Consider the following 121,896-nt stretch of genomic DNA (forward strand, 5'->3'; position numbering starts at 1 on the left):
GCAAAAAAAAAAAAAAAAAATTCAAGCCGAAAGGAATATTAAATTCATCCACTAGCATTCATAGTACTCAGCTAACTGAACACAGGTGTAATTAATAATAGTAATTATGGTCCTGTATCATTCAGGTGGGCCTGTGCTTTGATATGTGGATGCTGTTTTTCTGGCATGACTGTGACACAGTGAGAACAAGGCCATAATTTGCTTTGTCAATCACGTAATTTTTTACCCAGCTGTGGGTGTCAAAAGGACTGCATAATCAATAAACATGTTATTTCAACGGTGAAAGTTTTTAAACCTTCAGGAAGACCACAACTGATATAATCTTACAAAGATTATGAATAAACTTTACAGGGATTGCCTTTTCTTACAACAGAGGGTTAGCGACTCCCACAATCCTCCACTCGCCTCCCGCCTTCATTGTAAACACAACCACGTTGCGCCTAACCGAAGAAGAAAATGAAGAACACGTGACAGCAGCACCCGGAAGTCTACTACGGTAGAAGGGATAATACAGGTTCAACCATAACACAGCGAATAAAGCGTTTGTAAACGAATGATAAATGGACTCTGGAAGCAACATCATGAGCCAGGAATGTATGGGCAAGTTAAAAGTTGCAACAAGGGAAAAACTCGAGAAATTCAACTCTCTACGTGGTGAGTTTAATGTTTAACAGTGCAATATTTCCCTAAAGCGGTGAAGGTGGAAGTTAGCTGATGCGTGTGTGAACTTCATGGCTGTCTCATGGTTTCCCTGAAGGTCGAGATGTGCAGCCGGGAAAGTTTTGGGACGTGGTGGTCTTGACCTCCGTAGACGAGAACCAGAGAGATGCTTATGAGCTGCAGCTGAAGGAGAAATTAGAGCGAAAAGAGCTTCCCCTAATTGACTATAAAGTCATCTCAGATCCGCCTGGATGCAAAATAGGTGAGTGAAGCAATGCTAAATGTCACATAACTGTCTTTCAATTACTTACGAGAGATGATTTGATGACGGTGTTTTCAAGGAAATGGAGGGTCCACTCTGTACACCCTGCAGCAGCTGAGTGACATCTATAGCAACTCTCTTGCCAGCATGAGAGTCATCTTGATCCATGCAGGTTTGGGAATTTTATTCAAATATAATTCCTTCCATTATTTTCCTTCAAATGTGTTCTGATTGAGCTGACACTTATCACTTGTTGTCATTATTCTTTGCAAAAAGTTGGTGGGTGATCCAGTAAGTGTTCAAATCTGTCACAGAAAAAAAACAATCAAAAATATCAATTATCATTTATCAGGATCTGATATTAGCATGCATTTGCTCCAAGTAATATTGTAGTTTAATCTGCTGCTCCCTGCATTAAATTAGTAGACAAGCTTTATGTTTACTCATGTCGTTCTACTGAGAAATACCTAATGAGAGCAAAATGTGAGTAGTTATGATATCTCTGTGTAGACTAGTAGACGGGCATTGCCCAGTGTACAGGCAAGCATTAAATTGAGTTAACTAGATGTGTTTCCTGTGACTGGCTTCATTTTTTTGTATTGCAAATACTCAGTTAAGTTGATTTAGTGCTGCATGATTTGGTGAGGAAGTGTATATATTTGAAATATCACTGTCATTGTGTGTAATACTGGAAATGTGATGTAATAAATGGTATCGTGAGTCTTCTAGCTTGGCAATTATTATAATTGCACATAAATTACTGAAAAATCTGAAATCTGTATTCCCCATCTCCATCATACAAAATTAAATTAACATGAAGAAAACAAAAAAGCAAAGATATGTGCAATGCTGTTTTCAGAATAACAGTGTTTTATCTTACTGGACAAATGGCGATAACATAAAAATATCTTGAATTACAATTGCACTGGCTGCCATTGTGATGGGATTAACCATTTGACTGCACCTCCTCTATATGTTCTTTCAGTCTCAAACATGTCTCCCCTCCTTCCTCCAGGAGGCTACAGTCAGCGCTTACCCAGTGCCAGTGCCCTTGGAAAGATCTTTGCTGCTGTACCCATGGGTGACCCCCTCTACCAGATGCTGGAACTCAAATTGGCCATGTATGTGGATTTCCCACCTCACATGAATCCTGGTGTACTGGTGACCTGTGCAGATGACATAGAGCTCTACAGTGTTTCACAGGAAGAGGGTGTGAAGTTTGACAGACCTGGTTTCACAGCTTTAGCCCATCCCTCCCCTCTGTCTGTTGGAAAAACCCACGGTGTTTTTGTCTTGGATAAATATGGGACGTGTAAGCTCTCAGAGATGGAGAACATGCCCTGCTTGCACTTCCTTCACAAACCTAGCCTTGATAGGATGCGTGACAGTGGTGCTGTCTTTACTAGTGCCAGTGGTTGTTTTTCTTTATCTGATACCGAGTTTGTCTACACTGACAGTACCTATTACCTTGACTTTGATACCGCTCAGTCTCTTCTGAGGTTGCTGAAACAGGTTGGACCTTTAGAATGTGAGATAGATGCTTACGGGGATTTTCTCCAAGCTCTGGGCCCACAAGCTACAATAAACTACACGTGCAACACCACTAACGTCACCAAAGAGGAGAGCGGTCTGGTTGAGGTGCGCCAGAAGATTTTCCATCATCTCAGGGGGACTCCCCTGAATGTCATTCTCCTGAACAACTCTAAGTTTTATCATATAGGAACCACATCAGAGTACCTCTTTCACCTCACTGAGGATGGAGCATTGAGAAGTGAACTGGGCCTCCAGCCATCAGCTTTCAGCGTGCAGTCAAATGAAAACACACAAGCTTGCATCATGTACAGCGTCCTAAGCCCTGGTTGCACTGTGGGAGCTGGATCAGTGGTGGAATACTCCAGACTTGGAGGTGGAGTGTCTGTAGGCAGGGGCTCTATCCTCAGCAGCTGCTGGGCCAGTGTAGACCTTGTGGTGCCAGATGGGGTCTTCATGCATTCACTGTGCGTGAACCTGCAGGGCCGAACCAGCTTCGTCACTGTCGCCTTTGGAATTAATGACAACTTGAAGCGCAGTATGGGAATTGCTGCTTCTATGGAGGGGCTGAGCCTTCATGGGCTCAGCCTGGTGGAGTGTCTGTCCCACTGGGGTCTGGACAGTGAAGTCCTGAGGTTCTCCGGTGATATTTCCTGCTGCAGTTTGTGGAACGCTTGTCTGTTCCCTGTTTGCTCTGATGAACAAAGCTCATTTGCATTGTCTCTCAAGATGCTGCAGGCTGTCCTGGGCGGTTCCATGCTCACGTTACCCAAAGACATAAAACTGATATCTATGCAGGAATCCTTACAGTATAAAAACCTGGAGGAGATGCTGGAATTCAGGAAGGGACTATATCATGACATCACACAGGGACAATGTTGCAATTGAATGATTACTATAATGTTTAACAGTAATACAAAAGTGAGTTCAGAGATTTGCCCATCTAAGGCAGCATCCCAGCTCCTCTGCTGCTGGCCTCAGCTCCTACAGCTTGCACTGCTTCATGCAAGGATGTATAGATTGATGAAAAAAGCATATTGTTTTAAGGAGCTGAAGAGCATACCGTATGTGATACTTTGACCCACCGCAGCAATGTTGGCAACACACCTGGAAACTCAGAAGTTTTGACAAATTTCTTAGAAGTGAAATCCAATTTTTGTTATTAAAGAGAAAGTGAAACACCCGTCAAGAATCTCAACTCCTCTTTTATCACAAGTCTGAATGTGATATCATCAGTCTGAACTGTGTTAACGTCCAGAAGCTAAAGGACTGTTCTTTAACATCTATATCGTCACCTTCCCAAATGTAGTCAAACACCTTTTTTAGTTTTCCTGCCAATAGACAGACGGAATAACTAACAGATTAAAACAGAACCTTTTTGAGAAAAAAGTTCTTTTGGTACAGAATTCAAAGTTCAAAGGTGAATGGTTTCCAACTCAACTGATACCCTCTCCAAGTTTGAATGTCCACATCACATTGTTTTTTGCTTTATTCTGTCATTTTTGACCAACATCAGGACTTAAAGATGAAAGTCTTTATTGACAAAACCAGACACTAGAAACAGGCATTTTTAATGAAAAAAGTTCTTACATAAATGGGCCTACACACAGGACCTCATACATTTTTTTAGCTCTCTATCTTGTCTTAAAGACAGGAAGCAAACATGATGGCTTTTGCAGCTCCTCACTTCAAACATCAACACAATAGATGTCAAGCATTGCTTTGCTTCCTGCCTGTAAGACTGAATTGAGAGCAGAGAAATCCTGTGGGTTTTTTTAAAGAACAAATTCATAAGTACCAACATATCATGAATGAGGGTGTGTCAGGATGTAAGGAGATAAAAACCAATTTGTCTCATGGGGGGGGGGGGGGGGGGGGTATGTACATCAGTGCTGAAACCCAGTGATTTACAAATTGAGGGATCTGCCCTCTTTGGGTTCAGACTTTTAGGAAGAGGGAGGGACTACAGTCCAACAGCTGACTTCTCGATCTGTCAAACACAGCATTGATCATTGCCGACACCTGTATCTTGACTAACCAGTATGACAGAACTGGTTTTGTCACCTGATAAGTCGATTATTTACACAGCCGTATAAAACAACATTGCATGACTTTATTTTCGGCCAAGTACCTGTCTTCTATTTTTATCCTGAACGTGCACACGCACACGCAGATACAAGCTCTCTTGCATTAGGAGGGAGATCAGTTGTCATAGTTGTTATGCATTCCACTCACAAGTGTTTATTTTTAGCCCACAGCCATGATCCCCCTTTATCTGCACCAATGCAATTGTGGCACAGCACAAGGTCTTATTCCTGCTTGTTCACAGAACTATAAAGCACATATTAGAGGACCGTATCAATGGGGAATTACAAGTCAAGACCATCTCAGACATGCACAGGTAAGACCCTCCTGTGCGAGTGTGTTTATTTTTCAGCTGTTATAGCTCTTGAATTAGCAGGTGGACAACAAACACTTTACAAATGTAAGTGATTTATAGTTGTGCTTAAACAGTTGTTTGGGCGCATTTTTGACCCTTGTTTCTAGATGATCGATAGACAAATATAAATGAGTATGATTGACGTATATTGAATCATGGGAATGATGGCTTATGAGATTGTGTTTGATGGGGCTGTGAAGACGAGTGGAAGAAAAAGGTGGGGGAGTCGTACTCTGTGATCATTGAGAAGTTGGAGGACGACTTCCTGCTTAAAGACGACAACCTCGTAGACCTCAAACTTGCCTTCAGGTGAATCATTTATTTATTTTTAGTTGTGGAATTAACCTTTATCTTTCTCCCTTTTTAAAAACTGTTCTGCAGTTGGTACCGTTGTCCTTACTCTTACTGTCACAAGTGGCTGATGATGATTTTCTGTGTATCAGCTCAGATGAGGCTTTTCAGAAGGTGAACTTGAGCTACCGCACAGAAAAGGGGCTGTCCCTGCTGCACCTCTGCTGTGTGTGTGGAGGTATGCGAGCCCACTAGGCTCTATTAATAACTCATAAACAATATGTTAGAGTAGAAGGGCAGATAAATAAAGATGGATGACATTATCTGAAGATGACCTTTAGTGTTGACTACAGAAATACAGCCTCTCTGCAACTCTAACAGTTTATTTTCACTCCTAAATTTATTGATCCACAAAGCAATGTATTTCATAAGGGAATACAGGCTTTTTGAAAGAATAATTTTACACCTGTGTGTCCAGGTAACGAGGCACATATCCGCACGTTGATGATCAAAGGTCTGCGTCCTTCCAGGCTGACCAAGAACGGATTCAGTGCGCTCCACATGGCTGCCTACAAGGTGGAACAGTAAATAGGTTTTAGATTGAAGAGCTTTACTTTTACCACATGGTGGAGTGCAAGTACACACAAAGCCAGTGTGATATTTCAGCAAAGATCTGGTTTAAGGCCTTTCACACAGATCTGTTCCATATCACAGGACAATGCGGAGCTGGTCACTGCACTTCTCCACGGAGGCTCAGATGTGCAGCAGATTGGCTACGGTGCCCTCACTGCCCTGCATGTCGCTATACTGGCTGGACACCATGAGGTGAACTTGAGCCTTTTTCTCTTAATTTCATCAAAATGAGGACTCTTTGTTGCCCTTCTTAAACAACTGTTTTCCTCCAGGCGGCAGATATACTCTTACAGCATGGAGCTTGTGTGAATGTCCAGGATGCTGTCTTTTTCACCCCGCTGCACATCGCTGCCTATAACGGCCACGAGCAGGTACATCTTTGCATTCTTTAATTGACAGTGAGAAAAATCCATGAATCTCTAACATGTATACATGCTCATAATTTTCATTTCCATCCATGTGTCTCTCCTGTCTTTTCAAGGTAGCGAAGCTGCTGCTGAAGTTTGGGGCAGATGTGAACGCAAGTGGTGAGGTGGGCGACCAGCCGTTGCACCTGGCTGCAGCCAAGGGTTTCCTTGGCATCATTAAGCTGCTCATGGGGGAGGGGGTCAAAGCCAATGGTAAGACTTTGAGCTTAATCCATCATATTTTCGACCTCTAGTATCTTTTTGTCTTGTATTGGTCTTTCCTCTGTGTTCATGCATCACAATAAACCGTTGCACAGAGGGTCCTTCATGCAAATCCTTCTCTTCTACTGGCTTTCTAAATTTGAAAAGTAATAACAAGTCAGCCGTATGTGTTACATCTTTGCATCTTACACCTAAATGTAGCCCTGAGTAAGCTGAAATCTTTACATGGACCATCCTTGTTTTTATCAAACTGTAAAACTCGTTAAATTTGATCTCCACACACATATTTTGCTCAGCTGGCTTGTTTTTCTGTGTCTTCAGACTGTCCTCCACTATGACGATGAAATACATTCTCGGAATTTTCTCTTAGAGTTTTGACTGTGGTATAATACTGTCGCTCTGCTTGTTCCAGACAACTCTGCTGATAGGTCCTCCCCTATTTCTCATTTGTGTTCCTCCTCATCCCTATCCTTTCTCCTCAAAATGCCCGATTACAAAGATGCACATGCCCATCTGTGAATCAGCCCTCTGCAGCAGCTATAATTATTGTCTCTTTGCAAAAGAAAATGTAATTAATTGTAATGTTTCACTCATAAATTAAGTTGACAATTGCTGACATATTTGTTTTTCTGTCTCTTTGTCTTCAGTGAACGCTCAGGACAACGAGGATCATGTTCCTCTCCACTTCTCTGCCCGCTTTGGTCACCATGAGATTGTTCGCTTCCTCCTTCAAGGCAATTTCGGCACGCAAGCTCACTCTGTCAACATCTACGGGGACACACCATTACACCTGTAAATGGTTGACGGCGTCAGTAATGTTTTGGTAGATGAAACTGAAGTGTTGCATTGAGTGCTGTCTTTCATCAGGGCCTGCTATAATGGCAAATTTGAGGCGGTGAAGGAGATTATACAGCTCTCTGGCTCAGAAAGTCTTTCAAAGGAGAACATTTTCAGCGAGACAGCACTTCATAGGTATTTTCAGTCACTTATTGAAAGAAAACCCTACACATACTTGACATAAAAACTTAAAATTTTTGCTATTCCTGTTGTTCTGATGTCATAACAAGTACGAATCTGGTCTCCCAGTGCTTGCACCTATGGTAAAGACCTGGAGATGGTCAAGTTTTTGTTGAGCCAGAATGCTATGAGTATCAACCATCAGGGCAGAGATGGACACACAGGTGAGTTTCAATCATCCTTCAAATCAAGCACATCACCTGTGTCAGTAGTGATTTTCATTACTGTTTTTTTGTCTGCAAGCCCTGCACAGCGCCTGCTTCCATGGCCACATCCGTTTGGTGCAGTTCCTGCTTGATAGCGGTGCAGATATGAACCTGGTTGCCTGTGACCCCAGCAGGTCCAGTGGCGAAAAGGATGAAGAGACCTGCCTGAAGTGGGCGTATGAAAAAGGTCAGGACAGTGACATTAACTGGCAGGAAAGATTAAACAGGAAAATTATACATGTCCACTCTGTTTTTCTAGGTCATGATGCCATTGTTACTTTACTGAAACACTACAAACGCCCGGATGACTCCCCCTGTAATGAGTACTCCCAGGCAGGAGGGGGTGAGTCTCCTCCCAAAAGTTATTATCTGGAATGAAAGCACATTTAAGTGTCTGAATATGTCAGCTAACTCTCCTCCAGATGGGTCCTACGTTTCTGTCCCTTCTCCTCTGGGTAAGATCAAAAGCATGACGAAAGGTACTGACACACACACACACACACACACACACACACACACACACACACACACACACACACACACACACACACACACACAACTTTATGGTAAAATGTGAAAAAATACATTAGTTTTCCTATAGAGGGCGCTAAAATAGCTCCTTAAACTGACTGAACGAAACATTAATTGATTGGAGAACATTCATCACCTGCATAACTATTTGCTGAAATTGCCTCAATCAAGGTGTCAAATGGGTGTTACAGTATATTGTTTTCAAGTCTCAGTTTGTAGGAATTTTGTGTGATGATGAAAGATTTTTACACTCTTGTTATTCATTCATGTTTCTTCTGTTTAGAGTTTTAGATGTCAAAAATTAAATTTAATGCAAAATATACACATTTGTGCACCCCCACTCCCCTCCAGATCCCCTCTACAATCCATCATGTATACTTTGTAATTCATATGGTTCACAGTTCTTTGTCTCCCCTGCTCTATTACTGACCTCCCTCATTCATCATTGAAGGCAGGTCATATAATTGTAGAAGCTGATATTGTTAGAAAAAATGTTAATTTTCTAATAGAGTTATACAACCAGTTACTCCACAAATTAAGTAACCAAAACAAATAATCTGTAATATTAGCAAACTTCTACAAACTGTATTTTTCTTTTGCTTCTATTTCATTCTAGTGTCAGTATTCATTTTCATTACGTTTAAGATAAATTAAAAAAAAAAAACTACCTAAAATACAGTATTTATTTTCCATTCTTTAGGAGAAGTCCTCAGACTTTGAATACTGACACCCCTCTGTCATATGCAGTAATTTTATTTGGCAACAAAGCATGCTTGGTGGTCTCATTTAGAAGTTAAATAACTCTTCTCATTGATCTGAACAAAGTATTTGAATGTGTTTACTTGTGTTTTCAGAGAAAGCTGAAGTTCTGCTACTCAGGGCTAGCCTCCCTTCTCATTTCCACCTTCAGCTGTCCGAGCTTGAGTTTAATGAAATCATCGGCTCAGGTAACTCTGTCCAAACCTCCTCTGTTCTCTGTTCTCCTTTCAGCTTTTGTTCTCAAGAATATTACCAAGCGTTGAATCTATTTCAAACACAGGTTCTTTTGGGAAGGTTTACAGAGGAAAGTGCAGAAACAAAATTGTCGCCATTAAACGGTAAATGTCACACTTTTTGAACGATTTTTCAGTAGAAACCAAGAGAAAAAATTCATTCAGCCTTCTCTCTCCTCTGTAGCTATAGAGCCAACACATACTGCTCCAAATCTGACGTGGATATGTTCTGCAGAGAGGTCTCCATCCTCTGTCGCCTCAATCACCCCTGTATCATCCAGTTTGTGGGAGCGTGTCTGGATGATCCCAGCCAGTTTGCTATCGTCACCCAGTACATCTCCGGAGGCTCGCTGTTTTCTCTGCTTCACGAGCAGAAGAGGTGAGGAAGTGTACATTACATACTCCAGCATCCACTCGTCATACATCTGCTATAGTGGTCTGTAAGTAAGAGTCTAGTGGCTGTTGACACACACGAGCGAATAAAGCTCACATCCTTGACATGCTTCCTTCATTTGCTTCACTTATTCAATCCCACTTAGAGAGAGGCTCTCTCACATGTGACGTGCTAAGAGTACAGAAACGACTTACGACGTATGGTTGCAAACTAGAGCATTCTGCAGACAAACCTAATTAAAGACTCCAAATAAACTACGTGACATCATGCATAAGAATACATACATGGAATAAATTACATTATTGTCTTGAAAGAATATCAATCAATGTCCCACAATTGCACGACCTTAACTGGGACCGATTGAAGCCCAGTATTGGAATTAATTACGCTGTACTTTTCAAGTACAGTTAAAGGCTTTCGAAGCATTGGTAAACCACATGAAAAATGAGATTTTTCCTCTGTTCTCTATTTGAGTATTTTTTTGGCAGCAGACATCACCAGCTTTATTCCTTGGCCTTTGCAATGAATTGGAATTTAATTGAAATTGCATTGCTTCTTTCTCTTATTTTCAAATAACAGCAAGGTGCTCTATTTGTTAAAGGATAATTGTGTGTCAACATCATTTTGAATTGCATACTGTTGTGCTGCACAGGTGTCCTGTCTATACATCATCTTCTACAGACTTAAGAAAACACGATTATTTTGTACAGACTCCCAAAAATGAAACACAGTTATGATTTTAACGGGTTTTCAATGAAAATGAGAATAAAGATGTAAAAATGTACATTCCTTCTAATATCATGAATTATATCACATTGAGATATTAGTCGCAGTATTCACAAATATACATATTTTTTTCAAATCGTGTGGTTGTATTTGTTCCTAATGACTGCTGCTAAGTAAACAGACAGCATTGACTCTAGAAACACACCATAGATCATAAATTCTAGTAAAACTAATGGCAAGCTTGTATGTTTATTAAAAATTAAGAATAAATGATTATGTTAAGGGGCTGCACGGTGGTGCAGTGGTTAGCACTGTGGCCTCACACCAAGAAGGTTCCGGGTTCGAGTCCCGGCTCGGGCGTGGGGTCTTTCTGTGTGGAGTCTCCATGTTCTCCCTGTTCCTGTGTGGGTTCTCTCTGGTACTCCAGCTTCCTCCCACAGTCCAAAGACATCAAGAGGGGACGAGGCTGATTGATACTCTAAATTGACTGTAGGTGTGACTGTGAGTGTGAATGGTTGTCTGTCTCTATGTGTTGGTCCTGTGATGGACTGGTGACCTGTCCAGGGTGAACCCCGCCTCTCGCCCGTAGATGCTGGGATAGGCTCCACCCCCCCGCGACCCTTAACAGGAATAAGCGGAAGATGACGATGGATGGATGGATGGATTATGTTAAGGCTTTTGTTTCAGTTGAAAAGTCTGACTATAAGTGTGAAGAGGCAATATCAACAAAAAACAAAACATTGGTAGTAAGGCTTGATTTTTAAAAAAAATTTTTGCACAGCTCTTGTCGTGCATTGCTGTCGTCTAATGTGAAGATTGTGTTTGACCCAAACTCGGTGATGAGCACAAATGCAGAATTACTTTGACTGATTCCATGGCATCTAAATCCTGATGCAGATACCCCAAAAGAGAGAACGAGTTACTTGGAGTCTTAGAAGGGCATGTTTGCACAGCATAGCAGTCTGTTTCAGACCTCATTATCCTCATCAGAAACATTCACTCACCAATCTCTCCACCTGAGACATAATTGATCCAGATGAAGTGTTCTGATAACTTTGTGCTCAGGTGCTGTCCTTATAGACTGTCCTATTGATCCATGTTAAGTGCTGTGTGTGATTGGCAGGGACCATTGATCTTGCACTAAGTGGCTGCTTCTTTAATGATGTGTCAATGGACAGGCTTATTGATCTGCAGTCCAAGCTCATCATTGCCATTGATGTAGCCAAGGGAATGGAGTACCTTCACAACCTCACCCAGCCTATCATCCACAGAGACCTCAACAGGTAGCTGCCTCATGACTAACTCATGGCCCAGGAGCCATATTGGCAGTCTGGTATAGCTATTATCAGTTAAATAATATATATGTATTCCTTACAGTCACAATATTCTGCTTTATGAGGATGGGCACGCAGTGGTGGCAGATTTTGGAGGTAAGATACAATTTGCAGTGCTTTTTTTGCTGAGCTAAACCAGTAAGTTCTCACTAACCACCCTATCCACAAAGAAAACCTTTTCTCCACACCAACGAAACCAAAACAATTTCAGTTTGTAATGTCAGCTCTACCACACCAGGGCAACAATAGGGTAAATTAAGTTGAAGATTTAAGAGTTTATTTTTTTAATTCAAGAGCTCATATTTCCTTATAACCCATCAACAGCAGTAGAAGAAAATAATAGTAAAAATATAGTTTATTCATCATGGCCAGCAGTAAACCAGTGCTGGATCTAGTTGGTGATTTTTTTTCTTGTATTATTACATATCTTTCCAACAAATGTAACCAAAATCCATCGATTATTATTGATATCTCCTGCTAACACACAGGCACATGTCGCCGATCATATTACCTCTTTAGCAGAGGTAATAAGAGGATGGTAATTAAAAAAATCCTATGACAAAACATGCCTGATTACATATTACATATCTGGTATCTTCCAAGGTTTTACAGTGTTAAAATGTGATTAAACAACATTTACAGTTTATATCCTGGCTCTGCTCCTTTATTGAAATCTGCTCTGAAAAATAAACTCTCTGTCTTGTCTCATGCTCCATCCTCCCACCGAGTTTAAGTGAAATTGGTTTCATAGTTTATTCATAATCGCTCTGAAAGGCAGACAAACAGCAACCAAAAACATTACTTCCTTGGTGGGTGTAATGATTTCACATAACAGAACACAGGGAATGCATGAGAGAAAAATGAAAAAATCAGAGAAACCTGCTGGCCATATGATCAGTACGTGTAAATGTTTTCAACATGAATGCTATTTTGCAACTTATTCCAAGCACAAGGAGCATGGAAGGACAAAATCAGCCTCACCTTTACAATCAAGGGGCACATCACATTTTATTCAGATATGTCTGTACCTAAAAATAGATACGGAGAGTTTGATGGGTGCGTTTTGGTCCTCCCCTCTACAGAGTCCAGATTTCTACAATCTGTGGATGAGGACAACATGACCAAGCAACCAGGGGTTAGTCTCATCTTTTTTGGATTTTGACTGTTTTAATGGCATATATATTCCTAAAATGTTTTCCTTATCTCACACACCATATGTAGCAACCATATAAATATATAAATTACTTTGGAACAAGTGTTTTGTCCCTTTTTATGCATGTTAAAGCTGGAGCCTCTGCCATCAATTACCCACCAGCTTAGAAAACTGCCTCCATGCAGATTTTGTGTTAATGTGCTGATGCATCACTACCAAGAGTGCCTTGCCTGCAGTTTGGTGTTAAGTGTGTTACATCTCTTGAGAACTGCCTGTTAGGAGGAATTATATGTCCTACTATATGCCCTTGCTAGGATGCGTCAGTAATTGGGATGGTGTGTGTGTGTGTGTGTGTGTGTGTCTTTGTACAGGTGTGACCTCTTGAAATATGCAGTTTGTTAGTCATCTTCAGAAAGTGCATATGTGTTTGTGTGCAGAACCTGCGCTGGATGGCTCCTGAGGTCTTCACCCAGTGCACCCGCTACTCTGTTAAGGCGGACATGTTCAGCTACGCCCTCTGTCTCTGGGAGCTGCTTACTGGAGAAATTCCATTTGCCCACTTGAAACCAGGTATTTGTCTTCCTAAATGGTGATGTCAGATACACACGAACTGGAGTGATTATGGAAATGATTCTTGAATTAACTTAATTGAACTAAACTTAATTTTAGCAGTAAAAGTCAAACTCCCCTCAGTTTCTTTATAGTAGTTTTAATTGTGTCTCACTGCAAAACTGTAGAGCAGGGCTGTCCAAATTTTGCCTATCGTATGGTTCAGTTCGGCCCCGTAGATGTAATAAATAAATGCACAATAATATTGACCACACTAATGCTAATAAAATGAAAATTTTTCAATTTTTTTTTTGATAATCTCTGTCTATGCTGGGCTTTTTGTGAGGGATAAATTCTCATAAACACGTAGGCTCCCTGTCTAATATTCTTCTAAAGAACATTCAACTTTTAACTTTCTGGCAGTGAGAGCATTACATGCAACCTAGGACACATCATTGGCCTTGCCCTAACCTCGTGTTACTATTGTTGCTGTAAAATGATGGATAAATTGTTTTGAAGTCACACAACCCCTGTGCTACCAGTGTTTGATCAATCTGGTTTGATAACATTTGAAAAGAGCCCAGTATGCATCTTCCACAGTCACCCTTCGTAGATATTTACTTGGCAGCGAAGAGCTAAATGAGTTAAGGCCTCATTACTCAGGACTTTGAATGTGCATAAAGTTCATTTGTATATAATAGTGGTGCGCTATTGCCTTAATCATGTGACAGAAAATGACATCTGCTTGTTTCGCTCAGTAAAAAAATTCTGTCGTCTTTGAAAATGCAAATAAAACAGCTTCAAACAAAATGTCTCCAACATCAACCAAAAGTCTGTGCACTGGAGGCCTTAATTCTTAATGTTTGACTCCTAAACAAGAATGTTCCAGACTGCTCTTTATAGAGAAAAAAGTCTTTTCTCAGCAGGTGAATGTGAAAAAATCTCAGTGTCAAACAAATGAAACTAACTGCTTAACCCGTGGTCCTTCCGTCCTCAGCTGCTGCAGCAGCAGACATGGCCTACCATCACATCCGGCCTCCTGTTGGCTACTCCATCCCCAAACCCATCTCTGCTCTTCTGATTAGAGGCTGGAACTCCTGCCCCGAGGTAAACAACCTGACTTCATCTTTTGATGTGTCATGTGATCTCAAATTCTCATCTGCACTGAAGTTATATCAAGTACAGTATATAAATCTCAAATAGTTTGTATCCTGTGTATGCTCCAGCTGGGACAGTTTCAAAATGACACACTGCATCTTTGAAAGGGAAGTGATGTTGACTCCGTTGCTCCAGCAAATACATGCAGTAGTAATGAATAGCACAGTTGTGTCCCCCGATGATACATTATTGCAGATCTGTTTGAAATTAAGAGCACACACAAGTGGGATGATCTACCCACTAAGTGCTGTGATGCTCATAATTGGCCAGGCCTGTTTGTCCTCTGCCTCATTAGGACACATTATTACACAGCAGAGCATGTTCTCTCCCCCCCCCCCCCCCCATGAAAACACTCCCTCTGTGATCTTCTTGTCCCAGTGACACCTCGGTCAGGCCCGTTTTTTAAAACAGGATTGTGACCTTAATGGGCCGTTACATGGTTTCATGTGGACGCATCTCTCCCAGTGCAATACATCGGCTCTCGTGAGGTTTAGGAGTAGAACACACTGCACTGTGTTTACAGGTACAAAAGTGTGCTTGTTAGAGCCTTTAGTGACTTTGACTTGGCAACATAATGAGCTGTGAAATAGCCAAATGTGATTTTAAGGTTGAACAATAATCACTTAATCATTGTCAAGCACATCACGAGCACTGTATTAGATGATAACTCTTATTTTTTTCATCTTTAATATAACTTTTCTGTATTTTTTGGCTGTGTTACTTGTATTGAAAGCAGTACGTGGGGAGAGCTTTTGGCTACCATCTGAGGAGCTGATGTATTATTGAAGAGCTGTGGGGTGGCAGTGTTTTATCTTTTCCAGTGAGGCAAGAGATCTGAGGAAGGCTTTTGAAGCCGAGTTCACCTTTGCCTCATGTGTGGGTGGACTAAAATGAGCAGTGGGGAGAGAGAGAGAGAGAGAGAGAAAGAGTGTGTGTGTGTATGTGCATGTGTTTCAGTTTTGGGATATACCCACTGGATTTGTTTTTTAGCCTTGATGCACAAATACAAAGTTTCTCATTTCAGGACAGGCCTGAGTTCTCCGAAGTGGTTGCCAACCTAGAGGAGTGCCTGGGTAATGTTGAGGTATATTGTATTTTTACTCAATCATACTTGATAATAACGGCTTTAGTTTTCCATCTGAGTGTGTATGTGTGTGTCTGACGTGTGTGTGTCATAGTTGATGTCCCCCGCCTCCAGTAACAGCAGTGGTTCTCTATCACCTTCCTCTTCCTCCGACTGTCTGCTCGCACGAGGAGGACCTGGCCGGAGTCACGTGGCTGCCCTTCGCTCCAGATTTGAGCTTGAGTACGCTCTGAACACTCGTGCCTACGCAATCTGGACTCAGAGGTAGGAGGGATTGACCACTACTGCTTCTGGCTAATATGTTTACATGAAGCTATGCTGAGTTGTCATGCAAGTTTCCCCATGATAAGTTGGAATTGAATCAGACATTTTCTTAACGAGATGACATGATGATAGAAACTGTCTCTTTGCCTTCACAAACCTCATTATTAACAAATAAAACCAGTCATTGCACGCACCGAATGTATAATGGTTGGGAAATCGCTGAAGCAGATAGTTTAGTATGGAGTTACTTACGCATTTTATTGTGCAATCAAACTGAATGATTATGCAATTTTAGGCAGTCGAATGGGGTCAATGCACTATCAAAAATTTTATTTGACAGCAAAAACCTTGATGCAATTAAGAAGATGTTTTATGGCTACTATAAAATAAACTTGTTGAGTAAAATATCATCATGGAAATTCAAAGCTGTCATGTGGGCGGGACCTCTGCTTAGAGATGTAACACATGTCATTATTGGCCTGTGTTGAGCCAAGCTGTTCATAATTTCTCTGAACATTTGTTCATGGTAACCCAGGTAGTGATGGGAGGCAGTGACCCAATTAATACAGAATATACTGTCATCTGTTGTTAATAATTAGCTTATAATAAACCACCTTTTTTTGCTGACTAGAGTGAGGGTGCATTGGTTGAAACCTGAGATGAAAATTAAACTATAGTTGTTATATCCAGAGTAACAGCTTACACAGTAAAAGGATTGCTGCAGTGGATGATCTTCTTGTGAAAAAGACTAAAAATATATTGCTTTAAACAGGCAGAACTAAAAAGTTAGTTTCTTTTACCACAAGTTGCATTGAGAGTATTTGGATGAGGCACGTACATCATGTCTGGACTTGTTCTTTTCTGGGCGGACTTGGTAGAAACAACCCTTGTCAAACACTTGCGATGCCAGTAACACTGTGGCCAGTTAAGGTAATTGATGCAACAGTGGGCAGTTTGGTTGCTTGGACACCAAACAGGAAACAAAAGAGCGCAACTGCAATAAAACATGCTTGTCACTGACTGTGAGGTTAGAACCAAAAGCCTGACAAGAAGCCTCAAGTGTGTGTGTGTGTGTGTGTGTGTGTGTGTGTGTGTGTGTGTGTGTGTGTGTGTGTGTGCGCGCGCGCGTGTACTCATGAACAACACAAAATACACTATAGTCCCTAAACAACAAATATTACGATTAAGAGCAGGAGTATGAAGTTGTTTAAAGAGATACCCTGAATGTGATATGAGGTGAAATGGATATGGGCAGAACAGACTAGTCTGTATGGATAATTACTAAAACAAATACAGTAATAGAATTGTACTCAGAATAAACAAATAAATAAGAGACACAGTGGTAAGAAAAAGTGTATTAAAAGACTAAAATAAGCTCCGTGCCCCCATACCCTAGGTGAATATGATACTTATCTGAAAAAGAACAAACCTACATGACTCTCATGATAGAATGCAGTTAGCCATCCAAAGTCTGCATGTAAATTAGCCATTTCTATTATTTGAATGTGGTCATTTGCACCCTGCCTCCAGCCCTTCTGATCTCTCATATGGCAAGCAGTTGGAACACCACTATCAACAAGATACAGGCAGACAAATTACAGTAGAGTTGAATGTTTATGGCCTCTGCCATAAATTATTTCACTTTCATCATCTTGGACACAAATTCAACATGTCTGTGTTCAAGCAACGGTCTAACAAATGTGAATTTCCCCATTGGGACTAATAAAGGAATATCTTATCTTATCTTAACATTGTTCAGTTGGCGTTAATTTTTAAAAAGGCACAAACAGCTAAAAATGGTCAAATCATTGTCTCTGCCTTCAATGCATAATGCCTCAGAAAAATCAAAACAGATGACCTACTCACCGGCCGCTAATGGCGGGTCTACCTGATTTTAAAAAACCTGCATGTAGGTGGTTGTATGCAGGGAGAAACGGGAGTTAGTGTGTTCTGCATCCATGATTGCGAACCATGATAAAGTTGCGAATGGAAACATATTCTACATGTGTGTGCTGTCTGCAGCGTAGAGTTCCTCGAACTACTTGAAAGGTGTGTCAGCAGTGGCATTTGTAGAGACACCATTCAAATGTTTGACTTGACCTTTACAAAACTCCTCACAAGTCTTAAATATATAATGTTTAAATATATTTTAGTTCTCCAGTAGAGAAAGTGAAGGAGAATATTACTCTGTTGGCAGGTTGATACTGTGTTTCTGCCACATGCCTTATCTGTTTCACGGAGATTCTGAATTTATTTTGTGTTACAGTAAATCTGACTGTCTTTTATTGTCAGTGAGCGGCGGCGAGCATCAGGAGGCCTTTCACTGGAGGAACTAAGACGAAACATGCAGTTTTCTCCCATCGATCGCAATGGTTTGTTTGCAAATGCGTGATAATAGTGTTAAGTTTCCATTCCAGTTTTACTAGCTCTGTCATTTCTGTATTTCATAAATGTATTTATTTATTCTAATTTGAATACAGTTAACTTCATATATGCCATATGTAACGTAGGTATCAGCAGTAGACTGATGTTTTTCCTCCTTTTATTTAAGGGTACGTGTCAGATCCAATGAGCACCATGCGGTTCTGCTCCTCCTTCAGCAGCAGCGGCGGCAGCTTCGAGGACAGTAACTGACTCTATGAGGAGTTTGTTGTACGCTTTAACATGCTTACAAGTTTTGTTTTTGTATTCAAAAAAATTGTATATATGAGGGCAGAAGAGCGATTTACTCTGTTTATTTGCTTGTTCATTGATTTGTGATTGGGCTGTGAATTTACAGTTCATCTTTACCTCTTACTGTTCCTGCAGAAAACCTGTTATATACTTCTATACATATACCCCTGCCTGTTGAGGCTTTTAGACCTTGTAAATACTGTATGTGTGAGGTTTCTATAAATCTGAAATACAAACTTTAAAAATTTGTCATCTTTATTTTCGTTGTTCATGTCTTCCTCACAAAAAAGGACAAAGCCACTCTCGTGTCATTGGTTTTGTTTTTAATCATTTTGAATGGCCATCCACACAAGCGTCAATAAATACAAACCCACACCGACCATGAAAAGGCAATACAAATAAATTTTAAATATATTTTATCTCAAAAAGAGGTAGTGTTAGCAGCAGTAATGACACGTCAGTGCCTAGACCTTACATTTCACTATGGTCCACCTAGCAAATTACAGGTACTCTGATTTAGCCTAATTTGTTTTGGAAGTTTCAATGCATTTCTGATTGTCTAAATACTTTAAAATAAAAAAAATAAAAAGTCAAAACTGTGACTAAACTTGTCATAGCACAGATGCTACAATGACAGATAACTGATCTGAACTGTGTGTGGGTTCACCAGGGCATACAAAACTGTAGGAGTCATGCAGTTATCAATTATTTAATCACGAGTATCTACTTGCAGGTAATAAGTAGAAGCAGCTCTACTTCTACCTCTTAACTTTGTTGCCAACAGTAGGAAGAGGTGGTTTATTGTAAACATTCTCTACAGCAGTCAAAACTAGTTATGCAGCTTTTTTATGGTGACTGAAGGATGAAGCCTGCATAAGCTTCGAATAACTTTTGAAATTATTTAAGGATGTAAAACTAAAGCCAAGCAACGCTGCTCAAGTTTCTCATTGCAGCGGCGACCAAGACATGCTCGCATCTTTTTTTTTTTCTCGAAGTTTTTGTCTCTTTCCCCTCTTTTTCCATATTTAGTAGTTAGGCCAATACTTTCTATTTTGTCGTTCTCTGCTAAAACTTTGGGAAAAACTCATGTCCATTATTTTTGAAGCAGACACACAGATATATACCCTACTCTCATGCACTGCAGTGTGTATTACAGAGCTCCAGTCTCCCACCCAACAGCTAACAGCTATTTAGCTTAGCTGCAATGAATGCTATAGGTTGGGCAGGCCAGGAGGAAAGGGTATTTATCTGCTAGCCTGGCGCTTAAAGTGATGAAACAATTAGCCCAAACGATTTCCATAAAGTTGCCGTGTGCCCTTAATGGGATTTTAGTCACTGTGGCAATGCCAGCACTGGACAGAAGATAATTATTCTGCCAACACCAAGCTAATCAAGTTAACATCCCACAATGCTAGTTGCAAGCTAATATCTAGCTGATGTGAGTTCATGTTTGCTCACCTCAACAATAACTTTCACATTAACTAGTGAGCAAGCTATTAGAATGCATTCTCTGGTGCCAGACAAAGTTCAATGTGTTCCATGTTGAAGCCTTTTTCTTTTGCAGTTCTTTTAAGTTTCTTACAGCACTAAATTCTGACAACTGGCGCAGGTCTGTTGCTGCTGCTCGCCATTGCTTGGTTGCTGCAGTATAATAAAGGTACGCATGACATGAGAGAATGAGTTTCAGCTCAGACAATTGCAGTCTTAACATGCCACATAACGAGTGTTAACAAGTCCGCATCAAGTCTCAGTTCTTTTGAGGATGAGTGCAAGTCGAGTCTCAAATCACATGTGTGAGCGGTTTAGATGCGACTCAAGTCCAAGTCTTAGACCCAAGTCCCCATCTCTGCTTGGACCAAACAGTGTTTCATCCACTGAGAAGGTGCTCAGGTTGTCTTTACTGGGAGTGTGTGGGACATCCTGGATCAGATGCACACCTCGTCTGTCCCCCATGACCCTCCCGTTCTGGGGCTCCTCGTGACTTCCAACTTCTGATGTGGATGTTATGAAATCTGTAATTTCTGTATGTTCCTCTTGTGTTTTTACCATCTTTTCTCCTGCAGATGTCTGTTCATCTACTTGAGCCAGCTTCGAGAGCCCTTCTGGACTGTCTGAGTGAAGCTCTTCATGTTTCACATCTGCGCTGACTGGTTGTTTCTTATCTAAGTCTGGCCCGTTCTCTATTGTTCTCTCCTCTGTGATTGTCTCATCTTTCCGAGCAGCTCCTGAATGATTACTACCTGAAATACTCTCCACTTCAGTTTTGAAAGCATCATTTTCATTAATCTGTATTGTTCTATCCTGAACCTGGACTTCTCCAAAAGAACCACTGCTTTCTTTACTCTCTTCTAACCCCACATCTTTCTTCGGAAGCTCACTCTCTGAATTGTTTGATTCATTCTTTGTATTTGGTTCTAAGTGTTCCACCTCATCCTTCTCTACCTGCAGAGTGTCTTCACCAGGGTCATTCTCACTGGGCTCATCAGGGTCTGACTTAACAGATTCCACTCTGCTTATGTTCCCATTTGCATCATTTGGTGTGTGCTCATTTTCATTCCTCACTGGAGTTGCTGATCTCAGTTCTCCAGATTGGGATTCCTCTTTTTTGGATCCTGGAACATCTGCAGCTGAATCCCTCAAGTCTTCTAAAGGTTCTACAAATGTCTCAAAGTACTTGGATGTTTGATGCACGGTCACCCAGTTTGTGACTAGATCGGTGCTGTTTTCTTCTGCTAATTCTTCTGGAGTTGGTGGAACCTCTTCTCTGCTATCATCAGCATCATTGCTTGTTAGCTGTGCTGGCTGTGGTTGAGGTTTGAGCAGCACACTGGCTCCTTCTTCCGAGGCCTTGCTCACCTCCTCTGCCCCTGCTCCATTTTCTACCTCACCTACGGAGATGCCGGCACCAGCAGCATTTTCACCAGTGTGCTGGTTCCGCTCTTCTTTGTCTGGTTTGTGAGCTGTATCATCTAAATCTGTAGCTGTTGCTGATGGTTTTTGAACCTCAGCTTCAAGAGGGGTATCTTCATCATTTGTTTCCTCGGTCGCGCTGTTCCTTCTGCTTCTGTTTCGATCATCTGACTTAGATTCCTCTTTTATCTCTGTAGCCGACTGCACTGACTGGAAGTCCCTTTGAGTGGCATCCTCTTCCTCACCTCCAGCCTTATGAGCAGCAGGAGCCTGTTCAGCCTTGTCATCTTCCTGTTTTTCAGCAATATCCTCTGACTCTGCACTCTCTTTCTTTACAGAAACATTTTCCCCATTTTCTGGCTCTGTTTTTCCCTCTTCTTTGATCTGCTCTGATGTTTTACCCTCTTTGTCAGTTGGATTTACCGGCTCATCCTCGTTGGTTTGACCCCCTTCTCTGGTGGATATCTCCCCACTCTCAGCATCCACTTCTCCTCTTTCACCATTCTCACTTTCTTTTTCACTTTTTACTGCAACATTTATCATTTTGTTCTCTTCAGTTGTATCGTTTCCTGCATCTGCTGCTTCTCTCGCACTAACATCCTCTGACTTTACAATATCTTCATCAGACATTTTCATACTCCCGTCTAATATTTTCTCTGTTTCCCCCTCATCCATATCAGCAGTTCTGACATTTTCCTTTTCTACACTCTTCTCATCCTCATTTTCCTCAGTTTCATTGTCATTCTCATCTTTCTTTGTCTCCTCTGCTTCATCATTCATTTTGTCACCTGCATCTCTGTCATTTATTCCTTCACTCTTGATACTTTCACCTAATTTTTCTTCTGATTTTTCCACGTCATCTTCAATCTCAACATGTTCACTTTTCACATTATTTTGATCCTTGTCTTTCTCTTTATCTCCTAGTTCCTGCTCTTCAGCATCTTCAGCAGCATCTTTGTTTGACTTTACTTCAGCATTTAAGTTTGTTTTAGTCTCCTCTATAATGCCCTCCTCATTTTCTAACTTGTCCTCTGTCTGACTTTTATCCTTCCCGTCTTCTTCTGTTTTATCTCTCACCTCACTGCTGTCACCTGCTAGCTCACCTGGATTTGTTTGTTCTTCCTCTTTGCTTTCTTTTTCTTCACATTTCTCTTTCTCTACCTCTATTTCCTCACATGTTTCAGTTTTTACCTCTTCCACATCGCACTCTTGCTTGTCATCCTGACTGGCCTCTGCTGATGCTGATGTTTCCTCTGCCTCCTCCTCTTTAGTATCTTGACTGTCCTCCTTTGTGTCTCCTGTCTTTTCAGCATGAACGGTGGTATTTCTGCTCCTGTCCGATGAGCTACTTGAATTCTCAGCTGGGACTTCAGATCCTGCAGTGATGTCCTCGCCACCATCTTGGGGTCTCCCAGTTACAGGTGCCTCTTCACAGCTGAGGGCCTTTTGCTCCTCTGACTGCTCTGCTTTCATCTTTATTGTCTCGCTGGCTGATGTGGCCTCTGCATTACCTGTCTTTGCTGCCTCATTCACTGATACTGATGACTCATCCTCTTCTCCCCTTCTTTCTTCTTGCACAGCCTCCACTGTGTTTTTCTCATTACTTTCTTCATCTTTCTCTGCATCATCATCATCATCAGCAGCAGCAGCAGCATCCTCTTGAGGCTCTGAGGTCTTGTCATCCTCTGGCAGTTCGTCTTCAGATACAGGAGGTGGTGCTACACCTGTGTCCTCCGATTTATCCTGCTTTTCCTCTGTTGATGCCTTTTCCACATGCTCAGCCTCCTTTTTCACTGTGTCCTCACGGGGGCTCTCACAGCTCTTTTGTGGCTCTTCAATTTCCTCCTTGTGCTCTTTCGGCTCTGCTGCATCATCATGCTCCTGCACACTTTGAGCTTCACCAGTAACATTTTCTTCACCTTTTGGTTCTGCTTTGTGTACGTCTGCTGACAAAAATGAAAAATTGTTTTGGATTATTTCTCTATATTGTGCAGCAAGCTGAGAATAGTATGGTCATGTTAATGATGTGATACCTTTCAGGGTTTGTTTATGGCGTGTGGACTCCTCTTCCTCCTCAGTACTGGTGTCACTCAGTTCTGGGTCAGAGCTGCAGTGGGACTTTTTCAATATGGCTTCTACCAGCCTCTCCTGTACAGATTTGGCTTGAAAACAGAGAAATGGCACATGCAATAAAATAAACTGACATAGCCTGAAACCCAGCGCCATGCTGTATGAGCCAATTACAGTGACATGTTGTTGTGATGCATTTGGAAAGGAAAATACCAAGTAAAACAAGCACAGATCCACAAACATAACGCCTTTAATCTTGGAAGGTGGAAACATACATGGGAAACACAACATGCAAAATAAAAATGAACATGCACACAAAATATAAACCTATGCTATGGTTTATGAAGTATGAAGTAAAAAAAACAAAACAAAATAAAGAATTGGATAAATTTAGTGTGAAATAATCTTTACTCCGTATGCATGTTACCTAAATAAACGAATCATTTACTTATTCATTCATTCTTTGGCACTTAAAATGTTATGTGCCAGAAGAAATCTTTGAATGTAGAAATACTGATGAAAGAATTGCAAAAACTGACTAACATAAAAATGGCCACTGGCACATTCTACATACTACATGTGACAAAATCATATGTCCTTCTTTGCAAAACTTCTGAAATCTTTAATTTCAGGGAAATTATTAGAATAGCCTGTTTTCTTTTTCTTTTTTCTTTTGCAAAGCTGGAGGGATTTCGGGTGAAAAAAACCATCAAGCGGTTCTTCATTACCCAGGCATCAAAGGGTTGGACCAGATTTGTGATGCTGTGTTGTTCAAGTGCTGCCAATCATTATCGTTTTGGGACTCGTTAAAAACCTCCCATCTTACTTCTATGAAGTTCATAAGTATCTGAAAACTGTATTTCAAATTCCTATTTCATTTGATGTTCTGGGCACAACAGCACTGAACGTTGAGTTGATGTTGAGAGAAATATCTGATTAGAACATTACTCCATGGAGCAGAGAAAGCCCTCAGCAGCTACAGCTTGAGTCAGCAGCTAGCGCTAGTCTGGTTAAGAAATGTACATGACACAAAAACGCAATCAGAAAAACTGAAGAGATTGTGGTCTAAATGGGTCTGGTATTTGATGTTCTTTGTATCAATTAAGTATTCGCACATGAACTAATCTATGATTCATGATTGTTTTGTGAATCCTGGACTATAAATGGCATCCCCAGTAAGAATAACATTACCAAAAGAAGAGAAAGAAAAGTAAATGGAAAAAATTAAAATAACTTTTTTTAAAATTCCCCCAAACTACACGAAACAGCTTTAATACAAGTCAACTTCATAAAAACAGAAAAGTTTACAGTACCAAGACATAAAAACATTGTTGCCGTTTGTATGATTTGAAAGTTTCTTATTAAAATCCAAACAAAAAAAAAATCTTTGACATCAAAAAAAGAAGATATTTACACACACACACACACACACACACACACACACACACATGCACACACACACACACACACACACATTAAAAACAAAGTCATTTTTCCACTATTGGAATATCAGAAACGGGGAAATATTGTAAATGATCCATTTGTTGTCAGAGCTGGTCAGACTCAGATTTCAACAACAAACTGACTTGATGGTAATAGTGGAAAAACCTCCATATAATATGGACTGATCATTTTCTCACTGAGGCAGAAGCTCCAGAGGTGTAAACTCACCCCTCTTCCGCTCCTCCTCCTCCTCTGTACTCCGATGTGTCTTCTCATCCTCTTCATGTGCTGAAATGTGGTCAGTCTGTTTGTTCTCATTCCCTGTGGGCACGCTGGTATCTGAGACCTCCAGCTCAGCGCTGGCTGCAGCGCTGTCCTGTAGATCAGAGTCGCCGGTGACAGCAGGCTCTACCTCAGTGGCAGCAGTTTCGTCTAGATTTGGTTCATCTGGCGGAGCAGCGGTTTCCTCTTGATGGACCTCTGTGGCTTTTTCTGTCTCATCTTCCTCTCTGGAATCTTTGGTGGCCTCAGTATCACTCTCATTCCTGTCACTGGCTGCAGAGGTGGATCCTGAATTAGACTTTACATCATCTGTGAAAGACAGATGCAGAATTTACAATTTTGAATCCTTCCACATTCTTCCAGTTCTTGCCTTGCTGTATTATCGGAAGACATCCTGCTACCTTTAAAAATTCAATTTCCTCTTATGCTGTACATGAAAGATGTGTTCAAGGAGTGTCACCCACCATCTTTGTCATTGTCTTCAGTGTCAGAGGCCTGGCTCCCTGCTGCCACTTCAGCTTCACCAGAAGGAGATGCAGTTTTCATCGGCTCTGCCTCCTCTGCAGCACCCTCGTCATCTGCTTCAAAGTCCTCTTCATAATCCACTGAGGAAGAAACACAGTGGAACAACACCGCATATGGAACAGATTCTGCAAAGCCTGCGTTCATTTTTATACCATCTCGGAGTTTGTTATCCTCAGGTGCTGTCGGGTCTTTGACTGGCACCTCTGTGTCCTTCATCCTTCTGCTCTCACACTCGGAGACAGGTGAAGTTCCCTCCCCCGTCCTCTCTGTCTCCATCTCAGTAGCATCCTTCGGGGTTAAGACACTCTCCCCTATTCCTCTATTTTCTTTGACCCTTTTAGGTGGAGGTGTAGGCTTTTTGTCCAGTCCCATTGCTATGATGCACCTGGAGAAAACAAATTGTGATCAGTAAGTACAGCAAGAATTAAAGAGGAAAATTTGAGTTTTTTTTTTTTAGTCCCCCCCCAACTGCGGGTTTGTAGGGACTTATGTGCCACACAATTTCTTATTTGGGAGCAGAATATCATTGTTACTCCTTTTTTTAAGTCACATAAATTAAAGAGTTGTAATGAGTGATAATACATTAATTACCAAGCTTTAAAGCTACTCCAAGTAGCTATTGTCTTTGGCCAAAGCTAGGCTAGCTGTTTCTGCATTTTCAGTCTTTGTGCTAAGCTAAACTAGCTCTTTGCAGTTTAATAGAAAGTAGTCAGATATAAAAGCGGTGTCAATGTCCCTCACAAAAAAGTAATAACCATTATTACCAAAACGATTCCTATCAAACTCTTTTATTCACTCCATCATGTACATTCAGTGGTTTATATCTGGGGTGTCTTTACTTGTAGCAGGGGGAGGCTCGCTCTATGCCAGTGAAGCCAAAGTGTCCATGTCGGCCTCCCAGTCTGGAACCCTTCCTGTGTTTGAACTCGCAGCAAGAGCTCAGCCGCTCCACCTGCAGCCCATTCAGGAAGAAGGTCAAGCTGAAAGGGAAACCTCGGTGTCGCCTTGAGATGAACTGGAACATCTCTGCCGTATAGATTGATGGATAGGTTTTTAAGAGCAGTTTGTCAAAAGATGCACCTCAGTTTTTTTCCTCCAGACACACCAGATTACATACACTGACCTCCCTCACGAAGCTTGCCCTTGTACACACACAGGTTTTCTCCACCACAGTGCTGCTGAAACACTTTGACCTCATCCATCATGTCAACCAGGTCATGGGAAAGATGCACTGTTTTCCCAAAGTACACCATGTTGACACACACTCTGCTCTGGTACACAGAACTCCTTAGGGTGGGCAGCTCCTGGATGGGAAACAGGAAAGAAACGGTTGTTGAAAGAAATGTCTATTTTCCTGCTTCCAGACGTGCCAGCTACATCTGGAGCTGCATGACCTGAATCTCCGCATTCATGATATTTAATGTTTGGCAGTTGATGTGATACTTTTTTGCTGATTCACTTCAGTATGATTGGCTATGTACTGAGAAATTTGAAACTGCTTGTTTTCTCCCATTTTTATGGGGTTTGGACAGTATTTACGACAGTTTATTGATGATCAACTGACAAATTTATCAGTGTTAATAAATAGCTGACTTACAAATAGATTGCATTAAATGAATAGTGAAAGACAAAGACTCTGATCACTATATGTGACATTGAATTTGCATTTTGGCAAAAAATAGTCCTACTGTACTTCCTGGAAATTAAATGTTGTTTCCCCAAATCATCGACACATTATGTGTGTTACAGCCAGTGAAATGTTTGAATAACAAGAAAGAAAGACCTCATTGATGTCAGAGGTAGTGGCAGGGCGCAGTCTGCGGCCTCTAAGAGTGCTGCTGGGTGTGGACTTCAACCCCCTCTCCTTCCTCTTTGTGGCTGGAGGCACTGGCATTACAAAGTTGTTGATGACTGGGAGACAGTAGGGCGAGATGCCACGGGGGGCGTCCATTGTGGTCAAACGTCTCCGGGACTCTTTCTCCAGCTGGGAGGGAATTTAAAGATGGGACGCTGTGAAAAGACCTCAATGTGTTTGTGTGTGAGTGTGTGTGTGTGTGTGAGTGTGTGTGTGTGTGTGTGAGTGTGTGAGTGTGGTTTGTGGCAGCAGGGCAATGACAATGCTTGTTTATGTGCTTGTATAAACAGTAGTGGTACAGAGTTCCTGCCTGTGCTGTCCACTGTGTTTTTAATACAAAATAATCATATGAGCGTCTCTCTGTTGCATATTTCCCTTTAACTTATGCTTCTAAAAACATTTGTGTATCCAGAAGAGGTTTATGGCCAAATGTGAACACAGTATTTAAAAAAAGTCGGATTAATACATTTGACTTTAAGATAAACGTTATAATCCTGGTTTCAAATGATTATTTTTTTATTTGTTTTCCAAATCTTCAAGTAGCCTTAATTCCTAAATGAATCTATAAAGTAGAAATGATTTTGTTCATGTTCATGTATAACCCAGGTGCTAGATTATCTCTCATAGGGCAGTGAGACACATGGATAAAGAGGTCATTTCATGTGTGTAAATGTGTGTGTCTCACAGTGCAGGTGAAGGGCTGCTCGTTCTCATTTGATGACGTGTGGAGTCTGTACGGGGAGCTGCGTCTGAGTGAAGCTGCGGTGTTGTTACTGTGGAGTGGCTTCAAACGCACTGGCCTCTGCATCTTTCCCGGAGCGGTGTTGGGCCGAGATGAGCCCGGCTGCAGCACACACACACGCACAAACACACACGCACGCACACGCACAAACACACACGCACGCACGCACACACACACACACACACACACACACACACACACACACAGACACACACACACACACACACACACCCTATATGGTCAGTTCTTAATTCATTCAAATGGTTCCATAACAGGAAAATGAGCACTGTTCATGACTGAAACACCAACTGATTAAAGACCTCAGGAGAGGAGTAAACTGCACCTTCTGTGATTTCTAAGTGTCGGCTTGACTTTTCCAGGATAACCATGCAGATCGGCTCTTATTTTTTGTCTAAAATTATGATTTTAAAAATACATACTTCAAAGATAACACTCAGTTTATCCCACTTCTTCACACCTTTACCTTCTCAAAGAGCAAACAGCAGCTGAGGTTCTTCAACCTTCCGTGTAAACATGGCGACTATACGAGTGTGTAACATTTATCACCTGATGAGTATTTTGACTTCAGACACTTATTTAGGTGGGTGAAGTGCATTTTTACTGTCCAAGGCTGTCATTTTTAGTTGTCCATGATGACTTTGTTCCCCCCCCCCCCCATTTAACTGTATACGTCAGTTTATCATTTCAGCATGAAAACAACATAAAAAAAATTAAATTTATAGATCAAATGCGGGTGATAGTTAAAGGAATAGTTTGTTGTTTAGGAGAAATATGTTTATTTGCCACTAGAGTGAATAAATATACCAGAGCTAGAAACTAGTTAGGTTTGCTTAGCATGCAGACTGAAAACAAGCAACTGCACAGTTAATCTGGCTTTGTCCAGAGGGAAGCAGTTGCCAGGCAACCCGTGGAGACGCCAAGTCCGGGCCAAAAGAGTGTAGCAAGGATGAAGTATTTTTAGATGTTTTACCGTGAATGAAATATAAATGCGACTTAATAATTCCTACAAAATTTGCAAAAAACTAAAGGGTATATAATGATAAACACTATGTTAGTTTTATGAACCACCTAGCTTATTACTGTGTAAAGATATACAAACAACCATCCACTCAAAAGGATTTTTTCTCATCTTGTGAGTAAGAACTGGATTTATAGCTACATTTTATTCCTAAACAGTGTTTTCCATGCATATTTAAAAATGGATAAGTCCTTGATTCAACTTTTAAACATATATTTGCAGACACTTAACGATAAGAGTAATTGTCTTATATAATTGTCAGTTGTAGATTTTCATGGTGATATCCTTCAATTTATTTGTTTTACACTACCTTTCAGCATCACGCGCTATCTTCATCAGCTACAAAAGTCAAGTCAAAGGCGATTAGACTGATGAGGACAATACTTTAAAAAAAAAAAATCAATAGATGGAGTTTACGCTGATTGGCTTCTGAGAATCCTTGTACCAGGGTTACTGTTATGGTAGGGGGCATCACTGTTGCCTCACAGCAAGAGTTGGGTTTGAGTCCCGGCTCAGGCACGGGATCTTTCTGTGTGAGTCTCCATGTTCTCCCTGTTCCTGTGTGGGTTCTCTCTGGTACTCCAGCTTCCTCCCACAGTCCAAAGACATCAAGAGGGGACGAGGCTGATTGATACTCTAAATTGACTGTAGGTGTGACTGTGAGTGTGAATGGTTGTCTGTCTCTATGTGTTGGTCCTGTGATGGACTGGTGACCTGTCCAGGGTGAACCCTGCCTCTCGCCCGGAGGCTGCTGGGATAGGCTCCAGCCCCCCGGTGATCCTTAACAGGATAAGCGGTAGAAAATGGAAGGATGGATAAATGGATGGACTGTTATGGTATATCTGGAACTTATTGGCCATGAATCTGGATGGTGGTCAGTGTTGCTCCTGAGTAACCTCACGAGGGGTCATGAAGCTCAGAGCTGAATCATTGTGCAGAAAGATCTGGACTCACTGAATCGGTGGACTCCGAATGATCCCCTTCAGGCCCACAGTGCTGTTTTCTGATAGCCCTGGCACCTGTGGGTGGGCGTGGTGACAGAATATGAATGTCCTCTTCATATCTCCTGGAGAGCCCCACCTTCACAACATGTAGAGAGTATTTAAGGTATATCTGCAGTAAAATGTTAGGAAACACAAATCTTTGATGACATACTCCAGATTAAGCTGCAAATGAACTCTGACGTCATCGGCACTCTTTGGTTTCTTTCATTCAAGATTCATCACTTGAAAAAACATTGAGCAAAGCAGTATTTAAATGCAAATGATGCACCTTGATCTTGTGCACTCGTTCCCTCCTCGCAAACTCCTCCAGCTTCCTTTTAATCTCTATTTGATGGAGACGCTATACAGGAGGGGCATAGAACACACCACCATCATTTATCATGTGAGGAGAAGCACAGATTAAGTGTTCAATCTCTGGGGCAGCGTGTTCCTCCCACCTCCATCTCCAGGACCTTGTGGAAAATGGCCTGGGCCAGACACTCCCGCACATGTCTCTGGTGGGCTCGTTGGATTAGCTTGAGTCTGTACTCCTTGTCAGGGACGATACGTCCACTCCTGGTAATCTATTAGCAACATATGAGAATTTCTGCTTTGTGTTTTCAATCAATAAATAATTTAAAAATAAGACTGGAAATACTTGTGTTGCTAAATAACACAAAAAAACATATAAATACTTACATTTTCTTAAAATAAAAATGGCTACTCAAATGGCTTCCCAAACACTTTCTTTCTTTGTTTTGATTTTTGCAAATGTTGCTCAGAAAAAAGAAATATGCAAATTTATAGTCTTTTCCTGCAGCAAATATATACATATTTGGGGTTTTATCGAGTATTTAAGGCAGCAGAAAGCCCATAGTGGGATCAACTAAAAATAAATTACATACCCATGTAAGTACGAAGAAAGGAACATGTTGGAGTGTTAGAGTGATGTGTTTTTACTTGTTTTTGGAAACTTGGAGATCTGTTGCTCAGAGATATGAGATAAATCAGGTTTTAACATGCAGACAAGAAATTGTTGTTTGGAATATTTTGATTGTCTTCTATACAACCTATTTGATGATTAATTTCATTGCACGCAGGTAATTTACTGGTTGTACCCACTATCAAAATATCCTGTGAAGTGAATACATGTTCTAAAAAAATGGTTGCCAAAAAGAGGATTTAAAAATTAATGAAAAAAACAATTCACAATAATAATAATAAGCTGTCAGGTCTATGAAACTTTCACCGCACCAATATGGTCCTGCGCATGATTTCAGAATCAGAACAACCAAAGCCAATGAACATCCTACATTAAGAACAACAACAATAACAAAAAACGTACAGAAAAAATAATTAAAAAGGTAAAATGTTGAAAAAAATCATTCAATTCTATTTTCCTTAAATTTCTCAAATCCTTAACACCGCTGTAATAGAAAAATAAACTTTGTTTTTTGTCCTCATGAAGACGTACCAGTCCTGCTCTCTGAAGGTGTCTCCTGATCCGAGTGTTGCTGAAGTAACCAGCCAGATGTTTGTCTGTCAGGCTGTTGTAGGCTGAAATGAGACTACAGAAAACCCTTTTTTTAAAAATCACAAACTCATGAACAACTACTATAGAAGATATCAGGATCTGAACCTTGAATACTGTGCATATCTCAGGTCTTAGTTTCTTTAAAAGGATTTTTTTCCCCCCCCGAAGCAGATTTGATGTCATCCAGCATTTGTGCTGGAGACAACAGGATCTTACAACTCTAGGTTGTGTTACAGGTGTCTGATTACACGCAGGCATCAGAGGGGACGGCACACTTAACCCTGTCTGCCTCTCCTTTGTGCTCCCGTCTCACTGGGCTCTGGAGCTCCTCAGGTTTGGACCGTTGTCCCTAAAGCCTGGGATATCTCCAACTCTGGAATTAGTGATGTCAAGGTGGGACACTAGAGTGGATTTTGAACACCTTTGCTTTTGCTCTTGAGGGTATTAATATTAACAAATACATTTGGGGGGATTTTATTGAGAGGTGGGATAAAACTGAATAAACTAACTTCATTAAATTATTTTCTATTTCTGCATTTCAGAGTCAGCTGTTACTTTTAGGATTTAAACATATAACACAAACAGATTTTTCTTTAGAACTTCCCTGATCATGTAACATGTATAATTGTTGGAAGAAATGTATCATACTATATTTTTGAAAAAAGTTCTTTCAGTTGAAAGGGCCATTTAATTTTTCTTTTTGATATTCTACCAACATTTGCTGATTTTACATTTTTACTTTTACTTGTTTGAGTACTTTGACAGTAGTGCACTCGTACTTTTTCTCATTTTCCATTAATGATGAAACAAAATAGCAGCATGCAGTAACTTCTGAGATGAATGCATTTATAACGGCCACTATATTTCAAGGTATTTTACTGCCAAAATATTAGTATTAATCTGTAGAGAGCACATACTAAAGAGAACCTTGCTGAATAAACTCTGACCTTTATACATATTCTCTATATAACAAAAATAATACATTTATGAAGTCTCAGTTCCCTCCATTCATTTATATCGACCATCCAAGTGCACATACCCTGGGTTGAAGTGACTCATGATTTCCAGCTGAAAATCCCCTAAAATATTTCAGACAGTCAAGGCCATGGACGCAGCTTAGTCCTCGCTGGGAGATGGCAAGGCCACTGTAAAGACAAAGGAACCTGCAGAGTTGTTGTAGAGCAGGAAATGTTCAGCTGATCCACACTGAAGCTGCACTTCTGCCCGAGTGGAACTGATGACACTCGCCGGTTGCCATGGGAGATCACGTGACAATGCTGCCAACGAGACTGGTTTCCCCTTACACAGAGTCCCACTAACATCCAGGATAAACACACATGCGCACGCACGCACACACACACATGCGCACGCACGCACACACACACACACACACACAAAATGCACGTACACACACTTGGAATTTAGATCCTCAAATCCTCTCATGACGCACTTATTCAGAAACACCACAGTCTGTAAACATTAAAAGTAAAGAATCTGGATACAAAATGTAACCGTAGTAAAGTTAATATAATCAACAAAATCAGTTCTTAAGACGAATCACTGCTTTGATCTCTTCTTTAATCTGTGGAGGTACAGTAACTGTCACATTTATGTAGATGATGACATCTGTGTGATCAAGTGTAAAGTTCTCATCACACAAGAGTCAAAGGTTGGACTGTATATTTTCCAAACACTTTCACCTTCAGTACTGGTTGCTGACCAGTTTTTTTTAAATTACAATTCATTGCACAGGATTTTACAAATCTTTGGTTTTAGTTTTCAACACCATGTCATTTTCAAACTTAAAACAGTTACAAAACTTGATAATTTATCAAAATATGGATTTTTCCATTTCAGTATGAAAGTGTTTTCCAACATTTACGTGCCTTCATTTTTCATTCAAATAAGTTTACAATACAAAATTATTTATTTACTCCCTGATTGTCCATATTTGGTACTCAATGACAGGGCATCTTTCCATTGTTATGAAATGATCTGGTCAGTGCTTCTATGGTTCGGTACCTCCTCCTATCAAAGAACTAAAGTGTCAACATGGCATCAAAGATGGGATCACGGTTCATGCTGGAGTAACAATTTGAAACTCTATTCATTAGTAATTCATAGATTTTCAAACAAGTTACTGAGACTTTTTGACAATATTAAAACAGGAGACAAGATAGGTGTTGCTAGCGCACCACTTTGAGGCAAACATTGTGAAGCAGAAAGCTCTTGTCTCTTTAAGAATTAAATGGTATAAACTTATGCTTGCTGTTATCTACTTTAAGTTCAAATTCAAGAGAGGAAAAAAACTGCCATATATTGACAACTACTGTCTAAGAACAAAAATGACAGGATCGAAAATTTGGACTATACGGACGACATTGTCCCTCACCCATCAAATTAAAGAATGAAAATACAAATACTGACAACAAAGAAGCTGCTAAAGTGTTTGTTTTCACCTGAAAATAAGCTGCATCGTTTTGAAGTCTCCGCAGATGTTCTGTACAATCCACCCAGCCCAGTCCAGCACTCTGACTTTAGGTCCTCTGTGGCCCTCTTGTGGGAACGTGAACAAATCATTTTTCCAGGACAGAGTATCACTGGACACTAAAATACAAAATTGTTGGTACACCAGCTCACATTCACCCTGACTCCAACTGCTCTCCACTGGCTTGCTGCTCAGTTCACAACTGATGTGAAAATGAGAATGATTGCTATCCAGATTCTGGCCCAAAAATACAGGGGAGGAAATCTTGATCCTTGAAGCTGTTTTAGATCCTCGGGGGGGTCCACCTGGCCACCAAGGCTTGAATCTATAGGTGACCATGCTCATCTGGAATCAGTTTCTTCTTCCAAAGCACCTTCAAAAATGAAATTTCTTTGTCTGTTTTTTTTTTCTCTGATTCTTTTTGGTATATATTTGCTTTCACTTAATGTTATCCTTCTTTGTTACGCTCTTTGTTGTCCTCTGGATGAGCCTGCTTTTGTTTTTTCTTGTTAAGGTTGTTGTTATTATTACAATAATGATAATTATCATCATTAGTGTTATTATCCTTTTTGATGGTGTAATCTCTGGTGCTTGTACTGGGTTATACTGAGAGCGGTAATGAGTGAGAATATACTGATGATACCTTGGAACTGCTTGCAACTCTTAGGATTTCTGTTGTGTTACACAGAGTTTTTGAATCTTGGCTCATAAAGGATTGTTATTTTTCTAATGGTTTGTAGGTACCAGAACTGACCAGTAAGTGGAGCCATGTTTCTGTCTCAGGGTGTGATCAGCCGCTCCGAGAGGAGCAGGCAGGCGGAAAACGCTTTGCTCTTTCCGTCTGTCATTTAATGGCCAACTAACCTCCATCAGGACAAACAGTAGTGTGACATTTCAAGGAAAAACTGTTTGAAATGAACAGTTCTGCAGTCAACAGGGACCAGAATGGAATTCCTTTCATGCTGTTCACCATTCCAGTGATAAGACACCAACATTGCACTGTAACAGAAAATCCATCATCAAATCTCCAGAAACCAAAATCTCCCAAAACACAGATTTTCTGTAAACCTTTGTCACGTTTACAAAATGTGTCACCGTTGTCTTTGAATTGTTCAATATACAGTGTAGTGGTGGGTTCACGAGGGCCGACCAGCCGATCAAGGAATTTGATTTCAAATTTGACTGTGAATTTTCAACAACAAAATCAAAAGAAAAAAAAGAGAGGAAAAAAAAGAAAAGAAAATACAATGAAAAATGTAGGTGCCAGACGCAGCATCCTGGACCACATCAGCATGAAACAAGACACTTTCTAATCAGTGCTTATTGTGATTAATTAAATCATACAGCATGTTAATTGGTAGTGAACAGCAATTCAGTTGAAAGCTATCACTCCACTACTAAAAAAAAATAAATGTGTGTCTGCGAATTGGAGCCTCTTTCAAGGTTAGATCCGAACAAAATAAAGTTACAGGTGATGCACCAGTTTAAACTAATAATTTAGCTGATAATAAAAGCTAATATTTTTTTTCATCTTTGGCCCCCTTTCTGTGCGAGGGTAACAGTCATTCTGATCATTTAAATCAACTGCTATTTTAGACACATTCAACATAGCCTTTATCAGCAGGTAATCACTGACCACTGCCACTGTATGTGAATGTCAATTTAATAAGGTAAGTACCAACTGATACTGATGGAGCTGATGTATCAATGTATCCCTAAAAATGATAGAGTTTGATTTAGTCTATAATAATAATAATGGAGCTCTCTCCTCCCCATTGTCTTTGTTCTTCTGCTTTCACCTTCTGCCCTACTTCCTCGCTCAAACATGCTGCTCAGGCCAGCAGCAGCGAGGTAGAAGGTAGAAGAAATACTTGTGGGATAAAGTTGTGTGTGTGTGTGTGTGTGTGTGTGTGTGTGTGTGTGTTTGGGTGTTGGGTGTGTGATCAACCACAGATGTGGGAGTTGGGTTTTCTTACAGTGTTACAGTGTTCAAATTTAAAAGTGAAGTCTACTACTACTACTACTACTACTGCTACTACTACTACTACTACTACTAATAATAATAATAATGATGATGATGATGATGATGATGATGATAGTAATAATGATTATAATAACAATAATAGTCAAATATGTAAGGCACAAATGAGACATGGCAACAATAGACAATAGACAGCTGTCACACACCTGAACTGGTTAGATTGACTTGACACGGTGTAAATGAGTGGGCTTCTGCTGATGTTATCCGTGTAACATTAGTGTTAATGAAGCAGACTAATGCTGCAGTGTGCGCTGCCAAATCAAGCCACGCACAAAGGATCCACATCATCTTTATCAACCCATTCAGCCAGCTCCTCTTACCGTAGCTGTAAGCCTGTTTCTCCACTCATCTATCAATTTGTCATCATTTGTATTTTCTAGCTCTTTTTAGTTGTCCTGACTGTTATTAAATCTTCAGACAGAGCTGTCCAACCTGAACCTGTACGGATGTGTGTGTTCTGCAGCTGGTCTCTGTCCCGCTGACCAGTGGACATGAACTCAAAACAGCCAGGTAGATCAGAGAGGTGCTTGTTTAAACATACACTACCTGTCAAACTGCTGGAATTGAGATGGATATGCTGTCAGTGCTTGCAATAAACACAGTAATCAGGGCCGACATTTCACAAGCGCTAAATGCATAATACACTGTCATTCTTAAAATAACAATTAGTGTAGCAAAGAAGAAGGGTGATTATGAATTCCATTCAGGAAAGGGTCTTGGCTGTAAGCTGGGAGGTGGCAGGGAGATCTCAGGGAGTCCTGCCGTTTGGTGATGGGGGGGCAGTAGTTTTTGCAATCAGCATTAAATAGAGCAGTTTTGTGCCTGTGTGATTGTCAAGTGGGCCATTACTTCTTGATAAGAGCACTTTTTCCTTATGTCGCCCTGATTGGGCTGAGCATGCTGCTCCCTCTCGCATGCTGTCCCGATGCAATCAGGCCCCTCTTTCACAGCCATTTTTACGGCTGTGATTTCCACCCAATCCCCCATCAGCCCCCAGCCAAAGCAACTCTCCCTGAACCCCTCCTATTTCAGCCCACCTCCCCCTTCAGATTCAATGAGTAGCCATTTACAGCAAGGAGAAAAGGTCATGCCAAACTAGTGTCAATTGTAAACCACCCCAATTCTGACTGATTTCAATGAATTAAATGCGTCCTTGCAGTCAAAAAACAGCAAAGGTTCATGTAGAAGTAGCAAATTAGGAGATTTTTCTGGCCAAACACTTAAGGCTTTATCTGGGAGAAACTCTGCTGCATTCCTTGTTCTTCATCCATCAGAGTGTTCTTTTAATCATTTTAAAAAGTAAAAAATATACACTTTGAGCATAACAACAAGTTACAATGTTCTAGTATTGCATCATGTAGATCGCTAAAAATAATGTATGGAAAATTTGGATTCAAGTTAAAGAACCAAAGAAGTTTACTTGCACAGTTTCAATATTTCTTACCCTTCCGTGCATGTATGAAGGTATACAAACACACTCTTCACAAGGAAGTACTTGGATGAACTCTCAGCCCCTGATACTTTGGCGCATCGGCCCTTAAAATTTCTAGCGATGATGAACAGGAACTCACGCGCCTGCGTGTTGATTCGGTAGAACCAGAGGGAGGTGATAATATTTGGATTTTGCTTGAAAGAACGGCACACACAAACATTATGTTTAGTTTTTACATGCAATGTCTAAAATGAGTGCATGAGTTCAACATTTTCAAGAAAGCTACCAAATCTTGGTTAATTTAACTACAACATGTACTAACAGTTTTAGATGCCTTCCTTCTGTGCTTAGTTTTTATTTCGTTTTATGATATTCAGTTGTACTCAGCTAGCTATCCTTTTATCGTTTTATCTGTAATATTCAATTTCTTTTTTCATAAAAAAAGGAGTTGCAAATAAACATTTGCTACAAACGCTACAACTCTTGCATCGATGTGATGAACTATCACCTCCTTCCAGCAGTTTCCTGTTCTATATGGAAAATATCAAATCTGTTCCCCTGGCAACAAGAACACAGTTTAACAAAAATTCTCAGTAGCCTATCACCAAGTTCTCAGGGAGCTTCTGACCAAATTTAGGATGAATCTGGTCAACCCATGTGAAGAAGTACATGAAAGCGTTAAAAACACACCATTCCCTGTTGCCAACAGGTAGCGCTATAACTAATCTTCCCCAAAATGCAACGGATTCTTCTTTGGTTTGTTCTACACCCTTCAACCAAGTCCGGTGAAGAACGGCCCCGTAGTTTTTCTGTACTCTACAGACAGATCAACAAACAAACACGAACGAGAGCATTACCTCGTTATGCTGTATTAAAACTAATATGATTACCACATTAAAATCCTTAAAATGCTTCTAACTCTTCTCCTTCATTAAAAATTCCAGATCGGAAACAAATTTTCGTGTTTAACCCCTGGACATAAGATGTCTTTAACTTCACTACAAAGTTCTTGCTGTTTGTGACGTGGAAGCTTCAAAGGTCCATGTTATATTCATGCATGCTGATTGTTGAACGATCAACTGCTTCCAAAACATGAATCATGTCACAAATCTTACCAATGCCATTGCCTCTAAAAATCAGATTTTCACTGGGATTAGAGAAAATTCATACTTTGACCAGTGATTGGGAAAAACAGCTTTCTTCACACACATCATTATACACAGTAAAGCTCAAACATTTAATTCTGGGAACAAGAGGAACAACATATCCTCTGACTGGAGGGGACTTTCAAAGATTTGTGTTGCAGTAACGTATCTGTTGGAGGCTTTGTTGGTTTCTTGAGGCTGATTGGCAAACACTTTCACTGTTTGATGTTGTTTCACTGTAGATTTCTATATTCGAACATAACATGTTCAACAGGCAAAATAAGGGCCATCCAGACCATCCAGGATCGTCATGCACATGCACCAACCTTCTATTTTCATGTAGCTGCTCAAGTTGCTCATCGTTTGAAAGCGTTGGTTCTGTAAACCACTTCAAGGGCCGACCATAATAGAAGCTTTAATCAGCACATTTGTTGATAAACTATCAGTCAATCAGTTTTGTAGCTGTGCGACTCACCCAATGGCTTAAGAGTTCCAGTTGTCACCCAACTCCCTCAAAACAATCTTCTAATATTCCCGAAGGTCAAGAAACCCGTTACGTCCTTCATATTAGCTGCAGCTTTGATATTTGTCAATATTTCTCTAAATATCTACATCATAGCTGCCAATCCAAATGAAGGAATGGTCCTAAGATGGCTGCCTAACTCAGACCTTTCAATTGACAGCTCCATTCACCCGACTGGAGCCTCCCAATTCCTTCAAGGAGCCAATAATCCGAGATGAGAGCCTGCAATGAAGCAGACTGAGCCGACTGCAAGCTGCTTTGGTGGGTAGAAGAGTAGCAAGCTCAGGGCATCACCTGTGTCAAACACAGAGCCAGTTGGATGCACTTACTTAGTTGCAGGTGAAATATCGTACAAATAACTTCTGGCAGTTAAGGTCAAAGGTCAAGCTTATTATCACCTTTAATGAATGCGATATCTGTCTCATTCTCTATAATTTGATGTCTGAGGAATACCTGAGTATTATTTCTTCAAAACTGGCACAAATGTATTTCGTTGATGAAAGGTCACAGGTCAAGGTTGTTTAACAGGATATCCGAGGAACAATTTGAGGGAATTTCTTCAAATTTCGTACACACACATCTCCAGGATGAACTGAAATGACTTTTGCGATCAAAGGTTAAGGTCCTTGTCACCTCATATAAACAGGACATATCTGAATGTCTTCAGATAGCCTACAGATGTACATTGGGACTAAAGATGAATGTAAACATTCTTTGGTGATCAGAGGTCAAAATCACTGTCAGATGCATACATGATGGAGGCAACGACAGGTCAGTTACAGATATAAAGAAAGAGATTATAAGTGTGTTTTTGAGCTGTTAAAGAACTTCAGAACCCCGAAACCGCTCAAGCATGAGGAAATGCTCATAAAATGTATAAAGTTTTGGTTTTTATTTTTGTTATCAGACTTTTTCACTATCTCTCCACCAGGACCATAAAAGTAGGAATTCCCCATCAAAGTTGTTGATGCTGTTGAATCTGTCACTGTGTCACAGTCTTCATCTTACGTGTCACTTCACCCTCCCTTTTTCCTCCAGTCATACCTAATAGCACATAGATCACGCTGCAGCAGGAGCGTCACACAGCCGTTTGCAAGTGACGGATCAGACGTTGTTTTTGTCTGGTCCATATCACTCACAACATTTCGGAACTCAACTGTGCAGCGCTGAATGAAAACAAGCAACTGCTCCACACTCAGATTGGCATCTTTCCCAACATGTGTGCACATATCAGATATTCTAGTTGGACCGATAAAGAGTTTCATGTCTGAGGGAGGGATTTTTCTTTTGATGATAAACCTGTTTTGATACATTGCACTGTCTTCTCACCTTTGACCTTTCCATCTGAATTCATCATAGAGGGCAACATGGGTGGTGGTGGTTGGGGGGGGGGGGGCGGGGGGGTTCACGGCTCTTGGAAACTACTTTAAAATGTTACAGAGCTCCCACAAGCCCCTCAGTAGCAGGGCTTCTTGGGGGGGGGGGGGTGCCTGGTAGGCAGCTTTTGGGGAAAAGTCTGTGCAGAGTTGGAGATGTGTTATCTGATGAAGTGCATTCATCTCCACCAGGTGGAACGGGACACATCTCGATGGAGGCACGCTAGCTCCTTTATCCGCCTGCGATGGTGCGATACGGACTCAGACTCATGCTGGAGCAGGTTGGACAGTTGTTTCATGAGGACTGAAAGCTCCAGCAGGCGAGGGCAGTAAATACATTATTTTACTGTTTGCGTTGGGCGGTTGTGGCGGAGGGGTGACAACGGGTGGTACTGGGCCGAGTAAGTAAATGAGTGAATTATAAAAGAGCAGAACGAGCCACTTCGTATTCAAGGAGCTTGTGTCTGAGACTCTTGTCCTTCTTAATCCTCATTTTGCTTCTGCAGTGCCTCTTAAAATTCAGCCTCTCCTGTCAGGCTGCACGCAGGTGGGCTGCAGCTGAAGATGCAAACACACCCCGAAGGCCAAAGTGCCGAGGTGAATAATAACATGTTTATCTTGATGCGTTTTGAGATATTTTCTTTTAATATTTCCTTTTCATCTTATATTTCTACTGTACATTTCAGACAGACAACCACTTCATGCTTTAGATCTGCATGAAGTAAAATATTCAATATTATAAAAGTGTTACTTAATGTTGGTTAACACTGTTAGGCAATTTTTTTTCATTTCTTATATGTTGTTTATTAGCTTGAGTGAAAGGGACCTCATTGCACAAGACCACCCAAGCCTTAATTACTCTCCTAAACAAGATTTTACCTAAGAAGAACACAATAAAATAACCATAATGTTTTGTTTAGAATAGTTTAATGGGCTTCACTTTTACCAAATTCATCATTCATGCTTTTGTTATTTCTTCTACTGCAGCTTGTGAGAGGATGTTGAGCACACCTATGCAGTTCAAAAATGTATGGGTGCCCTTGAGTTATTTCTCTTCCTCGTTCTTAAAATGAGAAGAGGTTGCGCCTCATTTCATCCACTGCACAGCCACAGTTTCATTGTTTTTTGCAAGTGTTTAATTTCAGTGATATCGCTTTCGAGTCATTAAAAAATTCTTGAAATGTTTGAGACGCCACAATAAAAATTTTAAGATCGATAACTCAAATCTGGTGTTTTAGAGTCTGCTAAATGGCCGAATTACCTGCCTGTGAGTGAATGTCTCCAGAGTGACAACATCGTTCACTGCAGAGAACAGGTCAACACGCTCTTCACATGAAATGTTGTTACAGTATTACCAGTGCAAGTAGCCTGCAAGTCTGACAACAACATGTATACAAGGAATATATAGCGTTTTATTAATACTACATCGCTAACAGGATCTATTTGATTTCTACATGCAAGACACAATCACCTCATGCTGGCAGAAGCAGTAGTGCATGCACTGATAGAGATAGATGGATAGATGGATAGATAGATAGATAGATGGATAGATAGACAGATAGATGGATAGATGATAGATAGATGGATAGATAGATAGATAGATAGATAGATAGATAGATAGATAGATAGATAGATGGATAGATGGATAGATAGATAGATAGATAGATAGATAGATAGATAGATAGATAGATGATAGATAGATAGATAGATAGATAGATAGATAGATAGATAGATAGATAGATAGATAGACAGATAGATAGATAGATAGATAATTCTGCTACATATTAAAAATAAGATAAAAATACATGTGAAAATAAATAATACATATAAACTACAGTACATTTATGCAGAAAACTGCAGTACATATATGCAAAATAGTAGATAAAAATAATTATACATACACACAAAATAAGCAGAACATAGTACATAGAAAAAAAGGATTATTTACATACTATTGACTATATTGGAAAAAATATCTACACACATAAATATTAACATAAATAAAAAAGTAATAAAGATGACCAAATTGATTAAACAAATAGATGCAGCGATAAAAAGTAGAATATTTAGAAAAAGTCGAATCATTTCAATAAGCTAATAACTTTAAGTAGATGTAGGTTAAATGAAATAGTAAACCAGATAATAAATAGAACTAAAGGTTATGAAGGCAACTACATCTGAAGGTGCTGTACGAGAGAAGGAGTTTAAAGGCGGCGTACAACCACACGCAGCCCGCTGGAGGGAGGCGCGGCTCAGGAGGACAGACGGGGAAATATGAATTATGATCCGCCCTCCAAACACACTTATTGACACTCAGGAGTCTCGGGGGAGAAGACTTAGACCAGCAACACTTTTCTGTGATGCAGCACTGAGGCGACGAGGCTTCCTGAACGCAGACATGCGCTGGAAAAGTGAAGTCAAAGTGGAGTGTTGCCTTTTGAGCGACAACCAGAGCGGCTTGGTGCTGTCCAACGACGAGGTGAGCAACTCCGTAGATCAGCTGCTAGTGTGAGCCGCACTATTGGTCCAAATTGCTTTGGCAATTAATTGGGAGTGAGCTGCAGTGCGCCATTAAACCTGGCCTTCCACACGCTGGCTGCCACCTCGGTATTTCCACAATTTAAAGAAATGTCGAAGGAAATTACTCCTCCCTGAATAATGCAATTAAAACTCAAGTAGTTAATGAGACCTCTTCACCTTTTGGCTGCCCCGGGTAGACGTTTATGACGAACTTAGACTTTTAATTGCTGTCATTAAATAAATCAATCTCCTTTCCCCGAGACCTCGCGCTGCTCGCTGATTGACACGTGAAATTGACGTGTTGGGGTTTAGCCTGGCTGATGCAGATCTTGAGCACATAATGCGCATCGCACAAGTGTTGCTTCAAGTGTTGTCTGTTTGTGTAAGTAATGACCATCCTTCTCTTTTAAATGCAATTTCGGTAATCGCCTGGGTTGTCATGGTGAAAAGTGAAAGGCACGATGATATTTATGGGATGAAGGAGCAGGGGGCATTTAAGGCAGCTGCGACGGTGTGACGGAGCGACATCCTCTCGTCATGTGTGAAGACTGCAAAGGCAACCAAGAAGTGCTCAGCAATTGCACCGAGGACAGGGGGGACATCATGGTAGGCTCCGGGGGCTTCATTCATCACTCACAGGGAGGAGAAAGTTTGGTGTTTGGGGTAGAGGTCACTTAAAGAACCACCTCAAAATCTTAGTTATCCTAGAACTCGTTCTAATATATAAAACAAGACATTTGTTTTAAATGAAGTTAGGTTAGATACATTTTAATTCCATTTTCTTTATCTCAAATATTAATCGATAACTGATGATTCCCAAAACGAAAAAAAAGAAAGAAAAGGAAACAATAGCAAAAGTCGAGCCGAAAGAAGTGTCAGAAAATAAAGGCTTTTTTTGGGGTCCGCAGCTGTAAAGGAGTTGAACTGTTGACACCCTTAATGCATGGAGCCGGTGCTGGCCGGTGAGCCTCACTCTAACTCGGCTCTGATCCCACAGGGCGCGCCGGTGGAGGTTTTGGATGAAGACGCGTCGTCCCTGCAGGCGATGCCGTCTGCACCTCTCCTGGGCAGAACCGTGTGTGCGAGCTGCAACGATGAAATTGTGGATAAATATTTATTAAAGGTAGGATAACTATATTTCCACTTTGTGGTGTTTTTTTTTTTTTTTAAATCTCTTTCTCTTAACTTGGGTTTAAAAAAAAAATCCCCCTAGTTTGCTTTTGGATTTTTGTGGTTTCCAAGCTACCGTTCCTGCCTATGGGCCTCGTGGAGCCCGAGCGCCTCTCGTTAATGTATCCTGTCTTCGCTCTAGGTGAACGACTTGTGCTGGCATGTGCGCTGTCTCTCCTGCAGCGTGTGCCAGACGGCGCTTGGCAGCCACACCAGCTGTTACATCAAAGAAAAAGAAGTTTTCTGTAAACTGGATTACTTTAGGTATGTGCATCGATCGGAGGAAGTGCGGCTCGAACGAACATCCCGCCAAACGGATCGAAATGTTTGCGGAAAAATAAACTCTAAACCCAAGAATGAGATGCTCGAACCATTTTTACGTCGCTGTGTGGGGTTCTGTTGAAAATTAGGCAATGAACATAATAACAATCATTAAAATAATAAGCGTAATATTTCTCTCGACTTTGGCTCGGGGGTGTTTCAGGGCTTTTGAACTTCAATTAAATGTAATGTTCTTTTGTCGTCTTTCACAAATTTTGCGCGCGTCATTAATAAATCATTTCACACCGACAATCTGACAATGAACTTACTTCACAAACAGTCATTGGGCGACTCTTTAACTATGTATGGAACAGACTGACGGATAAATAATGTATTTGACCCTTTGCAATTTTTGATCTCTGTGACTTCACCTCAACTTTAAGGGTAAGGAGGAAGTCTACAATTCTCCAGTTTCATTTGACAGACGCTTTTGTCCAAGGCGACATAGAATGAATTCTGTCTTTAATAATAATTCATGTATTATGTTAGCTGTTTAAAAAGGGCCAGTGCTGTATTGTTATTTTAAGACAGTTTATCTTAAGTTAATCATGTTAAATCCCAGTGAGACAGCTGGAACACAGCCATCTATCCATTTTCTATACCGCTTCTCTGTTAAGGGTGTGTGTGTGTGTGTGTGTGTGTGTGTGGGGGGGGGGGGGTTGGAGCATACACACACACATACATATCTATCTATCTATATATCTATATCTATATAGATATATAGATAGATAGATAGATACACACACACACATATATATATATATATATATATATATATATATATATATAATTTTTAAAATTTTTTGAATTGAATTTGCTGCAACTGGATAGAATTAAAATCAAGTTATCAGCCTGTGAAATACCAGACATCACTGTTCAGTGTGTATCTCCTGCAGAAGATATGGCACCTGGTGTGCCTGCTGTGGCCGCAACATCCACTCCACAGACTGGGTCCGCCGAGCCAAGGGCAACGTCTATCACCTGGCCTGCTTCGCCTGCTTCTCCTGCAAGAGGCAGCTGTCCACTGGAGAGGAATTTGCCCTGGTGGAGGAGAAGGTGCTCTGCAGGGTCCATTATGACTGCATGCTGGACAACCTCAAGCGGGCAGTGGAGAAGGGTGAGTCTTAACAAAAGTACAAGGCTGGAGTGTGTTTGTACACTTAAAAAGCAGAGGTTGTTATCTTTGTTAAAAATGTATGCTGATTCTTCACAAATGAATCATTCAAATCATTGATTCCTCACCCTGACACAAAACACCCTGAAAACAAATTGTGATTGGAACTTAAGTTTTCTTCATCCAAAGTCTGGTTTGATATTTCCTCCCGCTCTTTTTTAAATCATTTAGTTCGAAAATAAATATTGATTAAATATTTTCAGGTTTCCTTTTTAATGTGAGAAGCTCCTCTTGTCGTAGGTAGCAGTGTCAACATGGAGGGGGCTGTGCCCACTGAACAGGAGGTTAACCAGCCGAAGCCATCCAAGAGAGCGAGGACCAGCTTCACCGCTGACCAGCTGCAGGTTCATCCCAGTTATAATTCTTGAATTTATTCTCTCTCATCGAAAAACGGTCACATTTTGACTTGAGGATAGCTACAGAAGGGTGAGGTTACACTGTCATGAACATGTCAGAAAAGTCATGATCGTTTAGGACTTCTGTCATTACGTATGACTTATTAAGTATGATTATGATAACTTGACATAAATCAAAGTGACATCACTAGAAGTTGTCCTGGTTATGACAAGCTGTCGTTCGGGTCAGGGTTAACGTCAAGTTGTCATTACAAAGACATCACGAATGACTTCAGTGTCACAACCAGTACAGCTTCTGGTAATGTTACTTGGATTTATGTCATGTGATCATAATCGAGACAACTTCAACAGTAACGACTTGTCGTGACAAAAAAAAAAAAACGAAGGACACTCCATGATAGAGGTCATAAACGTTCATGACTTGTTGATTGCTATTTGTGACACGTTCATGACAGTTTTATGTCCAGTTAATGAGTGTAATTTCACTCTTATGTAGCTACATTCAAGTAAAGCCTTACCAAAAAATAACAAAACAAAACAAACGAAATGATCACGACGGTAAAAAAAACATTTGGGTTTTGCCTGAGTCACATTTAGAGATGAAGATCCTGAAAGCAAATCTAGCCAGGGTTGAAAAATTATATCATAATGACACATTAATGTGATAAAATACGCACACACGTAACTGAGATGAGATGAGTTTAACATTTAGAAGTATAATATCGGATTAAAGCCAGAATTGACATCATATTAAACATAATGTTCCAAAATGTTCATGTTTTCTGCAAAGACGTGTTCGATAACGGTAGCTCTTTTAACTCCGACGAAGCATGAGGTCAGTCAGACTCCGTCACAGCCGTGCTTTGTGTTTTTCACTGACAACAGAGGAGATTTTCTTTGTAATTTCCATGCAGGTGATGCAGGCACAGTTTGCTCAGGACAACAACCCCGACGCACAAACACTGCAGAAACTGGCAGAGCAGACGGGTCTCAGTCGAAGAGTCATTCAGGTCAGTGAAATAATAATAATAATAATAATAATAATAATAACAATAACAACAACAATAATAATAGAAATAAAAATGGCGGCATGGTGGTGCAGTGGTTAGTGAGGCGACATTGCAGCCAGTCCCAGCTCCAGCACAGGATCTTTCTGTGTGGAGTCTCCATGTTCTCCCTGTTCCTGTGTGGGTTCTCTCTGGTACTCCAGCTTCCTCCCACAGTCCAAAGACATCAAGAGGGGACGAGGCTGATTGATACTCTAAATTGACTGTAGGTGTGACTGTGAGTGTGAATGGTTGTCTGTATCTATGTGTTGGTCCTGTGATGGACTGGTGACCTGTCCAGGGTGAACCCTGCCTCTTGCCTGAAGGCTGCTGGGATAGGCTCCAGCCCCCACGATCCTTAACAGGATAAGCAGAAGAGAATGGATGGATAAAATAATAATAATAATAATAATAATAATAATAATAATAATAATAATAATAATAATAATAATAATAATAATAAATCACTTTCTAACATTATTTAAATGAAAACAAGTTTTGTAAATTCATTAATTTGTGCACATGACAATATATAGATTTAACACTATATAATCTATCTAAATTAATGCATCTCATTTGTACAACCTGGTCAATCATCATAGGTATACAACAAAAGGAAGGAAGAAGTATCATCAAAGTCCTGGATTATGAAATGAAAATACCTAAATAAACGATGGGCATGACCAGAAAAAATATCCCTAATTTACAAAAACTGCTCTCATTTAAAAAAAAAAAAAAAAGCAACATTTACACAGCCAGATATATCTTTTTCTCAGTTAAGAGGTTAGGGTTTTGTCTGTTTGTCTATTGATAATTAAATAAAAAGTAATGGGCCAATTTCACAAAATATGCTGACAAATAACCAATTCACAGGTGTTAATCACGTGGTGCACACGCTAATAATGTTGTCTGTCATTAAGATTCCACAGCGTGATAGGAGTCAGGAGTAACTACCAACTAAAAAAGGAACTTCCATCATAGTCTTTCTTCTCATCTCTTCATCTTTTTTTTTTCCAGGAGTCTCCATTCTCTTACAGTGTAAAAACTGAGGACGTAGCAGTTATGATTTTGAGAAAGTTTCATCTGTTAATATCCAAGCAGCAATTTTGGCATCACCATGGGAACCTCTGACTGCAGTTGAGGTGCAGATCAGCTTAGTAGGCCCCTTTTAATTGTTGGGGTCGGTGGTGTTTGCTTGATTGACAGTTCTATCAGTCTAGCTTTTATTTGACTTGATTTTGGAGCTGAAACACATGGGTTGCGTTCAGTGGCAATGGACATGTCTACTGTGTTTATATTCGAACAGAGATATGTCAGTCAATCACTTGGTGATGTGTTACTTTTCATAAAAGTTTCGTAAGATATTTTTATTTTGGAGTAGTTAAGTATCTAATAGAAATAGAAATGGGGACAAATATGATGACTGACTTTCTACAGTGTGTTAAGGTTTTGGACAATGCTCCTTCCTGTCCATCAGGGGGACGTTTGCCTTGAAGACCAGCCTTTGATAGTTTGACAATTTAATCCTGCAATATTATCTATTAATCATAATATTGCAGCTACATTGACGGATACTGATTATTTTTAATATTGAGCAAGAGAGATCATATCAGAAAAATGTTTTGCTCTAAAGTCTCTTCTTTACTAATCATTTGTTATTCAAAACAACAATGTGATAATTATGATATTTGTGGGTTTTAGAAAAGAATCACTTCATTTGAAACTCACTTTGTTTACATGAGTTTTCCTCACAGTAGAATTTTAACATTCACATTATTTAAAAAAATATTGTTATTCAGGGAATAAAGGTTTAAAATTACACCCACACTCATTAATTTATGCTCTTCTTTTCAGCTTTTCAGAGAATAATGCATGAAGACATTTCTGTGTGACATCATCCTTCTGCTCCATCAGTTTTTGCCGGCGTTAATCCCTGAAAGGGAGACACTAACTCCTTAAAGACCTAGCGTTTCTCCCGTTAACTCAGGTCTGGTTCCAGAACTGCCGAGCCCGCCATAAAAAGCATGTGAGCCCCAACCACACTTCCAACACCCCACTGACCTCACTGCAGCCCAGCCGGCTGGCCCAGTCAACCCCGACCCCCGAGGAGCTGCAGTACACGGCGTACGCAGGACCGGAGGGATCCATGCTATCTGCACTACACTCCTTCATAGACAGTGAGCACCAGCTTTTTTATGAATTATCGTATGATTGAGCCCTATTTTCATATTAGATTTTTATGTAAGTAGCTGGAAAAAAAACAAAACACAGTACGCTAGTGTGAGAATATATTTGAAGTGACATGATACAGAGTTCAGCTTGAACACAAAACGATATGTGAATTCTTTGAACACTAAGGTCGTGTCCAAAACTGTAAATGGATCACATACATCATAGAATAAATCCATATAATTTACTCTCTATCGTTAGGTCAGTGGGTCTTTACCTAGGGCTGGTGATCCCAACAGGATTTGTTCTATCATTTCTGGGGATGGCCAAATGGTTGTGTGGGGAAAACAAATTGTAGACTAGAAACTGGAGTGTTTTAAGATCAAAACTATGGAACAGTTTAACTTTTTAAGATTGTACCGTTCTATTTTTCCATGTTCACAGGCTCAGATACCTCTCTAAATGTCTTTGTTCTATGCTCTTTAAGGCCTTGAGCACACAGGCTGACTGACATGGTGCAGTTATTGAAATAAATGAAAAACACTGGCAGCAAAATGGAATTATAAATCCAAAATTGTAAGGACCTGGCAGGGGTGGGAGACTTACTATTCTGTAGGGTCGTGACTCAAAATGTTTAAGAACCACTGCTGCTATTGAAAGTTTTATATTTTTGAGTCTCATATCTGATAGCTGATGAATTTCTGGAACACAGCAGGAGTTTAGAGAAGGGAATATAAGAGGTTTCGCATATTCCTGGAAATAATCACTGTGTCCAGCATGAAAATAGACAATCAGGAATTTTATCCATTAAACAATTTATTGTAGACAAAATAGGCTTAAAGATGAGTGGAAACCTTACCAGCCATTTTAAGATGTTTTTTTTTTCCCTGTATAAAATGCTGTAGTTCAATGAATTCCTAGAAACAGCGGGTGTGAGTGAGAAATACTGTAATGTGCTCTCTGTGTGTCCCCACAGTTCATTCCCCCTCATCCATGTTTCAGCCCCTGCTGCCTGCCCACGCCATGACCTCCCTGCCTGTGTCTCATACCTGAGCTGCGCACGCACACCGAACATAATTTATCAGCCACACAAAAAAAAGCTTTTCTTGATTTCATCAGTCAATGGTTCGATGTTTTATTCCTCAAGCACATGATGGATGAGTGTAATTGTACTGTATGTGGTGATGGGAGACTTTCGGTGTACCTCATACAACTGTGACAAATACAATCATATTTGTTTGTGTAGTTGGTGACACAGTTTGAACGTGCGACTGTTAAGTGAAATCAGTCAGACCCCCCCAAAACGTCAACTGGATATGAAGATGGTGTTGAAACTGTACATATCAGTTTGTATAGTCGTGTTTGAATATTGCATTTTAATTTATTTATTTTATGTGAAGTCTGTTTTGTAAATAAATGTCTAATTTCAAATTTTGGTGGTGAATGAAAAATGAAATAGAAACATCTCCCCCCGCTGAAGTGTTTATTCCTCAACATACCTGAAGAACGAGACTGAGGTTTGTATAGTAGAGAAAGACATGCAATTGAAAATGTATAAATAGCAATACGGCAGATGTATTTCACTGCCAGGACAAAAAAAGACACAATAAATAACACAATAACACAGTTCCAAGTATTGTTCATATTATTAACAGGTTAAAGATGTTTTACTGACTTTGAAGAAAGATGACGCACATTCTAACCTCTACAGAATTGCAACTTGTGTCTGCTTGTTGACTGTGGTTGACCAAAAGAATCTAGTTCCCAGACATGGGAGGCAGAGGAGGGGGTATAAAAAAAACAAAACAACACGTCACTTATCAGATCTTCGGTTCCCACCCACACGTGAAAGAAAGTAACCCTGAGTTGCATGCACACAAAAGATACAGAATATATTTGGCAACATGAAACAACAACTCGTGTGTTTGGGCCCCGCCAAGCACTACCGTCATCGTTTTTCTTCTATCACATAAACAGAAGAGTTGTTTTGCTTTTATTCAAATATTGCGTGGAACGTGTCCCAGCGTGTTCTCCTCCAGCGGGGGCAGAGGGTGTGGAGGTCTGGCGGTGCTGTCACTCTAAAGAAGAATGAGGGGAACTTCTCAGCTTCCAGGACAAAAATGCAACAAAGAAGTCACATCTCAGGGCGTAGGGACACTGCGCGTGAAGGAATTCTGTGACGTCACTGATTCAACAGTTACCTCACCAATAACCTGCTCACTGCCTAAACTGCAGATATTACACAATATCTTTTTGCAAGGTGAATGCTGGCTAACAGTCACACTCACTCAATTTTGTCAACTTATAAAATATCATTAGTCAATGAATAATAAAAACTGACCTTCAGCTGCTTCACAGAAGCAGATCAACTTGGTCTGATAATAGAAGAGCCAGTCTTACTAAAACCCCAGGATTCAAACTTTGGATGAACAACATTCCAGATGGTGACAAACACTCACAGTACATGTTATTCTCAACACAATAAAAAGCATGAACATGGGCAGTGGTGAGGTGGTTTTCAAAATGCCTTGTTAATCATTGAAAAAATCATCAATTCTAACACAGGAGTGGATGACAGCTGCAGCTTTTCTCATTTCCTCACTGTTCAACAAGACACAGCTTCAGAGTTTCCCTACAGATGGGAAGATTGACACCTTCTGCTTTTCGAAACTCTTAATAACATGGCCATGCCAGCTAATTCTCATCAATCTGCAAGGAGATGTACGCTGGGGATATACCAATAACTTTCAAAGACCTAGCAGATGATGAAAAGACTGGAGGTTACACTGACAACTGGCTCTTTACGGCAACTGAGAAATTTGGGATCTCAAATTAAACTGGGCCAGAAGAGGAATCACACACTACCAGACTGTCCAGAGTCTGCTTGGACAAATCAAACATAATTGATTCACTCCAATTCAAGTCGGGAGGAGTCTGTTGATATCACACCTTCAAATTTGAGTATGTACCCTTCCATACACTAAAAGATTCCTGTGCCAACTTGCCACTCCAACTGCACACAACCAGTGAAGACTGGTGCTGACTGGAACAAAATCAGCATGAATGTGAACCCTATTTAAGTCCTGTATAGAGTCATGCAGTGTATTCCCAGTTAGAGGGACATGTCAGGACTTGATCAACCCAGAAGATAGAAACACTGACCAGTGAAGGACGCAAGAATACCAGAAATCTCTGCATTCCCTACAGCTGGACTCTCCCAGCACGAACACTATTCCCAGTTTACCTGTCATTCTCACCTAACATCTGGATCCATCAAGGCTTAATATCCCTTTAAAAAGTTATTCTAAAAAAACAAACGTAAACAATGTAGCTACCTGATGTACACAGACATTTGACAAGAAGGGTACTTGGGTACTTGAGAGTGAGGGATTTTTGTCCGGTCTGCTTTCAGATTCTTTCCAGGTAAAGAACAAATACGGTTCTCAATGTGAGACAATAGAGCCGGAGCATTCATGACTGAACAGAACACGAGTGGTGCCACCACGTGGCAAACACTGGCAACTACAAGAGGATTTTGGGGGCACAATGTAAAGACAGATGTCACAAGCTCCAGAGAAAACTGAGTGTGTATGAATGAGGCTCGAAATAGTAAGTATAAAATAAAACATGTTTGAGTTAAGAAAGTGAAATATTTGCAATAGCTTTTTACAATTTCACACACATCACTTTTGGGCTTTCTGTACATATATGAATATAACTGTATGGTGCATTTGGCCATTATAGTGTACAGTTGGAACTTCTGTATGCCTCAGCACTTGTCAACATTTGACGACACACAAGGCCTTGATAAATGATCCTTCAGTCCTTCTCCTTCTCCACCATCCTTCATTTCTTTAACCTCTTTTCCAGCACGACGTTCTTCTTGTTGAGGATGTTCCTCAAGGTTTTGTTCATGTAGTACGGCCGTGCAGGAGAGCCATCATTCGCCTCCAGGTCCCACACTAGGAGGCAGCCGTAGCAACACGTTAGAAACCAAGATCATAGTTGAGATCATCGCTGATACTTCAAAGTTTAACTTTCTGGTTATGTTTCACTTTCAAATCAAACCAAGAAGTGAGTCACCTTGAAATGCAGTGGACAATTCTTAAACCATTAAAGTTTATTTAAAAAAATGATTCACATTTCATTGGATTTCATTGATTAAAAAAAACTCTCCTATACAAAAGAACACTGAATAACTTCCAGACAGATGTGTATATTATACATAGTATTAAAACAGCACTACATCTGAACCAGCCAATAAAAAATGTACCAAAAATGGCTTTGACATCCTTTTATAAACTGTATCGCAAAGGTTCCCGGTGTTAGCTCTAAAACCACAGAATAAGAGGAACAAATTTTATTTATTTTTCACAACTAGGCACATAAACTAGTGGGTGCATTCTGAAGTTTCCTGAAAACTGTCAGGTTCTGTTCAACTTTTAAGCAAAAACCAAAACATTTCTTTTTAAGTCTTGACCTCCCATACAGTCTTGTTTACAGTACGTCTATGAGCATAATGGATACGTGGAAATGATCTTGTGATTGATACTAAGTAAGAGAGACCTGCTTTGCTAAGTGCAGAATACACACCATTTTTTTGGAGCTGTGTGTGTGTATGTGTGTGTGTGTGTGTGTGTGTGTGTGTGTGTGTGTGTGTGTTAGTATAAATACACTGGATCAAAGCAACCTATAAACCCAGTGGTAAACATCAACAGCCAGCAAAATAATCATGCTTGACAGACAAAATAAACCACATGGTTTTTTTCCCCATATGTGAAAGTGCATACAAAACATGATTTTACACGAGAAGACCAAAGTGCGAAAAGAGGGTGCCCCATAAGTCCATCACATTTAATAGGGTGATGCCTTACGTCATAGCCCATCGGTGGCATCTGTACATTTTAAGGTCCTCATGTTTATTTGGGTATAAACGCTCGTATCATGTTCATCTCAGCCTGTGCATCCGTCCAGTGATTGGACATGTACCCTCTCAGTAAGGCAGAGGTCAGCAGAGAATACAGAGAAGAAAAAAAGAGCAAAAGTGTGGCAGAAAAAAAGGCAAGCATCTGAGTTGGCTCAAGATAGGAACTGATCAGAGGTCTTTCTTTTAGGACCAACACACAACTTTTCAGTGAGGACCTGAAGTTGTTCTTTCACATCCAGGTCACTGCTGAGCAGGCTGTGATGCATCCGGTTTGATGTTCAGCACTACAGTTCTCGCTCTCCAATGTTCAGGCCCCCCCACACTTACAGCAGATATGGAGAAGCCAGTGAGAGTCATCAGTTTACTATCATGGCTGTGCATTGCTCAGGAGGAAGCACATAATTTGGCACCCTCGTCTCCTTTACGCAGGATCTTGTGCAGGCCAGGAGACATGTAGTAGGGCCTGGAGGAAGAACCATCATTCCTCTCCAGGTCTTCACCTAAGACCAGGGTTTAGCACAGGAAAGGAGGAGCAGGAAACACACAGAGCAATAGCCGGAGAGAAAGTAAGGCGAAGGCTTAGTAATCATGCAAGAGTTAGACAGACATAACAGCGAATGAGCAGGATCCAGTCTCAGTTTTAAATTGAAGAAGGGAAGTGTTAAAGAGTTCAAGCTGTGAACATGCTCCTGGGTATTTCATCTCCAACAGTTACTGCGGTGCACAGGAGGGCTGCACTGTTTTAATATAAATAAAATTGGACCTACTACATTTTTCAAATGACAGAAAGATTTGTTAAAGGCTGGTTTTGTGTCAAAATCAAGTTTTAAACTGAACACGGTGGTGCAGCAGAGACAGCCTACATTCACTTACATTAGAAAAACCTACACAAATCACAAAAAAACATTCTGAAGGGTTTCTTTCCAAGAAAATGAGAAAAATGCAGGAAAAATGACATCCTCCATAATATCCCAAAATAATATCACAATTGCAACATCAATCATCAGTTGAAATAACTTATGATTAGTTATAAAGAGGGTATTTTTATATAATTAGCCCGACAGCTCATTATGTCACAGTGTTAAGCAAAGTACGGAAAAACACGAGCGTACTTACAAAAGCACAGGAACAATGTGTCCACGCACATGGAATAGACGTTAAAAAAGCCATGCGCAATCATGTAGGATCCAAATATCACCGTCTAGAAGGAGAAGCAGGGCACAATCAATACGCTACATACAAAATCAAATCATGGAGATGTTGGTTTAATTAAGCAACAACAAAAGTATGCAACAAAAACGCCAAAACAGAATACGAAAATGTTGAGTGAATCTTTTTATTTGATTATTGATCAGGCAGCCAAACTGCATCCATCACTCTTTTCAGCAGGAAATGTGTGTTCCTCCTGTCCAGGAGACAGGGAGGTGTTCCACATGCTGTGATGGAGGATGTTGCCCTGAATAAATTAGATGTCAAAATGACAGAAGTCACACAACGTTATTATTAATGATTAAAACTCAAACCGAACAATGGAACAACCACTGCATGGAGATGAAATTAGCCCGACAGAAAGTTCTGCTCGGAAATATTTTGGATTTTAGTTGAAACACGAACAGAAATATCACAAAGTGAATAACAAAATTCACACATCATTCATCGTTGCTGTCTTTGCATCTGATCTTACGTCATGTTTATTTTGGGTGGTTATTTGGCTCCAATAAAATATACGTGTTGAAATAAATATAATTTACTAGAAGTTAAAGTACGACATGTGAACTTCGTGACAAGTGCATTCCTTACCACAAGGGGGACCCAGTAGTAATTTAGGGACGGCACCTCCTCTTGAATGACTGGTATTTTACGCGTGAAGAGGAAAAATGCAAGAACCCCTGAAAAAAATTAAAACAAACAGACAAGTCCAACCAGTCCAGTTGTGTACATGCACGTTTATTCAAACTCATAATTTACTACATGTTGTGGAGACTTAAAAGGGACATATTCAAAGGCATAAATTGTCTTTTTTAGGAGCAAAGTAGACCACATTATTATGTCATGGTGTTACTGAGATGGCACTGAATAAAGGCCAGTTGTTTTGGAGTGTTATAATGTCACACTGAAGTTGATCTTTGACCTTTTCATTCACTTCAGTTTCCCCTTCTATTGGTGTGACCTTTTTTTCAGAGAGAATTCAAATGTTTATGGCCAGAGCCTTTTTGGTGGGTGCATTTCCTTTGACCTTTGACCTCCTTAATCTAATCAATTCATGCTTGAGCCCAAGTGAACTTTTCCACAAAACTGGAGGAAATTCCCTGTGTGGATGCTTAGCTGTAGACATTCACATGGCACAGAGGCATAGCAACACACTTAATCCCAATGTCCCTGAAATGACAAACAAAATTCTGAGTAAAATCAATTTTAAAAGTCCCATCTTCACAAAATCAAACGGATTTCCCTAAAGATCGTACGTGACCATATCAAAACATAGAATTAATGCTTATATATATGCATAAATCTATGTAATTTAAAGACTTCCAAGAATGCTCAAGATATTTGTTAAAAGGTGAAATAAATCAAGGCCTTAGACGCATACAGTTCTTATGTTACATTCAACTCAGTAAATAACTGTATAAGCGTAAACAATGGGATGCTGTTTGAGGAAAGTTTGGGATTTTGGTACGTACATGTATAAACAGGCAAATAAAATAAACGACAAGGAAGTGAGATGATTTTTCATCTCTCCAGTATTCACCGGAGGATAAAATATCATTCTTCCTTCTTCTTCTTCTTCTTCAGTTTCTTGAAACTATTTTGTGAACTCACACAGTACAAGTGACAAGGAACTCACCAACACTTCCTGAAATAAGCAGTTTTCCCAAGAAGAGCAAAAAGTCTGTCACCTTGTCCAGGACAGCCACCCTACAGAGCAGTATGAGAAGCACATCTCATGCAGACATTCCTAAATACACGATGGTGGATAGATTCGTTAGGAGGAATATGATGTAGCCCTGTGATAAATTCACCCTTTTACTTCTAATCTGTCATTTTAGCAAACCATAATTTTACACATTTCTAGATATGCAGATCTGACACATTTGAAGTTCTTACCGAATAACATTCCTCATTAAGAGGAAGAAAGCATCCTTGGAGGAGGTGCAAAAGTTCTTTCCATATATTGCTATCTGTTGAGAAAAATTAGTAACGGCTTAGGCACCAAGGAACAAGCTGGGTCAGTAACCAGCTCAGACGTTGATGAATCGCTAGAGGAAATCAGTACAACCTGCTGGCCAAACAGATGTCTCTTCACTCACCATAATGTATGCGTTTCTGTTTATAAACTTGATGAAATGTTCCAGGCACCAGAAGCAACATTTGAGGCAGCAGAGCAGGAAGCGAGCACATGCATTTTGGGAACCTGAGAAAATATCAAGATACAATTTGCTGATTTGTTCAATCACTGTACGTGTAGGAGTTCAGTGAGAAAAAAAGATTACCTTTGAGTTTGTGATCAAGATATTCAAGAACAAGTCGGACCATCTGGACCACAGCGAGGATCAGAGAGCCGAAGGCAAGGGAACCTGTGTGATAACTTTAAAACAGAAACACAAACGGAATGCCAAACATTTTTGCTTTTATGTAGGCATAGTGTCCTCCTTTTGGCTGTTTAGACAATACTTCAGGAGTATATAATCATTTTCACCAGTACATTTATAAGGAACCTTTGAGCAACATGGGACCAGGAAGAATCCATGACATTTAAGGGCAGATCTGTTCAACATACTGTGCCAAAAAAATGCAATTTTTTTCTTTCTTTTTAATTCTGCTTTCACTGGGGTCTGAATTTAAGGTGGTTCGATCCTCACTTCCCCCGGTGACCATGTCTAAGTATCCTTGAGCAAGATACTGAACTCCTAATTGATCCTGATGGCCCTTCGATGCACTGGTGACCCATCCAGGGTGAACCCCGCTTCTCACCTGATGTCAGCCGCGACCCTTAACAGATAAGTGGTAAAGAAAATGGATGGATGGATGGATAGCCAAATTTCCTTTTCACTTAATGCTCCAAATCTTCTAAGCAGAAGAAATCACACAAGAAGCACAAGCTAGGGACTAGTTTGAATGTTAGTAGCCTAACGGTGAACTAATAAATTCAAGATACGCGTAGGGTAATGACAGCAGCCATGCAGTGTCTTGTTATAAATTAGTGTTGATGGATATTCACTGTCAACAGGTGTCATCCTTGGGGCTACACAGCTGGGTGGTTTGCTGCAGCGAGATACGTCGATACACATACATAATTGTCCTAACATTCAACCTCCATCCAGCTTCTGTTGGGATACCTCTACTGCGTTACTGTGTAGCAGCTGGATTCATGATATACTGTAGTTGGTCTCTCTGATCACTGTTAGCAGAATGTCTCAAAAACCAACGGGCTGATTTGGTGAAAGACTGTTCACATTACACGTAACGATTAGATCTGGATCACAAAGTAGATCATAGATCCCGAAAATTATTCTAGGCCACTGGCAGGATAAAGCTAGAAGAAAATTTGGGCTTCTGGAAACTGTCTTGATTGTATTCCTTATGTGTGATCCAACCCATTTTTTTATACGAATCAAATTCACAGTAGTATTTTCATATTCTGTATCCATGAAGCCTCCTTGCAGAGGTGACTTCACTTCTAGTTTCTGCTTTTACAAGAACGTTAAGCACCAAAATTGATGTTTCATAATTCCTGACTTTATAAGATTAAAGACCCAGAAATAATAGATCCCCTAAATAACAAAAACAGCTTAATGTAGAAAACTGACCATTTACTACATGTCAGGGATCTGTTTGTTTCAAATCTTGAACTTTGTAACCTTGACAACAATCTAGCAGTAGTTCACCTGGCTGCCGCTCACCTGTGCACCCAGCTACCTACCGTATAGCTCTGCTGAATGAGGAGTAGAGGGGGCAGGAAGGGATGTCATGGGGCTTCTTCAAGGCCCAGTAATACGATGCAAAGGCTCCAGCCAGGGTGCACTGACCCAGTGCGATGGTGAAGTTGACCAGCCAGAGGAACACAAACAGGTTACACAGGTGCAGGACGAGGATGTAGCGGTGGTACACACTCTCTCCACCGTAAAAGGCGAACATGCATTGTGATCCTGGGCACACTCTGGTGATATTAGTCTGACTGAAGGTCTGAAAGAAAAGCATAGATTTTACCTTGATGTGTCATGTAACTAAATATTTAAGAATTATCTACAATTCTGATCTGAGCAAAACTGGAACCACTTTTCTCGTCTTGATTTCTTACTCAACTGTCGCTTTGTTTTGTACCTTAATAATTTCCCAGTGTATGGAATTTACTTTAAAAAACTGAGCTAATCCCGTAATCCAAAATGGGAGGGCAGGCAGGCTCATAAACAAGACTTGACACATGGCACATGACAGTAGACTGATATTCACAAGTCTCCCAGAGGACCCACTTCTTACTGGGAGAGAAGTTATATTGCATTCAGAGATCTACTGATTACAGTTTGGTGTGGTGGAAAAAAAAATGAAAGTACACTATTACAGAAATCAATGAGGGCACTAGAGTTTTTATGTAAACAAGAACCGAGGGGTGAGATCACAAAGAATGGACTGCTGTCACTGAGAGCACTATGAACCGTGCATCGTTGGTAGTCCCCATCCATCCCTTCTCAAGGTCCGATTTATCAAAATATTGCTGTAATGATGTTATTGTGAAAACATGCACCTACATTTTGGCAGCCAGGTGTAAAGTTTGGCCTGTTTTTTTTTTTGTCAAACTGCAATTATTCATGTGAAAAATTATAGATATTGGATGTTCGCCAAAAACAGAGCAATGCCGAAGAGGAGGAGAAAATAAATGAATCTCCTGATGATGTGCTGACCAATGAAGTACAAAGGCATACTTGAAGAATCAAGCAATGAATTTAACCTTAGGAGAGAAATTGTATTTATGTCTTAATACATTTTTAAAACACTGTGAGTGCCCTTTGGTGTTTTCCAGGTAAAAATGACTGTAAAAGAAGATGGCATACTTTAAAGCAGAGGAAAATCAATAGATCCAACACGATGGAACAAAATGACATAGGCACGTGTTTCACTGGCTTTTGAAGATAGTAACAATAATAATAACAATAAAACAACTGTTCATTTGTGAAACTGGGGTTAAATATGTAACAATCTAATTAAATGATAAGATGATACCTGGATTTGAAACAATGTGGAGTCACCAAACATCTGGAAGACACTCAACCAAAATTTGAGAATGTGTATCCAACATTGAGATGGTTATCCTAATTCTTCTGCTGTATGTTTTTTAACAAACCCCTTCATACTTTCATCAAAAATGCTTCAAATATCAAACTCATCTTATTTTAAAAATGCACTATGATTACCATAACCCACTCTGAAGATGCTGGTATTTTCACTCTAACTGCATGTGGCTTTGAGCACTGAATTACAGGGGGTCCTTTTTGTGTTATTTGTACGTTTAGTGGGTGCAGAGGCAGCACAATCCTTTTGTGAATTCAGTAAAAGCACTTAAGAGTGTAAGAGACGGTGGGGCTAACCTTAGGATTGCATGTGAGGTTAGCATACATGCATTTATCGTCAGTAGATGTGACCTTGTAGACTGCATTACCAGACGATGCTAAAAAGCTGATGGTGGACGAGTTAAGGTTGACACAAAGTTCAATAAAAATGTCTTGCAATGTCTCATAAACTTGCAGAGAAGTAGAATTCCTGTACTGTAATCGAGTACCAGAAGGATACACTGCTGTGACAGCCCCGTAAGCGATGCAGAGGGCCAGAAGGAAAAAGGTGATGACAGGATAGAAGAGCGTAGACATGATGTAGCTGATAGCCCTGGAGAGAAGACACATAATGTATTTTGGAATTACATGGTATGTTTGAAAAGAGAGCATTACACACACATTTTCAATTTTAAGGGTTCCAATTTTCTATCCATACATACTTGCTGCCCTCTTTCAGTAATGCAATAGCAATACGCAGCCTCGTCCTCAGAAATATCAGCATGATCACAATGATCACCTCAATCACAGAGAGCGAAATCACTATAGAACAAATGAAAAATTTAATCATTAGTCAGTGAACATATAGAGTAAAGCATTTACATTTTTCTTACCCATTTTGTAAAAACATTTTTGGTCCATGGTATACGGAACAGAAACAACATTCAATGTGGGTTAAGAAGTTCATCTACTGCAGTGAAATACAAAGTGTGACATGCATGCACAAACAACATACTGAAGATGAACCACGTCTGGCTGAGCTTGAGGTAAATGCTGAAGTCTGTCTGGAAGCCAATATCAGAGATGGTGACATTAGCGCCTGGCTTCCCGCTCAGAGTACTGTACTCCCAGTAGCAGTGAAAGATGCCTGTGAGACATAAAGCAGGGATTAAGCTAGAAAAACCTAGTACACATTCAAATCTGATATATGGTGTCACGAGAGCAGAACTGGTCATAATGTGACAGGAATGTAAACTATATGTGCAATGTTCACCGGAGCCACTGACAATGTGTGTAAAAGTCTATGGTGTGTGCTCACCGTAGCCGATAGCAGCGATGACACCAAAGATAATGAGCCACAGGAGCACACCAGCAGTGTAGCGCAACAGCAGGATAAAGAGCAGACTGACCACCATGGTTATCACCAGACCACTGCAACAACACACACTTAAATACTTTGACTTGGCTATTATTGGCAAATGAAATGTGGCATTTAATACACAGGTTTATGTCAAATGTATCTTGTCTAGTGCTATGTGAATCCTATTCTGCAAACTTGCAACAGTTACATCATTAGTTTAACTGATGGGTCACAACATGTTATCAATAAAGAAAAGTAAAATATGAAAAAGACCACAAAGAAGAGCTGTTCTTACATGAGGATCCAGTCCCAGGAATTTGCATAATCCTCAAAGATCCTCATGCCAAGTTCTTTGGCATTCAGCAGACTAGAGATACCTCTGTTATAGAGAACCAAGGAGTGATATCGGAGAGATGACAAGAGAATTAATCAGAACAGAGTGGTGCTGTAGGTCTCATTGTTAACTAGTGTTTGTCAAAAACATTTTGATGCTGTATCTCTGCACACATACAGTTATAAAATGCTTTTGATGATCTCAGCTCTGCTATTCAGGTTATGGGGTGAGGATAAAACTACAGCTTGTTTAATGTCAAAGAAATAGCAGTGTTACTAAAGCACTAATGAGCAATAAATCTACAGCCATGATTCCCAAACCGGGGTAAGTGTATCCCCAAGGGTACGTACAGTTACGTCAGGAGGTATGATTTAAAAAAAAAACAAAAAACAAAACCTGCATCCTCGAAAAATCCTCCATCAAAAATAAACCAGTAAATGTTTTCCCATCTTACTCTTCTTCTGACTGGCCCTGGCACTGATCTATCTCACTCCACACATCTAAAGGCATAAAGCACTAGCCAGTTAGTGGCAGAGTAGGGCCATGGGTGGGTCGTCAACTGTGTCCATTTCCTAGGTCAGGAAACAAAAGAAGGCCTTTTAGCAACCAATAAGTTGCTCTTTTTTTTAATAGAACTAGGACTGGCATTAGCAGTGCTAGCCTAGTCACTGGTGGAACTTGCTCCAATGTGGAAGTAGAGTGCGTGCTCAGATGGAGGCTGAATCTTTTTTGCAGTGTACAAGCTGTTAAAAAAGTTTGGGAACCACTGCTCTACAGTATGAAATTTAATGGTGCAGTGGCATGTTTCTAGATGCAGACCATCTGGTGAAATGAATGTGTTAGAACAAGAACTAGTTTGTTTTTGTTCATAGAGTAAAGGGAAGCAAATACTCACATAGCACTGCTTTCTAATCTCTCACTTACGACCTATATCAAAATATAGTTTAGATATCAAAATAACAACTTTTATCTACTTAAATGTTAACTCATGTTGCGCAAAGACAAAAGTGGCAACACATAATTCAGCAAATTTAATAGTTGTCAACCTTTTAAAGTAGCGTTCAGTTTCTTTCAATAAAGCGGTAAGGTATCTTCGTTTTGGCATGGATTCTGGGTCATTCTTTCGGCTTCTAGTGCTTTATTTGCAGAGTGTACACTTTACTTATTTGAAAGTTTTAATGTTAAATCCCATATTATTGATGGCTGAGTTCTTTTAATTAATCTATATTGTTATGTGGGCTGTTTGTGCTCATAAACACTTAAAATTAGGGTCTAATAACAGTGATTTTCCACAGACTAAATTCAGATAAAAATACTCTACTTGACAGATTAAGTGGAAAGGATGGCTGAACATATATTCAAGTATCGACTGGCAGCGACATAAGGACAAAACCACTGCAGCAAAGTCTTACAGTAGGTCTTAACCCTATGATGACTAAGATGAATCCTTCAAATACACAGAGGAGGAAGAGGACAGGGGTCAAACTGATATTTATTTGGGACAAATAAAATACTGAACACAGTACTGGAAACAACCAAATAAGGAAGAGCTCTAAGTCAGCTGCATAAAGGTCACTGAAAACCCCTACACAGGCCAGAGTTTTGATCATAGCCAGCGCACTTGTGCTGCTATCTACTGTAGGTCGAGGCAGCAAACATAATAACCACCAGGGGTCACTGCAGCACCCTCTATTTTCCCCAACAGTTATTGCACATAGCAGTTTACACTCATTTTAGGAGGTTATGCCAAAGATAGATGAAATAATCTGTTTTAATTTCTCTTTAGTATTGCAGATTGGTCTTGACGAACAGGTGGGAGGGTTAGTCGAACAAAGCTACTGGCTGGAGTGGAGGCGGAGTTAAAAAAGCTAAAATAAATCATTTTTGAGACCTTTCCAGTCCTTGCTGCATGGCGGTTACTTGGCTGCAAAAAGAAAAGTGTTAAAGGACTTTATACTTCCATGTAACTGAGGGCAAATGACAGCTGATCACAGCAAAGTAAATCATGTACAGCAGCTCACCACTTGAAATACATGATTTCGCAGCGTATTCGGAGTTTGTTCAAGGCATACATTGCCAAAGCATCTTTGATAAGCGTACCAGAAGCTCTGTGATCTGAATTTGGAGGAACGCTGTATTTTCATGCACTAAACATGCACAGGATTTTGAATGTGTTTGAACACATTCGTGGGCATCAGGGACATGCCCACTCGTCCTACCCTGCAATATCTGTCCAGAGCTCTCTGGGTGCAGAGGCAGCAGCCCTAGTGACAGTATAACAATTTCAAAACACATACAAGATCATCCAAAGTATTTTACTACAGCCAATGAAACTTGCATAAAATAACTACACGGATTAACATATGCTGTGACTTACTTGGCAGCAACTTTGAGGTCATTGACACTTCTCTTGTTATTGGCACCATCTTTGAAGATGGTCTGATTGGCTACAGTTAACGTTCCATTTTTTGTAATGAAATCAGGGAAGCACCGCTGAAGAACTGAAACACATGTATAAAAATGTTTTTTAAACAAATGACTAATCGTGTTACAGTGTTTACAGTGTTTCCAATGAACTTACATGGTCTGCTTGGCACAATCATAGATGGGCAGTCTTCATCTCGTAAGACATCTCCAACTGACTGATAGGAAAATAAAAGAGACAATGATTCAATCCACATAAATGATACTCATTCATAGACATATTTCGACAGCTCTTTCATTGGTGTATATGATAATACACCAGTGCATATTGGTCTCTTCTATATATGGAATAGTTACACAGCTTTATTTTGGCTGTCACTCAGCCCTATATTTTAGCTCTGCAGTTTTTGTTAAAGTTAAAGTTTCGCATACATGTTAAATGATATTTTACTTTTTTTGGTCAGCGTTTTCTTTGGTGGATAGAATGTCTTTCTTCTGCAGACACAGCTGCTTTCTTTACGATTGGTTTTAGTGCAACGAGACAAGGAATCGGTGTCTGATGTAACATCGTCATACTTGACGTGATGTGGGAAGGGAAATCAATGATTCAGTTCAAACATATAACTGAGTTGTTAGAAGCTCCCACACACCATCTCACTCTGCATCTTACACACCATCATGCCCACGTCACCATCACTGAACTGCTGCCAGCTGACAAAACTGGGCTGTGATATGCATCAGTGGCTGCAAGCTGACTTCAGCCTGCCTCTCAAATCATATTCAAATGAGTTTTTCATTATTATGACTGTACAGATAAAACCGATGAAAGCTGTGAGGACAGATTAATTTGGATGTATAAATGAAATCCTGGAAATAAGTATGTGAAGGGAAGGACGAGGAGGTTACATGCCGAAAAGGCCTCAAAGAGAATGGTAATGAAGCAATCACATCCTGAAAAAGTCAATGATTTTGAGTTAGGAGGTCTTAAAATTCATAGGCACAATAAGACTTACAGACTTGTTAAAAGAAAAGTTTTTCTTTCCCCCAATTAAATGTGTTCTTAAACAAAAGATATGTTTTTATAAAATTACATAAAATAACGTTGATATATATTTCATGTGATTGAAATAAAACAAAGTTTTCAGGTATCCATCCATCCATTTTCTTCCGCTTATCCTGTTAAGGGTAGGTGGGGGGGCTGGAGCCTATCTCAGCAGCTTTTGGGCGAGAGGCGGGGTTCACCCTGGACAGGTCACCAGTCCATCACAGGACCAACACATAGAGACAGACAACCATTCACACTCACAGTCACACCTACGGTCAATTTAGAGTATCAATCAGCCTCGTCCCCTCTTGATGTTTTTGGACTGTGGGAGGAAGACAGAGCATCCGGAGAGAACCCACACAGGAACAGGGAGAACATGGAGACTCCACACAGAAAGATCTCGTGCTGGAGCCGGGGCTGGAACCTGGCGCCTTCTTGCTGTGAGGCCACAGTGCTGACCACTGCACCACTGTGCCACCTTTCAGATATCCAGCCATATGTAATATCATCCACTTACGTGACTGGCCCGTCACCAAAAATCCACTATCAGCATTATTGATTACAATTTGGAAGAAGCTACCAGCAGCTAGCAGTTGTGTGACTGTGACTGTGAGTGAACGTTCTAACACTATGGGATATGCATTTCCATAAGGTGAGAAAAAACTGTACAAAAATTAGTTTAGCACTCATTTTGTCCAAAATGCGAATGAAGGAACTTCATTTGGTCTTCATTGTCACTCACATACTGCGAACAGCTCTCGACATGTTGATAGTAAGTGCTAAGCAAAAACATTCTTGAGTCTTTTACAACTTGAAAGCACATAAATTCATCAAAGTCAGAAGAACCACTTCTCAAATAGGGAACTAGGACCATTTGAGAAACAGCACAAGAGTTTGGTGAACAGAAGGCCATTCCCACTCATTTTACTGAGATTGGGCTGTGCTCAGAGAGGCTGTACTAAAACAGATAGAATGAAACAAATGACACATCCGAAGCTGAAAAATGACAGGACAGAAACATTCAACATTAAGCTTCCCAATGAAAATGAACCCTTGTTGTACTGAATCTTAATGTGTTGGTCCCTTCATAACAATCATAATAATAAACACATCATAATAATATGTACAGTCTTAGTTTACGATGGAGAGATTGTGTTCATAGAAATTAATACTCATTAACAAGAGGACAAAACAGATCATCTAACCACTCTCTCACCTTACTGCCAATCTTAAAGCCCGGCTTGCAGAATTGCTCGTAATATTCCCAGTTTCTGGTATTCCACGCATCCAGGAGAGTAGCAAATCTGTCAGGGCACTTGGAGACACAGAGCTGGAGGAGGCAACACATCCTCTTAATGAGAGAGCCCATCAATCTTGCATAATCAAGCGTGGAAGAGATGTAGGAGAAACATATAAAGCAATGTGAAATATGCTGCTGGAAGGGGTTTCATTCAATGTGTTACCTGGGTTGTAGGGCACTGGAGGTTAATTAAAACTGCAGGGTTGGCACATTTCAACATGTTGAAGTAGAACAATATGGCTTTGTTTCTGTGGAGACAAATGATAGAAACAAAAAGAGGAGTCAGATTAGAGGGATTTAAAAGACAAGAAACCAGCCAATAGCTGAGCAACATTTTAGTGGACTGCATTTACACATTTGCTATTCAGTAAAACTTGCTATAATTCACAATCTATCTCTTCACGGATTGAAAGCATAAGCATAATTATTTCAGTGAAAGAACTATTTTGGAGCAGTTGTTTTATTTTCTTTTCTTTTACTCACGCATTAGGAGTCCCCTGCTGGCCACAGAACTGACCGTGGCTGTCTGTTGGGTAGACGACCTTCCTGGGGTCACCGTGGATCCAGGCTACAAACACAATAACCCTTAGAATAACATGGATTCTTATTTATGAGGTACACATGACCACTGACAGTTAATTTTCAGTCACTCAGCTGTCCTTCAGGACATGCTGTGTGTAAATATAGTCAATAGGGCTGTGGGGTTATCCAAGAGGAATTATAGTGCATCATGATTAAACTATCATTATCATTATCTAAATAGCTAGATCCTTTGAATTGAAAAATATCCTGTATAAAGCAATAAGATTCCTGATAGCTGTGGGTGCAAACCAAGGGCATATGTCTCTCTCTTTCTCTCTCTGCATTACAGATGATAAATTACTCACAAAATTAGCCAGACTACAATGGAGATTTAGTTCGGAGGACTGCATGCATACACATTAATTGAAAGGAAACATCTGCGCAGGAAAAAAACAAACAAACAAAATAAATCAATCTAGTTTAATTTATTGTTAGCCATAACCCTCCAAGTCAATTTCTTGTGTTTAATTTGCTTGCCCAACCAGAACAACGCTCTTCGAGGCCTTTAACCTTGCCAGTCAATGAGGAATAGGGCTGAATGTGAAGCAGCACAACAAAGGCAGTCTACAAGTCTTTGACACAACAAGGATGATGGAGCTGAAAAATTATGCAAAAAAGATTGTCAGAGTCTATTTGAAGCGTCTACTTGAAGTCACATCCACTGACTCCTGCTCTTCTACATTACTGGGCAACAGTGAGTTCACCTCATGCCCAGATTGAGATGTGACTCCACTGATAACACAATGCAAAGGGACAGGACTTTGTTGACAGCAACACGGTTTCTTTTTACCCTTATGATGGTGAGGACAATTATGAAAAAGATAAAAAAAATGTAACACGTCAAGCGCGCTCACTAGGAAAGAGGTTAAGAATGGTGGCAGAGGGGAAAAAGGAAAGTAGAAAAAGAAAAAGAATAAATAAGCAGGAGGACTGATTCTGAAGACTTTGGCCTCTCTTTCATGCTTGGTAGAACGAGATGGCTTCAAAGAATTTTGAATGAATTGAAAGTCAAGGGGAATCAACAGCTTCACTAACAAGATACCACCAGAGTGAGACATTCTGTATATGCTGCATGTACTCCCATTTATTAAACGAATAACCCATTCTCGGGAGGGGCTGCACTTCTCAACTCCTCCACACATTTCACCATCAGACATTTTGTTGTATAATCCACAAGGAAATAGTGAGGTGCACAGCCATTATGTTTAAGGTAAATGAAGATTTTGTTAAATACACTAATTGTCCAAAACACAAACCAAGATACATACTTGCAATTACTGTTCTATGCTATCCACAGACAAGTGATTATTTGTCCCAACAGGCAGACAGGATTAGCAGACTGTGCTACCACACAACTAGACCACAACCTTGAGCATATAAGGAAAAACAAGTTTCAAAAGGGGAAAATTGCACTGCACTATCCTTGACCTCATATAGCCCCCGCCCCCCCCCCCCCCCCCCCACACACACACACCAAAATTCTCAATTCAAAAAATGTGGTGACAGTGCTAATTCAGGTCTGTCACTGCAGTGTTGCTGACTAACTTTTCTTTTTGTTCAGGACTTGGAGTGAGGGATTTTACTATTTCTTTATTTGGGTCAGATTGAATTTTGTCATTTACTTAACCCATCATGAGTTAGGATGACCAAACAATTCAGGATTCATCAAAAAAAAAACTATCCATTTGCATCCATCCATTCATCCTTTTTCTACACCACTTATCCTTTAAGGTTGGCGGGGAAGCTGGAGCCTATGCCAGCTGATATTGGTCAAGAGGCGGGGTTCACCCTGGATGGGTAACCAGTCTGTTACAGGGCCATCAGGAGGAATAAGGGGTTCAGTATCCTGCTCAAGGATACCTGGACACGGCCAACGGGGGAAGCAAGGACCGAACCACCGACTCCCAGCCGCCAGACAGCCACCCCGCCTCGAAGGCATGCTGGCCCCCCATCTGCATCAGTTCTGTATTTTTTCTGGTGAATGTTTGGAACATTTACCAGGAAGAAAGCCATCAGCAGTTGTGTGTGGCAGGATCTGAGAGGGGGAATACAAAAGGCTGCCTGGCCAGGAGGAAGAAAAAGCATGGAGCTGCTTCCTGCAGCAGGGAAGCTAACAGCAGCAGGGAAATCAGTCTGGTAAAACCACTACTCTCTCACAGCTCATGCCTCCGCACTGTGGCAGAGCTGTGTGCTTGGTTTTTGACCCTTTGACTATCCCAGAACCTCCCAGCTTCAATGTCAGGACAGATGATGGGTTGAACTTTGAGAGCATGGGGAGCAACATCTCCCTTGTTACACTGACATGCACCTGGACAAGGAGTAGCATGGTGTTCTTTGAGATGCCCAGTGAACCCACTCCTATGTATGTCCATATCTGAGTGTGATTATGAAACTTTATGGGATGTTAAAGGGAATAATGCGTCACACTCACCCACGGTACCCAGAGCAATGTAGCCGAGGATAACGATAATGAAGATAATACAGCAAACCACATCAGTGCAGCTCCTGGGAAAGAAAAGAAGTGAGAGTATTTTAGAAACACAGGACTCGAAGGTAGCAAGTCGTAAGTTACAGAAAGCCCAAATCAACATCGTGGTTTACTTTGTACATTTAGCACAGGGTCTCATTGGAAGCATCCCAGAAAGGTTATAAAATTAATAGTGTGTGTGTGTGTGTGTGTGTGTGTGTGTGTGTGTGTGTGTGTGTGTGTGTGTGTATATATATATGTATATGTGTGTATATATATATATACACACATATACATATAAATATTTTTCTTTTCTTTTCTTTTTGAGTGTTCATTGTTAAACATGTGACCTGCAACAAAATGTTTCCTGATTATCAAGTGCAAGGGCAAACAAAGATAAAAGTACAATGGGCACTGGTGCTGCATTCTAGCTACAATGTTTCCACTTAGACAACAGGATTGCCTTGACAACCTTCTTGGTATGTACTTCAGGTGACTTCAGTTGTCTCTAACCTCAGAGAGGTCTGATGGGGATTCAAAGACTGCAGCTATCGAGTTTGTTGTTTTTGTATTTTTTCAAAGTCAAAGTAAATGGTATACAGTACTGGAAAAGCTGATAATATGATTTCCACCCAGAGGGGAAAAAAATGCAGTTTAACCACTTTAGCATTTGCCAGTTCCCTCCACATCATTTTGATGGTTAAGTGACTTGTGATGTAAAGAACTGCGCCTCATTCCGTCTTCCTTCAATATGTCAAAATCTCTTCCTTCATTATCTCAAGCTTGTAGTGCTGTTTTCAGGTACCAGAACCTAGCTCAAAATACTCTTTTGAGAGGAGGAGGAGGATATATAGCCCTCAAGACTGTCATTCTTGGATGAATCAGAGCCCAAAAAGCTCCAATCATCCTCTAGTGTGATCTGGGGTAAAATTGTCTTGGATTTGCATCCGGCATGGTTACATGGTTTTATACAAACACAGCACAGATGCGTGCTTCTTCAGCATCCAAAGATCATTTGATTACGAGCAAAGCAAACAACAGCAACCCATACAATTGAAATACTTAAAATTGACATTTTTGTATTAAATTAACATGCAAACAGATTAATTAAACATAGTTTAATAAGGAAACACACAAAACATCTACATCTGTGTGGCTTCTTAGATGTAGGGTCAGCTGTCCCCTACCAAATTGCAGCTGCAATTATGATCTAACTTTTATGGGTCTGCCTTCATAACTGCTGCAAATCTGGCAATCTATGTTTACAAGCTGCTCTGGTTGATTGGTTTGCTGAAGTGAGCATTATGTAGGATACACTGGAAAATCCTTCCCGTCCTCACAGGGTAGCTAATTCTCCTTGTTTCTCATTTCATAATAAGATTATTCCATTATCACCATCCTTATCTAGAGACTGCAGACACCAGCAAATTCAAAATGTGATATCTCCACTTAGAGGCTGAAAGGTGCATTTGGAGCTGATAATAAATGATCCAGAGCCCATCTGCTCCGCATCTTCAGGCAAACATCCAAACATCAACTGAAGGTTATGTCCATTTGAAATAAGGCGTGGTGAATGTGACACATAAAAAGGTGTGATTGTCTGAAAACACAGAAATTATTTTTCAGAAATGATAAAAAAAAGAAAGGAAGGGAAAGAGGGCAAATCTTTGCCTGGTGAAGACAGTTTTACATTTGAGGAGTATAAAAACAGCCTGCCACGCTAATAGCCATGCAGTTGTTGATATTGTGGATATTATCAACAAGGGGAGACAATTGCATTGCATTTCGTTTCAATCAAAATGAACAAAAGGAAGAGCTGCCTGGGTTGCCATGGCAATGCCCGTTTTTCTGCTCTTTGAGTGAAGTTGAGTTAGATATCACTCAGGCACACATCATTGTGATTACAGGGCGAGAACTTGGGGTGGGACTCCAAAGCTGACCTTGCTTCCCCTCCATGGGAATGCGAATGTGTATAACTGTCATCTCCTTCATATAGACAAGACGGCATCGTTAAGTCAAAGTGCAAACAAAGCACCACTGCGCCAGTACAAAGTCACCTTAGGAGCATGCAAAGGTGAGTGATGAAGGAGCAGCTGACAAAGTGAGAAAAATGGAAACCAGTCCGCTTTATTCAATCTCCAGAAAGTAGGCCACATGGACCTCTGGTTAGAGCTTAAAAATGGACAAAATGCAAATCTATTTGCCCAACTTGGTCTGATTCTAAAACATCATACTGAAGACAGGGACCACATCATTGGCCTGCTTCTGTATTGTACAGGCAGCAGTGCAAGAAAACAACATCAGCGCTGGCAGCCATGAGAAACTTTAGTGTGAATGATACAATGTGGCACCCACAGACTGTGATCAGTCAGTCAGTTTGTTTTATATCACACAAAAACAACAAGAAATATTTAAAAGGTCAAAAAGATGTTTCTCATGGTCATGAGAGCCAAGAGGTCCAAATGAAAACCAACTGAGGCCATTTTGCTTTCCTGATTCGCACAAGGCTCCTTTGATCAGGTTCCATATGTTTTGATGTGAGACAACATCTGATTTAAGAACATTTGTGTTGTGAGAATACATTAAAAATAAGGAGGTACTGAGAGAGGGCATACTTCTGTAGAGGTTGAACTCAGCCAAACCAAAAGCTTTTGAGATCAGGCACTAATTAAAACTGCAAGCAGAAATGTGCAGGCCCTCACTCTCATCGAGGTGTGTTGCTGTTTCATAGAGTGATAAGAAGGTAAAACCTGATATTATTTGGACTGTGCATGAACTCATACTTACTATATGTTATGTCACTTCTGACCAACTTTGTCATGGATCTGAATGACCAACTAGGCCAGGGGTATTCAAATGGTGTCCCGCAGGACAGATCCGGCCTGCTGCACCTTTTTAATAAAGCAAGGACTGTGTTTCTTTGTGCGATCTTCAATAAAACCAGCTCTGAATGGCCCGCTATGCTCAGGGGAGAGTGCAGGGACCAGAAGGACATGAGTCTGAAACAAATGCCCTGTACAGGAAAGGACATCACATTTAGAAGATCAGCGTCAGCAAATATGGAGGTGTTCAGGTAAATTGTAGAGCATGTGTCACCTATGCTAAGGAGTGCTCTGATTCCAACATACAAGTGGTAAATGGAACAGATACCACCATGTGCAGATCAAAACCAGTTTATATTGTATGCCCTGAGACCATGGTGTCTGCAAAGCATTTAGCATAAAAGAAGAGAATTTAAGAGCTCTATTGCACTTCATTCATAGATGAGGTTGAAATTATTTCCTGTTGTCTTTCAAATGGAATTGGGCTATACACTGTGTATGTATGAATTCATGTGAGTAATATGTCAGCCCAAACAGTGTCCACTTGACCCTTGGACACGGAGGAGTGCAAGTGTATAATAAAAAGTATAAATATAGTATAAGTGTACAAAGAACATGTCATGTCACCATCAGATGGCTATATAATTGATCTGGCCTTTGAACCATATTACCCCCTTCCGCCACTTTTGGGATCAGCATCATAGTTTTGTGTAATCCTTCTGATAGTCAGACAAACAAGTGCCACCAAAAATGTGGCATCCTTGAAGGTAATAGACCATACTAAAAGAACACTATAAACATCATCACAACACAGGAAAACACATACTCATTAGCGGCTTCTCCATATATCTCTCTTTTGATCGTGGTTTTTTTGTTGTTGTAACTACTGTATATTATTTATAGCTTAAGCCAGGTTCAATTAAAAAAGGGTCCAACTGTGTTTGACCTTTCAAAAATTGCTGAAAAACCACAGATCACTTCACAGAGCTTGCATGAAAACATGGAAAATAAGACAAGTGCTGAGTCTTTTCTCTCATACTTCTCATTAGGAAAAAGCCTCTGAGCCACAGAAACATCAAAGAATCCTTGGTGCTTTTACCCAACTGTAGCAGTGAAATGGACTGGAGAGGGTGGGATAAAGAGACACAGGAGGACTGAAACATGCCTTCACAGCGGCCTGACAAACTGACATTGAGCATAAAAAGATAAGAGGCTACAGAAAAATGACTAAATCATCCCCCAAAAAAAGCCTGCAGTGACACCCTTCAGCGGTTTTGCTACATTGCAAAATTTCTCCCTGCATTGTGCAACAGAAACCACAAAGACTGAAAAAATCACAATGAGGGAGAAACTTAATCCTCAAGTTTATAGTTGTGTATATCACTTTGTGGCCTGACATTCTTTTGTATTCTATTTTCAAAGGAAGTCAATTGGTCCCACATAACTAAATGTGTATAGAGTTGTAGCCCTCCTGAGGCAAACACCGGGGCTGCAGTCCATCAGAGGACGTGCTGCTGTGCTGCTGGGTGAAAAACACTATCCCTCCTGCAACAACCACAATGGTATTGGGACTACAACTCTTCTGGGTGTTACTGGCTGGTTAATGTGTGTCATCCAGCCACCAGCTTGACTTATGGCCATTGATCTGTGTGGTGGCGAGCGCTGCCAGCACTCTGCCTCTATCTTTATTAACGTAGTCTGACAAATGATCAATCTATCTGCACTCTGACAGGAGTTTGTGTGTGTGTATGTGTGTGCGCGCGCGCGTGCCAGAAAGATTATATAATAGACAAAATCAATAAATGATTCACTTGTTGGACGTGTTGTTAAAGGATCACTGCACCAAATCATAAAATAATTTCCCCAAATCCTCTCTGTGATAAATCAAGGTAGAATACAATCATGCATCTCATTTTTAATGGCTTTCAGGGATGACAAAGATATATATTATTTGATGCAAACAGCTGCAAGGTGTGGTGACGGTGAGTATGCATTACCTGTTGTGAACTGGCCCTCTGAAGTTTGGGTCAAATTTGCGTGGTTCACCTGTAAGACAAGTAGAGAATGGTGAGGTTAGAATATATGAGTGCAGAAGAATTCAGGATTAAAGTTATAGATGACACAGCAGCAAAATGAATTGAGACAAAAGCTTGGTTCGAAAGCTTAGAATCAAAAGCAAAATGGAGAGCAAAAAGGGACGGAAGAAATAACACTTCAAGCAAAGTGTCAGATGTACAATTCAGTTGGTTGACTATTTAGGCCAGGGTTGTCACAGGCCGTGTACCACTTGAGTTTATGTTAAGAGGGCCTGACCAGTAAAACCATTGCATTCTAACTTCGTAAGAACAATGTTGAAAAGACGTACGTTCTGAAAACTATTACATCAAATGAACCATCAAAAAAATTGTGCACAGCCTGAAACATCTAAAGAAAAATAAGAGCAATGCCTATATGTTTCTGTTTTACAGTCCAATATTACATGTGCATTACAGTTTATAGATCAAGGTAGCTCTGCAAAAGCCACAAAATAGCTTGAAAACTACACAAATATTGTACATCTTTGTGTATTTGTACTTCTTTATGAATCAAGCAACTTGTTGGTTTTCCATAGGTCTAAAATGTGTATCAATTGGTATCATCACACCATATTATCTAAAGTCAAAACTATTGAGGAGGAACGTTATTGCACTACCCCCCCCCCCCCAAAAAACCCCAAAACAAAACAAAAACAAAAACAATAAGTTTTGTTTGTGCCTTGGCAATAGAATTCCACCAAAACTGTTTTAGGACAGAAATACTCAGATTCATTTGTACTGCTGCTGATGATTGAAATAATGACAGAAACCTCTACGAAATTTGCAGGGTAAGCCAGCCAGTGGGCAAGATTGGACCCTTTTGCCATGCTGGTTGTGGCATGTGCACCAAATGTTTGACACCCTGGATTTAGATCATTTCACAGTGCAGGTTTCCGGCTATGCTCGGCCTGCGTGATTCAGTTAAAATATAAAACACCACAAAATGTTTCTTTCAGTTTAAATCGTTATCATTGATAATTGTTAACAACCTATTTAAACAAAAACCATAACTAAAAAGGTTCAATTTAGCAAATTCATTAGACTGCTGAGCTAACCCTAACCCTTTTACTATTCACAATCACCACCATCATGGCATATTTTGTACGTGCTTTTATGACAGTTTGCATGTAATTCCATTGAATAAAACTACAGATAATCCACTGAAAATTCCTTTTGCTTTTGTGGAAGTATTTATTGCTGATACCTACTGCTACTGTACTATTATGTCAGGCCTAGCATAAGCAAAAATAATGTTGCTAAGAAAAATACATTTTAGAAATGACAGCTCTCAGGGCTGACAGTTTATCTGGGTCACAGTGAGGAAACCCTGTTTGACCCTGCACAGTTATCACTGCGCCTTAGTTGCTGGAACTCTGCGTGCTTGCAGGTGTGATGCTGCACATTCATTGATGTTGGCTGCTTCTTCAGTGGAAATACAGTCTCTTCCCAGTTAAAACTCAAGTATGATGTGTTTCTGAGCACCTATTAATCATCACACATGGAACATAATATCTTCAAGCAGCTGGAGCAGACTTTGTAGAAGCATGAGTGGGCCTATCTCCCATCTGCCTGTTTCCCATACTTATCCTGTCAAGAGATGTACAAGGCAGCCTTCTGTCTAAAGATGTTAGGAATGACTACAATACACTTACGCACATGCAAATCTGGGGGCTCGTTTCTGAATGTGCAACAAAATTATGTGTTCTGAATTTTTTTAAGCAAATAACAGACCGAAACCAAAGAAAAGATACCCAGCTAATGTCATTTGGATGGTGTTATGTCCCTCAGCAAATACTGGTGCAAACACCTACAAGACACTGTTTCCACATCCAATAATGGTCCAGTCATACTACCTTGTACAAACCAGAAATATTGACAAGCAGCATAAAAAAAGTAATGCATGTGTCCTTGATTTTCTTAAATAAAACAACATTCTATTGACAATTGATGTAGTTTACAAATAGAAAGAGTAGTAATATACAATGCCTATATTGCTAATATAACAAAAATGTTTATGCCATCTTCTATAAAGATACCGAAGATATTTATATCTACCCCGTATCCCTGTCTGAAGCCTGTGTTGTCTGTGGAGGCTAACCCATAACATATGACCATCATATCTTTTATGTCACTAATTTGCATTGATGCGTTTCATGTGTGGCAAAAGTGGGAACTTGCATACTAACAGATGCAGCAAAAGCCATCTTGTTGCCATTTGTGATACATTATTTATTTTAAATGAACATGGCCGTTGTGATTTGTTGCAAAAGACCCACACAATATCTTAAATCTATCTTTTGGTCTGTTCGCCATTGCATGGACAGTGAGCAATAAACTAGCAGGCTGTGTTTGAATTCCTGAACCACCATTGTTGTAGTTAATGTCTTAGACATTAACAAAGTAATTAATAAAGCCACACACAAACACACGCACGCACAGACACACACAAACACACACACACACATATACAGAGGTTGGAATGTTCTTTATAGGCTACAAGTTTTTACACATGGCTGAGAATGAAGTCTTATTTTATACCTCTAACAAATGCATTACAAACTTCCATTGAGATCCAGCCAATGCAGTGTACGGAGTACATTAGCAGAGACATTCTCATATTCTGTCATATTCTAATTCATGTAATTGGAATTCATGACAAATTATTAGGAACACATCTCAGAGCAGTACAGATCAAGCAGTAGTTCTCCACTGTCACCTACTCAGTTTATTAGTTTTGGCTGTAACGGTGAATAAATTGTGTTGTGCGTCACACAACACCCATGAAATGTCACTGTCATAATTTCAATTAATCTGACTCTGCTAACATCTGGAAAATTATAAGAGCTTTACAATTAAATTATTTATCCACATTAGACATACTGGCAGTGGCCTACTCTGCTGATGCTCTTTGGGCTGTAAAACAGTGGTTGGATTCTTCTGAGCATCAGCCTAGTGACTCCTTTCACTATTGGAATATGATCCGATAACATTTGAGAGCTGCAAAGAGCTGTGTGATATAATTATTTATCTACATTTAAGTTAGCAGAGAGTTAACCGGTAGTACCCAGCTCTGCCAAAAACATGCACAGTATTCCTACTCCCTGCAGTTTGGGAACGTCATTACGTACAAGAACATCATCTAGTGTGGGATGCAGAAAGATGTGATTTATGTTGATGAGCCTCATGAGCATTGTACAGACTCATTTGGTGAGGGCTTGAATGTAAGGTTAATTATTTTTTCATAGAAATATGATGCAGTATAGCTTTGAATGGGATAACACATTTCACTTTTTAAATTGGCTATAAGAATAAATCAAACATAACATCTAGGGATGCACCAATCCAATGTTTTTTTACCTTCAATACAGAGTAGCGATGTAATAGCAGTCACAAGAGACAAGTACAAAAAGTCAAGTAGTACAATACTGGCCACACATCAGACTCAAAGTTAGTGCAGCTATTTTCATTAGTGTTTGCCTATTATCAAGATCAGTGTAGCATTAATAAAAACAACAACATCTGAAACCTCTTGAAAGGAGAATGTTAATTCACTGTTGGTTTATTTAGACGTCCCTTATAATTTGGCAACAGCATATACAGTATACATAGTATGTAAGCTTAGTGATCATAATTCTACACTGTTTGACACAGTTAATATATGTAAATCAGCCACAGAGGCATTATCAAAAACCCTGTAGTGCAATACTTCCCTACAAAAAAACTCCCTTCCCTGCTGAGAAACACACTGATTCAGCACAGGCAAGCTGAGAAGCTGCTTGTCACAAACCACCAGCTCTGCATCCCTGAATGACTGAGTTACCACCATTAGCAGGGTGAAATTCCTTCACGCAGCAGAAAGGGAGGTTTTCACAAATGTCTGTATACAATAATAATAATAATAATAATAATATATATAAATATAGAGAGAGAATATATGTACTGTATATATATGTATGTATGTATATACGTATGTGTATATATACACACACACATATATACATCCATATATCTACACACATATATATGCATACTGTATATATATATATACAGTATATACAGTATGTATACAGTATATATATATATACAGTGTGTGTGTGTGTATATATATATACACATATATACACATATATATATATACACACACACACACACATATATATATATATGTATATGCATACACGCACGCACACACACACACACACACACACACACACACACACACACACACAGCAGCAGCAGCAGCACACTGAGCTTAATACAATTGTCCACTGGAACTCCTTTCTTTTCACAGTTTCTCCTGACATCTCTTACATGTGCTCTGAATATCAAACATGTTTGCATTTGCCTTCTGTATTTTGCTACCTCAGGGAACATAGTCTAAAGAAAAGAGATGCCAATTCTCTGGGCCCCTAGTAAAATAAATTCAAGTAAAAGAATTGAGCAACAATTCTGCTCATCAATAACTAATGAGGTGTCCTTAAGCTAAATTTCAAAGCAAAAGTAAGTCCCAGGACAAGAAATGTAACTGAATTTAAGTTGGCACTGTTACATTTCTATTTATCAGTTCTTACAAAGAAAGGAGTATAACTTGTGGCAGAAGGAGGAGAACATGAGTCAGATGTTACAGCTTCAGACTACTTTGATATCTTGGGACTAAATGAGACTATGTGCACCGACTGAATCATGGGGACATTCCTAACATGCCCTGAAGGTGTTATTATGACCATTCAGCTTCTCTTCCCATCAAACTGTGGTAAACTTTACTTCAGGTACTGACTCCCATCCTCACTGTTACAAACCTTCCTTATCCTGTCACTTAAAGCCATTCACTTGAGTTGTATTTCAGGTCTAAAAAGGGAGATGTTCTAGTTTAAGTTTGTGAATTCCTCAGCCAAGGACACAGTGTCACAGGACCAGGTGCTCACTGCAGCATTTTGAGAGAACTGGCATTGAGTGTAAGAGGATGCTACTCTGTAATTCAATAAACTAATCAGAGAGCTGTGCTTAAACACAAATGAGCATCATAAATAATTCCTATATGTGATAAGTTGATTATTTTCATATATCTATGTGTACTGGAGTTTAAAATGCACTTTATTATCGTTTCTGTTTTGCTACCTCTCACACTGCTGTGTTGCAATGCTGAAGGTAAATGGAGTGTGGAAAATTTTCTGTGCTATTGAACATTTGGCCATTTACGTTGAAATCTTTGAGGCATATTGTTTACTGTTGGACACTGTTAAGTTGTCAGGCTGTTTTGAGTTGTTTGACGGTTAAATAAGTTTTAGTTCCACTTTTTTGGTACATTTTATACAACTTCAGTCCACCCTGTGCAGCTCAGTCAGTGTTCCCTTATGTCATTACTCTTATTTTGCATGTTTAGGAACAGAGGTGCAAGAAGGAGAGACCAGAAGGCAATTAATGTGCTTTAATGACTTATGCAGGTATGTATTTTCTTTTCTTTTCTTTGCAGTTTCTGTTTCATCACTCACCCCACACACTGTGTTGTGGCCGCCAGCTGGCATTGTTCTCCTCTGGTATGCGTGTGTGTGTGTGTGAGTGAGTGTGTGTGTGTGTGTGTGTTTTTTTTTTTTTAATATTTTGACAAGATTTGTTTTTATAATTGAAAAGGTAGAATGTCTGCCCGTGAAAAATGAATAGTTCCTGGTTATCAATTTGTAAAATAGTTAAATACATATTGTAATGTAAATTTAATTGCGTCAATGCATTTTGGGTAAAATAAATTACATCACTCAGTGCCTCGTTGCAATGCTGAGGGAACAGACGTGCAGGAAGGAAAGATAGTAAGGTGTTTAAGGTGCTTTAATAGCTTCTCCAGAAGCAAAAAAACACAAGTAAACAGTCCATTGAGCCATCCTCCTTTCCATCCTATCCACACAACCGTTATCTGTGTACAATATGGGAACCATGCTCTTGACTAATACTGAGCCCCTGAGCACAGTCACAAACAATACCAAGAATTAAGTAGAGATGGGATATCGACTCTGGAATACCAGAATTGGATGGGAATACTGATGTTACTCGACTGGTTCCACTGACAGATTGGATATTGGAATGATGGTGCCAATAAACATCCATCAATTCATCCATTTTCCTCCGCTTATCCTGTCAAGGGTCGCGGGGGGGCTGGAGCCTATCCCAGCGGCTTTCAGGCGAGAGGTGGGGTTCACCCTGGACAGGTCTCCAGTCCATCGCAGGGCCAACACATAGAGACAGACAACCATTCACACTCACAGTCACACCTACAGTCAATTTAGAGTATCCAAATAACCTTGTCTCCATTGGACTGTGGGAGGAAGCCGGAGTACCCCGAGAGAACCCACGTGCCCGAGTCCAGAACCTTCTTGCTGTGAGGAGACAGTGCTAACCACTGCACCACTGTGGTTGATAAACATAAATATCCATATCCCATTCCTAAGTTCGCACTGGATCATGAACCCGCAGTAATAAATAACAATTAATCCAGTACAAATACATAGCTCTGGAATACATTTATATGTATTGCATTTATGTATATTTTGGGTTTTTTAAATAAGAAGTACTAAGTACTTTACTATAGCCTCATGATATAATCTTGAACATAAAGTCAACAACAACAATAATAATGATAATAGTCCAAATCTGCATCATCACTTGCATTGGCAAGACGTGTGTTGCAATCAGATCAGAACTGAAAAAAATGTGAAAGAATAGGAACGGAAAAGATGTGGATCCCTGCATCTCTCGACTATAAGTTTGGCATCCTGATTGCAATAAGTGGGTGCGCTGTACTGACAGAATGTAACTGTCCCTCTGACTTGTGTTTTCAATTGCATTCAGCTGCTTTTTTTTTTTTTTTTATCCCAGCAGGCTGCATTACATCAGCTTACATCAAAGCACAGCTGCAGGGGGTAAGCAATACATGGAAGTAAATTTGATTTATAAAGCACTTCTCAAGACAGCAGCTCCAAAGTGCTTCACACTAAATAATAAAAACACACAAGAATACAGAGCATACAAAAATCAAAGAAACACAATATATAGAATGCGAACAAAATTTAAACCAATATTACACGCAAAAACATACTTACAAAGAAATAAATCTTTACAAATGGGTTTAAAGGATTTTTAAGAAGAAGAGGAAGAATTTTGAGTTTTCCAGCCCCATGATCACATGATAGAAGCCTGTCTACAGTTACAGGTCTGGTGAGTTGATCTGAAAGTGAGAGGGAGGGGCTAAGTGAAGTCATGCACTATCTAACAGCTCAATACTAAAAAAAGATTGTGCCCATTTAAATAAGTTTTTAAAAAATGAATTGAACATTTATATGTGGAGAAGCAGGCAATACATCAGAGTCTCACACTACAGCACTTGGCAGAATAAAATGATAGCCCCACAACTGCACTCATCATTATTATAATTCCTTTCAAACTGCTCATCTTTAATTTTTCCCTGTACAGTCCCAGTCACATACTGAACAGCAGTGGTACTCAACCTTGCCATAGTAAGGATCAACTTTCACAGAAAATATTTTTGCAGGAACCACAGTTTAAAAAAAAATCCTTTTTTCCCCCTGAAAGTCACATGCATTTGAGGATAAAGATAATAATATTAATAATATTAGGTTATTACAGATTAAAAGCATGAAACATAGTGCAGTAACAGTAATTTACTAGTATCACTGCAACCACAAATGTCATTACTATGTTTCTACTGTTCCAGTAAAACATTTATTAGACCTACTAAATAATTTCAACATGACAACTTCTGATCCATCGACCAATCAGATGCTCTGAATCCTTCTTTAACTGTTTTCTTGATGGTAGTGTCCAATCAGGAGCAGCAAAGATCACCAATGGACAAGTGGTAATTTGCTAATTTGACACTGCGCATTCTTGGCGGAGTGGAGCGACGAGCGACTGCTGTTATGTGCCTGACACACGGCACGAAACCTCTGGTGGAAACGGAATCATTGATAAGAACAGCCGTCATTAGCTCCAGCAGCCACAGCACAACAGTAACACGAAGGGAACTTTTAGGAACAGATTTTTTAAATTTCTTTTTCAAGTAGGACTTGAAAGAGCCACAACCAGCTACAAGAGCTGCATGAAGCTCATGAGCCGCAGGTTGAGAACTGCAGATGTATAGTGTAACTGACACTCATCTTGGGGGAATTGGAAAAAATGTTGGCCTCTACCATGGAATTCTGGAGCATACTGGAACCCAGTGTAAAAGCACCAGAATGGGGGATGTGAGTGTGTGTTTAAACAGGAAAACAAGGAGTTACAGAGACTCAGGCAGGAAGAAATACAAGCATGGAAGCAGGGCTGGACAGTAAGTGTGTAAATTTTCCCTACAGTAAGATTTTGACTTTACCATGGTGACTGGTAGAGCCCACATAGACCTCAAGTGGCACCAGTCACAGGCGGCAATGCACTAAATCATCCACCATCAGGCACAAAGAAGGGTAGAGAACATTATTAGCTTCTGCTATTTCCACTTTTTTTTCTTGCAAAATGTTTTAATGATTTAGAGATTGGTCTGTAATTATAAGCGAGTGTTAAATCAAGGCTTCGTTCTTTACAAAGGACTGAACACGGACTTGTCTGAAACAGGCGGTGAACAAACCACAGAACAGAGCCTCATTTACAACCAAGAGGATACAAGGACAGTGACTTCTGAAAAATGTCAAGGCTACAGGAGGATAAGTGCAAGCCTGACACAGTATGAAGCAGATTATTCAGTGAAATTACATTAATTGAACAATTTCAGGGAGGCATGCAACATTCTCCAGTAAGTATTTTTTTTGTTTGTGTGTGTGTGTGTGTGTGTGTGTGTGTGTGTGTGTGTGTGTGTGTGTGTGTGTGTGTGTTACAGAGGCTTTGACACCCTTAAACCTTCCCAAGAACATAAAATAAAAGGTTCAACATGAGAGATGTAAAAACTTAGTTCTGAAATATCAGGCTCGGCTCACAATACCAAATTTAATAGGTTAAAACATGTTGCAAACTTGAGACAATCGCAAACATAATGACAGACAGCCTGTTTCTGACAGTGACAGGGCCTGAATTTATGGTCTTTAGAGCTGTAACTAGGAGCTTTTTGAACATAAATACACGCTTACGTTGGTAAGTACACAATGAAAGTGACAATATTAAAATTGAAAATGGGATCCAATAAGATGTACATATAAAAGATGGAATGTCAGCATGAGTTCCTTTGTTTTGTGATGAAGAAGATACAGAAACTCTGGCTGAAGTCATGGCTGAGAGGACAGAATCTGCATGACTTACACGTTTGCAGTGGCTGGGGTGAAGTAGACATCCAAGCAGAGATCCACAATGTCAAGTGCAGCTCTTTGTTTGTTTGTTTGTTTTGTCAAATAACAACTAGCAACCCTGAGCAGAAGTTATTTTGCTTTCCTTGAACAATGCATTGGATTAGGAATATCTCTAAGGTATATATATGCAATTTTTTTCAAACTTTGTATGATAAGAAAAAGTGTAATGCCACTGCATGTCTCAGTTTATGCGTTATGGTCAAGATGTCACCTTTTATTATGTGGAGGGATTCATAAAATATTTGCAGATCCCTATTATAGTAAAACAGGTGAGGGCCATATGGCGAGTGTGAGCTCAATCCTACAGGGATCAGGGAGAGCCAGTGATGTGAAGACAGATTGTGGTGCAGCGAGTGTCAGGGAGGTGGAGATTTTTCCATATTCATGTCTGTGGATTCCTCATAAGCCTACTGTTACCAGTTGCAAGCCTGCCAGTGTTACTGTACGATCAGCTAGAGCACTGACAGGCAGCGTGTGCCCCCCGACTCTCGACTCTTTGATGTTGATCAAAATATACAGTGTGCACAAGTGCCAATACAACATAAAAGATCAAATCACCTTAGCTACATTTAGCCTTAGCCTCAGTTTCTTTGCACTAAGTCCGACTGATAACTTTTACCAGGCTGGTATACTACCTCCTGCTCCGCAAAACAGATTTCAATGAAAGGTTAAAGAGAGTGCTGAACATCATCAGTGATACGGGCCACCAGCAGACTACGTTAATGGCTCTTCAGGCTGTACTGCAGTCTGCCAGTGCAGGAGATGAGGCTGGTGGACTGGATGTTTGTGCACCGCTGGCTGTAAGGTCTGTTGTTAACAACATTTGGAAAAAGCCTGGCAGGCATGCTACACTGTGACAGATAGAGTTGCAGTCGACCTACGGCTTGTCTACTCTATTGACCATGAGTTGGATAATCCTGCTGTGACAGGAAGATTTACACAAAAACCAACAATCAAGGACTTTTTTTCTATACTCTATGTTTTGATCAACATCAAAGACAAGAGGACTTTTGGTTATTATCTTTCCTCCCCAGTAAGATTTAAATTTTCAACTCGTATGACATAACAACAAGATCAATTGATCAGTTTTAGGCAACAGTATGCACTGGTTTTTCCAGCTCAAACATCAATTTGAATACACACAGATAGAGTACTTTTCTACCACTTATTAGCACCCATCCAATATGGGATTTTTGGGCCTGATGCCGATGCTAAGAAGAGAAAATGAGGAAAACGAGAGTAAGTATGGATGTAACGTTAGAAGCAACGGTTTCTTCTTCTTTACACTCCTTCTGTCACAGTCTCAATGAAAACAGATGTTTCACTTCAAATAATTTTACAAAAGCTGCAACACTGCTGCCAATTCTTAAATCAGTAGGTTGAATGAAAGTAGTCCTGTCTTTGATCCCTTTGTATTAGCAGAACTACATAATGCTGCCTTCGTGAGGAGCTCACATAAACTAAGTCAGCTAAGTCAATGGCACACACACAAATTACGTGTTTTAAGTATCTACCATCTACAAAGGTTTAATAAAACCTATCTCAAACGCTGAAACGTGCGGTGACAAAGGCTAAAATTGAAATTGTCAGACCGATACTGAAGTAAGTACAGAGATTGACTGCTGAGAATCAAATTCGCTAGGCCTGTGCTGGAAGGCAGCCAGATGTAACATCCTGGCCTGGAGTGATAAAGTTTCAGGGAGAAGTCGCAGAGGCAGCTCATCTCTTTTTATTTTACAATTTGGGAGGTGACAAAATTGCACACTTATCTCCTGTGGCTTTCTATATTGCAAGGTTAGAATTTGCACATTTACAGTCACTCACCTACCTATAAATATACAGTATACTTATAAATATATATGATAGGGCCTCGTGTCTAAATATCAGTCTAGATATCATGAGATGTGACAGAAATTTTAAAATCAAGACAATAAAGGGCTGGGAAAAAAAAGTCACAATTGTAAAACAGCAAGAAGAAGAACAACAGTGCTGTCATCATACTGTCCAGAGTCAAACTTTGTTCACTTTCTCCTCAACCCTCCCTCCCCTGCATTTCTCAGCTTGTGTCTGTAAACACATCCAGTACACAGATCCATCAACATGAGTAGACACAGGCACTAGTGTCCCAGGCCTCCACTGTCCAACACAGGCCTCTTTCATACCGTGGTCAGGCAAACAGCTCGCACACTGCAGGTGCTCTACATGGGTTGGGTCACAGAGGCCATTTCAAAAGCACTTTTTTTGTTCTTTTCACTCTGCTGATTCATGAACATTTCCAGGGAGTGAAGTGCTGTGAGACTGCACTTCAGTCTGCTATGTGGGACTATATGAGCTCTGGCTACAAATAAAATTAGGAGAGAATAGAAAAGTTAAAAATTCAGCATAATGATGTTGCTCAGCAGGATAGGATAGGCTCTGAATGCTGTGTATTGCACTGTATATTTATTCATATTTGATGAAAGCACTTGCTTGCTGCCAATCCACTGAGAAAAGCAACAGCAAAAGCGAGTTTGGGCCTTTTTGTGTTTCCTCTGCTCTTTACGATAAAAAGCAGTAGTCAGGTTTCCCATGCAACAATAGCGTGGCTACATGGGAAATAAATAACACAGCTACTTGGGTGGCCAACTGCCTTAAAGATAAATGGGTCAGTCAAACAGAAAAAGTAGAGAGTAGACGCAAGGTTTCACTGCTGAATCACTCTCACATCAGCATCTTTACTGACACACACTGACACACTACTAAGGGTCAAAAGAGCAGACTTGAACTGGCAACACCACAGCTGAGTCAGGCAGCACTCAATATGTTCCACTGACACGAAGGCTGGACATACAGTATTCCACACAAGAATGTAGTTACATGCTAGGAGCTAAGGGAAACCAATTTCCAAAGCTGTGTGCCTCAAAATCCGACTTAAAACAGAGAACGGACTCTCTTTTACGCAATAAACTATCATGTGGACATTTGACTATGAGACAATTTGTCAGCTGGTCTGTCACATCATCTGAGAAGTCACATGCAGAAACATTAAAAGGATGGAAGTGTTCAAAAAATACCTGACAGGTGATTGAGTGAACCATCTATCATCTATCTATTGTCTATCAACCAGTCAAATCAACAAACTGACATCAAAGCGAGTCAATAGAATCATAATAGAAATAAAAGAGCCAAAGAGTCTTTTCCAACCTTCAGTGACGTTGTCTAAATTGATTGATTGATTGATTGATACGAGAGCAGTATCCATGCCAACCTCTTCAGATGTCGTCATTGTTTCAAAATGCTCCTCACTGTAGTTTGAACTAAACTCTGACTGTGGCTGACTGTAGTTCCTACTGAGGATGCTGATTGGCTGAACGATTTTAGGTGCTGACAAAAGGACATAACTTGAAGCATGAGAAGATGGAATCTTTTCGCAAATCCAGTTCCATCACAAAGTAATACACTTCATGTCGAGTAGAGGATTAAAAAACAAACAAACATGGGGGACAAGAGACACGATCAGAAATTAAAACGATTTTTCAAGGTAAAGCGGAACGCACACACCAGATGATTCTATGAAGATGCAGGATGAAAGAAAGGCTTGTCATCCTAAACAATTTCAGAGAGATGATTCTCGTGAATCTCCCAAATAATTGTGAGAAACAAATTTGACTTTAAAAAAAAAATCAAACATGGAAGCTGTGTGTTTGAAATGTAGTACGCAACGGTATGCAGCATGCATCAGTGATGCTTTCCACTCAGCTCACTCATTGGCTGTTGCAAGTTTCTGCTCAATATTCCATCACTGTTCCTTTCACATACCAGATTTCAACAGGTTTGATATTAACAATTCACAGAATTCAAGATAAGGAATACAGTTGGGAACATTAAACCTATGTCTGTAAACCCCACACACATCAGGATAATTTGGGTAGAAAATCTGTTCCACCACCAACCAGGAACACCGCAGCAGGTGTCAGGAGGGGCACATAGCACCACAAATCAACCTGATTATCCTGTAGAATGGACCCAGTTTTAGCTTTTCTTTGTCACCCGTTTCTCATTATTCCTCCGTATAAAGGTCACACAGATCTTGAGAAAAGCTCACATTAAAAAACTTTGATGGTTTGGAAGGAAAATGTCATGGAACAAACCCAGTTTACTGTTGGGATTTCTCTCTCTTCTGTTTTTAATGACGGATACACGAAAATATTGTTGGCTGTAATGCTTGCTCTCTCATCATTGTCTCTTGCCCATCAGCTGATCTCCTCTCTCTCTCTCTCTCTCTCTCTCTCTCTCTCTCTCTCTCTCTCTCTCACTCTCTCTCTCTCTCTCTCTCTCTCACTCCTCAAACAAACATCATACACCATCCAAAACAGGACAGTAATTCCCGTTGTATTAATAATGCCAGTGACCAACAGAGTGAAGTTGCTGATTGACACAATCTACAGCAACAAATAAATATGTTTCTTCTTTGGACATTTTGAGCGACATAGCTGTGTATGTGCTGCTTGTAATAATAAAATACAAACTGTTGTGGGTAAATACGCCACTAACCAAAGTACTGAAGCTGTTTATTTACAAAAAGAGCAAGGATTTGAGATCCAATTACAGGACACACATGAGGAGAATTTCGATACCAGGTGTGGACAGGGTCATAGATATGTTGTGTGTGTTTTAGTTAACTAATATCACCAGCCTAACCCAAGCCCTACACCCCCCCCCCCCCCCCACACACACACACACACACAGATCCCATCACAGAAAGAATCACTGGAGTAAAAAAGCTCCAGATGGCTTGCTCTTTTCATGATATTGGGGATGAGCTGAGACTCTACCCACCCATAATTTTTATCATACGCCTTTTTCTATTGTCCTTCTATATCCAGACACATCTTTCCCCCCTTGCTCTTTCTTCCTCCCCAGAGAACAGTACGCCCTTTTAAGTGCTTGTCTCCTTATTGAGACAAGACAACAACATCCAGATCTCTGGTTTAGGTTTACTTAGCAGAGCCCCTTGGGATCCTCTCAACTATTAGCAGATTTTAGAGGACTGCACACTTGACATCTCTGGCATGGAAACCCACTGGATTCACTCCTAACGGTGTATGAACAGTGCATTTTCAGAGGGAAGCACAGACATAGAGTTTGCTGACATCCTCTCAAAAAGAATAGAAAGATCCGGGCTGGGATTTGACCCCCAAGAGGAGAGTGAGCGTCTGAGAGTGTCAGATGCTGACAGCTAGCCTGCTGCTCTGAACGGAGAAGTAGCAGTATTGTTGCTTGGGCTTTGTGACCTTGGTAACTTCTGTGGGAGCTTCCAGGCAACAAATGGGGATTAGTGACAGAGTCAGTTGGCTTTGTCCAGGCTTTATAAAGACTTCAATATAAGGGGATGGCCATGTATTGATACTGTATACAAATATGAAATACACACATTTAAAACCTACACATGTTAATTACACAATTTAGTAGTGCAGTGTCTTTTAGGTTTATATTCAGTATTAAAGACCTGAAAAAGGTTTCAGTCTCACAACAGAGTCCTATAGAGTCCCATGGTGACAGAAAGTTAAAATTGCGCAACCATATTACCACAACACAGTTCTCTGACCAACTCAATCCATTTGCACTTGTACTTGGGAGTGGATATGCAAGTAGAAATTCTGGCTAAATCACCAACGTCTCTTTCACATAACAAAAATGAGCAAGGCAGAGCTGGACCAATACTATCCTATACACCATCACATCAGGTCCTGGCTGCAATTCTATTTACTTCCACTCTCTGGACAGTTGTGTGTTGTAACCCTAACACTGGTATTTTGAAAAAACACAAACAAAAAAAACAGAAAATGTTAAGGATGTAGACCAAGAAGAGGCTTGTCTTTACTTAATTGTGTTATGTGTGAAGTGATACTTAAAGGGTGAATCAATCATTTGAGCAGATGCGCGGCATTGCAATGTGGTTCTACTGATGGAAACACGGGTCAACACCTCCTGCCTGCTTCTCCCTTATTTAAACATAAGAAGTGCTGGTGCAAATTCACTTAGCGCACAAGGAGGTCCGTTTCTCCAGATGAGACACACTCACTGTCCAGACTTGAAATCCATCGTCCCTGAAATAGCAACACGCCAAGTCTTGGTGCAACTTGGGCTTTAAGGAGAATGAATCTTTGAGCTTGAGCGATGTCACACCCAAAATGCACCTATGAACAAATGTGAATTTTTTCATGTGCTTCTTCCTTGGGGAAAAAAGTAAGGGTAAGTCAATCCCTTACAAGAATACATAGTGGTATCTATAACTAGAAATATCACCTCACTATTCTATGCTCCGCAATGTGTGCCTTTCATCCTGACCTTTGTCCTTTGTATTTTTTTAGGTCACAGTTGAAACCTTTGACCTCCTAGATCTAATGTGTATAAAAAGGCACATTAAATTAAAGGCAAAGGAGCATTACCTTGTTAAAATTAATGAGCACTAAGGAATGAGCATCAGTCCTTATTTGAAAACAAGTATTTGTTAAGGACAGTGACACTTAAAAAGCCCAAAATAGCACTTAGTCTTGGGTACAAAGCAAGCCATTTGAGCCATGGCCTTCTCTGACTGCAGTTTCACAGGCCAAGGCTGTGAATGTTTTCTTCAAAACTAAAGCTCTCAGCTTTCTCAAGCCTCTGCATTGACTCAGTATAAAAATCCAGCATTTGGGAAGCTGCCCATGCGAGAAATTTCTTAATTAACTGTGTGCCAGGCTCAACACTTTCTGTGGTGAATGGAACTAATACCTGTTAGTTACAAACCTGTGACAGAATGATTATGAGCTATTTCAGCAGTACAGTACACAGGCCCACAGAACCCTTGCTAGGTAGTTTGAAACAATAATATACTAACCCTCAAAAGGACACTTGAATCACTAGCTATAGAAGAGAGGATAACTGTTGAATGTAAATGAGCTGAGGGCACGTAGTTCAAACAAACCTACGGCTGAGGTGTGGCCAGGTCTAAGCTGCTGTGAATCATGTGTCTCAGTCAGAACAGATCTGGCCACCTCGCCTTAAGAGTTCAGCACAGAGCAAAAAGAAGGGTGTTAATGCTCCTAACTATAGTCTGTAGATTGGGGGGGGGGGCATGTTGGTGATGAAAGCTGATTCCATAACATCGTTTGTCACCAAGGCTTAGGCAATGTCTACCAAATCAGTTAATTACGATGTCCCTAGCAAAACATCGTTCATGGGCAATAACATTGTTGTCGGAAGGGTTAGCTGTCCCACAACAGACATGCTGACCTGCTCACAGGCTCACCAGTGGAGTCTCCACTACTCCCCACTCACTCTGACAGCAACCTCCAGCTGTCTCACTCAGCAAAGGAAACTCTTCAGCGTGGAGACCCACATCCTTGCCAGGTCAATGTCCAACCTACCTCAGGGTTTAAAGGCTCTTTTTTTTTTAAGTTTGACACAACTTAATTACAGACATGTGGTGTGTTGAAAATGTTAGCTCACTACCTATACTGAGGAAGCTAGGTTTAAAGAAAAAACTAACAGACCTGCAGAAAAGGAAGACAGCTGCTGATGTAGCCAAGTGTGTTGCATTCACCCAACCGAGCAGCTGTAACAAGGAAAAAAAAAAAAGGAGAATAGAGACATAGGGCGCTATTCAAGCAATCCACGGCACCAGGCAGTTGCCGTATGGTGCCATGAATGTGCGTGCCATGCATTTGATGCATGTTCAGCCCCATTTTGGTATTTACAGGACTGGTAACTGAAGCAAAACTCCCGTTTTACAGCAACTATGAGGGACTACAATTCCTTAATTACAGCCGGCTTTTTAATCAGGATGTCACGATGATAGACATCAGAAGTTGATGAGTGTTAGCCAACGGTGATGTGCGATGGTATCACCCATCAGCTCAATCCCACTGACACCAGATCAACAAATTAAGTCAACACAATTCAACTGCAATACCGAAATTTCAACCAACAAAGGGCAGTCGCTATCTTTTGGGCCTGTATCAAAAAGCTCAGTCAAATAACCACTGATTTCAGATGTAAGAAAACAATTTTTTTTTTAGGTGTTGTTGCTCTTGAATGGCCTGTTTAGACCCAATATCAGGATCGATCCTGCTTGATCCTGGTTGAGGATATTCACACTTGGCTTTAAATTGTGTCCACACATGAATCTCTTGAGACCACTTATGATTGGATTTCCCTTCTCTGGTCAATATACAAATAAACATCTACATAACTTAAAATTTTTCAAATGGCGAATTTACCTGTGACAACTATTACAAACTGCCCATGTGGTAAATTGTGTGGAGATGAAATAGTATCCATATTGTTGCTGTGGATTATGTTGACCAACACATTCAGATCCACAATTGATCATTTAAATTCCTATGCAAAAACTGTCTTTTGAATTATCTGGGTTTTTTTTTATTTTGTTTTGTTTTGTTTTTATGCAGTGCAAAATGGGTGAGTAACACTGCTTTCTATGTAGCCTTACGAGGGCAGGGTCTGATGTCATCCTAACCTTTTTAGCCCACGTTCTTTGTTTTAGGCAATGACATCATGCCCTAGTCTGAGTCCTTTCGTTTTCTGTCTTATTTTCCTAGAAAGTATGACAGAGTGAGGGATTGCCTTGACTATGGTTGAGTGTGCACCCTGACAATGACAAGCCTTGCTCTTTGGCATTGTGGTCAGTGAAACAAGTTTGGTATCCTGTGAATCAGGTCTCAAGACCAGTGCAGGGTGACTTCCCACTCCCTTTGTTAAATGGGATGATTTGCCATGAGATCATCAGTGGTGTGTTCATTGTGTGAGCTGTTTGAAGGAGATGATACACTCGGAGGATACTCTGGAAATGAAGAAGAGTGGTGGAGGATGCAAGAGGGACACATCCATGATAGGGATGCAAAAGCAAGCTATAAAGACTGATCCATTTATTTGGTTCCACAAGGAAAGAAAAGTTATCACACACACACACACACACACACACACACACACACACACACACACACACACACTCCATCACAGAGAAAGTGCAGAGAACAGGAACTAGTGCAACAGCAACCTTAAATGACAGCACAACACAGTAGCGGCTATGTTATTTATTCATTTCAGTGTCGTGTGTGTGCGCGTGTCTGTGTCTTGTCGTCATTTGCTGGAGACTTTGTTTCCCAAAAACCCAACTGTGGCCTTAAAGAACATATGGACATCCCCGTGTTCCATCACAGTTGCATGCTTGCATACCTGAGTATCTTACCAATGAGTATGGCTCTTCGGTGTTGTGGTTTGTGAGTATGTTTTGTATCAGTGGGCTGGAGCTTATCCCAGCAGCCTTCAGGCGTGAGGCGGGGTTCACCCTGGACGGGTCACCAGTCATTGTCATACATGACTATTTAAATAAAGACCAAAATAAAATAGTGAATTAAACAGGGGAGTGACACTAGAGCTGTCTCTGCTGGACACACTAAATTACACCCTTCTTAAATCATCATAGGCATTGTATTTTGTTTCTTAATATCAGTGCATATCAGAAAGCAAATACACCGATACAATATTTCCGTGATAAGCCAAGAATGGCTGATAAACTGGCCTACTGATACGTTGGTCAGGCCCTCGCTCACATCTAAGTGTTTGTAAATTACTGAGGATATGGCTGGATCAAGATAACATCAAATGAGCATTTTTGGACAGTTTTGTTGTTATGTGTAGTTCAGCACCATGGGACACCGTTAGCTTCAAGCTAGATATATGTGGCTGGTTCCTTCTGCATTCTGGGGTCACAAAGATGTATTGCAGGGGGGAAAAAAACTTTATCGGAAGCTTAAAACACCTATTTCAGCACAAAAAAACCCACCTTTTTGGTGAAGTGTGATGCAAAATTATGTTCCTTATTCAAACTGTGTCAAAATTATACCCTTGTAGGTTCACACTTGAGTTGAAGCACTAAAATTGAATACAAGCAAATTTTTGAATCAGCCTACATAATTGTACATGAACACTTAATCTAAATAATAATAATGGCCTGCACAGTGCTTTTTACGAACAGAACTTCACAATTAATCTGTAGTAACGGGTTTATGGTGCATGGAGTTTGTGAGCAGGGACATTTGAAGGCCCTGATGTCAAACTTGTCTCTGGAGAGCTGTGAGAATCAACTATAGCTGACAGGTTGCAGCCATCATGATTGGCACACTGCTGTTGTCATGAGATCTAAGGGACATAGGGGGGTCAGCGTTAAGGGAAATAAAAGAAAGACACAGGAGCTTTCCCCATGAAGAGACATGGCAATGCAGTGTCACTCTGAGACATATCCAACACCCCCTTCACTAAAACCTTGGCACAGAGACTGGCATTATGATATATTTGTAACAGATAATGATGTCAAAGACATGGTTGCCATGAACTGGCACCTTGCAATTTAGGCTGGTTTGAAAACTGGTCACTGTAATAAGGTTAATGTAAATTTTTGCTCTGGGATAATGTGTAACATGTCCATTTGAGTTATTTCAACTTTCACAAAAAGGTTACTTAAGGTCAAAAAAGTAACGTAGATTCTACATTAGCTGTAGTGACAGTCCAGTTAAGTTGAGACACTAATAGGCACTGTCACTTCCAGATCTGATAGCCCAAGCGACTGGAGGCCTGACAGTTCCACAAACTGTGTCAGGTGTGCATATGGTGCAGTGTGACTCTCACTCCCTAGTCTGAGTCAACCATAGATGGAAGTCACGCATCTGCCAGACGAGACTGCACAAGAAAGGCACGTTCCTCCACCCAGGAGACTATGTCAATACAGAGTAGGAACAGAGTATTGTCAAAATCTGTTGATGGATTTTCTTCAAAACTGCCAAAAGTAGGTCACCCAGATCACTGATCTAGCACCCAATCCAGAACATGATCCAAATCACTGATCCAGAACATGAAACAGAATCCAAATCAATCCAGATCACTGATCAAGCAGACAATCCAGATCACCGACTCAACAAGATCCAGAACACAATCCAGATCCCTGATCCAGAACACAATACATAGCAACAATGGGAGCTTAATATTTGTTCCATTACATTTATTTCATCAGTCTATTGCTGTTAGTTTAATAGGGATTATTATATCAAAAACTGGTTCTGGGTCACAGGTCCAGAATGAGATTAAGATTTCCTACAGCAGACACATTTGTCATTCAACCATTTCATACCGATTCAAAAATTGTATGCAAATTCACCAATGACACTGACCAGAAAAATAATAAAAACAATTTGAAAAAGTTATATCCTACTGCTGGCCAAGAACGTATTCAAGATCTGCTATCTACATAATCCCTGGTTCTTTGTAATACAATTTTCACCAAATCTCATTAAAATGCATCTGTTTTTGAGATAAGACTCAAAGACCCCGATGAAGACTTAGAGTCAATGTGCGTAGGTCTGTCATAGTGCTGACGCTTGAAGAATAAAGATGGTGGATAGCTTTCACCAGCAGTGATGACTGAGTACCTCGTTTTCTTTTTTGTGGTTGTTTGCATTTGTCCACTTTAAAGTCAACACACAGCAAGACATCGCAAACTAGACATATTTTGTAAATTCACCTGCCCACTGAAGAACACCTGTCAGAGAATTCAATCCTTTGATGGATGCGATGCTTGCTCCTCCTCTGTTAGACAGTCTTTGAGACTCGCTGCTAACAACACATTGTAATCACATTACCACCATATCAGAGGTAAAAGGTAACACTTACCTGTACACATTTCACAAAAATGTCAGAAGAAAAAACTAATTTCAATAAATATCATGAACTAAGAATTGTATGCCAGTGACTGGGGATGTACGCTGTAGGTGAGACAAGTTCAAGGCTGATGTCTGAGATTCAGTGTTCATGAGTTAGTTCCCTTGATGGGCCGACCGTAGCCCGATGCGTTGAGTTTGGCTCGATCCACCAATGAAAGAGAAAATCTCCTGACTGTGTGGCCTCCAGTGATGATAACAGATTAGAATGCTATTCAGACAGACCAATGGACAGAAACTCTGTCTATGGATTAAATACATCCACATGCATGGACAATAGAGAGAGAAAAACATGTGGACACAATACACCCTTTCTTCAAACTACGGCTGCTGTGTTAGTCTGCATTGTTTTCATTATCCTTTTTTTCTTTTGTGTCAATTTATTTTGGTAAGATCAACAATACAAGGCCAAACACTAAAGGACACTAAGGACAGCGGTATATTTTTGAAAAACAGTTTGAAGAATGAAAATCTCAATTAATAACATTGAACGGAAACAATATTAAACAGTTACTGCTAAAATGATAAGGAAAATATTCACGGGCAACCCCAGAGCTTAGAAGTTAATCTGTTTTCAGCAACAACAACAAAAAATATGGAGTCTTGTAACTGCTCTAGCTATTTATATTTGTGGTAACTATTTGATATTTAGTAAAAACAGATTCTCTTCAGCTATTACCAGTGCTGAATCAAAACAAGCTATTGGGTGGTTACTGAAAAGGCTAGTAAGTATTAATACATTCTGACCAGCTCTTACGGAGTCCATTAAAGACAATGGACAATGAGAGTAAGAGTCCAAATTTGCAGTGTACTACGCTCCAGTAAGATGTAATAATTTGTTGATAAGTGAAAAATCAAGAGCAGAAATTGTTTCCAAATACTATTCAAACCAAAAACGCAAGGCATAAATAAGTAACACGGGGGAGAGATAGGAGTTTGTGGGGTTCTTTTGTTATGTAACGAAAATGTAAGGATGAAGAGGGAAGCGTTACACTCCTGTTACACTACCTCGCAGGTTAATAACCTTCATAAAAACCATGACTTACCATCATTGCGTATTTAGATGATGCCAGCCGTTAAATAACCTTTACTAGTTAACAAATGACAATGAAAGCTGGCCAGCCTTAATATCAGATCACAACGAGGGCTAAAACATCCTTCCAGCTCAGGATAATATGGTGCTATCACGTTGTTCCAGAGGGAAAATATCTTGGCGTTGAAAACAAAGACAGCAGGCTCACCATAGTAGATGGAGGGGACGTCCGTCTTTCTAGCCATGGCACTTGGTAGGACGAATGCAGCACCGTCGTCTGGCTTTAGGAGCCCGCATATGACAGTCGAGGTGAACCTCAGCTAGTGTAACGTCTTTCCACGGTACTGTCGAGAAACAAACACGGAAACCTGGCTGGCGAGGTCTCGGTCTTCTTGGTCCAGAGGATGCTTCGGCCACGCAGCTGAGCGTCAGTCGTGTTTACAGCGCGACGTCATTAATTATTCCAAAAGGGCCTTAAAGGGGACGCCGAGGTTGGAAAGTGCTCTTTTTCCCTTTGTTTGGATGTTTTTAGGTACGGACGCTTGTATGCGATTTGTCAGCGGAAGTGAACACGGTTTGTGTAAGAACCAGCGATGTTGTGGAGCAACGGTTTTAGTCTGTGTCTGCAAGAAGAGTGGTGACATCCAGTGCGCTGTTTTTGGTCGATTAATAATACAGTCTATATCGCTGCAGCTGGTATTTTTAAATGTCCAGCAGATCGACTTGGGCCTCGTGGAGAAACACTGCCCCCAGCTGGACTTAATCCGAAATTGCAGATGTAATTTTTTTCTACTCCCCTTTCCTCCGATGCTCTCGGTCGAGAGTGTGCGAGAGCACTTCGATCATCAAGGAATATGATTAGAATTTTATTGTTATTATTTACACATTCAGGTATATCATAAAAAAGTTGATTTTCTTTTTGGTGTGATGCCCTTTAAATATCATCCCCTTCTCCTCATTATTTGATCAGGTAACAAAGGGACTGCCCAGGATATCAGTTTTTTTGGGATGAACAAAGAAGCAGAGACAATGGTACAAAAGAAAAAAGCATTTTAACAGCACAATATGCCAAAGTTATGGTACTAAGCGAAACGGGCTTTTGTGAAGTAGTTAACCATGTAATTAGAGTTTTGCAACCAAGGGCAAAAGTTTGTCCCCTATCATGCTAGGCTTAGCTAGCGAAGGGTTTACATGCAATTAGCTGCTAGGTTTAGTTTTAGTCATTAACATTTTTACTTAACCACTTGGTTAAGGGGTAATTTCTTAAGTTAGAAAAGTGAAAATATCTCTGCGTGATGTCCATGGGTAGGCTATACATATAAAAACAGAAATGAAGAGGAAATATGACATAAATAAAAACTATGCATTATCTTAATGAATATGTCCATTTGGGGGTGGCTCATATAGTTATTCACCATTGAAAACTATTAACTCTGTCATACTTTATGAATTGATCAGCTTTCCAGGAAAAAACATTGTTATGCACAGTAAATGTCGATACAACAGTTAGCACTGCATCAATAATGCTTAAAACATTCAAAAAAGGGGCAACATTGTGGTGCAGTGGCGCCTCACAGTAAGAAGGTTCCGGGTTCAAGAGCTGGCTCAAGCATGGGGTCTTTCTGTGTGGAGTCTCCATGTTCTCCCTGTACCTGTGAGGGTTCTCTCTGGTACTCCGGCTTCCTCCCACAGTCCAAAGACATACAAATGGGGACGAGGCTGATTGGATTCTCTAAACTGACCGTAGGTGTGACTGTGAAAGGGAATGGTTGTCTGTTGGCCCTGCGATGGACTGGTGACTCATCCAGGATGTACACCGAAGGCTGCTGGGATAGGCTCCAGCCCCCCTGTGACTCTTAACAGGATAAGCTGTAGAAAATGGATGGACATTCAAAAATAATCAAAACTACTCTTGCTGAGGTATACCAATTCATTACACATTTTCACAGTCCATTACATGCTGACAAAAATAATAAACAGGGTTTTGAACTGGGAAGTGTCGTGCCTGTGACCAGGAAGTGGCAGCAGAGGCTTGAAATGTACAGTAAGGGGGGGATCCCAGAGCTGCAGGGTGGAATTTTCATGCAGAATTAACAAAGAGAGAAGCATGTTTCATCTGTGACAGCTGCAGCCAAAGGGATTCAACCTGGCTGTTACCGTGATTATAACTGCCAAACAGTATCCCCTCTCTGAAAAAAATAAAATAAACATGCATGCCTTACATGTCTGATTGGATTAGAAATGGGACAATTAATTTGTTTCAAACACTGACATCTTCAAAGTGACATCTCTTTTACTGCTTCATGGATCAAAGTAATGAGAGCTCAGGTTGCCAAAGGCCAGTCATTAAGAAGGGATTGACTTCCCTGCAACAGATCATATGTTGATGTGGGCGGATTACTGCCAGTAGCCCAGTGGGAGAATTAGAATCACATTATTGCCAAGTGCAGTATTGTGAATGCTGAACAATTTGTCTGTGTGACACTGAGCTAAGAGTGGTTTTCAGCTTCTTATGGCCTGCAACTGTTGTAACAGTTTGAGAGGCCTCATGTGTCTGCCACAAAGGGGAGTGAAACAATAACGAAAGGCAATTAAAAAAAACCTGAAATACGGTATAATAAAAGAGAAAGAGACACTTAAATGAAAACATAGACGGCCAACGTGTGAATTTAAGATTTCTCAGGCCTATGTTCTTCTGTGAGTTATCTCTTTTAAACTGTTCATTTCTGCCTGATGCAGTTGGGTTTTGATGCTAAAAATAGACTGGTAGGACAGCGCAACCAGATGGATCCTGGATTTTCATGGCTCTTACTGTCTGTCTCTTGCTATATCCTTTTTGCAACATCTAATTTCCATTTTACACAACAACTGGGCTGAACTAGAAGGCATTTTGCTCGAGTAACCAAAGCATGTTCAATGTGAATGAAAGGATTTCAAGTTCTGCAGGGACGAAATAATGACACAGTTCAGAGGCAAATTAAGAATGTTGGTTTTTGATGATCAGAAGTGACCCCTGTTCCTTTTTCAGATGGTGGTTACAAATGTCTGCACATGCGGTCAACTCCATTGAAATATTGAATTCCTCCTCATCCCGCTGTAAAAGAAGTGATTCAGTGCTGTTGTGCATCAGAAGCATCTCTGCATCGGCAAGCAACAGCCATCAAGAGTGCACCAGGTGAGCGAAAGTCCTTTTGTCTTCATTTTTTTTAATTGGAGATATGAGGATATTTGCTGGTTTTCTGTGATGGTGCATTGAAAATAAATGAAGTTTGTTAAGGACATCCCGGTGGGCTCCTTTTGGACATTAAGTGCTCCATCATTAAAGTAACCTGCAAACTAATCTATAATACTTCTAGTTGGAGTGATATCAAGTCTTAAGTTTCATCAAACCTTTTCTTGACTTTCTAAACAACTTCAACCAAACTTCCTCTGTGGCATCTGGCAATGTTCAACACATTAACAAGAACACTTTTGCATGTCCAATGACTTTTAGACCAAATTTAGTTTCTAGGCCAACACCCCGAAGGAATCTGCCTTTGAAACTGGTGTCACTATTGTGAGAAAAGCAGATTTTGGCTCAGCAAATGTGTGCAGACAAGGCAGATTATTTTTTTACACTTGTATTGTATTTGGCTCTAGACAGGAAGACGGCCATCTGGCACCTTAAGTGGGAGGTTGGAGTTAATTAAAAAAAGATTTTGTTCCACAGACACTTGCCTTCCTCTTGTTGGTGGGAGTGCCCCAGAGTTGTATTCTGAGATTCATCCAAGACCTCTGAGACAACTCTAATCAAAACACACAGATTGCAGCTACATAATCTTCTGAATTTACATGAAGAGCATTTTAGCTCCATTGTGATACAGATAACGTGGTGATTAAAACAACAGAGAGGAGGGAAATGGGAAATGCCCCTTACGACAGCAAAAACAGTGACAAAATGTTATCTACTGCACGTCTATCTGGATTGAACAAAATTAAAATAACCTGCAAGTGTTTCCGGCACCACATTTCAATATGAAGCTGTGTGGCACCGTGTGCTTTATATATTATTCTTGTGAATTTGTCAGCTTTTTTGCAGAAACAGCAGCCCACAGATGAGATCATCTTATCCCCGTTTGAGAAACCTCACGCAAGTGTCTGTGGGACTGAATCTTAAATCGTATTGATTGCCGTGTCAACCCAACAAATGACTTTACTCTACAGGCTCTATTTCAGAGCTGTTGTTTGCAGTGGTCCATAGAAACCTGCCTCACTGCTGCTGAAAACCACTTAAAGTGATCAAGCTGCTGAACACAAGACCGACTCTAGCAGCATGCCTGTTTTATTGATGATTTCCGGGAATCCAAAAAGTAGAAAGAAAAAAAGTTTTTTTAAAATGCCTTGATTGTTTCTAATGATTAAATAGTAATACAGCTACTTTAAAAATAACAGTTTATTGGTGATTTTAAATACATGTAAATGTGGCTGTGTTAGTGAATGTATGTGTGATGTTTGTACGCTATTTGAGGGATAGTGGGGGTCATATTTCTCTAGAACCTTTAATGCATGTTCCTGAGCTGAAGTTTGGGAGAACCTGTTTTATGCAACGGCCAAATAAGCATTGAATTATATGTTACTATAACTTTCCCAATGTACATATTTTATAGAATGACATCTGACTCAAGGCTGCACGGTGGTGCAGCGGTCAGAACTGTCGCCGCACAGCAAGAAGGTTCCTGGTTTGAGTCCCAGCTCGGGCACTGATCTTTCTGTGTGAGTCTGCATGTTCTCCCTGTTCCTGTGTGGGTTCTCTCTGGTACTCCAGCTTCCTCCCACAGTCCAAAGACATCAAGAGGGGACGAGGCTGATTGATACTCTAAATTGACTGTAGGTGTGACTGTGAGAGTGAATGGTTGTCTGTCTCTATGTGTTGGCCCTGCGATGGACTGGAGACCTGTCCAGGGTGAACCCCGCCTCTTGCCTGAGGGCCACTGCGATAGGCTCCAGCCCCCCCCCCCCCCCGTGACTCTTAACAGGATAAGCGGAAGAAAATGGATGGATAGATGGACATCTGATTCATTTGGACCAAACCAAAACCCATAACTGTCCATCCATCCATCCATTTTCTTCCGCTTATCCTGTTAAGAGTCGTGGGGGGGCTGAAGATCATCCCAGCAGCCTTCAGGTGAAAGTAGGGGTTCACCCTGGACAGGTCACCAGTCCATCGCAGCACCAACACATAGAGACAGACAACTTGTATCAAAGTCCTGCTTTTGGTTGTGCGACACAGTGTATTACACAACATTGTTGCATCGTGTCACATTGTGTTATCTTCTTTAACTATCATGTTCTATTTGACTCTCTCTGAGATAGACAAAGCCCACCTCCTGGCTAATTACACCATCAAGATAGTTCTTGGCCAGAAACCAAAAAAGGGAAACATTCTGTCACAACTGTGGCTTATAAGTAGGTTATCCTGATTTATCTTTAAGCATCTGGTCTACTTGCAATATGTATTTTTTATCAATTTGAAAGAAAAGCCAAACACTAGATTTGAATTTGTGAGGTTTAGGCTTGCTAAGGAATGCCTCAAAGATGAAGTACACATTAGGAAATGAGCACAATGATGCTGGTTCAGAGGGCGTCTATAAAAAGACTAATTCCCATCTTTGCAAGCTCCTCCTGACTACATTACAGCTTCCAGCAAATCTGTCTCCCATGAGATGCTTTAGCTGCTCAGGTTTCTGTGACAAATGAGAAAGGATGTGTCCCAAAATCTACTTGTGACAAAAATGATGATGCAACATACACTTGTCAGTACTACATATTCTGTATTAATGATGGTCTTATCACAGTACGACGGGCTGGGATCACTTTAAAACTGATGCAACAAACTGAAACACAAATATTAAAGCAGTAAAGGCTAATTTATTCCTCAATGCAGTTATCATACGTATTTACACTGACGAGCATCATTTTAGTCCTTGAAATAAATGTAATGTCAGCAAAAGATGTTAATCCCTCATCCACCTTACACTTCAAATTAATTTCCATTGTGACCATCTCTGTTCATTCTTCCCAGCAGGAGCATGTGGCTATGAGGACAATGAGTCTACACCCGCCAACTCCACAAACAACTCTTCAGTAGACTGAAAAATGGGGAGTGACAAGGGGGAAACCAGCATCTTCCTGTTCAGTGCATGCTGTGAGCGTCGTGACAAGATCTTCGCAATGATCAGCATTGATGACAAATTCACAGCATGCAGCTACTTACCCCTGTAAAGTTACTTTAAAAAAAAAAAAACCAGAGCGAAATAAAACACTTTTATTACCTGTCATCAGTAATAATAATGATAATAATAATAATAATAATGATAATAATAATAATAATAATAATAATAATAATAATAATAATAATAATAATAATAATAATAACAATATATGGAATAGATGTGGAATGTGGTGAGAAAAAATCTTCAGGCACAAAGCAAGTTACACTTTTATTTTTTAAACTAACCAATGCTATGCCAACAGAAAAATAAACAATACCAACTATTCAACAAAAATGAATAATAGTATATAGTTGAATACACAAGTGAAAACATAAGATAATAGCGAAGGTAAATAGGAAAATTATTGTTAGCATTTCGAAAAATAAATATTTATGAAGCACAAGTATTGTAAAAATATATTTGGGTGTGCAGCTATCACGTCTTTACACAATGAATCTTAATATTACAGTCATACATAGTCATATTTGCAATAATGGAATTAGTTTACACAACTTAGAGAATCCTTAAGTTAGTAGTGGAGTGTGTTATTAACATGTCGTGAACCCCCTGTGAACCCTGCAAGGTTGGAACATGAGGTAACCTGGTAAACTGAGTTGTTTAGGACCATGAGGAGCCCAGTGCAGCGCGTCCCTGACGAGGAGGAGAGCATGGGGCAAATAGTGGAGCGTCGTGCGCGTTGGTCTTAGTGCATGCTCTGGCCGAGTGGATAGGATGAAGGCTGCCTCTGCGCTTGGGAACGAGGGGAAATGAAGATGAAGATAAGAGTGGTAATTATGATTGAGACCTGCAGGAAATATCTCTAGAATGTGTCAGTGTGGGGAGCTTTAGGGTTCAGGTAGCTTAGAAGTAAGCTCACTGCGACCTGATGACACTTTGTCATCAACCTTTTACAAAAGCCTTGAATGTAGTTCGAGTAAACGAAGGTTATGAAACATGTTTGAAATTTGAAACCCAGTTCTATTTTTGCACGGCTCTTTTAAACATGTTGAGTGGCACGGCTGACATTTTATTTTCAATCTGGCACGAGGAAAGCGCAGCTGCTATTGTTGCTTCTGCTGTGAAAACTGACATTTAATCATAGGTGTTTTCTCTTATCCTGAAGGTTATGAGTCATGTTGAACTTAAACTGCTTCTATTTGAAAGTTCTTTTTTACTGATTTAAAAAAAAAATTGACTTCTGTGCATCTGTGTTTTGTGTGTGATCCTCCAGTGCCAAGGAGTTAGTGGCATCATCATTATCACCATGGTTACCAGCTTTATGTTGGTATACAACAGTAGTTCTGGTAACAGATCATCATCACCACCATCACCATCATCAGCGATCATCCGTTCAGGTAGTCCTGCCTCATCCAACAAAAAGACTGAGAGTCTTCGAGTCTCAACACTCGAGGGGTACACAAGTGTCATGGATCACAAGGTAAATGTGCACCGTCTGCACACTGTGAGATTTCCTTTTTTATCTAAATGTATTTTCATAAAGAACAATGTTGGAAGTGATCCTTGCTTTAAAGCTTTATATGGGTTTCATCGCCCAAACGATTATGCTGATCTTTAGGTTGCAGAAAAGCTACTGAGAATGAAAAACAGGTTTTCTGTGACCATTTAAGGTCGCTGTGCCAGAATTTTTCTCTTCTTTGGAAAGTAAAAACCAAAATATCTCAGCCCTTTAAAGAGATAAATCATTCTTGTAAGTGGTGGTAGTTGGTGCAAAGAAAATGTTCCCTCACTGCCAAAAAATGATGATTAAACCAATATCAAACAACAACTAGTGGCAGTGTTTGGGGTGAGGAATCATTTTCTTGTCAATACAGACAGTGCTTGTATATGTCTTAATGAAGCTGGGAAGACCCCATGCTGACAGGTTGAGTTAAGTGAAGGAGGCTCATAAGGTGGTGGATAGTAAAAAAAAAAATAGCCAGAAAGTTGGTTTCCTTGTCCTTTTTACTGTATTCTAAAATGAATTTGGATGGGGTTTTAATTAGGGTGTAATTCCGAAGTAGCATCATGATCCTGCATCACTTTTTTTTGTCAGTGATCCAATGACTTCTGAAAATCACCCCAAACTGTTCCAAATTAACTTGCAGTCACATGCAGTCAACTAAAAAACAAAAAAAACAAAATAACTTTTAAATACATGGTGTAGACGTTGAGATTGAATTGTGCAAAAACAGTTGCTGGACCACTTGTATGTCATTGTCCATAACTGTAACATAAATAAGTAAATACTTCAAATAAGATGGAAGACTTTTAAAGTACCGCGAGGTTTTCATGGGAAATTTACTTATTTGCCATCCTCCTGACTGCCGGACAGGATGATAGACACCTTAGCTCCACAGTGCACGGCTAACGAGTCTGCCTCAATGAATGTTAGTGTTGGCATGCGTCAGTGATAGGTCATCAAATATTCTTAATTACAAAACTGTATTTACTTGCTTGAATATAACTGTTGGGTAATATATTCCTTATGAAATAATGTTTTAAAATTATGAGACCCTGTACTTACAATCAGATGTAGCAGTCAAACCTGCTGGGCGCAGTGAATTCACACAACATGTTGACAATTAGAAGAGTGACGAGTACTACGAGAGAGAGAGAGAGAGACTTACCTTCTGGTTTGGCTCTGGGAAGAATTGCAAATGTGTGAATTTCCAAAACATCTGGTTGTCCTTTCGTTGGTGTCCTGCAACAAGATTTCACTGCAAGGTTCCATCTGCAGCACAAGAATGTGCATTATAGAGGATGAAGGGAAAGTTTGAACTGATGTGAAATCATGCATCACATGGATGCATCAGAGTCATTTGGTATTTAGTCCATGCTTTTCTACAGATCAGTTCTTTGTCACACCCCTATTGCAGTCGCTCAAGTGTGCAGATGTGCTGAGCGTTTGAGACACGTTTGTACACATGTAATACATACTCAGCCTCATCTGTATTCTCCTGTCATGCAGGTAAAGCATAGCTACTAGCAATGTGTAGGTGTGCAGTGCAGGTATATTATGGTATTTTGAGGCTTTGAGGCCGCTGCCCCGGTTTCAAAAGGACTCCTTTCTCATTTTTATGTTTTACAGGCAGTACACTGATCTTATCAAGAACAGTGAGTTCTCTGATTGTGGTTATTGAATCTGTGTAGCATTTTCTGTTTGTGAGGACAAGCTTCCTTCTATAAAAAAGAAGACTTTATAACAACATCATGTTTCACGTAGGAATATAATGATGACAAGTAATCTCTCTACTAGCCTATTGAACTCAAAGGCTGGACCATCTGTTAGAGGCATCATCTTTAAAATCTCTCTCAACTCATAATTCATGTATCCACTATGAAATATTTAGTGACAAAAGCACTTAAGACATTTCTGTAACATAGTGTGGTCACATAGATTAGGCAGCACAGTTTCTGTTCATGCCCATCATTGAGATAGAGCACATTGATGCAAGCAGCAGATGGATCATGATGAGTGATGACGATTTGAAGCGAGGCACAGCCCTGTCTGTTCAGGCAGCACTGAACAGAAAAGAATGTGTAGAAAAAAACAAAGTGATAGTGCAAGTGCACCTTATTCTGATCAGTGACATGTGAGAGTGTGGGCAGGACTTAAATTTGGAGATCTTGCTCCGGCTCGGTGGACAGGTATCCTTTGTTCATAGTTCCTCTGAGATGTAATAGCCCTCACCAGTAGGGCTGCTCCCTGGAACTTGATGAGTTGAATCATCTACTGAGGTTATTCATTGTGCAATGATGAAATTAATAAAAGAGTTCATGTAGATTTCATGTATTTTTAGGTGAGAATATAGGCATTTAAACCTTTAATCTGGGCTTGTTTAAAGTAGAATTTCCCAGCCTAACAATGAGCTGTTGAGGGTGTGGACTGGTCACAGCTGCTGGCGAAGCATGCTAAGTTCAAGTTAGATGTCCCTGGTCGCAGGACTTCACGTCTCCGACAACATCTCATGTTTAACCAAGCAGGAAATCTATCAAGCAGCAAACCTCAAGATGATTCCCCCACATAAGACTATTGTTGGCCGTGGACTATTAGAAATGCCTGTCGGGTTGCAGCGAACAGTGAGACCCGAGTAGCAAGATGAGTGACCAAGCATGCTTGCAACAACCTTATATTGGCAAATCATCCTGAAATTTGGAGCTAGCTCAAATATCTCCTGTAGTGGTTAAACATGACATATACTGTTATTTGTTTTTGGGGTAACCAATATTCAATTGAGCTAGCACTCCCTGTGAGTGGAGACTGTGGTCACACAGCTGAAAGCAAGTTTGGTCCAACCCTACTCGTCACATCCTTTTACAGAAACACTCAGTTGAGTTTTCTCAGGCAGCTGTTTGAGACTGGAGTTGTTTTGTTTTTTTTGAGTGTGTGCAGACATTCACAGTCTCTCCTGACAGTCCACCCTTTCCTGGCTGACAGGAAGCTCCTGATGGACCATGCTGCTGCATTTTCATACTGCTTAGTGTCACTCTGCCTCCCTTCCATAGGGGTTCTCAGCTCTGCTGCTGCTGCTACTGCACCTTCAGACAGAGCAGGGCAATGGCTAACCAGAGCAGACCTGCTGTTGGATCTGTGGAGTGGGTGGATCCATTTGCACTGTTTCCTTCAGGGGCATCTGAGGTCTGCTGCTGCTGGAGGGAATCTTGGCTTTGACACAAGTACACACACATTTGTACTGCGCTGGTGAACGCACGCGCACACGCGCGCACACACACACACACACAAGCGCGCACACACACACACACAAACAGCCCCATGCAAAAGCATTGTTAAAATTTTATGCCCTTATCAGAGCCAGAGATGCTTGAAAATGTGAGGAGGGCTGGAGTTAATGTGGCTGCTGGACCCAGTTTATGGCCTTTATTAACAGATGAGCATATCTTGTTTGCATGGACTCTGATTCCTCTAAGGTGGGTGTAGGTTTGTCTGCTTCACTCAATTATGTTTCCCCTGAAGAGGATGCAAAACACCCAACACACATTAGCCATAAAGATCATGTTGCTTCATGTGACTGAAGGTTAAAAGCTACCTATTTAGGGGAATGTTGTACCCTCATTTGTGCACTGTGTCCAGTCAGACTTCAGTGTTGTGGAGCACATTTATATGGAGTGTTCCGAGCAACTGGTGTGTCAGTGTTAGTCATGTTCTTCTGCCTTTTATAGCATCTGCAGCTTTTTCATGAGATGTTCTCCTTTTGAAATTTCTTTTTCTTTGACAGGCTATGGTAATTAGAGTTGCATGTCATGAATAGACTCCTTTTCACACACATACACACACACCCACACACACACACACACACACACATACCACCACCACCACCACCAACACAGTTGATTAAACACTTTAATAGGCCGGTGCTCTGTTCTCTGTTGCTCCCCACCTTCTATCATGTCTGATGTTGAGCTGATTCCTGTTGACCTTTATAGAACTGTCAACACAATCCATCTACATTGGCCTTTATATGTAGTAATCACAAAGCACTTGCGTGATGTGTATAATAAGACTTTGTTCATTTGTTATGTACCCACTTTTTATAGGTTGCTCAGTCACAAATGCAGTCAGCCTTGGAGAAGTAGACATCATAAGAAGTTTGATATGCAATCATTTTTCATACCAATGATGACATTCCCTTTATTGTCTTGTGGGTGTGTTCATGTACAGCTCTTAAGAGTTGACCACTGGATTAAATCTCATGACGCGCTCATTTAATTACCTTCAAAGTAAGGCAGATCCCCTGGTAATGATTATATCAGATGTGGTTGTTATGTTCTCTACATGCTGTTGGAGCCTTACAACTGTGTTACCCAGACTGTTTTTTTTCCTGTGTTTCCCCTCGACCCTCACAGACTGCTGACTCTCATAAGATATTGCATTTTGACATATTTAGACATGACAGTGTTACTGACAGTCTGTGTTTCTACACATACGTTTCTTTTCAAACAATTAACAAGATGAAGGTCAGCTCAGGCACAATATGAGTGACTTCATCTGCACTGTGTTGTTGAGAAACTGGACTTACTTGGAGTGCAAAACACTCATTTATTAATAATAAAAGACTTTGAAAGGATACTATTCAGGGTTTTTTTTTTTGGCATAGACCCCTTAATTGTGCATATCCCTGGGGGAGTGTATGTCCCAATCTGAGAATCACGGCCTCATACCATAAAAATGTTTTATTCCTGTTTCCCATCAGACAGATTCAGTTGACAAGATCATCTTCTTTTTAGGCTACATTCTCAAATAGGCATGATGGAAATCAGATGAACATTATGTCACAAGTCACCATCAGTTCACTGCTAACAAAGCTACACTTTTTTGGATATACTGTAGCTTTCCCCTTCTGTCTGCCTGAGATTCATAAGAAGAAGAAAAAGGAGACAGGCGCCTTCATTATTTCCTCTTCATTACCTCAGATGGAGCAGGGCAACTTTAGGACTGCAATGTGATCATGTGTCACCAGGAGGAGTTTAATGAGATGTCAAGCAACAGGAGGATTTCAGTGTAATTAATTGGCCCCTGTTCTGATCATAAAACTGTCAACAACACATAATGGGTGCCGTGTAATCCATCTCTGGCTCAGCTGAACCATTCTGTTTACATTTGAAAGGTACTGTTATGAGAGCAATGATAATTCAACTTCTATTATTATGCCACTGCAATTAAATGCAGTCACGTCATCATGTTGATCCTCCGCTGCTTAAATAATGTTTGACATTCAAGTGTAAGCTGGCAAGTATTGTCAATTAATCAGGTAAAATCTGATGTAGAGCACCATTGTCATCTGAAATTCCATAAAGACACACCAGTGTGGGAGTGTGTCAGTTGCCTTATGTGTTCATCCATCAAGGTGAACACAGATAATGTACCTCATTCAGGATATGCTCTTACTGCAGGACTGCTTTAGCCTGCAATTTAGTCATGCAGGGAGGTAGCACAGCCTGATAGCTATTTGTAACTCCCTGTGCTTGTAGCATGGAACTCTTTGCAAGCCTGAGTGATTTGTAGATACAAAAGGCAAACAATAGATTTCAGGAGAAAGGAGTCACAAAGAGCCATCAGCCTTTGCTTCCTGCCTGACAGAATTGAAGGTTTTAGTAGTTTAGTGTGTAAGATGACCGGCCCAGTACCAAGTGTATTTGGAATGATTTGCAACACCCAGCTGCCTTAATTATATTAATTTAACCCCCTTTTCCTGCATAACTTATTATTTATTCCTTGTTATTTCATGTATGGGTCTTTGCTATAGCTTTTGAGATCAGTTTATTTAACTTAGTTCATCATATGTAGTCTGTCATTTTCATGTTTATTTTCTTACTTTATGAACCAATATAATAGGCACACAAAGATTTCAAAAAGATCATATTCTTATATTTTTGCTACAGATTCTCAAAGCAAGACTGCTTGCTCCAAAATCCCACAAAATAGAAGATATAACCAGACCCTGGAAGTCCAGTGTTAAATGTGACTAAAGGGGAAACTTCCTTATTGTTCTTGTGATTTGCTTGTGACCTTCAAGCAGCTCCACCGAACCCAAATCTTGTTTCCTGTAGTTTTATGCTATCTTCATAAGCTGACGGGTGTAGGCAGACGTCGGAGACAGTGTGAAATCTCTGGAGCATCATTGAAGGCTGACTGATGGGGTTTGCTCTGGAAGCAATTATGATCCTGGCATCCCCTGGGAAGTGCATAAACAGGATCATGCTGATGAGTCTGGAGCCAGTGCGGTGGCGGTAATTGACTGGGACTGGTACCAGAGTCATATCCCTCACTGCTTCTTCTTCTTCTTCTGATGTTCTTAACACCAAGACCTCTATCGGCCACCTGGCACAAAGCTGCCGTGGACATGTACTTGTGACCATCTTAACAGGAAATGTGGCCACAAATGTGTGCATTGTGGGGGCATTGCAGTGTCCAGGCAGTGGAAAAAAGAGAATTGCACCGTTGAGCAATGAAAACCTGAAGTAAAGTTTAATGGCACTGTAAATTCCTATTAGCGAAAGAGTATGTTGATAAGACAGAAAGATGCGTGTGAACAGATGGATTCATTAAGAGTTACATCTGCCTCTGTCTGTCCCTTTCTCAGTCTCTGTCCGTCTATCAATCTGTCGTCCCTTTTGTCTCTCTTCCCTGCTCTCTTTCACCCCCAGCTGGTTGAGGCAGATGGCCACCCACATACAGCCTGGGTTTGCTTGACGTTTCTACCTGCTGAAATGCAGTTTTTCATCACTGCTGATGCTGATGTGCTTGCTCGGGAAGGTTGTTGGGTTGCCTTCAACAGAATTAAATGAAATAGTGTAGCTCTAGACCTGCTCTACATGTGAACCATCAGGAGATAACATTTGTTGTGATTTGGTGCCATATTAATCAAACTGACCTGACTTTGGAGCTAAGCAGCCATCCTCCATCCACCATCCTTACCGCAACCATGTGTATCACTTAGAGCTTCTCAGGGGATTATTTTACGGTGGCTTGTATTATGCATTGTTTTTTTCTGATATTTATTTTTAAGGACGGACACAATGCTTTAAATGATGGTTATCATGAATACATGTCCCTACAGTCTAAAGTCTATTGTTGGACTCTAAAAAGTAGCAAAAGTAAAAACTACTTATCAACTAAAACCTCCAGATTCCAACTTCTGGGTAGAAAAGTTCTGGCCAGTTAGCGACACACTCGTTTACTTGGGTAGTTTTTAGCTCAAACTGAGAAAAGTTTTTAACACATGACTGGATAAAGAAAACTTGGATTACTCTGACTGATAAATTAGAGAGTCTGTAAACAAACCTTTTGAATACTATTGCTGTTTTTATAACAATTATATAGCTAGTGTATTCTGAATTTCGGACTTGCCAAGAAGTCATGGGGGGAGGACTTATTAATCAAAATAATATATCTAATAGCAAGTATTTGCTAAAGAGAATCTTGGTTGAAATTGGACTATAAATTAATGTTATTCTTACACTCATGACCTGGAATTAGTGATGCGCCGCTCTGCCTTGTGCACCTGACTTTATGCCCAGATTAATCATCATTCAAATCATTTGAATGGTCTAGACATGCCCCATATTCTCTTACATTATGCATTTGACACCGTGCCCTATATGCTTGAAAGGGACTTCGTGACTCTTCAAGTTAGTATCACAGAAAAGTCCACTGAAGAGCCTTGCCAGGTTGAATCCATCCTTAGTTACATGATTACACATTATTGCATTATTGATCAAGTCAGGCAACCCCTCCCCTTGTTGGAGGTGGGGCTAAAAGGCTCCAGTGTGATGCACCCATTGCACACATTCTTCTATCATTTCCATCAATCATGTACGATTGGGGTACAGCAGTCTGCCTCCAGGAGCATTCGGTAAATGACTCTGAAAGTGTCTCACTGTGCTATGAAGTCCATAAATTGCCATTTCCAAACCTCATCAAGAAGCTGGGGGAGGGTGCTGGTCCCTCAGCAGCACCATCAAGGACATGTTTATTATTTAACAGAGATTTTAAACTACAACACCCTCTATGCAACCTTTTTCTTAAAACCCTCTTTAATGATAAGATGTTTAGGGCTGATTTTCTTTTTCCGGAGGAAAAAGGTACAGTGTCTGTTTTATGTAAGAAAAAAAAACAACAGGACTGTTTTTATTTTTTGGAGCTAAGGGGAGTGGGGGGGGGGGGGGGGGGCGGCTTGTGCAGTGGAGCGTGTAATTTGCTCCAGCCTACCTGTCACTGAGGGAGGGGTTCTGTGAACAGAGAAAACAAACACACCCCAACAGGAAATATTGTCCTTTTGGCAGTGTTGTTGGGAATAAAAGTACCTACTTCCCGATGCATTGAAGTGGTTGTGTATGTGTGTGTGTGTGTGTGGGGGGGGGGGGGGTATGGATTGAAGGGATTACAACTGGTTTTGGATCTTGACACATTTCAGACACTTGCAGACTCTTGCCAGAGGAACGTGATTGTACTACATATCTGGTGCCACATCGAGCTCCTACCAAAAGATTTAAAGACTTTCATGGACAACAAATGCACACACCCACACACACATATAACGTGCACTCATATGTGTGCACGTCAGTATACACACACACACACACACAGTATATGTTTATGTAAAAACTCAAACCCATCCATTCATACACGCTCAGAAATCATTCAGAGTGGGGTCACAGAGATTGTGGGAGAGTATTATAAACATGGAAGCCTGCTATGATGGTGTGATGGTAATATCTCTGGTATACACACACATGCACAATTCTCACCTCCGAACCTGATGGAGTGTGAAGCTCAGAGCACAGTTCAGCATGTCAATGTAGCTCTCTATTAAGGTTGGGAATAATTCATGTCTGTGGGTTTTTGCTGTCAGATCGTTCAATTCAAGCTCTCCTTTTTCATCTTTGAAATCCCAGTCGGACACAACATAAATATCTGATCCTGCAATGCACTGAGCCTTTTACAATGTTTATGCATTGAAATCTTCCTCCCAGCGAGCTGGACGCATTTGAGCACTTTAGGACCACTATGTGCATTCTTTATCTCAATAAAGTGAGCATTGCTTCCTTCTCAGGGCGTGTGATGGAGTAAATATACTGGTTTATGTGTAATGGGGTACCTGACAGTGCACACAGTTGTACTTCATTAAGGTCCTGAACAACTTTAGAGCAACAACTCAAGGTTCACTGCTGCTGAGGTAAGATACGATAGCTCCGAAATTTCCGTGTACCTGAGGTAAAGCGAGAATTGAATTTGAACTTTTTTTAATGCAAAATCTGGAATTGCTCCATTCAGAGGGCATAGTGCAAGTCCTGAACAGAATTCTGCTGGATAAACTATATGATGACACCACAACAAGAATTACCTCAAATGTGTTTTGTCTTTGCATTATTACTTCTCTGTGGAAAAAAGAACAATTCTTCTCTGTGGAAAAAAGAACAATTCATTAAGTGCACGTCAGCCAATGTGGTTCAATAAAAGCAATCTTTTGACTTGTTTTGTGCTCCTCCACAGACTCTAAGAATGCACTGCAGCACTTGTGCCCTGGTAACCAGCTCTGGACAGCTAACTGGGAGAGAGAGGGGTGAAGAAATTGACCGCTCTGAGTGTGTCATTCGTATGAACGACGCCCCCAGCATGGGCTACCAGCGGGATGTTGGCCGTCGCACAAGCCTACGTGTGATAGCTCACTCCAGCCTGCAGAGGGTCCTGCGGAGCCAACATGACCTGCTGAACGCTAGTCAAGACACCGTGTTTGTCTTCTGGGGGCCAAGCAGCTGTATGAGACGGGACGGGAAAGGTCACGTTTATAACAGTCTGAGGATGTTAAACCAACGGCTACCCAAACTCAAAGTCTACGTAATTTCTCGGATGAAGATGCTGGCATTTGATGAACTATTTAAGAAAGAAACTGGGATTGATAGGTAAATTAAGAAAATAACATTTACAATAATTAGAAGTCATTTAGAGCCACAACTATCAGGAAGAAAATAGACCTTATGTTTCCAGTTTTGGACAATTAGGTTCCTCATTATTCAAAGAAATAAGATGAAACGAAAAACAAAAAAAAGCTACCTCTTAATGACTACAGATATATGTAATACGTTTAGTTATGTGCGATGAGATATTTGAAGTCGTGACTTGAAGCTCTATTCTTGTCTGCTCATCAAGATTTCAGGAAGGAAGGAAGCTGTCAGCAGCGCTAGCTAGGTGGCATGAAGAAGATTTGACAGTGCTCATATTTGATGCACAGATTTTCACAATTTTCAAGTGGAGGTTTTCATGTACAACAACAGTGTTTTGACTAGTGAAAGTAAAACTGGGAAGAAACCAGACCCACCAGGTTTGTTATTGAATTACTGAGTCACAATAACAAGCATATAGATTTAGAGCAACTATTTTACCTGCCAAATGTATTTTCATACTGTTTGAAGCAGGGAAGGCGCCCTGTGTCATTCATGTCATGCAGGTGCTGTGAAAAATTGTCTGATTGAAGATGAGCCTACACAAGAATCACAACTAAATAAAGACACATTTCTGACATGATTCAAATTCATATCGACTCATTTACATGTGAACAGGAAGCTCACACTATGATAAGAGGACATTGCATTTGAATAGCAATTCTAATCACTTCAGCCAGTCACTTCAGTTAAGCATTTTCAGTGCACTCCATTGACATTTTGATTTCAGATGTAATGCCTCAGAAATATGGAATGGTCTTAGCACAGTCCATGTGTCAGATGTATATATGTGTCATTGTAACTTTCCTAAAGCTGATGGATCTCTCTTGACTTCCAGGAAGAGTTCCAACTCCTGGCTGAGTACCGGCTGGTTCACCATGGCCATCGCCTTGGAGCTGTGCGACAGGGTCAACGTGTATGGCATGGTGCCTCCGGATTTCTGCAGGTACAGTCAGATTGTTTTTCAGTACAAATGCTACAAGGAACAAAAATCTACTTGTAACATCCTAAAAAATTACAATCTACAAATTGGATGAGATCACAGAGATCTCAGTTCTGTGTTTGTCAGTACTGAACTCATTTTGTCTTGAAAAATAAATGTAGCAAGTGACATAAAACAAGTGACATATTTTAAAATCAAAATTCAGTCAAATTTTGTCGGTTCTGCCCATATGCACCAATTGAAATGTTGTTTCTTCAAGTCGAAATAGTTTAAGAGGTATTCAACCACTATTGATCATAATATCCCATTACTATTATTTAATATGCATCAAATAATTATGATAAATAAAATGAGAACCCAGTAGTTTTGACTTTTATTGTTCCACGAATGAAATTCTCGAAGGTTTTTCTTTAAGGTCTTAAAGTTTTGATCTTCTGACTTCAACCTGTGAAATGAAATGTTTGCACTGTATATTCATCCAATGCAGATTTTTAATGAGGAGGAAGAATAAGTGTGGTAGTAGTTGTTCTTGTGCACAAACAGTGTCAGACATGTAATACATGTGAAGAATGATTTTTGTATACGTTAAATCATGTGTTTAGGGATCTTTAAATTTGATTTGAAGGTACATTTGATCTTTTAAGCATGGATCTATACATACAGAATCAAGATTGTACATGTTGAAAACATGTATAAATGAAATATCCTATCCAATTAGAATCTTTAAGCAAAAAAAAAAAGAAAAGAAAAAAAAAGGTTGAGCAGTCAAATCTTGTGAAATCTACTAAATTATACATCCAAGACAAATTTTGCCACTTTGTTGGAGTAAGTGGGGCAAATCATAAAGAGTGCTGGAGATGGTTTATTCTGTTGCAGTTCCACTCTGTGTGCTGAAAATATCAGTGGGTGTCCTCATGAAAAAATCCTGTCTTCATCTTTAATGATGTATACAACTTGCTCTGACTATATAACATTTACTTCCCACAGTGACAAATTCAAGTCTTTGATTTCTGTGCAGTCTCAGCAGCAGTGGAACAACAACAACAACAACAATAACAATAATAATTTAACGATCAGAAAAAGAGAATATTTACATCATAATTATTCAACTGTTTGACAGGTTGACTTGAACTACGTGAATTATTTGGCCAGTAGCAGGGGTAGGAAGAAGGACAGTTTGGCACATAGATATTCCCAGACAAAGCAGGCCAGATTGAAATGACTCATTTGGCTGAGTATTCCACGGAGCTTTATGTGACTAACAGAGGAATAAGATGGTGTATAATGAAGACATCTGTGAGCCCAGATACTTCTGATCTTGCTGTTTTTCTTTGTTCCTGTCTCCAACTTCTTTCCCACTGTGACTCGCTCTCCCTACCATCTCAAATTATCCTCACACTGTTTCCTCATCCCTCCCCCATACTTTGAATTTCATTCCCTTTCATGCACTACTCATCTTTCCTCTTCCTCGCATGCAGATCCCCCTCCCATCCCTCCATGCCGTATCATTACTATGAGCCCTCAGGGCCTGCCGAGTGCTCCATGTATCTCTCCCACGAGAGAAGCAGACGTGGAAGTCATCATCGTTTCATCACTGAGAAGATGGTGTTTGCAAACTGGGCTCAAACTCTCAACATCCACTTCCACCAGCCTGACTGGAAGCCTAGTGATGTCACCATCCGCATGAATGGCTCATACACTCAAGCGCCAACTAGATCCTGAGACCCACTCCAGACACAATCCCCAGAAGTGGGGAATATGTGTGTGGACTGTTTTCAGCATGCAGATTCCCTCTCCTGCCAACATGAATGCAAGAGACAGCAGTGGGACTGAGCAAACCGCTGTTGTGGCAGTTAGCTGGCTGCCTAAGCAGCTTGGCAGAATGGGATCATTGCATAAAAGCAGCACAAAGCCTCAACAATGTTTTAGAAGTGTAACTGTAATAGGATGAATTTCATACCGGAGTCAAAGCCATAGAGGATGGTTCAGATTAGCTTTTTACTTGATGAAGAGTTGCTTTAATAATAGCTGTTGAGGGGAGACAGATTATGAGGAAATACACCACTTCATTTATTGCAACTTAATCAATTTTTGTAATACATATTTATGCTCTCTTATATACAAGAAAACAGACGATAAGTTGAAGTTGACTGGTCCTCTCTACTGTTGAAAATGTGGCAATTTTATTTAGGAAGAGTTAAAACATTTCAATGAAACACAATTTTCCCCAGGGGGGCACGGTGGTGCAGTGGCAAGGGATCTTTCTGTGTGGAGTTTGCATGTTCTCCCTGTGCCTGGGTGAGTTCTCTCCATGTACTCTAGCTTCCTCCTACAGTACAAAGATTTGGAGATACTCTAAATTGACCGTAGGTGTGGCTGTGCGTGTGAATGGTTGTCTCTATGTGTTGGCTCTGTGATGGACTGGCGACCCATCCAAGGTGAACCCCGCCTCTCGCATGAAGGCTGCTGGGATAGGTTCAAGCTCCCCTGCGACCCTTAACAGGATAAACAGTAGAAAATGGAGAGATGGATAGACAATTTTCCCCCAAATTTTCAGTTTACTATGATGAAAAGTAATAACTATTGGAGAACCTAAAACAGAATTTCTTTGTTTGGAAAAATCAACAGACCAAAATTATATGATCTATTTTTGCTGGTGAGTACTGACACCTTCAGTAGCTGGCGTCTCAACCTTATCTGTTGATAGTTTGTCCACTTTTAATTTTTGGTCCAAAAAAGAAATTATATAAAAATTGTTTAGGATATATGTTCCCAGAGAAGACTTGAAAAGCATTTAAATAAGTGTCCCGGCTAAAGATCTGTAGCTGGAAAGTTCTGACAAGTACTTCACTTCAGGCTGGAGATACAGTCTTAAACCCACAATTTGCTGATTCATTGCCACTCGGAGGCAGCAGAAACAAGTTGTGGAGACAGATGGTCATTTTGAGGTGTTTTTCTGTCCATCTAGTGTTTTCACCTTCAGGGGATTCTGTAGCTGACAAATTATACGTTCACTAGCTAGAAGCTAACCGTGTCTGCCGGCTGTTTTGGGTTAAAGAAGTTGTATAGGTTGGGATTTTGGAGTTATTTTTCTGGAAACTGCTGCCTGCTGCAGAGTTTGGGGATAATAATCAGTACGGTCCCCTTAAATCATATCAGCACACACAACCCAGAGCAGAGAAGCATGTTGATAAGAATAGTTCTCCAGCTCTGGAACAGATGGCCCACTGGCTGATACTTGAGGCCATGATTTGTCCTTTTATTAAAGCCAAATGTCAGAGCAAGCCCTCGAAGGCATTTCCCGTGACTACAGAGCCATGTCAGCCACTGATACAAGTGATTACATCGAAGCAGTCTCCTCAATCCTGATTTACAGGCTTCTGTTTCGGCATACAGATGGGTTCTTGTTGTTAGAAAGGGATTATATGATGGTATCCAATCCTATCTCAAGGGTAAGAGCTACAACACAACTCCTGCAGAACTCAATATGTGTCATCCTGCATTGATGGTTTTTAAAAAAAGACACCTGCCTGTTTCTGTGTTCCTTCTGATTTTTACCACAAGAGCCTGCACTCAGGTGGAATCTTAATGATCTCAGGCGCTGTGAGAAAAGTCCATGATGAGTGCTGAGATGCCTTGCTAACTGCTCTGGCTGCTCCTGTGATCCAAGATGTGTGTTGTGCACACCAATTACAGGCCCTTCAGGTAGAAAGGTTGGATTTAAAGGCTTCAAAGGACAGGCTGGCTGCAAATGAGCCAGACGTTCTCTAACAAATGCTTGAGGCAACATCATTATTTTCATTGACCTTGGAACACCTGAAGAGACAAACAATTATTTGAGGTGCTTGACGTCAGACGGAACAGCATGACCTAAGAGGAAGAAGAGCTTTCTCGTAATGAAAGGGTTGCTGGTTCGATCTCTGCTTCTTCCATCATCTTTGTTAAAGTGTCCTTGAGCAAGACACTGAATGCATAATTTTTCCTGATAAGTCAGCTGGCACCTTGCATGGAAGCCTCCAGCATCAGTGTGTGTGTGTGTGTGTGTGTGTGTGTGTGTGTGTGTGTGTGTGTGTGTGTGTGTGTGTGTGTGTGTGTGTGTGATTGAGTGATGTGCTTTGAGTGGAATGTAGGTGCAAGCAAAGCACTTGGGTCCTTTTACTTTTTCAGAATAGTGTTCCAGATAATGATGGTCAAATTGAGCCATATGTATATTGATGTGCCACAAGAAAATGTATGTGTGTATCCATAAAGTGACATCTGTACATGTTTTTATACATCTTTCAGCTCCCCAATAAAGAACTACATGTGACCATTTATGTCCAAATGATGCTTTAGAAGGGATATGAAGATGTTTTCATTTAATTAACATCTAGTGGTGTTATGATTCATTCATATATTTCTGTATGACAATGCACCTCACATTGTCCTTTTCTAATTTTAACATGCAAGTACTTGGTTCTAGCCTACTTGTATTTAAAATTGTTGAAGGATTGTTATATATTTTTATAAGTGATTTCTTAATTTTATTTAACCTTTATTTCACCAGATAAGTCCCCATGGAGATCAGGATTTCTTGTGCAATTTAAGATTTTAAAAACACAGGCACTCTTAAATAGTCTCACGCTGTCTGTTCTTCAGGATAGAACAAAAGGCTCCAAGTGGAATAACTTCAAGGGGTTTCAGTTCAGGCTGTAGCATATTCCATGCTGAAGGGGCAGCAAAGCCGAACGCTCTTTTTCTTAATTCAGTTCTTAGAAGAAGTGTACTACAAGAACACAAGGCATAGCAGCTGCTTGTTCTCTGCACTAAAGCTCACAAATAAGGCGGACTCAAGCATAAAAGAGCCTCACAAATAAGGGTTAGCCAATGTGCGTATCTGTGTGCACTCAAAGACAGCAAGTTCGATCTCATACACGATTCACAGTGGTGGGTGACACGACTACAGCCAGTGAAAAATCTCAGTGCTGGATGAAAAACAGTGTCCAAGGCCTTGAGACATTTGGATGACACACCCAAATAAAGCATATCCCCATAGTCAATGGGAAAGAAGGTCGCTGGAACTTATTTCTCTCTGACCCTGAGAGAGAAGCAGGTTCTAGTCCTCAAAAAGAACCCAAGTTTCACCTGAAGTTTAGAGATCACGGGCCTCATTTATAAAGCTTACCGACGCAAAAAAAAACAGGCTTGGAAGTGCCTACGCAACTTCTTACGCAAGAGTCGGGATTTATTAAAAAAAAAAAAAAAAAAGACTAGCGTAGGAATGTGCGCAACTTTGAGCAAACTACAGACCTTGCTTATACGCACATTTTGGAGACAGTTGTGACAAGGTGAGAACAATAGGCTCATGGAAATAGCGCATATAAATATGTGTAAAAATAATACTTTTTCTGCTCAGTCAAAAGTCACAAAGGGGTGCCAGCAACATGAAAATGAACCTTGCAAGCAATGATTAAGAAGTGCTACACTTTTCATTCGTTAAACCACATGGCAGCTATTGGGTGCCGCTAGATTTAACTTTTCGATGTAGCTATATTTAGGATTTATATTCACAACATTTAATTTGAAATGTAACCAATAGTTTTCACTTTGAATATTTCCATTTAGCAGATTCAGATTTTTTTACAGCCCAGTTTACAAATGTAGACTACATGTGCAAGAGAACAAATTCCACATGCATTTATCAGATTTTGTTTAAAAGATAAATGTGACAATGCTTTTTTTGCTTGTGTTTTTACAATGTTGATTTACGAACTTTCACCACAGAAGCGGCGGTGGATAACGGAGCCGTTTGTTAAACACTCGTGTCGCATGTGCACGTTTCATGTGTTTTCTGATCC

The 121,896-nt window shown here is 40.3% G+C and overlaps 5 protein-coding genes and 1 long non-coding RNA gene across 11 annotated transcripts; 4 read left to right on the forward strand and 2 right to left on the reverse strand.

Moving 5' to 3' along the window:
- Window positions 1-486: 486 nt before the first annotated feature.
- tnni3k (TNNI3 interacting kinase) lies at window positions 487-18,744 on the forward strand. Its single transcript, XM_086224078.1, has 30 exons — window positions 487-654; window positions 758-922; window positions 1,002-1,094; window positions 1,938-2,003; window positions 3,720-3,723; window positions 4,804-4,853; window positions 5,093-5,201; window positions 5,336-5,421; window positions 5,662-5,759; window positions 5,898-6,008; window positions 6,089-6,187; window positions 6,298-6,436; window positions 7,093-7,237; window positions 7,313-7,417; window positions 7,532-7,626; window positions 7,706-7,855; window positions 7,928-8,011; window positions 8,091-8,147; window positions 9,054-9,146; window positions 9,239-9,296; window positions 9,376-9,570; window positions 11,490-11,594; window positions 11,689-11,741; window positions 12,728-12,780; window positions 13,236-13,368; window positions 14,345-14,454; window positions 15,530-15,589; window positions 15,684-15,853; window positions 18,146-18,225; window positions 18,405-18,744. The coding sequence occupies exons 1-30, from the start codon at window positions 561-563 to the stop codon at window positions 18,485-18,487; spliced, it is 2,943 nt and encodes a 980-aa protein (XP_086080204.1). The 5' UTR covers window positions 487-560; the 3' UTR covers window positions 18,488-18,744.
- An 83-nt stretch (window positions 18,745-18,827) lies between these two features.
- Window positions 18,828-33,086, reverse strand: erich3 (glutamate-rich 3). Its single transcript, XM_086223724.1, has 14 exons — window positions 32,949-33,086; window positions 31,850-31,943; window positions 30,834-30,959; window positions 30,665-30,736; window positions 30,347-30,472; window positions 28,297-28,455; window positions 27,540-27,740; window positions 26,880-27,060; window positions 26,596-26,782; window positions 25,909-26,141; window positions 25,696-25,836; window positions 25,178-25,540; window positions 23,470-23,598; window positions 18,828-23,382 (listed from the first exon to the last, which is right to left on the reverse strand). Exons 1-14 carry the CDS (start codon window positions 32,966-32,968, stop codon window positions 20,312-20,314), a joined length of 5,103 nt encoding a protein of 1,700 aa, XP_086079850.1. The 5' UTR covers window positions 32,969-33,086; the 3' UTR covers window positions 18,828-20,311.
- A 10,146-nt stretch (window positions 33,087-43,232) lies between these two features.
- On the forward strand, window positions 43,233-51,219 carry LOC147250036 (LIM/homeobox protein Lhx8-like). 3 transcript variants are annotated; one of them, XM_086224013.1, is made up of 8 exons: window positions 43,233-43,393; window positions 44,432-44,557; window positions 44,747-44,868; window positions 45,825-46,042; window positions 46,340-46,443; window positions 47,370-47,465; window positions 49,489-49,678; window positions 50,647-51,219. In XM_086224013.1, exons 1-8 carry the CDS (start codon window positions 43,313-43,315, stop codon window positions 50,721-50,723), a joined length of 1,014 nt encoding a protein of 337 aa, XP_086080139.1. In that variant the 5' UTR covers window positions 43,233-43,312; the 3' UTR covers window positions 50,724-51,219. The 3 variants fall into 3 exon arrangements, with proteins under 3 accessions (XP_086080139.1, XP_086080138.1, XP_086080140.1); XM_086224012.1 differs by having other exon boundaries at window positions 45,822-46,042; window positions 50,647-51,218; XM_086224014.1 differs by lacking the exon at window positions 43,233-43,393 and adding an exon at window positions 43,409-44,040 and having other exon boundaries at window positions 45,822-46,042.
- slc44a5b (solute carrier family 44 member 5b) lies at window positions 49,789-98,113 on the reverse strand. 4 transcript variants are annotated; one of them, XM_086224009.1, is made up of 23 exons: window positions 97,611-98,113; window positions 75,195-75,243; window positions 70,340-70,413; window positions 67,810-67,894; window positions 67,490-67,574; window positions 67,243-67,356; window positions 65,139-65,199; window positions 64,935-65,058; window positions 64,449-64,481; window positions 62,519-62,602; window positions 62,182-62,294; window positions 61,879-62,010; window positions 61,586-61,685; window positions 61,384-61,476; window positions 61,182-61,269; window positions 59,519-59,781; window positions 58,089-58,183; window positions 57,906-58,009; window positions 57,703-57,776; window positions 57,443-57,513; window positions 56,398-56,486; window positions 55,714-55,798; window positions 49,789-53,632 (listed from the first exon to the last, which is right to left on the reverse strand). In XM_086224009.1, exons 1-23 carry the CDS (start codon window positions 97,645-97,647, stop codon window positions 53,517-53,519), a joined length of 2,169 nt encoding a protein of 722 aa, XP_086080135.1. In that variant the 5' UTR covers window positions 97,648-98,113; the 3' UTR covers window positions 49,789-53,516. The 4 variants fall into 4 exon arrangements, with proteins under 4 accessions (XP_086080135.1, XP_086080137.1, XP_086080133.1 ...); XM_086224007.1 differs by lacking the exon at window positions 49,789-53,632 and adding an exon at window positions 53,693-55,097 and having other exon boundaries at window positions 97,611-98,112; XM_086224011.1 differs by lacking the exon at window positions 64,449-64,481 and having other exon boundaries at window positions 97,611-98,111.
- Window positions 97,655-103,680, forward strand: LOC147250038 (uncharacterized). The gene is made up of 4 exons (XR_015119199.1): window positions 97,655-97,893; window positions 100,431-100,577; window positions 102,049-102,154; window positions 103,464-103,680. It is a non-coding gene; the product is annotated as an uncharacterized LOC147250038 (long non-coding RNA).
- A 73-nt stretch (window positions 103,681-103,753) lies between these two features.
- Window positions 103,754-121,657, forward strand: LOC147250039 (alpha-N-acetylgalactosaminide alpha-2,6-sialyltransferase 5-like). The gene is made up of 5 exons (XM_086224015.1): window positions 103,754-104,441; window positions 104,885-105,091; window positions 114,668-115,077; window positions 115,955-116,062; window positions 117,538-121,657. The coding sequence occupies exons 1-5, from the start codon at window positions 104,421-104,423 to the stop codon at window positions 117,779-117,781; spliced, it is 990 nt and encodes a 329-aa protein (XP_086080141.1). The 5' UTR covers window positions 103,754-104,420; the 3' UTR covers window positions 117,782-121,657.
- Window positions 121,658-121,896: the final 239 nt, after the last annotated feature.

This window comes from Aulostomus chinensis, chromosome 14, assembly GCF_037954235.1.
Source record: "Aulostomus chinensis isolate RoL2024-O1b breed Wild chromosome 14, RoL_Achi_v1.0, whole genome shotgun sequence".
Classification (NCBI taxonomy): Eukaryota; Metazoa; Chordata; class Actinopteri; order Syngnathiformes; family Aulostomidae; genus Aulostomus; species Aulostomus chinensis.

Bases quoted from the DNA above. Each gene is read 5' to 3' on its own strand.
- tnni3k (XM_086224078.1), top strand. From the start codon at position 561: ATGGACTCTGGAAGCAACATCATGAGCCAGGAATGTATGGGCAAGTTA. The intron at 7,238-7,312 runs GTAAATGGTTGA...GTCTTTCATCAG, and splicing joins GGGGACACACCATTACACCT to GGCCTGCTATAATGGCAAAT. The intron at 12,781-13,235 runs GTTAGTCTCATC...GTTTGTGTGCAG, and splicing joins ACATGACCAAGCAACCAGGG to AACCTGCGCTGGATGGCTCC.
- erich3 (XM_086223724.1), bottom strand. From the start codon at position 32,968: ATGAGTCACTTCAACCCAGG. The intron at 31,944-32,948 runs GTATGTGCACTT...GGTTTTCTGTAG, and splicing joins ATGAGTCACTTCAACCCAGG to TCTCATTTCAGCCTACAACA. The intron at 30,960-31,849 runs GTACGTCTTCAT...TGTTGCTAATAG, and splicing joins ACCTTCAGAGAGCAGGACTG to ATTACCAGGAGTGGACGTAT.
- LOC147250036 (XM_086224012.1), top strand. From the start codon at position 43,313: ATGCGCTGGAAAAGTGAAGTCAAAGTGGAGTGTTGCCTTTTGAGCGAC. The intron at 44,558-44,746 runs GTAGGATAACTA...TCTTCGCTCTAG, and splicing joins TGGATAAATATTTATTAAAG to GTGAACGACTTGTGCTGGCA. The intron at 49,679-50,646 runs GTGAGCACCAGC...GTGTCCCCACAG, and splicing joins ACTACACTCCTTCATAGACA to TTCATTCCCCCTCATCCATG.
- slc44a5b (XM_086224009.1), bottom strand. From the start codon at position 97,647: ATGGCTAGAAAGACGGACGTCCCCTCCATCTACTATG. The intron at 57,777-57,905 runs GTGAGTGAAGAG...TTTTCTCAACAG, and splicing joins ACAGAAACGCATACATTATG to ATAGCAATATATGGAAAGAA. The intron at 57,514-57,702 runs GTAAGAACTTCA...ACTGCTCTGTAG, and splicing joins TTAATGAGGAATGTTATTCG to GGTGGCTGTCCTGGACAAGG.
- LOC147250039 (XM_086224015.1), top strand. From the start codon at position 104,421: ATGAAGATGAAGATAAGAGTG. The intron at 104,442-104,884 runs GTAATTATGATT...GTGATCCTCCAG, and splicing joins TGAAGATGAAGATAAGAGTG to TGCCAAGGAGTTAGTGGCAT. The intron at 105,092-114,667 runs GTAAATGTGCAC...GCTCCTCCACAG, and splicing joins CAAGTGTCATGGATCACAAG to ACTCTAAGAATGCACTGCAG.